The sequence below is a fragment of the Corythoichthys intestinalis genome, chromosome 8, assembly GCF_030265065.1.
Source record: "Corythoichthys intestinalis isolate RoL2023-P3 chromosome 8, ASM3026506v1, whole genome shotgun sequence".
NCBI classification, from domain to species: domain Eukaryota; kingdom Metazoa; phylum Chordata; class Actinopteri; order Syngnathiformes; family Syngnathidae; genus Corythoichthys; species Corythoichthys intestinalis.
In genome coordinates this window covers 49,914,480-50,058,658 of record NC_080402.1, presented here as the reverse complement: position 1 = coordinate 50,058,658, position 144,179 = coordinate 49,914,480, and the positions used below count along the sequence as shown (strand labels likewise).

The window sequence follows — 144,179 nt, the reverse complement described above, 5'->3', positions numbered from 1 at the left end:
GTGATTAATTTTTAAAGTTCATCACGTTAAAATATTTGACGCAATTAACGCACGTGCCCTGCTCAAACACATTAAAATGACAGCACAAGGTCATGTGCACTTGTTACCTGCTTTTGGGAGTTTTGTCACCCTCTGCTGGCGCTTGGGTGCTACTGATTTAATGACCATGAGAATTGTATAATTGTTGACATCAACAATGGTGACTTACTAGTTTATTTTTTGATTGAAAATTTTACAAATGTTATTAAAACGAAAACATTAAGAGGGGTTTTAATATAAAATTTCTATAACTTGTACTAACATTTATCTTTTAAGAACTACAAGTCTTTCTATCCATGGATCGCTTTAACAGAATGTTAATGTTGATGCCATGTTGTGGATTTATTGTTATAATAAATAAATACAGTACTTATGTACAGTATGTTGAATGTATATATCCGTCTTGTGTCTTATCTTTCATTCCAACAATAATTTACAGAAAAACATGGCATATTTTATAAATGGTTTGAATTGCGATTAATTACGATTAATTAATTTTTAAGCTGTGATTAACTCGATTAAAAATTTGAATCGTTTGACAGCCCTAGTAATGAAGTAAATAACAGAACAAAAAAAAAAACAAAGATGCGGAACCTTTGGAACGAGGCGATGTCCGAAAGCAAAAGTGGTATCAATTCAGTGGACCGTGTGTGGGGGTAAAAACACTATTCGTGAGACAAAAGCGCGAGGAGACTTGTGCTCTAATGTGCTATTAATGTAGCGGACCATGTGTGTGTGTAAAAACACTCTTTGTGAGACAAAAACACCAGGAGACCGCTAAACAAAACACCATCACCGTTGCGCCAGTACATGTCATCACACTGCGACACCCAAATTGAAACATCAGTAACAATCGGCCGATAGGAAAGCAGAATCGTGTTACTGAAACATGATGGGAAAGATTCTGATCAACAGGGCAGGAGGATCTTATGGAGCGTTTATGGCGTACGTATTATCTTTCATATGCAGCATATTTTTTGCCGGATAATTTTACATATTTTCAAGCAAAAATGGTTCGAAAAGCTTTGCGTAAAATGAATATTTCATGTGCCGAAACTTTTCGTATCTAGAGGTACAACTGTACAAGTCGGGTGGGCAAACCGGTCCTTGAGGGCCGCAGTGGGTCTTTGTTCAAATCGATCCAGCACACCTTTGCAAAATAGGAAAAAGACTAGTACAAAGTGAATAGTCTACTAAACCCAAGTAGACAATAGTTGAATAAACCTTTGGCTCTCAAAGGCCAAAATAGTGCTACATTTGTGAAATTAATAAAACATGTACTGTATAATACTAGGCCAACAGTAAGAAAGTAAAAATAAATTCATAATAAACTCTGAACTGAATAAACTTTTTTAAACCTCTCAAAGGCCAAACAGTGCAACTTTCATGAAATTATTGTCACATTCTGCTGCTGGTTAGATTGTGTTTTGTTGCTGGGCTGGTAGTGGGGCGTTCCTGACGTCACACCTGAATCCAATGCAGGCTCATCAACGCAGCATTTAAGCACGGGTGATCTCAGAGAAGACTGCCGAGATATTTGCCTTGCTGATCGGCATTTGACATCTCGCACTATAGTCTCGCTACATTTGCTTGTTACGCCCCTGCATTGGGTTTGTTTCTGTTAGTGTGCTGCTCTCGTTTGTAACCTCTACCCTGTGCAGGTATTTGAGTGTTTTTATTTTGGGTTTTTGGTTCGCTGCCAAAACTTAGTTAACCTTCGAGTTTGTAGTATTGAGCTCCGTCGACCTGCTGTCACGGACTCCTTTGTTATTTATACTATCCCGCGATCGCGTGTTATTTTTTGTTTGCAATCATTAAACCCTTGTACGTATCCCCCGCTTGTTGTCTGCATCGAGGTCCAACCTTGTTTCCGCATTTGCGGACGCTAACAATTATAAGTAATAATAATTGACCACAGCATCCCGTCCCTCTATTAGCCTCCTTTTTTTCTGGAGGAGGGAGTCCCTTATTTCTATTTCTGAAAGGTGGCAACCCTACTTTAGAAACAGTTCCCAAATTACTGCGGCGTTTCTTTCAGTAAAAGACAATAAAAGTAAAGTAGACGTAGTGAACTGACCAGAGATTGTTGCTCCGGTCCAGAGCCCTTCCTCTGGATAGCAGTCCTGCTCTTGCAGGCTTAAACTCGTTGTGTTCGTTCACGTTTCGTCTTTAATTGTTTTATCAGGTTCGAGGTATTGAAACTGGCCGATTTAACTCCACATCTCGAAACTTTCAGGCCGCAAATCTTGCATGCAGCCATTGATTTTAATTGACCTGGTTTCTATTTTGAAATATTTCCCGACCGCCGCCATTTCTCCTGTTTTGTTTTTCCTCCATATGAAAAAGCGGCCTTGTCATTGGTCAGGAGTGGCTATGGCCCGCTCTCATTGGTCTGGAGCAGGCCAATAGCGATAGCTGCTTGGTGTTCACGTGTCATCACACAACACCGAGACAGAGTGTAGTCAGCGCCAGGAGGAAAAAAAGGCTGCGGTCAAATGTTATAATAATGGACCGGTAAATGGTATCGGCGCCGTCTTTGTTGGTACTCGCCGATACCGATACCACCATTTCGGGCCGGATTGGCGCCCCCTGCCGATACTAGTATCGGTATCGGCAGGACACCTTTTCACTGAAAAGGTGTCCTCTTAATGGGTATGAACAAAAACCTGCATCCACTGCGGCCCTTTGTGGAATAGTTTGCCCACCCCTGCTACAGGGAAACCATTCAAAGCTTTAATGAAGGAACCAATGTTGGAACCCCTTTCGCCTTATCACCCACCCTCTCTGGCGTTTCACGTTTGATTGACATTTATGCCAGCAAGTTAAAGTATGTTTTTGCAAAACAAATGCGTTGTCTGCCACTGCAAAACACTATCGAATTGATTTGATTGATTGGTACGACTATCTTTGCACTGATCAGTACTGATAGGACACTAAAATAACATCATCGGTATCTGGAAGTACTAAGAAATAAGGTGCCAACCATGCCATTTCCAACCGCTGATTGCCCTGCCCATGATGGCTGCCAGGTATGCAAACCACCATCAAAACTGCTTGTCGCCCTTCCTCAGATGATAGACCCCAATCGTGTGAGATCCAGTCATCCTTTGCTGTGAATTTCAATGTGTTTATCGCTAGTAGATGTCCAATCCTTTTGAAGACCTACAACATCAAATGGATTGGACGTCTAGTGCTGTAAGTTTAAAAAGTAAAATTAGTTATTCCTCTGGGCAAGATGCACCCTCCCATCAATTAGTTTTTCATTAGTTGACATCCAATCCATTTGAAGGAGTTCGTTCGTTCATGCAAAATGTCATTGTTTCTGTCTCTCTACTTCAATATTTTTATAGGATATTATTTTTATCCAAGTATTTTTCCCCAATTGCTAAATAAATAGCATGGTCATGACAAATAACAGTCTTGTGCTAAATGGAATATGAAATAATAAAAATGCACTTATTCAGGACGACATGGCAAAATTACTCCATAATGTTCAAAACTGTCGACTTCACCTTTACTGTCGCACGTCCCGAACGATATTTTATGACACCTAAATCGGGCTTATGTCATTTTCCTTCCCCGGCTTCGGAGAATCTAAACAAACCAAGAGGCGTGACAGCTAGCCGACATGCTAACCCGAACCGAGTGATGTTTCAAAGTCTTTGAAGCGGAAAATCACACATAACTAGCCTGGACCATTTGACATGATGACTGGGTTGTCGATTGTCTTTGCTGATTGGCAAACCGCCCGGTGGAGAGCAGTTTACAATTTACTAATGTGCATGAGGAGAGCTTTTTACATGCCTATCAATGATCAAACGTAAGTAGTACTTTATTTAAAGAAAGTTTGTAGTGTTTACTTTGTAATCGCTGTATTCGCGGCTATTTTTAACACAAAGTTGCAATTTCTGATCGGGTGAAAAATTTGACAGAACATCGGGCACACCAAGAGTGCAAAAGCCGAGTATAATGCTCGCCCGGCAGGGGTATGTGCGACACGGAGCATGTCAGCCACAAAATGCAAGCCATCTCCGTATTAAAATGATCCCACTATTTGACATAATACAAAACAAGATGTTTACTCACGTCCTCGTAAGTCCCATGTCCCACAGTAGTAGGGCTCGTGTTGGCCAATATCCATGGTGAATGGGAACCTTTTGAAACTCCAAAAAGGCGCACACGCCTCTCCCTCATACAGCAAGATTTTTCTGCAGCCGTATTGCTCGCGTGATGCGAAAAATAAACGTATTAATCCACAAAATCAGCCGAATCCTTAGTTCTTTTCATACAACAGTTCGGCTGTATAGTGAAGAGGACTCCTTCTACCGTACACGTCACAGCGCCCTCTTTCTCAACTCGAGACTGTTGCCGGAGTCACTCATTTTCATGGCACGGCATTCAAAAAACTAAATAAATATAGCGATCGCTTCCACACACATCCAAGCGGTCCATATCATTCAGGAGCATAAAATACCACGTGTATTATGAAATAAACATGCTTTTTCGTGCCACATGCACTTTAAGACACTGATTAGTAGAGGTGGGAATCTTGGGGCACCTAACAATTCGATTCGATTACGATTCAGAGGCTACAATTCGATTGCAAATGATTTAATGATACCCCCCCACCCCTTCAAAGCTATTAGCTGCTCTTAATGTTTCTAACATTAGTTACAAAAATTGAACAAAAATCCTCTCAGGCTTAAATAAACTACTATTTGAGTATCAAGTTAACAGTTCAAAACGGTGAATAAAATACTCAAGTCCCCATTCTGTATCAGCAGCTCTAAACTACATTCAATTACCGGAAATACCCAAATATAACGCGCATTCGTGTATAACGCGCACCCGAAATTTACCTGTAAAATGTAGGGAAATTCTTGTACTCGTGTATAAAGCGCACGCTAATTTTGGCACCGATAAATATGAGTCTCGTGTCTCAACCAGTAATCGGAAGGAGCGGATAACAGTACAAACGAAACAAACTCATGGAAATCAATCGGCCAATCAGAGTGAAGTATTACCGAAACAAAATGGTGACGTCATATACCGTAATGGTCGGCACGGATTTGATAAGATTTTTTATTTATTTTGTCAAATTTTTATTTTTATTTTTAAATAGAATTTTAATTGTCTGTGGTAAAATTGCTCACAGTTTACGGTAATTTCACAAAGTAAGCGGTTGTAGCGAGTTTTAAAGCGGAAATGTGAACTAAGTTTGGCCAACCATATTTTTGAATAATATCAATGGCTGAACAATTATAAGCATATTTTCATTATTTTTTATAACGCAACCCTTCCAGATTCTTTGTTTAACCCATAGCAACGCCCTTGACAACGAAAATGCTTTTCTTCGGCAATCTTTGGAAATTACGTCACACCGGGAATTGCGAGGAAAGTCCGCCATAGAACAGTATTGTTTGTTGCATTGCTTCTCGGTAAGATGCCATGGCGGTGTGTGGCGATGTTTTGTTCTCACTCAAACGAAAAGTTGTATGAGTGGCCAAAGGATAGCAGGGCACCTAAATGGACATCTTTCGTTCGCACGAAGCGAATGAATTTCACGCCATCATCGAGTAGTGTTCGCTGCTGCAAACACTTCGAAGATGCCTGCTTCCTTAACCGGTCTGCTTATGATCAAGGATTTGCCAAAAAGTAAGTGTGATTTTTGGATAGATGACTGATGACTTTGTCAAAGCAGAGCTGCCAACTGTTGTGGAATGAACAGTATAAGCTAGCGACATTAGCCAAAAGTTAACTCGTGGCAATCCCCGATCATAGTTGTTGTTGCGTTCGCTAGGTTAAGCGTGTTTAAATTGTGCGTCATCTACGATCTTGTCCGAAAGGGTTAATCCACTGTCCATCGGGAAAGGGGTGTGGATGTGCATATAAGCGGGTCGGCGTCGCGGTAATTCACGGTCACGTTGCCGTAAGAGACACACACCGCCGGTGAGTTTCTGCACATTTATTTGTATTTGTATTTGTATTATGTATTTCCACCTTCATGCTTCAAGCATTGCATTGCATTTGTACGGTTCGGCGTTTCTTTCACGGTGATCGCTTGATAGCCTTCTAGTTTGTATTTTACGTACGAGAGCCGCTGACAGGTGACAACAACAAGCGTTTTGGTTTTAATTTCTGGCAGCGAATCAGCGAGCGCGCAGGTCACGCAGTGAATCATGGGAAATGTAGTCTCAGGACAACACTGAAGTGGTGCTTTGTAATCTGTTCGCTTGTGCGAAAAAACTACATTTCCTCACGCCATTAGACGCCACTTCCTGCCGAGAGCCCCAAGATGTGTTCGTACTGTTAGCGCCATGTGTTAATAAAGAAACAAAGTTGTCAGCACGTCGTGTGTTCGATACATTTGTAAACAAAAAGCTCATAACAAGACACTATGCACGATCCGTTTAAGAGACGCTGGAGTAGTAGGAGGCGAGGATGAGATCAGCGAGAAGCAAAACTTTGCGGTCGAATGTGGCGGCAGTCCGCTATTATTTTGTTTTCTTATTGTTGCCACAATAAAGTGGAGAAAGCCATCTCCTTCTTTCCCCCCAACGTTTTTATAGTATTATTTTATATGCACGAGAGCTGCCGGATATGCCAAAATGAACATGAAGTCTGATTTTTTTTTTTTTTTTAACAATGTCATCAGATAGACAAAAACATAAAATTATGTGCAAATGCCTGCATCTTCAAACATGAAAATAATAACAGCCTATATTTTACCAATCTTGTAATCTCGATGGGTCTTGTATCCATTTTATGTCAGGTAATCTAGGCACATTGTTTGCATCCTGATTAGCGTCTGGCTAATACATGTTAGGTCCAACATAAAATTCCAACCTCCTCTTCTTCCTCCAACTCTTCAAAAACTTGGATCTCCTCCCTTGCGCTCGATCTATCGCTTATATCGCTGTTTGAATCATTGTTTGAAGGGCTTTGTATGGCGGCCGTATGTATGGAGCTGCCATCGCTGTTCCCGGTGTGACGTATTACTTCCGGGTTCGTCCCCTTTCAGGCTCGAACTTCGGAAACGTGATTATTTTGTCAAATATACAACATATAAATTATTTTTTCATGCTTTATTTGTTGGACAATGTTTAATTACTTTAATTGTGACCCTATTTGGCATGTTATGAAATTACTTCGCATTTCTGCTTTAACAGAATTCACCCGCGGAACTAATGTTGGCAAGTTGTGTTGTTTCCGGGGGGAAAAGTTTATTTAACGGAACAGCGGGAAGTAAACACGTCTCCCGCGAGTTGCATGACGTACGTTGTTACTTTGTGAGTTTCAATGTCAATAAAACAACGCGGCTTGGGTCTGTGGTTCGACACTCCTCCTGCTGTCCTAGCTCGCCACACGGTCAACATTTATGCGAAACGGATCGCCGTGTACGTTCTCTTCAAGACAACATGGCCATGTCAACAAGCCGGCATGTTGCGACAACAAGGTATGAAAAATGTGCCGGTAAATAATAGGCGAATACTAAAACAAAAGCTTTTTAATTTTATTAGATGTGAAAAATATCATAATGAAAACAATTATTAACAACATGAAAGTTAATTATTATGTCTGTCGTTCGATCAGGTAATATTGTGCTGGTCCATACTGACACTGGAACATGAACAAGGGTGTAGATTAGGGTTGGGAATCTCTGGCATGAGGCCGATTCGATGTGTATCTAGATACACAGGTTACGATTCGATTCAAACACGATACATTTTTAAGGCCGACCGATTCGATACAGTTTAAGAACGATACGGTTCGATACAGAGTGAAAACAATACGATAGTAAACATTTGTTGTTTGTGTTCGTACAGTATTTTATACATATAAAAAAGACCAAATTTCTAATAGCAAAATTAAACAACAAAATTTCATACCAATGTTTTGTTTTATTTTTTTATGGAAAAAAAAAAAAGGCTTACTATTTGACCGTCATTTTGTTGGATGGGATTGATAATAAAACTCCAGTGACAGACAACAATAAAGTGCAGTAATCAATTTCTGTATTTCCTGGTGTTTCGAACACAAGAGGTAAGTAATTTAAGTGCAAACTTTCAACGTAAACATCTTACAAACAAAAAAATATTAATTATATGTAGCAGCTCTAGAAAAGAAGAATTAAAACCTGCAATGTTATCATAAATAAATAATAAATTATGCTTTACCACTGGTATAATTGGGGGAATAAAAACATGGCATTCTAGACAGATAGGTCAATAATCATTACTTTAGCCTTATACACAGCAGAGTCTTTCACTTATACCTGTGCCTCATCATTGTCCATATCTTTTTTGAAGGGCAGATTTTTTTCTTGAGTAAGATCAACTAATCCACATGTTAATGTTTAAGTAGACTGCGTTTCGTGGGAAAAAAAATCTCCAGAGGGTCGTGCTGCACTTTCCACCATTGTAGTAGGTTATTTTTCAGGGTTAGAAACTCACGATCTCTGTACCGCTCCACACTTCACACTAGCTCCGTCCCATGTGAACAGATCTGGCTGCCTTCCTCACTACAAAGTCCGACTTTTGTTTTTCCTGGGTGCGTTGAAAATCAATCGCTGCACGTCGCTGGCGTCGGTGCTCAAACTGTCGATTGTTTTAGCATGTTGCTTCGTTTCCACTACTAGTTTCGTTTTCATTTTCGGCTGTGAAGAAAACGCTACGCAGCGTGCGTATTACAGTGGTTTTGTTAGCTCTCGCGTTGTTATGACACGCCCGTGACGATCGGGTAATGACGGCGACTAGCAGCGGTTTTGCCGAAATGCAGGGGAAGTTGTGCGTGCGGTCTCAATCTAAGTGCGCTGTGTGGTGAAAAACACAAGCGCAGCATGTGAAGTAAAAGCTAAATTATCATCCCATTAAGCAATGCATTGAACTAGGCATTAGAAGCTGATTCTTGTGCTCGCGATAGCCGAATTCTATCTCTACTATCGGTTCATTGAATATTTAATGGCTAATTACTGTCGAATGGTAACTTTACTATCGATACAGCTGTATCTCTCACCTGTAAAACCGGATATCCGGTCGTGTCGGTTTATCGTTCTCAAGCTTAGTGTAGATTTGGTCTCAACATTGGTAGGGACGATATAACAGCATAACCTGCATGTACACTTTTTGCTGGGGACTGTACATTAATTAGACCAAACAAATTAGGTGAACGGGGGTCAGGGCTACATTTCTCTCGAATATGAATTAAATTAATTAAAAGGCTAAATGTTCAATTCAAAATAAATCTGTATTGACTTGTTCTAAATTTCATAGGTACTCGTTTAGGTGATACACCATTTGATTCAAACCTTTGTTTTTAAAAAACTATTAAAGATTTTGAAAGCTTCCAGAATAAATATCTGGATTTTATGAGCAAATTTAAGTTGCAATATTTGAACATAAATTATATAAACATACACAATAAATAAAACCTTGGTCATAATCTCTTAATTATCCAAGAATGCAAAAAAAATAAACATTTATCTTAAGACCACTCAACATTGTCTAAATAAAGATATTAAATGTAACCGCAAAACATATTAGTCAGAGAATAACAAAAATAAATTTTAAAAAAGCCTTCTTACATGTAAATCACTGCTGCTTTTGTCCACAAGCACAGCCAAACTCGACAAAAAATGAACGCTCCTTTGGGCTGCTTTAAGACCTCATAAATAAAATAAAAATAACAATCGGGGTGAAGGGGTAACTTCACTACATTTCTCACAGTTTAATCAATGTTATAGTAGAAAACACATCCAGGAGTACACTTCTCTCTAAGCAGCTTCATAATCGAGTTCTGCAGGTTGGCAAATTCACACAATTTATTGTTATTCTAACTCTGATGCAGGTTCAACTTTCAGTTTAAAAAAATTGTGTGTTCCCCACCTCAACAACATTGATGTCTTTTTACATAGAGTGGATGCTGCTGGCCGAAAAAAAACAACTTCTAATATCCCTCCTCTTCGAAGAGGGCGGAGGAGCTGGCATGTTGTCGATATGTTGTATATCTGTCGGGGCTTTTAGTGCGTGTGTGTGGTGGAGGAGCTGTCAAGTCATCAGCCAATCAAACGTGCGTTTGAGGGGGCGGGGGTGGACTGGCACATTCAGCAAGTGAAAAGGGGTAAATGTAAGTCTGAACATAATGAAAATATTCATTTAATAATGGTATAATAATGGTCAACGCTATCCTTACAACATACAGTGCTGCTCAAAAGTTTGTGAACCCCCTCAACATTTTGGAATTATCTATTATTTCAACCTGATTTCCTAATCAATCAATTCAGTAGTTTTTTTTTGTTTTTTTAACAGTTGTGTTGTCGAGACTAAATTAAAAAGAGTTTTCATCAACTGATGTAGGTGCAAAATTGAACTGTTTGGTCACAACCAAAACCGCCATGTCTGGCGAAAAGTCAACACTGCATACCACCAAAAGAACCTTCTCCCAACAGTGAAGCATGGAGGTGGGAATGTCAAGATCTGGGCTTGCTTTTCATCCTCAGGACCTGGACAACTCCACATAGTCCAGGGAATCATGAATTCTGAGGAATATTGTCAAATCCTAGAACATAACCTGACGCCATCTGTTTTGAAGTTAAAGCTTGGCAGAAGGTGGATCATGCAACATGATAATGATCCAAAGCATTCCAGCAATACAACCAAGGAATGGCTGAAAAAGAAGAAGATTCGTGTTCTGGACTGGCCCAGTCAAAGTCCTGACCTAAATCCCATTGAAATGCTGTGGCGGGACCTGAAGCGAGCAGTTCATGCCAGACGCCCATCAAACCTCTCTCAACTGACTGCGTTCTGCAAGGAAGAATGGGCAAAAATCCCCCAAAGTAGATGTGAGAGGCTGATTAGTCACTACAGAAACCGTTTGGTTGAGATAATCTCTGCAAAAGGAGGCGCAATATCCTATTAACTGAAGGGGTTCACATACTTTTGCACACGTGATATCTGAGTTTTTCTTAAATCAACCACTTTTGTTAAATAAAGAATGACAATATAACTATTTCTTTTGTTTCAGTCCATTATTTGGAATGTCAGTATTGTGGATTTGGGTATAACTTAACATTTAATAAGGTTATTTTAGTTTTTTTTACAAAAAATCTGACCATCGCTGTGGGGTTCACAAACTTTCGAGCAGCACTGTATATGGGTAATTTAGATTGCCTTCCCATAGCTGAAGTCCTTATGTATTGCAAATAAAGTTGCTTTAAAGTTGGTGGGGACAATTTGAGCATCCTGAAAAGTTGGTAGTGTTATGTCCCTACCATCCCTATGCAAAGCCAAGCCCTTGAACATGAATCATGATGAATCTTTCTCTCTCTATCCCTGTACCTGTGTATAACGTGCACCCATGATATTACAATTGCATTTTGGTAGGAAAAGTGCGCGTTATATTTGGGTATTTACGTTAATTTAATGTTGTGAATCAACCGTTAAAGTTCTTAAAATTGCTCCCATTATTCCATAATTTCCCTTCTGTCTACTTTCGACATGTGAAAGTTTTAAAACTGTTTCATCAATTAAAGATAGATTCAAGTCAAGATTTTGCCGATATAGGAGTATTATAAAATAAAAAGTTAATTAGGTTCGCTACAACAGCCTTCCACAGAAGTCTACTGCTTTAAGATTGCGACTCTTTACTAACGCCGCCAAGTCTATCATTTCGCATCTACTATTCTATACATGTGCTCATAGGCCTGTCGCGATAACAAATTTTAGTGGGCGATAAATTATCTCATAAATTATTGCGACATACGATATTATTGTGGCCAAGCCCCCCAATTTTTTAAACCAATTTACAGAGAAAAATAGAGCAGTTAAGTTGCAGTAGCAAAAATTTGCCTTCAATAAGTATCAAACAAAAATAAACAGAAGTAAAACGGTCTAATTTCTTCAGCAGTATAGCGGACTACATTTTCCTTGAGGGACCGCCATTTTGCGCGGTCTCGTTTGTATTTCTCACATCAAGCGAACACCTCTGTAATTGTCGATTGACGTGACGAGGAAGGCTCCGCTTTTTGCGATGCAGTTTTCTTACCAAGCAGTATAAACTAAAGAGGGTGATAGTGTGTCAAATGAGCATGTACATTTGTTGTGTTGGCCCTCTTTGTTGAAACAACCTCCAAACAGATTTTGCAGACTGGTTCATCCTTTTTGGTTGCCTAGCCATTTTCATTTGGTTTAAAATCAAAATGCTCCCACACCGGGGCTGTGGTGTTTGGCTTGGAAATCAGGATTGTCCGTTCATTTTAGGCTTCCTCACTCTATTCACTCATTGCTGTGCGCCGACAGTGCACGCAGCCCCGCCTCCATCCATTGAATGATGGTCACTCAAACTCAAATGTATAATACGAACATAGCCAGAAGTCCATAAAACAGAGTTTGTCCACGTCACATTATATTGCGTAGTTGGTAACAAGGAAGCCGAACTTTTAACAGCATGCTGCCCATCTGCCGCAAGCGCGCGCGCACACGCACGCACGTGCACGCGAGGCGATAAATAACAGCGATAAAATTACCGCCTTCATTTATTTACAGTGCGATAAATGGAATTATTGCATATCGCGACAGGCTTACAGTGTATCACAAAAGTGAGTACACCCCTCGCATTTCTGCAGATATTTAAGTATATCTTTTCTTGGGACAACACTGACAAAATGACACTTTGACACAATGAAAGTAGTCTGTGTGCAGCTTATATAATAGAGTTAATTTATTTTCCCCTCAAAATAACTCAAAATATAGCCATTAATATCTAAACCCCTGCCAACAAAAGTGAGTACACCGCAGGGGAACTACGTACATCCCTAAATGTACAAATTGAGTACTGCTTGTCATTTTCCCTCCAAAATGTCATATGACTTGTTACAGGAGGAGATTGAAGAGGTTGGGGGGGGTCATTCCCCTCCTGGGGTGACAGCCATGCACACCAATTTGATGTGGAGTACGGCGTATGGTCTGAGCACTAACAGGCTGACCCCCCACCTCTTCAATCTCTGCAGCAATCCTATTGCTGACAGCACTCCTGTAACAAGTCACATTACATTTTAGAGGGAAAATGACAAGCAGTACTCAATTTGGATGAATTTAGGGATGTACGTAGTTCCCATGCTGTGTACTCACTTTTGTTGCCAGGGGTTTAGCTATTAATGGCTATATTTTGAGTTATTTTGAGGGGAAAGTAAGTTAACTGTATTATGTAAGCTGCACACAGACTACTTTTCATTGTGTCAAAGTGTCATTTTGTCAGTGTTGTCCCATGAAAAGATATACTTAAATATCTGCAGAAATGCGAGGGATGTACTCACTTTTGTGATACAATGTATGTGCTAACGCAGCAGAGTCTGACATGTCGCATTTAGCTCTATATACATGTGTTATCTATCATAGCATTATGTGGGTGTAGTTTGTAACAGCTCTCGGCCACAGTCAGGTATTATTGTTTTTTTATCTAGCGGCATGAGTTGAGTATGATGTTTACTTTCGGTCCGTTCCTCATTGCGTCCCAAAGACCGCGCTGACTGTGTTTTAGTTCGGCTTTTCATGGCATATTTAAGTAATCGGAATTTGGATGTTTGTAAATCGTTCTCGAATGTTCCGCGGCCGAATCGCGAATAATCTTAAGAATCGGAAATTTCGCACACCTCTACTGATTAGCATAATCGCTAACTAGCTTAGCGTGCTAAGTAGTAATGTCTCATCAACAAAGAATACAAGCAATATAATTTACTTCATTTATTCACCTCTGACTGAGGCACACTGGACATAACAACACAAAAGACGATCTAACTCAACACTTAATACACATAATATTATTGATTCAGCAACCCAACCTGAGTGTAGTAGTGAACTCTCATTCACTACAGTAATCACTGGCGTGCGCACAGCCTCACGTTACACACAAACAAGAACCCAAATGGGACTGCTCATACCTGTCGGCAAAAATTCGTTGGCAACTCATTTATTGATCTATTTTAATAGATTATTTGTTGCAGCTTTAGTATCTAATCTGTCTAACAAACAAAATTTCTCTCACTGTTTAGAAAAAGGGTGAGGTTCGACAGAGCTGCAGAGTTCTTGGCAGCATGTGCCAGCTGCGACACAGAAGAGGCCCGATTGATGCTGCAAGAGGCTGAAGTGATGACGAGCAGCAACAAGGACGGCACAGAAATGATTAATTGTTCCAATGCTGATGGAATAACTGCGTTACATCAGGTGAAGCTGTTTTTCCTGGCGAAGTTGTACTTGGAATGTTTGACGAGAACACAATTTAATTTGAAATCTTAATTCCAAAAGGCTTGCATTGATGGTAGCATGGAGATGGTGTCTTTTCTTTTGGAGAACGGTGCCAATGTCAACCAGGTTGACAGCGAGGGCTGGACACCCCTGCACGTGGCTTCCTCCTGTGGATACCGTGAAATTGCAGAGTATGTAGCCCTAGTCTCCACAGTTCACACAACACCCCAGCTATAGCATGATAAAATGTTTTTTGCATTAAATTATTGCAAAAGTGTCTGTTATTGGCACTCAAACATGACCATTCAAAGGCCGTCCTTCCAGCTGAATTGAGATGGACGTCTGTTATTGTCAATGGCAGCCAATGAGTTAAGAAATTTGTTGACAAGAATGTTTCAATTATATATTATCATACATATGATTTGCGATACAAGGCTCACGATAACAATTATCTCACGTAATGGCGATACATCAACTATCAATACATGGGTGAGGAAATCATTTTTCATACTTTTGCTGTGAATTGAAATGAGTTCTCACTAATAGACGTTCAATCCATTTGAAGGGGGAAGGGATGTCAGCCAATGAGTTAATTTTGGGGCATTACCGAGTCACTTCCTATTGATTTGGGGCATTTATGGGTCACTTCCTGTTTATTTTGGGTTACTGAACAGGATGTGACCTGTGAATGTCGCCAATTGAATAGAAGGTCACTCAAAATCAACAGGAAGTGACCTGCAAATTCCCTAAAATGAACAGGAAGTGAGCTGTAAATGCCTCAAAACTGAAAAGACTGGCTGTGAATGCTCTAGGTTGAGTGACATTGACGGTTCTAGATGTCCAATCCATTTTGACTGGGAGGGGTGAATGAACAAACCTTTATTCGCCGCCTCCAAGTCGAAATGAATTGGACATCTACCACCGTAAGAGGCTGCCAACGAGTCAACATAGACACTATTCTAGGGTTGCAGCTATCACTTATTCTAGTAGTCGATTATTCTATCAACTAGTTAATTTGAATATTCGTGTCATCTGATTAGGAACATTTAATTTATTGCAGAATAATTTTTAAGAGATGTAAAACAAAGGCTTGCATAGATTGTACTTTCAAAAAATATTTAAATGTGAATACAAAATAAATTTCCCGAGTGTTTCTTCAAACTATGCAGGATTGCACTTTTATTTGAAAAAGGAATTAAAATACCTGAGCTTAGCCTCAAACGGTATAAAAAAATTAATAAATAAAAGAGGACCTAAGTACAACAAAAACTAACTTAGCTAACTTGCAGAGCAAAGTCCACTAGCTTAAATGCTATGAAATGCTTTTTTTTTTTTTTTTTTTTTTTTTTTTTTTTTTTAAACAACTCTCTTAACAAATCGTTCACATATTCCCACAAAAAACAGCTAAATATACCTCTAAACTAAGTTACGAATGCATAAAAAAGACATTGGATCAAGCAAAAACTCACCTTATGTTGGTCTTAACAGGAAGAAGCTGGATTCAGCCATGTTACATGAGTTATGTCATATTCACCGTTGCCGCTAGAGGGCAGTGTATCCACCCAAATCAATAAAACTAAATGCAAACACTTTCAAAACAAACACGACAATGCCGCTCTAATGAACAAATACTCGAAGCAACAAAATTTGATTTGAAGCTTTTTCTAATCGAATTACTCGTTGCAGCACTACACTATTCAACTGGAAGATTTTGGTAGCAACCCATTTGTTCCTTTTTTTTTGTGTGTGTGTGTTTTTGTTTTTGTTTTTTTTTTTAAAACCGTGACACCTTTTTAAAATGATAAAATCGATTCTTGACGGGAGCATATCGCTAAACTTTTGGGATACAGTGTCTCACGATATATCACCATTTCGATGTATTGTCCACACCTCTATCACTGTATTTCGTGACAGAAATGTTGCACGTAAATATTCTAATAAGTCAGTGAGGAAGACCATGAAATGCTGTGAATACATTGTGGAAGCACTGTTAACTGTGTGTATTGATGCCAGGGTGTTCTGTGGTTGCCAAGGCTATTCCTGCATTCAACAATGCTATCATTGTTGTTGTGTTTGGCAGGACAACAGCCTAGTTAAAGAATGAACATGCTCAGCTGGCTACAGTTTGTGTACAATTTGAAATCCTGCTAATGGTCAATGAAAACACATGGTTGTATTTTATAGCTGCACACTAACAGTTTGCGATGGCGTTGAGTTTCCTGTTAACAAGTGGTTTTCCAGGTATTGATTTTTAAATGGCTTTTCACTCTGTTGTTGATTTGTCAGTTTCCTTTTGCGGCGCGGTGCTTCTCTCACTTCTGTCAACTGTGATGGCGAAGTTCCTGTGGACATCGCTCTGGATGAAAACACTGAGGCACTTCTCCAGGAATACAGTCTGAGACAAGGTAAACACCCTTTGGCCACAAACAGCTTGTTTTTGCATTACAAGGTTAGTCAAGTGACACAGTATGGGGTTAAGTCATGGCAACGTTAACATTAGGGTTGTGCCATTTTAGGCACCCCACAATTCTATTCCATTACAATTCAGGGTGCTACGATTCGATTATTGAACGATGATAACGGTATTGACGATTATCACAATTATAACGATTAGCGATGCATTGTACATTACTAATTAATAAAGTAGCCAAACAAACGTATGTCCATTATTTATTTAAAATATCCTAATAATTCAACAGGAATGATGGAAACATGCTCATACAACAAAAAGCTGTCCTTAAACTGTTTTTTTTTTTTTTTTTTTTTTTTTTAATAAGAAAGTGCAAAAATATTAACCATTTTAAAGGCAGTTCTTATTTCTCTCAACAATATAATAAAACTTACGCTGGTGGAATGAATTCCACATTTCTGGAAACAGTGTCTTTAGAAATAAAACTTCTTTTAACCAATATTTGTTTTCACAGATTTCTGTACTATTTCGCATGTTTGTGGTGTTACCGCTGTACTTAATCATGGGTTTACACATTCTGCATATGGAGTAACTTTTGTACAACAACAAACAACGCACAAATCGACATGGAAATACAAGTTAGCGAATTAGTTAATTAGCTTAGCGATCTGCGCTAACTGTTAACATCTCAAAAACAACACCAATAAAGGCTAAACAGTTCAAGAGGGTTAGTGTACTCACCTCTTATAGACGCACACGGGTCTTAGTAACACACTCAGGACATTTTTCAATTGACATGACTTGAAACTACTGCAGGACAACTGAAAGACGAGGAGCAACAAACTATCTCTCTTCCCCTCTTGCTCTAAAAAATAACTTGCGCACAGAAACGCGACCACCAGGTCCCGGCCTGTCCCATACACAAATGTATTTTTCAGTCTTTTTAAACGGAGTAAATCTCTCGCTCAGTAACGGCAGCATCCATCATAACGTTGTCCGCTAAAGGTGTCCGGGCGGCAGACGTGTCTTGAATTTCGTTCCGCTACGAGCGGCTGTCATAAAGTTGTAGGGAAAATATTCGTTTTTGAACATTTATGAATCGTCACGTGTCGAATCGTGATGCATCTAATAATCGATTTTTTGGCATTTCCTTAGTTAACATGGATGGTAATCTCATATCAACCTATAAGAATTTGGGCTTTTTGATTTATGAATCTAAATTAAATCATGTATTGAGCAACACAAGTGACTACAGCACAAACATACAGATCGGACTCTAATTAAGCCTAATTTCATCAAAACGTAACTGGAACTAACATTAAAGCCTACATTTTAATTTTTTCTTAAACATATCTTGCAATATGAAAGACAGAGATCATAAAAAAATGACCAAAATTGCCAAAACCTGCCAGTGGAGTTTGATTGGAAGTATGATGCGATGACAAGTCAGGACACGTAGATGATAATGTTTGTATTATTATTATTATTATTATTATTATTATTAGATGTTGCAGATGGGATTTTCAAATGCCGATACTGATATCTAAAATAATTTTCCGACGATTGCCGATATCCAAAGCCAATTTTGTCAGCCGATATTTGAAGATGATTTTTTTCACGCATGTAGATTATATATATTTTATAAATTGCTTCAGCAGCTTCAAATTTACAATGCCTGAGATTTAAGGATTAATGACCTGAGATTTAAGGATTAATTCCGTCTAATGCTACCAAACCAACAAATGCCGCACCTGCTTTTATGATTACACACACTCAGCAAGAACAATACATTATTTTCAAATAATTTAACCCACCGGAACATCATGGCGAGATGTAAACAAGTGAGAGTTTAAGAGGACGCTCGGCATGCTAAAGGTAATGCTAACGCGAATGCTACGCTAACGCTACGAGTTACATTCAGAGTGAAAGGAACACTCAATAAACACCTTGAAAGACTAAAGCAGCATTGCATATTCTCTCATGCAAGATAAAAAAAAAATATTATACAATATTTACAAAACAGCAGCCTGCCTTCAAGCTGCTGCGGGGTCCTTCCAGGGTCCTACCGTGAGTCAGCGGCGGCCACAGGTACCCACACAGGTGCCTGATCAAAATCCTTTTTTATCGACTTTTTTTTTTCGTTAATTGGCCATTTTTTCTTTGTTAATCAGCCGATGACCGGCGTTAAAGAAAAGTCCACATATCAGCCGACCTTTATCTATTATTATTATTATCATAATTATTATTATAAGTCTTAGCGGCGTGGTGGTGAGGGGTTATTACGTCCGCCTAACAGTTCTAAGTTCAAGGGTCCAGTCCCAGGCTCTGGCCCAGACACAGTGTGGGAGTAGAGGGAGTGGGCCTCCCTGTGTGGAGTTTGCTTATTCTCCCTGTCCCTGCGTGGTTTTTCTCCGGTTTCCTCCCACGTCCCAAAAACATGTATGGTAAGCAGATTGATCAATCCAAATCATCCCTTAGTGTAAGTGTGTGTGTAATAGTGGCATGAATGCATGAATGGCTCCATTTGTGCTTACAACTGGTTGGCAAACAATTCAGGTTGGACCCTTCCTGCTGCCCATAGTTAGCTGGGATAGGCTCCAGCACCATCATGAGGATAAGCAGCTCAGAACATGAATTATATATGTTATAATTAGGCTATTTCTTTTTATTTCATGTTCTATCACAACCTGTTTGTGAAATAAAAAGTAAAACAAAAAACCACTTAAAATGTATTCAATTTACTTTAAACACAGGGATTGTATATATATAAAAATGCTTGCAGGACTTTAATGTTTTTTTTAAGAGACAACAAGCTGCATTTCAGCAAGGAACTAAGCCATTGTGGGGCTTACTGGTTTGAACCGTGGTTTTTAAAAGTCACGGTTAGTATAACTGCTCAGTTTTGACGGACTTGTCAAGGAGTGTGACAAAATGTCAAAATAGTGATACAGTATATCGTGATACCTTGTATTCCAAAAGGTTATCGATATGCTCCTGCCAAGAATCGAGATATCATTTTAAAAAGCTGTCAGTTTAAAAAAAAAAAAAAAAAAAAGAAAAAGGAACCAACAAGTTTCTACCAAAATCTTCCACCATAATAGTGTCTCAATTAACTCTATGGCTGCCATTGATGACGCTCGACCAATCCATTTAGACTGGGAGGGGCGAATGAACGTTCATTCATTCTAAACCAGAGCATTTACAATCTGGGCTGTGCTTCGTTGTGTGAACTCCTGGAAGCGCCTATATACTAGTGCATGCCTGGAAGTGGAATCTTTTGAACAGCGTCAAGCTTAAAAGCGCCAGTGTGGATCTACTTCGCCATACGCCTTAAATCGAGCAGACAATAAGTTACAGATTTGCTTTAAAGCTAAAGCATCCACCTAAACTTCGTTGAGCGTTCGTGGACTAAATTATAACAATCTGAGTAGCCTGCGTTAACATGGGGTGTAGACTGATACGCCAGCCACTTGAGTGTCCAAAATGGGGTGAAATTACAAACAATGTTACAGTTGCCGAATCCAGAAGGGCTGACACGGATTTTGTTGTTACAAGGAAATACTATAAGGTTATTTTCATCTAGTTAGGTTATAGTTATGGTACTGTATTATGAGCACTTCGCACATGTACATAGAAACTCAAATAGTCTGTCATTCTTTTTTATTGTAGACAATATTGATCGCAATATAACTTTTGGACAACATGATTCCATTTCTTTTTTTATTTAAAACAATTGGTGCCTGTGCAAAACGGGTCAATAAATCACAATTTTTAAATTTATTAGAAAAATTAATGTAGCTGAAGCATAAAACGAGGCTTCCATCCAAGAGTGTAGGTTTACATAGGGACGGTAGGGACATAACACGACCAACTTTTCAGGATGCTGAAATTGCCCACACCAACAAGAAACCTTATTTGCATTATATAATGACTTCAGTTATATGGATAATTTAGATTGTTTTCTCACATGTTGTAAGGATAGAATTTACCCTATCATTATTAAGTGAATTATTTCCATTATATTCAGACTTACATTTAACTCTTTTCACCTGCTGAATGTGCTAGTCCATTTTTTCCCCCTCAAACGCATGTTTGATTGGCTGATGACTGCACCCACCCCCCCAACACACACTCTCACAGACCCGATAGAAATGCAACATGTCGACAACATGCTGTCTCCTCCGCCCCCTTTGGAGGGGAGGTATATTAGAATTTTTTTTATTTCGGCCAGCAACAGCCATGTCAATGTTGTGGAGGTGGGGAACACACCACTAATTTTGCTTCTGAAAGTCTGACCTGCATCAGAGTTAGCATAACATTAAACTGTGTGAAATTGCTAACCAGCAGGAAGCTGCTTAGAGAGAAGTGTGTTTGTGTTTTCTACTGTTAACGTTAATTAAACTGTGAGAAATGTACTCGTTAATGTTAATTAAACTGTGAGAAATGTGGTAAACCGAGGTTTATCCCCTTCTCCCCTATTTTTATTGTAGTTATATGGTCATTAGCTTTTCAATTAGTTAGGTTCATATTTGTGAGAAATGTAGCCCTGACCCCGATTCACACAATCTGTTTGGTCTTATTAATGTCTCGTCCCCAGGAAAAACTGTAAATGCAGGTTATGGTCTTATATCGTCCCTGCCAATGTTGAGACCAAACCTACGCCCTTGTTTCCATCATCAAGGTAGAATGCACGTAGTCTCGATATAAGTGTTGTTGTGAGGCACATCAAGTTGTCTTCTTTGGCCTAACAGTGTTTTCCACCTGTAAACAAACGAACAAAAAATGTGTAACACTTGAATTTATGCATTTATGGTTAAAAGCCCGTGTATGACTTGTAGTAGATGAGTGTTTTCCATTTGTTTATCTATCTTTGAAGTTAATGCAAAGCTAATGATGTCTCAGCTGTGACGCAACACAGAATTGTAGTCAAATTGTACCTTATTTGTACCTGTTATTGCTTTGCGGTCGCACTGTCTTGGTTCCACATCTGCCTTCATGAACACAAAATTCATGTAGGACACATTCAACTTGATGTTTTGGAGCTTTTCAGGTCCTTGATTGCGTTTCCATCCACTGGCATTAAATCAATAAAATACAAAACTATTTTGGCTGTGGCGACTCTAAGCCATTTCTTCATGTTGTCCTCCTATCTCGTGATGATGGCAGATGGATGCGGTATTTCCAAATTGTCTTTTTTGAGGGATTTTGGTGAGTGACGCCACTCCAACTTCACTGTTATTTTGGATGGAGAAAGTGTAAAACGGAAGTCTCGAGCAGAAATGCGGAAGTAAAGCGGAAGTACCTCAGAAACTTGTCTATAAGTGGTTTCAAAATTCATATTTTACATGTAGGAGTTGGAACCTCTTGGTACCTCACGATACGATACGATTTGCGATACAATATTCTACAAACAACTACTAACAGAAAAACAAGCTTCTGCTGTGAATTGGAATGAGTTTATCACTAGTAGACGTCCAATCCATTTTAACTGGAAAGGTGGCAGCGAATGAACGAATGCTGCCATCCCTCCCACTTCAAACGGATTGAACGTCTATGGCCGTCAGTGGTAGCCAATGCCAGGCAATGAGGTAATTTTGAGCCATTTAAGGTCATTTACCTGTTGATGTTCAGTTACTTCCTGATGATTTTGGGGTATTTTATGGGTCACTTCCTGTTTATTTTGAGTTACAGAACAGGGAGTGACCTGCAAATCACCCAAATGAATAGGCAGTGACTCAAAGTCAACAGGAAATGACCTGTAAATGCCCTAAAATGAACCACAAGTGACCTGTAAATGCCCTGAAAATCGGACAGAATGACTGTGAATGCTCTGGTTTCGAATGAATGAACGTTCCCAGTCTAAATGGATCAGGCGTCATGCACCGTCAATGACACATCATTATGGTGGAAGATTTTGGGAGCAACTTGTTGGTTCCTTTTTAGTTATTTATTTATTTTTGACATTGACACCTTTTTAAAACGATATCTCAATTCTTGGCAGGAGCATATCGATAACCTTTTGGGATACAAAGTATCACGATATATCACCATTTCGATATTTTGTCACACCCCTATTTACATGTGTACAGGTGTAGACTTGGAGGCAGTAAAGCGGCTCGAGGAGGAGCAGATCACAGCAGATGCTCGGACCTGGCTGACTGAGGGACCGCCTGCTGACGTACGACATCCCAGGACTGGCGCCACTCCTCTACACGTGGCTGCTGCCAAAGGCTATGTGGAAGCGCTCAAGTAGGCCTTTTTTGAAATTTTCAGTTTTTATATGACAAGCCAAAAGTTCTTCCAATATATAAAAAGTGACTCCTCTGACAGTGTGTTGTTGACTTGATGATGACCAGGCTATTGTGTCAATGTGGGTTGGATGTGTCGGCAACGGACTTTGACGGGTGGACTCCTCTTCATGCTGCCGCACACTGGGGTCAGGGGGAGGCCTGCCACATTTTAGCCGAACATATGTGCAATATGGAAGCTCGCAGCTGCTCAGTAAGGCTTGATAATAAAGCTTAGCTTGCATTTCTGACTATTTCCTTTTGTTTTATCAATTATTTTAAAAATATCCTCTCAGGGTCAAACGCCTTTGGATGTAGCAGATGAAAGTGTGGAGGAGCTTCTGGGGGATTTGGTCGAGAAGCAAGCCAATGTGAGATATTTTTCTCAATCACTCTAGCCACTTGCCCGGTTCACTAACCTCTTTGTGTCTTCGCAGTGGCGTACCGAACAGTCTAGGAGAGAATGGTACAACCAACAAGTTGTAACTGCACAAAATAAAAAACGGAGGTGAGTATTCATCCTTTATAAGCCAGGTCAACTTTTAGCTCTGTATCGCAGTCATTCAAATATTACAGTATTTTTCAGACGATAATACTTACTTTTTTCCTCACCAGCTTTGAACCCTCCGTCTTAGCTTAGTGCGGCTGAATTATGGCCTTTTACAGACTAATTAGCAGCATTTAAAAAATTCATAATAAAACATGAAACCCTTTACACTCCGATGCGACTTATATGCAAGGTTCACACGGGGGCTAGATCAATGTTGTTTTTGGCAGCCCTTTTAATTTTTGTCATAGTCTTAGTCTTTTGGGGGATAATATTTATTCATCTAGGTCATATTTTAGTCATCTCAAAATGTGTCTAGTTTTTGTTGGCAAAAACCCGAGACTAATTTCGTTTAGTTTTAGTTGACGTTTACCAATAACGTTTTCCTCTGGAAAAAAAATAAAAAATAAATGGGCCACAGAGGCACTGGCCCCACCCCTAAGACCGCCACTGTTTGGGGGCATTTACGAATCATTTCCTGTTGATTTTGATTTACTGAACAAGAAATGATTCAGATTTGATTCAAAATGAATCTGATGTCAGTGGCAGCCAATGAGTTAACATAGACACTCTTCAAATGGAAAATTTTGGTAGCAATGTATTGTTCCTTTTTTAAAAACCATGACACCTATTAATACGAAATATTGATAACCTTTTGGGATTCTAAGTATTGTAGCCCTAGTTTATAATACTGTATGAAGAAATACAGTTTTTTTATGCCAAATTTGGTGACTGCAGCTTCCAGTTGGGGGCATTTTATAGTCCGGAAATTATAGTATGCTCATTTTTTTCATTCACTGCTGGCCAAAAGTATTAGCACCCCTGCAATTCTGTCAGATAATGCTCAATTTCTCTCAGATGAATGCAATTACAAATCCTTTAGTAGTAATAACTTCATTTATTTAGCTTGCAATGAAAAAACACAAAAAAGAATGAAAAAAACAAAAAAACAAATCATTGTCATTTTACACAAAACTCCAAAAATGGGCCAGACAAAAGAATTAGCAAACTCAGTCTAATGATTGGTAGCACAACCTTTAGACAAAATAAATGCGAACAACCACTTCCAGTATCCATCAATGAGTTTCTTAGAATGCTCTGTTGGAATTTTAGACCATTCTTCTTTGTCCAACTGCTCCAGGTCTCAGAGATTTGAAGGGTGCCTTCTCCAAACTGCCATTTTCAGATCTCTTCACAGGTGTTCGATGGGATTCAGGTCTGGATTCATTGCTGGCCACTTTAGAAGTCTCCAGTGCTTTCTCTCAAACCTTTTTCTACTGCTTTTTGAAGTGTGTTTTGGGTCATTGTCCTGCTGGAAGACCCATGACCTCTGAGGGAGACCCATCTTTCTCACACTGGGCCCTACATTGCGCTCTAAAATTTCTTAGTAGTCTTCAGACTTCATAATGCCCTGCACACGGTCAAGCAGTCCAGTGCCAGAGGTAGCAAAGCAACCCCAAAACATCAGGGAAGCTCTGCCATGTTTCATTGTGGGGACAGTGTTCTTTCTATGAAGGCCTCTTTTTTTTCCCCTGTAAACTCTATGTTGATGCTTTTTCCCAAAAAGCTGTACTTTTGTCTCATCTAACCAGAGAACATTATTTCACAACGTAACCAGCCTGGCTTTTTTATGTCTCTGGGTCAGAAGTGGGGTCTTCCTTGGTATGCTACCATAGATTCCCTTTCCATTCAGATGCCGACGGATAGTACGGGTTGACACTGTTGTACCCTCAGACTGCTGGACAGCTTGAACTTGTTTGGATGTTAGTCGAGGTTCTTTATCCACCATCCGCACAATCTTTCGTTGAAATCTGAAATCCGTCCACATCTAGGGAGGTTAGCCACAGTGCCATGTAGAGGCGTGCGAAATTTCCGATTCTTAGATTATTCACGATTCGGCCGTGGAAGATTCGAGAACGATTCACAAACACCCAAATTCCGATTATTGAATTATACCAGGTAAAGCAGAACTAAAACACAACGCGGTCTTCAGGACGCAATGAGGAATGGACCGAGAGCAAATGTCATGTTCAACTCATGCCGCTAGATAAAAAAACAAAAATCCCTGACTGCGGCCGACATCTGGTTCAAACAACGCCCAGTTGCTAGTTGCTATAAACATAAGGCCACATACGGCTATAGTAGATATCACATATTTGTAGAACTAGATGCTAAATGACAGACGATGGCTTGTTAGAACATATAAAAAGAACTAGATGCGAAACGACAGGCTTGCCGTTTAGTTGTTGCCGCGTTGTAAACAGCCGCCATCTTAAAGCAGTAGACTTCTCTAGAAGGCTCCGTTGTAGCGGACCTAATTAACTTTTTATCTGCAATAGTCCTAAATCAGCAAAATCTTGACTTGAATTTATCTTTAAATAATGAAACAGTTTTTTAAATTTGACATGTTGTAAGTAGAGAGTAGGGAAATTATGGAATAACGGGAGCAATTTTATCAACTTTAACGGTTGATTCACATCATTAAATTAATTGAATGTAGTTTAAAGCTGCTGATACAGAATGGGGACTTGAGTATTTTATTTAATGTTTTTAACTGTTAACTTGATACTTAAATATTAGTTTGGTTTAGCCTAATAGGATTTTTAAACTATTTTGGAACTAATGTACAAAACATTTAAAAAAAAGAGGGGGGTGGGTGACATCAATAATCGATTTATAATTGAATCGGAGCCTCTGAATCGTAATCGAGTCGTTAGGTAACCAAAGATTCCCACCTCTAGTGCCATGAGCTTCCCACTTATTGATGGCACTGCGCACTGTAGACACAGGAACATTCAGGTCTTTGGAGATGTAGCCTTGAGATTGCCCATGCTTCCTCACAATTTTGCTTCTCAAGTCCTCAGACAGTTCTGTGGTCTTTTCTTTTCTCCATGCTCAAAATGGTACACACAAAGACACAGGACAGAGTTTGAGTCAACTTCAATCAATTTTAACTTGCTGCAAGTGTGATTTCGTTATTGCCACCACTAGAGTCGTGCGAAATTTCCGATTCTTAGATTATTCGCGATTCGGCCATGGAAGATTCGAGAACGATTCACCAACATCCAAATTCTGTTATTGAATTATACCAGGTAAAGCGGAAGTAAAACACAGTAGGCGCGGTCTTTGTGACTCAATGAGGAACGGACCGAGAGTAAATATCATGTTCAACTGATGCCGCTAGACAAAAAACAATCATACCTGAATGCGTCCGACAGCCGCTACAAACAACGCCCAGTTGCTAGCTGCTACAAACATACGGCTACAGTAGATATCATATATATGTAGAACTAGATGCAAAATGACAGACGACGGTGGTGTTAGACCATGTCTTATTGAACAGAAATGCGAAATGACAGACTTCCCTGCGTTAGTAAACAGCGGCCATCTGAAAGCAGTAGACTTCTCTAGAAGGCTCTTTTGTAGCGAACCTAATTAACTTTTTATCTAAAATATTCCTAAATCGGCAAAATCTTGTCTTGAATCTATCTTTAAATGATGAAACAGTTTTAAAACTTTGACACGTCAAAAGTAGACAGAAGGGAAATTATGGAATAACGGGATCAATTTTAACAACTGTAATGGTTGATTCACAACATTAAATTAATTGAATGTAGTTTAAAGCTGCGGATACAGAATGGGGACTGGAGTATTTTATTTACTGTTATTTTTGTATATTTGTTTACTGTTATATGTTAACTTGATACTGAAATAGTAGTTTGGTTTAGCCTGAGAGGATTTTTGAACAATTTTGGAACTAATGTACAAAACTTAGGGGGGGGGGTGCATCAGTAATCGTTTTATAATCGAATTGGAGCCTCTGAATCGTAATCGAATCGTTAGGTGCCCAAAGATTTCCAGCTCTAGCCACCACCTATTATGTGCCGCAGCTAAGTAACAGGTGCTGTTAATTACACAAATTAGAGAAGCATCACATGATTTTTCAAACGGTGCCAATACATTTGTCCGGCTCATTTTTTTTTAGATTTGTGTAAAATGATAATGATTTATTTTTTTCATTCTCTGTTGTGTTTTTTAATTGCAAGCAAAATAAATGAAGATATTAATACCAAAGCATTTGTAATTTCAACCATTATATGGAGAAATTGATCATTATCTGACAGAAGTGCAGGGGTGCCAATACTTATGGCCATCAGTGTATGTATTCTGGTGTCTGTCAATCCTTCAATAAGAGAAATAGTTACAAAATATGTTGTCAATGTGATGAAAACATCCCAACATTCAACGAGACTCAGTGAAGCACTTTCATGCCCTCAGGAGCTCAGTGTGCAGGATGAGCAGTAAAGAGAAGTTGAACTTGCAGGACCAGTCTAAAGAGCGGGGCGTCTCAGCAGGCCTGGAGCTTAGCGAGGAGAAGGAGAGCAGTCCCGGTAAACCAGTTGCTGTGATGCTTGACAACTTGCTTGATTCATACATAAATACATATATTGGGGGTGTAACGGTACCCTGAAGTCACAGTTCGGTCCAGGATTGGTACAACGGAAAACAAAAAGCATTTGAAAGTAAAAGTTTGTCCTACTGGCTAAAACTAAAAAGCAGCCCTTATTCAAGTGCAAAATTAATGGAAGGAAACCTCCAACTTGTGAATTTGTTCTTTTTCTAATATTGTTTAATTCACAGTTTATGTGCAAAAATAGACAACACACCCTTTTTGATAGCGATTGACTGAGTTAACCAATAAAGTTAGGTAACACTCATCAGCTGGCAACCTTGCTAACTCTATTTTTTTTTTATTTTTTTTATTTTTTATTTTTTTGATAAAAATAAGAATCTACCATTTTTCAATGTTGGATTATACACAGTTAACTGTAAACGATTACAAGTGTACATATACTCCCACCGAAGATATATTTTATATTGGCCTAAATATAATAAAAAGTTCAAATTGTTCCATAACTGAAAAAGCATCTCTTGAAATACTGCAAAAATAAATACATACTCAGTTCGTGTTTCAATGACTTCAGCCAAGGGTTGGGGCAAAATAAACATTTCCTGATCTGAAAATATAAAATAAATACACTTTAAAAGTGTTAGTAACACTACATTTGATAGTTCCCACTTTGTACATTGGTCAACTTTCCTAGTAGTGATCAATGATGTCTTTTTACCGTATTGCCGGTTGTTGGTTTAAGCACATTACCACTACCGCCCCCTGGAGTAAAGAAGGACCAACTTCGACAGGGTTTAAAAATTTTTTTTTTTTTTTTTACTCAAACGTATTCACCGTCTGACTGCTTGCATCGAACCGTAATGCCCATACCATGATGAATACAAATACCGTTACATTCTCAATATATATATAATTGCTTGTGTTCCGGCTCAACTAACAGATAGTTTTCTTTCTCCAGAAAGCTCCACTGTATCCAGTCCAGACAATGAGAGTGGAACCACATCTGCAGCCAGTCCAGTTGACAAGGTCAGAGTTGCAAGCTTAATTTGTGGATTAATTCACCAAGCTATGTTTTGGCTGGTGCTGATGCACTCTGAGTGTCAAGGGGATAGAAAGTTGGGTCGTATTTTCCGGACTATAAGTCCATTTTCTTTCATAGGTTGGCTTGCCTGTGATATATATTTGTTTTTGGAGTTTATTTCCACCCTTCCAGCTTTGAGAAGGGTGCCCTAGACATGTTGTTCAGTAATGATACTGAACATTTAGACCAGACATGTCCAAAGTCCGGCCCGGGGGCCAAATACGGCCCGCGGTCAAATTTTATCCGGCCCCCAGCCTCTGTCATAAAATCAATAACGTCTGGCCCGCACACAGACCTAATAAATTGGTCAGCAGTACTGCTACCAGCATATGAAGTTGCCTCCACACTGAATGCTGCTCCTCATTTACCCACCAAAAGGCAGCAGTACTCTAAGCAACATTACCCCGTGTGACCCTTTACTCCCAATTTTCTAAATTGGTGAGAATCAACAAAAAAAAGAAAGTTGACTGCGACGGCAGACGTTTCAAGGATAGGTGGGAATTGGAATATTTCTTCACTAAAATACGCAACAACTGTGTCTGCCTCATTTGCAAAGAGACAGTTGCTGAGTTCAATGTGAGGCGATATTACCAAACAAGACACGCTGACATGTACGACAAGATTACAGGGGATATACCTATCGAGAAAATGAAGCAACATGAAGTTAGTTTAATTTTATAGCAGCAGTATTTTGCAAGAGCCCGAGAGATGAAAGAGAGCGCCACAAAGGCTAGTTGCGAGATTGTTGAAATTATTAATTAAAAAATAATAATAAAGCAAATGTGACAGACAGAATGGCTAAAATTTGCTTAAATATATAGTTCTACATAAAGGACGTCAGTCAAGGTCGGCCCCCCACATTTTTACCACTCCAAATCTGGCCCCCATTGCAAAAAGTTTGGACACTCCTGATTTAGACGTTAAAGTGATCCTCAGACTTAAAGACTTTTAAGCTCTAATATAAGCCACAATTGTTCACTTTTACTAAAATATGTCATTAGAAACACATATTATTACCATTGATTTAAAAATCTATAATATTTAGTACATGTTTTGACCTACGGAGGGCACCATGTTTTACACGCGCAATGCACGCTGTGGGTGATGACGCGGTTGGCCTGGACTGGGAGAATAGCTGTGCTAGCTAGATATCTAGCAAGACGACTGGCATGATTTTGTCACATTCTGCTGCTGGTCAGATTGTTTTGTTACAGAGATGTGGAATGAGTTCCCAACGTCGTACCTACATCCAATTCCAGCTCATCAGCAGTGTTTTTAAACCGCGGTTGCTTTATAAGGAAAATCATGACTGTAATGTAATGTGGAACTATAGTCCTGTGGACTACGCGCTTGTTTGTCGCACGGGAGACGTGAGTTCGAATCCCTCTGGAGACACATTTAATTGCTTATGCTGCTCGTTTTGTGAAATATCGACAGTGCTGTCCTGGTCATCACTTTTCCGCTCGGATTCAGATTGAAAGGGCAGAACCGACGACATGTTTAAGTAGCTAACGAGTGACACTGTGGAAGTATGGCAGCGCTGCCTAGTGACGTCAACGCCCAGACCGACCTACTAGTTAAACTAATTTTTCAAATTTAAAAAAAGGAAAACAATAAGAGGGGTTCGAATAAAAAACTATCATAACTCATACTCACACATCCAGAATTCACTGGGACTTCTAGTGTTAAGAACTACCAGTCTTTCTGTCCTGGTTCCCTTTATTGGATTTGATAGTGATTTGGTGTGAGATCGAGAATTTGGTAAATTAGTTGTGTTGTTTAGGTTGTATGAAAATAACTGTTAATGTTGCGTACCCTGGACCATCCGTGCTCCCATTAACCGGCCTTCAGGGAAGGGATAAGGGGACTGCAGCGGGGAGGTAACTGTCACATTACCGCTCCCACCCAACCCGTCCCAGCCAACCCTCATCCTCGGTGTATGATGCTTTAAAATTAAGGGGGAGCCGGCCCGGGGCTACACGGCCCCGTTCCGACTCTCCCCAAAGACCTTGAATGTGTGTGTAGGTGCCAAAGGTAAAAGATATTTCCAGTGCAAAGAGAAGAGTGCGTGAGTTAAGAGGCAGATGGGGCTTTGCCCACCAGAACCAACGATAGCACATATATACACACATTTTCAAAGACTATATATTGGCTATTGCAGTGGGGAGAACAAGTATTTGATACACTGCCAATGGGAAAACCCATTGGCAGTGTATCAAATACTTGTTCTCCACACTGTATATTAAGCTATTACCTTATTCTGCTTGGGATTTAGCTTCTCTTGAAACTGATAGTGTTCCATTTATTTTTGCAATGTAGATATCAGACGAGAGAGGTGGTGAGGAAGAAAAGGAACAGGACAAGGCGAGTCGCACTGCTCGAGTCCAGCCCACCCCTCATACAAGGGACAGTACGTCTGAGAGTCCCAACACACCTACTACTGAGCGCCGCAAGTAGGAAACACACAACTACGTATTGATTAAAGACTGAATTTTAAAAGGAAATTTCCAAAATGTTTCATTGTCTGTGGTTCTTAGTAGATTTGTTGTCCTTTCTTTCCATTTGTTCAGGTTTCAGGTTCCAGTCCGAGATGAGGAGTCAGAGTCTCAGAGGAAAGCTCGCTCTCGACTCATGCGACAGTCACGCCGCTCCACTCAGGTATGCAGTGGACGTTATAACTGTGAAGTGTATTTTCGTTGTCAGTCGCACGATTCAGTTTTAAAGTTGTCGTTTCATACTTTTTGGCATTGTGAAACGCTTGCGACTACACTCATTAAGTTGTTGGCAAATTTAGTAATGACGTGTAAGGCTATATCTATTAATTATTTATTCTATCAATTAGTTATATATATAGTTATAGTATATATATATATACATATATACACATATATAGTTATTAGATTATCAAATCAAATTAGGAACGGTTAATGCGGTGCAGGATAAATTTTGCACTTTACAAAGAGAGTTAAATGCGAATACAATATAAAATTTCTGAGTGTCTTTTCCAAACTACGCAGAATGGCACTTTCATTTCACAAGGGCAATAAACACATTTAAACGGTATAAAAAAATTAATGATTATGATCGAAGTACATCAAAAGACTGATTGACTAACTTGCATATCAAAAGTCCGCTAGCTTAAATGCTATAAAATGCTACTTTTTTTTTTTCTTTTTTTTTTTTTTTTTTTTTTTCAAAGCTCTTAACAAATCATTGAAACACATATTCCCACAAAAAACTGCTAAATATACCTCTAAACTAAATTTCGATTGCATAAACAATAGAGGTGGGAATCTTTGGGCACCTAACGATACGATTACGATTCAGAGGCTAGGATTTGATTATAAATCGACTATTGATGACGACGCTATTAGCTGTTTTTAATGTTTTGTACATTAGTTACAAAAATTGTACAAAAAGCCTCTCAGGCTTAAATAAACGACTATTTCAGTATCAAGTTAACAGTTCAAAACAGTAAATAAAATACTCAAGTCCCCATTCTGTATCAGCAGCTTTAAACTACATTCAATTAATCTAATGTAGTGAATCAACTGTTAAAGTTGTTAAAATTGCTTCCGTTATTGCATGATTTCCCTTCTGTCTACTTTCGACTTGTGAAAGTTTTAAAACTGTTTTAAAGATGGATTCAAGTCAAGATTTTGCCGATTTAGAAGTATTTTAGATAAAAAGTTAATTAGGTTCGCTCGGAAGGTTTGCTACCTTCCAGGAAAGTCGACTGCTTTAAGATGGCGGCTGTTTATTAACGCTGGCAAGTCTGTCGTTTCGCTTCTAGTTTTCTATACATGTGCTGCTAACGACGCCGAGTCTGTCATTTCGCATCTAGTTCTTTATACATGTGATATCTACCATAGCATTATGTGGATGTAGTTTGTAGCAGCTGTTGGCAGCAGTCAGGTATTATTGTTTTTTTTATCTAGCAGCATGAGTTGAGCCAGAGCCCTGAGTTGAGCATTGTCATTACCTGGGTAATGACAAGCATGATGTTTACTCTCAGTCCGTTCCTCATTGCGTCCCGAAGACCGCTTGACATATTTCAATAATTAGATGTTTGTAAATCATTCTCAAATCTTCCATGGCCGAATCGCAAATAATCTAAGAATCGGAAATTTTAAAAATTAATATTCTAATAAACTGATATTAATCAAACAAAAAATTATAACCTGATTATAGTCTTAACAAGGAGCATCTGGATCCAGCCATGTTAGTTGAGTTATGTCATATTTGCTGTTGCCACTAGAGGGAAGTGTATCCACCCAAATCACTAAAACTGAATGCAAACACTTTCAAAACAAACCATTGCAACGCCACTATAATTAAACAAATCTTTGAATCAGTAAAATTTGATTTGAAGCTTTTTTCTAATGGAATTACCCGTATTTTTCGGACTATAAGCCACAGTTTTTTTCATAGTTTGGCTGAGGGTGCAACTTATACTCAGGAGCAACTTATGTGTGAAATTATTAACACATTATCATATCATTTCACATGTTATTTTGGTGTTTTGGAGTGACACTGATGGTTTGCATTAACATACCGGCCACGTTCGCATTTCGTTGTTCATGCATCATGTAACATTATCATACTGTACACTTATTCAGCATGTTGTTCTCTATTGTGTTTTTATTTTAAATTGCTTTTCAAGATGACATATCTGTTCTATGTGTTGGATTTTATCAAGTAAATTTCCCCCCAAAATGCAACTTATGTTTTTTTCCCCCTCTTCATTGGCATTTTAGGGCTGGTGCGACTTATACTCAGATGCGATTTATAGTCCAAAAATACGGTATTCAAGTTAATGGATTAATCGTTGCAGCACTACACTATTCTCGTAGAAGACTTTGGTAGCAACCTGTTGGTCCCTTTTTTTTTTTCCAAATGATAAAGATTGATTCTTCACCGGAGCCTGTCACTAACCTTTTGGTATACAGTGTCTCATATTACTTGGGTTAATCGATTAGTCGTTGGAGCACTCATGACGTGTGTATCCATGCTGATGATCGGTGAAGGATTTTTTCTTAAAGATCCTAACAAATTGTGATCAGATCAAAAAATTAAAACTTTGCATGTCTTTTACCATTTCACAGTTAGTCCATCCAAAACAACGCATGGTGATCATGCCAAGCTTTCTAGGGGGTGCGCTAGCTAGTCCATGTTGACAGAATGTTCACATGCTAACAACAGAATAGAAAACTATGGCTAGCATGCAAGTAGATTGCAATATCTACAGCTAATTCTGGTTGAGATTTTTTAGTGGGCTGGGCAAAGGCAGCTAAGAAAGCCAGACTAATTAGGCTCTACTCTCATTATTAAGCCTTTTCTGTCACTTTTTTGACAGATTTGTGTAAAAAATGTGATCTGCTGTCATTTTAAAGTCACTTGCGGCAGTATTTCATTGCACCTTTAATGTACTACTTGTGTCCGCAGTATTTATCAGTACCAGTCTTCTCAACATTTGTGTCCAAAACCCAGAATATTGTTACTGACGTTTTACAAAAAAAAAACAAAAAAAAAACTCATTTCGTAATATAATTTCCCAAATGTGTGTGATAGCCATTTTTTCTATTTAACAGAATTGTGATTTGTTGATACAGGGTGTGACCTTAACTGACCTAAAGGAAGCAGAGAAGACTATGTCTAAAGCTGCTGATCCCCTGCTGCGTAACATTCAGCCTGTTAGCCCCATCATCACGCCCACCCCTGCTGAGAGGGGTGAGTTTGTTTCTCTCCACATTCCAAAGCTACTCAGTATTTTCTGTTCAGCTTAAAGTGCCTTTGACAGCAAAAAGCATGTTTATTTCATATTTCACGCGGTATTTTATGCTCCTGAATGAAATGGACCGCTTGGATGTATGGGAAAGCGATTGATATATTTATTAAATTTTTTTGAATCCCGCGCCATGAAAATGAGTGACTTCCTGGATTTACGAAGAATGCGAATGTGACGTCAGCAGGATAAACATCTTCAGTATACAGCCAATACTACAGTATGCAGAACGACTGCGGATTCAGCTGATTTTGCGGATTATTTCGTTTATTTTTCGCATCACGCCAGCCCAGTGTGCTGCGAACTTTTGTTGCTTGTACCAGGGAGAGGCGTGTGAGCCTTTTTGAGTTTCAAAAAGTTTCCTTCACCATGGATAATGGCCGAAACAAGTCCGACAACTGTGGGAGGATTGTGATGTTAGTAGGCTACGTGTTATGTCAAATACTGGGATCATGGCACACGTTTTAATAAGCAGGTGGCTTGCATTTTGTGGGTGAACTGAAAATACTCCCTGTCCACCGAGAAGGCCACACGGCCGACGACCGGTGGCTTGTCCCACACCAAGGTCGCCGGCCGATTCTGGCATACCTGCCGAGAATGCGCTTTTCTCGGCTTGGCTGACGTCAACCATTTTGGCTGGCCGATCCAGCCCACTCGGTCATATTCGCATGCCTGCCGACAATGCGCTTTCCTTGGCTTGGCTACGAGCAGCACCCTGCTCCGACGTCAGCCGCTTTGGCTGGCCAATCCAGCCCGCTCGGCCATATTCGCGTGCCTACTGAGAATGCGCTTTCCTCGGCTTGGCCACGAGCAGCACCCCGCTCTGACGTCGGTCGGTTTGTCCACCGTGAATGGGCTATTTTCAGCGTTCATTCCCTGCGACGAGCACTGCCGTGGCAGCAGCACAACGACGCTCTTTCCTCCGTCTTCAAAGCCGGGGCAAGGAAATGACAAGTCGGACTTATTCCGGTGGCATAAAATACCGTTCAGGAGAAGAAGTTGCCAATTTTGACCATTATGCAGTAATTTTGCTCTGTCCTACTGAATTAATGCAATTTTAGCATTCCGTTTAGCAAAAAACTGTTATTTGTCATGACCATACCATTTATTTAGCAATTGGGGAAAATACTTGGATGAAAAGAATATCCTGTAAAAATATTGGAGTAGAGAGACTGAAACATTCATGACATTTTGCTCCTCTATGTCGTATCTTCCCCTCTCAATGGGCTGAATTCTAAATCAGATGAAATCGGTACCCTGTCGACGTCATCATCCTGCTGGGGACGCTAGAGCGCTATACTGACAGGCATAATGGCAGATTAAAAGACTAATTTCTCGTCATCTGCGCTTTGCCAAATTGTTGTATATGGTCGAATCGTCTCAAAATATGATTCTAATTCACATAATAAAGCTATTAAGACTTTTTCTGCTGCCGCAGGCAATTTAACATTTATTACATTGAAGAATGAAGGCACAAGACCTATAAATAAGATTTCTGATTTAGCCTGCTGCTTGATACACAGCCACTCGTGTCAGGAGCGGTGACAACACTGAATTCATGACTTGCAAAGCTACCAATGTCTGCTAAATTTAGACAAATGTATTAATAGCTTCAACCTATTTTGGAAGAAATCCCAAAGTATGTCGGAACTAGGTGTTTACAGTGAGGAAAATAAGCATTTGAACACTCTGCGATTTTGTAAGTTATCCCACTTAGAAATGATTGGCGGGTTTGAAATTTTCATGGTAGGTGATTGTCCACTGTGAGAGACGATCTAAAAAGAAAAATCCAGAAATCACAGTGTATGATGTTTTTTAAACAATTTGTTGGTATTATAATGCTGCAAATAAGCATTTGAACACCTGAGAAAATCAATGTTAATATTTTGGATAGTACCCTTTGATTACAATTGCAGTGGTCAAACGTTTCCTGTAACTTTTGACTCGGTTTGCACAGACTGCAGCAGGGATTTTGCACCACTTCTGTAGATCAATTGGGTTTTCTGGGCTGTCACTGAGAAACACGGAGTTTAAACTTTCTACAAATATTTTCTATTGGGTTTAGGTCTGGAGACTGGTTAGGCCCCTCCAGAACCTTTATCTGCTTTTTACAAAGCCACTCCATGGTTATTCTGGCTGTCTGCTTCGGACAACTGTCAAGTTGGAAGTCCAAGTCACGACCCATTCAATTCAATGCTCTAACTGACGGAAGAGTTTGTTCCTCAAAATCTCTCAATACGTGGCCTTGGTCATCCTCCCCTTAATACAGTGCAGTCGTCTAGTCCCATATGCAGAAAAACACCCCCAAAGCATGATGCTAAAAGCCCTATGCTTCACAGAATGGATGGTGTTCTTGGGATGGTACTCATCATTCTTCGTCCTCCAAACACTGTGAGTGGACTTAAAACAAAAAAATTCCATTTTGATCTAATATGACCACATGACTTTCTCTCATGACTCCAAATGGTCATTGGCCAGTGTTGTCACAGATTACTTGAAAAAGTAATTTAATTAGGCCTCAAAAAAGTAATCCAGTTACTTTAATGATTACTTCATTATCAAAGTAACGTAGTTACTTTAAAAGTAATTCATCTAGAGCTGTCCCGACTAGTCGACATAGTCGACGTCATCGATGACGTAAATCCGTCGACGAGCACAACATCCCGTCGACGGTTAATGAAGGGTTAAAAAAAATATATGCGTGGAAAGTTCAGAATGTGGATGCTCTGTATGCAAGCGGGGAAAGCGGCACAAAGCCAAAAAAAAGCGCACCAGAGTGTCCAAAACATTGACTTATTTCAAAGAAACAATGGAGGGTACACTCTTCTGTCCTGTCTCTTCAATGCCAAGCTTGGCTGCACGTCGGCCGTGAATAAACACCTCAAATGCCGTCACCCAGTTTGTATTTTTTTTTTTTTTTTTTTTTTTTTGTAAACCAGAGGGTGCTGTCGCCTTACTGAATAATAATGTTTCATTGACAATGGGACTATAAGTGCTATTAATATTGTCCTTAATGCTAACTGAAAGGTTTATTTCATGTTATGGTTTATTTTATGGTATAGAAAATTATATAAGGTTAAAAGGTCATAAATATATACAGTATATACAGTGATTGCACTCAAGGGAGAGATTGTCAATGATAAGGTGATAAATTAAGGTAAAGGCAATTCATTGATATATAAATAAGGTTTAAAAGGAAGAAGGTGAAAAGTTTATGTTAATTTCTAATTGTGGTGTTTTATTTGTGTGCACCGCAGCTCTTACGGTGTGATTACATCAAGGATGGAATGAAAGTTGTAAACCATCAGTTTAAGAGACCACCTTTTCAATCGGGATGCTACACTAGTTAATTCTACCAGCATTTGAACTCATTGTTTATTTGTGATTTATTATTATTTACGTCTTTATTTGTACTTTAATAAATAATTTAAGTGTTCCAATATGTTTTTTGTGAATTGATAAGCGTCAACAAAAATTTCATTGCTAAATTAGTAAACAAACCCCCCCCCAAAAAAATTTTTTTTTTAAATTATTAGATTAGTCGACTAATCGTAAAAATAGTCGGCTGACTAATCGGGAGAAAATTAGTCGTTTGGGACAGCCCTAAATTCATCAGTTACTTTTTACCAATTATTCTCCCCTTTGCAGCTTCAACATAAGAATGACAACAATAAAATGTCATTGCATGTAATTGACTTACTGATAATTGAATTTAAAGGGGAAGATCAGAATTTTTCACATAAGGCTTAATCTTAAAGTTAGCGGAGGTTTAATTAGTCAATGGAGTTGATTTCAACGACCATCGACTCGCGCTAGTTTAGCCACTCCAGAGCCCTGAGCCCTGAAACTGACAAATAACTGACAAACTTTATGGAAATTGTTAATTACTAATTAAACCCCGCTAACTCGAAGATTGAGCCTAGTGTCAAAAATTCTGAATTTCGGTTTAGGGTTAAGAGTATATCAGTGCCAATGTAAAACAATGCAAATTTACAGCACAATAATCAAGAACACACAAATGAATTGCACAGTTCAATAAACACAAAGGTGGGGGTGGGCGCAGATGCGCGCGCACAACCCGGAAATACGCGGTACACACACACACACACACACGGTCAATTTGGCCACAAAACGTGGCGGCAACTAAGCACTTTACACTCAATTGGACTTACAACACATCCCAAAGATGCTAAAGGAACACGGCACCTCACGGCATAAATGTGCGCAAGTTTAGAAAGCTACGAAAACGGCCGCGCATGTAGGGGGTCCAAACTATCACTGATACCCTCCAGAATGAAGGAAAAACACTATCGCTCATTCATGGATGTACACAGATCAACATTCCCTCGCACATCTCAACACGCTGCTCTAATGTGCACCCAAACTGGCAACCTCGCTCAGACCTTTCTCAGTCCCAAAACACTTAGCGGCGTGTGACTCGAGACCAAAACAGGAAGTAGCTGTGAGCGGTTACCATGGAAACACGTACCGGGAACCTTTTTCTAGCATTTTCCATTCAAAATGCTCTTCGTACATGACTACAATATTCTTGATTCTACTTACATTATGAGGCAATAACAAAATAGTAACGCACAGACACTAAGAAAACTAATCAGATTGCTGGTTTGGGAAAATGAACGCGTTACATTACTCTTTACTGAAAGAGAGTAATCAGGTTGCAACTGACAACACTGTCACTGGCAAACTTAAAACGGGACTGGACATGTGCTGGTTTAAGCAGGCACTTCCATGCCATGTATTATTTTAAACCATGACGTCTTAGTGTATTACCAACAGTTACCTTGGAAATGGTGGTCCCAGCACCTTTCGGGTCATTGACCAGCTCCTCCTGCGTAGTTCTTGGCTGGTTCATCACCATTCTTGGGGTCATTGAGACCCTACGAGGTAGATCTTGCATGGAACCCCGGTTCGAGGGAGATTGACAGTCATGTCTGGCTTCTTCCATTTTGTAATAATTGCTCCAACTGTGGATCATATATTACCAAGCTGCTTGGCAATTGCCCCGTAACACTTTCCAGCTTTGTAGAGTTCTACAATTCTGTGTCTGGTGACTTTGGACAGCTCTTTGGGGTGTATGGGGTGGTCAGGTCTTTTATATGCAGCTAACCGCCTCAAAGAGGTCAAAAAGTCAAGACTCAAAAAGTCCACTCATTTGTTGGACTTTTTTAACGCGACTAACACGTCTTTGAGGCTCACAATTCTAGCTAATAGACAGGTGTTCAAATACTTATTTGCAGCAGTACGGTATAATACAAATAAATTGTTAAAAATTTTAAATTAAATAAACTTTTTTTTTTCTATTAAAAAAATCCTTTTTTTTTTTTTTTTTACTATTTGTAGAACTGGCTTTTCAACAGGTCGCATACAGTACATGTACATTATTTAATATATACAGTAGTGTGTGTATATAATCTTATGTTGTGCGTTGTTAAAATGTCAGTACCAAATAAATATTAAATAAAGAGCTTTGTAATTCAAGCAATAATTGCATTCCCATTACAGATACGGACCCAGTGAAGCAGGAGGAGCCCGAGGGAGACAAGCGTCTGGGAGTGAAGGATAGGAGGCGATCCAGGAGAGAAAGGCGCTCCACTGGTGTCATTCAGCCAGGCAGAGAAGTAAGAAAGACTTTCGTAGCCAGTCAATTATGGATTCTATTCAAATAGATTTCTGACACTTAGAAAACGGGTTGTCATCCAACTCGTAATCTGAAATGTGCAACTGGCCAGATCGCTTGACATGAACGAGTAGTGATGAGGTGACGGTTAATTACTACATTGGACACGTCAAACATACGTTGTGATAATATGCTTCAATTCGGTGCCTATTTGTGGTCCTCCCTTTGCGGGTTGCACAGAGATGGGCATTACAGAGTTCGCTTCATGCATTAAATTGACAGCAGCCCGCAGCGGGGCTGGCCCCTACCAGCCCAATGCTGAGCAGACTGGAATAATACTTGGTGATAAATTAAACCACGAAAGTGAACCGCATAGTACTCCAAAGCCTCTTTCACATATACCTGAACACCGTTAAAAACCTGGGATTTAAACGGGTAGCCCTTGTATGTGAAAGCAATTTCCCGGGTCGACTGACACGGAGATTACGCGGACATTTAACGGGTCGCATCTTAGTATTATATCTGGGACTTAACTAACTGGGACGAGGCGTGTGTGAATGCACGCGTTTGATTCCTGGGTCACAGCACGATGGCTGATGACGTAAATATCATGGCATGCCGATCGTCATTTCCTCTTTCTTCGCAGTAAGATGAAAAGCGGTAAACAGCAATTATGAACATGGCAAACTGGAAATGGCAAAATTAAACTGAAAGAATAACAAAATTAAATTGCTACTAGATCATAGAGCCGAAGAAGAGAGTGAGTCCATTGTACAGCTTTGGAGATGTGTAGTTTAATTTGTTGCCGATGTTAGGGTCCGCAAGTGCGGAAACAAGGTTGTACCTCAAAGCAGATAACAACAGAGGCATGTGTTCAAAGGTTTATTAAATACAAACAAAAATACAGGCGATCGCGGAAAAGGGGGAATTACACAAATGGTCCGTTACAGTAGGTCAACAGCACAGATGTCAAACCGATTCCAGAAAGGGCCTAGTGGGTGCAGGTTTGCTTTCCAACCAATGAAGAGGACACCTTTTCACCAATTAGATCTTTTACATGTGTAATCAGTTAAACTTTGTCAGGTGCTGCTTGTTTCAGCAGGAAGTTCATTGGTTAAACTCTCTGCGCGTTATCGGTTGGAACAAAATCTAGCACCCACTAGTCCCTTTCTGGAATCGGTTTGACACCTGTGGTCAACAGGGTGCCTAAGAAGTTGGCAGAGAGCCAATCAGACAACAAAACAAATACACTCAAATACCAGCACAACGTAGGGGATTTCAAAACGAGGGCAGCAGACGAACAAGCTAGTAAATGCACGAAATTGGAGAGTACAAGGTGTCGAATGGCGCCCAGCAAGTTCATATCTCGGCACCCTTCTCTTGGATCGCCTTGGCTTAAATACAGTCTTGATGAGCTTGAATTGGCTGCAGGTACGACATTGGGAACACTCATCCCGTGTCACCTTACACAGGAATTTACCGAGATATGTGTGTGAAAGGGGCTCAAGTCACACAGGTGCCTGATCGGTTTCACTTTCATGACTTTTTCGCCTGTCAAATTGTCGCCACATGCAGTGAGCGACACACACAAAAAGACTGCCCTGAGAGGCTCCTCCTGTCTCAGCTACTGTTATGCTGGTTGTCCCTGGTTGTGGTTTCCACCATGTTTCTATTTACTACTTTCCAACTGGTCAGTGCACAAGTAACAATGTTAGGGTTTCGTAGTTATTTTCTCAAGAAGAAAAAAAAGAAAGAAAAAAAACGTGCTCACCAAACACTTTGACAACCTGGCAACAGAATATACAGTTCGAATATACAGTGTATATATTTTATCTATATATATATACACACACATAAACATACACACTGTATGGCGCTTGTGGAATCACATTTTAAAATATGTAGGGTGTTTTGGCACTTGATCAAAGAGTGTTCCGACCCTGCCTTAAAAGTACCACTTGCTAGCCTGTTTTTATATGGAAAAACAGTGGTACCTCAAGATAACGAAATCAATTTGTTCCGGAGTGGCTTTCATATTATGATTTTTTTCATATAAGGAATCGCGTATTACATGTAAATCTCTTATTTCATTCCAGGCGCTACAAAAAAAACACATTAAATTTCCTGTCATGGTCCCGTCTTTATTTGTAATGCTTTGTTGCCCTTTCGTGGTGTTTAAGTGTAACTAGTTTGTTAGGCTCATTCTACAGACGTTAGCACAGAACTACGCGAGCTCATAGCAAACACAGAGTGCTAACAAACGAGCTGACTTTGGCAGCCCTTTCTTGCTGTTTCATCTCAGTTTGTGCCTTGATAAAGCAATGTTTGTAAGTCATTGTTTTGTTTTCGTGTACATGATCATCATGTAGCACATTGTGGTGTGTATATGTTGTTTGTTGTAGTGGAAAATACAATAACTGTGGTGTGAGGTGTTATAACTACATTACCCAGCACGCAATGTGATTACCCATGGGGCCACGGGACATTTGAGCATGATATTCAGGCCTCGTCTGCTTATTAGAATAATACAATAGACAACACAGTAGTTACATCACAGTGATCCCTCGCTACTTCGCGCCTTAAACTTTGCGCTCTCAGTCCATAGCAGACACTCCCCCCCCAATATTAAAAAATAAATAGATGAATACAGAAGACCTGTCTCACTCTCCCTCCTGATCCTTTTCTTGGTCAGGCAGTGCACTGGAGTTGCTTATTAAAGTTAACAATGATTGACAGACGTTAAGGTTTAATGTTGCCAGAGATGCCCGGAAGCCAAAACTTCAAAGCGCCTAATGCATCAATCATCATTTAACTTGTTAAACAGTTGCTGTAGCAGCTCATAAGTGAGCAACTTAAGCGGATCTGAGTGGACTCACTCAATGAAGCATTTAATAAAGACAAGCATTTTTCTGCTTTATTCTTGTTTGAAAATAATTCGGTGGGATAGTAACATGTTTAAAACTTATTATAATTATTAAGGCCCGAGCACCAACTGGCGCGAGAGCCTTATTGGAATCCAAAGGAACATTTGAGAGATGAGATCTGAATCAAAATGGTGATTTTTCAGACCTGACCTGGGCGGGGTGCCAAAGTCGGCCATTTTTATGGCAACACGCCATATTCAGTAAATGACTAACAACTCCCTGGTACAAGGTGCAGTCTTTTTCATATCTGCCATGTATGAAAGGTATCCCAGCCTGAACACGACTGCATTGAAATATTTACCCATTCGGCCTGGCGTCCCCTAGTGGGAACAGGAAACAGCCTTTTTTACGAGATACCTCAATCAATTGACCTCAAATCTGCATCAGAGGAGCCTTAAGACATGTGTTCAGGTGCCTAATGAAAAACATCAAGGTTTCGTTGAACCTTGAGGAGGACAGGAAACAGGAAAATGAAAATGACCGTCGCCATTTTGTCTCGCCACAAATTTTGAACCTTGATAACTTGGCAGATATACAACATATCTGCGCCAAACTTCCCATGCTTGGTGAGAGTCATACCCTGAAGGGTCCTGTAGGGGTCATTTGCATGAGCTCTGCAGCGCCAACTAGTGGAAACAGAAACTCACTCTTTTACTTATACATTTCCAGTTCTTTTCAGTTTGGTCATTGTAGTTACAAGACTTTTTGTAATTCTACATTTTAAGGCCCATGTCCACATGTCTCTGTCTGTTGCCATGACGACTCTCTGTTTGCCATTTTTAAAAAAAAAGCTGATTTTTTTTTTCATGGACAGTTTATAGAGCCACGGCATTTGGCACACTTAATCGAATTGGCTCAAAAACGCGAAAAACAAGGGAATAAATGTTTCGCTGTATTCCCCCGCTTTTCGCAGTGTTCGCGGTTTTTATGAAAAACGAGGGAATACAGCGGGAAAAAAATCCACTCTAATCCCTGCTTTTCGCTGTGTTCGTCAGGGTTGTGCCAAACCGCGAGGGCCCGTTTAGTCCTGCTTGCAGGCCTAGTTACATTTGAAATGCTTAATAACCGTTTCTTAAAATATACATTATATACACATATACACACACGTTTTTTTCTTTAAGACTTTATTTTTTTAATTAAACATGTCTTATACATATCTCTTTCCAATGCTAAATCTGAATCAATACATTGAACACACAAAGCTTTTGTCTGCTACAATCTGGCATATTTACATCTTTTAGATGTTGCTCAATGTGCAGTGTCCCTATTAAATATATGTATATACAGTGGGGAGAACAAGTATTTGTTCTCCCCACTGTATACATATATATTTTATTTTTTCTCTCTCGCTACTTTGCGATTTTTCACATATCACAGCAGGTCAACGACGAAAAACGAGGGATCACTATATTGCATTACTGCGAGAAGGAATTACTACTACTACTATACTATTTATAGCAGGGGTCTCAAACCGATTCCACAAAGGGCCGCAGTGGGTCCTGGTCTTTGTTCCAACAGATCCAAAACAGACAGTTCAACCAATGAGGTTTCTGCTAAAGTAAGCAGCACCTGACTGCAATTAACTGATTACACTTGTTAGACACCAGATTGGTGAAAAGGGATTGTTCTCGTTTGGTTGGAATGAAATCCAGTACCCACTGCGGCCCTTTGAGGACCGGTTTGAGACCACTGATTTATAGAGTACGTATTTTGTATGATGAGTAATTTTTCGTAATATGAAGTGTACCAAAGCCTTCATATCTCAAGTTTACCACTGTATTAATGATAAGTGTGACTTAAAATCATCTTAGTTGTGTCGCTGACATATTTCTGTGTTTCAGAATGATGACGATGATCCTCATTTGGACGATCCAAACAGCAACAACGACTCCTCGTGAGTTGTTTTAATGGTTTTTTTTTGTTTGTTTTTTATAAGTATTCTGATGTATATTGTCTTATTATGTATCGTTATCATTATCTGCTGTGGTAAGGTGTTTTGAGGTACAAATTCAATTTGATCTCTCATCATGCTTTCTGTATTGAAATGACCAAAAAATGCCCTTAAACTGTTTCCCTATCAAAGCACCCCTAAAATAATATTTACGCTTTTAAGAGTAGTATTTGTGTTTCATTTGTTCTCGTCAATGAAAATCATGCCATCTGAGTTGTCATTTCTGTTGTGTTTCTCCACAGCACGAGCGGATTAGAGGACGGCAACTACAGGATAGTACGTGTCTGAGCGCCTCCCCACGCAGAAGCTTGCACATTCCTCAAAGAAATAAAAAAAATAATAAAACACTGGAGTGTTATTAAAAGAGATTGGCTTTAGATAGAAGTAGAACTATCGAGTATACCTTGCCGTCTTCTGAGCCTTGACTGTGGTATGTTTGTGCGTTCCCCCCCCCTGCAGCTCTACTTCCAGGTACTGCAACAGAACCTGTCTCTGAAGGAGAAGGTGCAGGAGATGGAACTGCTGCTCAGCCAAAATAAAGTGGAGCTGGAGAGACTCAGACAGGTTGGGCCAATTTGACCTTGCATTTGGAAAGAGACAACTGGATTGCAGTGGCAGTAGAAACATTCTCGTGACAAATTAAGACCCTTAAATTCACAAGTGACTGGACCCTACACTCTTCTGAGAGTGGGTCAAAAATTACCCATACTAGCATTAATGTATTTTTATGCAATTTTTGTGAAGAATAATCACTTACTGGACTGTCTCAGAAAATTAGAATACACAATATTCTAATTTTCTGAGACAGTCCTGTATATTGTTCTATGTAAAGGACGTCAGCCAAGGTCGGCCCCCCACATTTTTACCACGCCAAATCTGGTCCCCTTTGCAAAAAGTTTGGACACCCCTGCTTTAAATGGTGGACTAATGTACAGGACTGTCTCAGAAAATTAGAATATTGTGTATTCTAATTTCCTGAGACAGTCCAGTATATAATATTTAACATTATATTTAGGGCCACATTACAATGATTTCATGTTTGAAATATCTTTATTTTTCTCAACATTTTGGGGGGGAAGAAATAACCACAACAGCAATAGACTTGATCCTTTTTGTATTATATCATCAATGATGAAGAACTCATATGCGTCGTTTTTGGTGAGACAGTGGTGCTAAGCCCTTGTGCAGGCCCTGACTGACTTCTGAGGATATTGTGGCTCTGTCCTGGGTTGGAGGTAACTCGCTCCAGTAAGAGCCCTACCGACTCATTCGGTTGGCTAAGATTTGGAAACTTACTTCTTTAGAGGACACATACAGTGCTGGCCAAAAGTATTGGCAACCCTGGAATTCTGTCAGATAATGCTCAATTTCTCCCAGAAAATGATTGCAATTACAAAATGCTTTGGTAGTAATATCTTCATTAATGTTGCTTGCATTGAAAAAACATAAAAGACAATGAAAACAAATATGTAGTCATTATCATTTTACACAAAACTCCAAAAATGGGCGGGACAAAAGTATTGGCACCCTCAGCCTAATATTTGGTAGCACAACCTTTAGACAAAATAACTGCGAACAACCGCTTCCGGTATCCATCAATGAGTTTGTCACAATGCTCTGCTGGAATTTTAGACCATTCTTCTTTGGCCAACTGCTCCAGGTCTCAGAGATTTGAAGGGTGCCTTCTCCAAACTGCCATTTTCAGATCCTTCTCCACAGGTGTTCGATGGGATTCAGGTCTGGCCACTTTAAAAGTCTTCAAGGCTTTATCGCAAACCATTTTCTAAGGCTTTTTGAAGTGTGTTTGGGTGATTGTCCTGCTGGAAGACCCATGACCTCTGAGGGAGTCCCAGCTTTCTCACACTGGGCCCTACATTATGCTGCAAAATTGGTTGGTAGTCTTCAGACTTCATAATACCATGCGCACGGTCAAGCAGTCCAGTGCCAGAGGCAGCAAAGCAACCCCAAAACATCAGGGAACGTCCGCCATGTTTGACTGTGGGGACCGTGTTCTTTTCTTTAAAGGCCTCCTTTTTCCCCCCTGTAAACTCTATGTTGATGCCTTTTCCTCAAAAGCTCTACTTTTGTCTCATCTGACCAGAGAACATTCTTCCAAAACGTTTTTGGCTTTCTCAGGTAAGTTTTGGCAAACTCCAGCCTGGCTTTTTTATGTCTCTGGGTCAGAAGTGGTGGTCTTCCTGGATATCCTACCACCGAGTCCCTTTTCATTCAGTCGCCGACGTATAGTACGGGTTGACACTGTTGTACCCTCGGACTACAAGACAGCTTGAGCTTATTTCAGGCATGAAAATTTCCTTATTACTTTTCTTTTATGGGGGAAAAAGTTCAGAGTTTCACCTCCTCCAGCCATCATGTAGCACAGCTGACTCAGTGACACTGAGCAACAGCCGGTGGGGGAGGGTTGAGCCTTGCAGCTGCATGTGAGGGATTTCTCCCAGCATTTTGGGACATTAAAAAAAAAAAAAAAGCTAATACCTTAGGGACGGTATGACGGGAAAAATAATTCGGTTTTGAATTGTGACATTTTCATACTGCAGTATACGTTACCTTGAAACCATTAATCGGCACATGTGTAGTAGCCATATAAATAAATGCATACACACACACATTGTACAGTGCCCTCCATAATTATTGGCACCCCTGGTTAAGATGTGTTTTTTAGCTTCTAATATTTTTTTTGTTGTACAAAGTGGTAACACCAGGGGTGCTAATAATTGTGACACACATTATTTGATGTCAAATAATTATTTATTTATGTGGGATTTTTTCCCCACTGAATAAGCGCACTTGTATTGAAGGTTGGATTTTTCTCTTTTTTTTCCATTAAGGTCCCATATTATTTGAATTAAAAAAATATATATTTGAAGCTAAAAACCACATCTTAACCAGGGGTGCCAATAATTATGGAGGGCACTGTATATACAGTAATGTTAGCTAACTTAGTTAGCCTACTTGATAACTAGTTAGCTAATTTTTTTATTAATAATAAGAGTCATGAAAGACACAAAATACTATATAAAGATAATACTTACAGTACATGTATCAGCTCTTGCTGTGTAAATAATCTTATTGACGATGGCACTTCTTACATACCTAGTCTGTGTAGTCCACAGTTAATTTATCCTGACAGCCAAAGTTGATGAGAATCAAAGGTTCCCATTGAATTCCTAGGAAAATGCATGTGGGTCATTTTTGACCCAATTATGGAAGCTTGCGGTAGTCATACAAAAATTACAATTTCTACAAATGTACAAAAAACTGTTAAAAATTTGTATTGCATTATTTCAAAAACATGTTTTTGACGAATACCAGGAATGTGATTCGATAACAATTTTTCAATACGAAGATATTTCAAGAAAACAACCTTTCCGGGTCATTTTTTGACCCACTTATGCATCTAAGGGTCAAATCGTCCAAGTTGAGAACTTTCTTTGTGAAAGAACTGAGCATTGATGTTACCTCATTGGGTTTCCATGTCGGTGCTAGACGTCCAATCCATTTTGACTGGGAAGGGCGAATTCGCAGATATGTAGCTTCGTCAATGATACCGAAAGATGAGCATTCACAGCCAGTCTTCCCAGTTTAAATGAATTTAATGTCTCTCACCATCAATTGCATGCAATGAGTTAAATACTATGGGGGAAAAAAGTGTTAGAGTGTTACTTGGGGCTGTAACTAGTGTCTATTTCTGTTTTTATTTTAATTTCATTGGTTTTTATTAATACAGTTTTAATGTATAAATGTACATATTTAAAATTAATGTAAAAATACAATCTTTATTATTCATTTCAGAAACCAATATTACCAATCGATCGGGTCCGATCACTTCATTTTCAAAGTATCGGAATCGGCAAAAAAATATCGGCCATGCCTTTTTTTAATTAATTAATTTATTTAATTAAATCGTTTTCTAATTGTATTTAACGTTATAGACATAATATGTTACACTCATCCAGAGTCTTTAGTTTAGGCTTAAGGTATGGTTATCAAATTTATCCCGATAACGGCAGTAATTAATTTTTTCAAAAATGTATCACATTAAAATATTTAATGCAATTAATGCATGCACTGCACGACCCACTCACGCATTGCCGCGCTCAATCTGTAATGGCGCCGTTTTACCTATATAGAGAGATAAAAGGCAGCGTAAAATGAGTAGAGTGAAATTTGGCAGCCTTTGGAGCCTTTTTTTAATTGGCTAAAGCCTTACAATCCCTCTCAATACGATTAGAAATATCATGGGAAGCAATGTGGGGAAGCAAGGTAGCAATTGATCTTTTTCTTAACACCATATGTTATTTCCCAACGCAGAGAAGATATATCAATTGGTAGCACTACGCACAGTCGTGGTTCCACTTCCCATCATGCATTTGGGCATGGCTACAGTATCATTTACTGAAAGCTCAACAAATACACTAGATGGCAGTATTTAGTCACAATATACAAAGTCACAAGTCTCTCACAGAAAGAATGTTAATAATGTAAATGCCATTTTGAGGATTTATTGTCATAATAAACAAATACAGTACTTATGTACTGTATGTTGAATGTATATAGTCGTCCGAGTTTTATTCATTTTTTTCTTAATGCATTGCCAAAATGTATATGATCGGGAAAATTTATCGGGAATGATTGGAATTGAATCGGGAGCAAAAAAAAGTAATCGGATCGGGAAATATCGGGATCGGCAGATACTCAAACTAAAATGATCGGGATCGGATCGGGAGCAAAAAAACATGATCGGAACAACCCTAATTATTATAATATTTGCTAATAATTTGGGGTTTTTTTATGACCAAAAATAGTCACTTGGTCTCTACAGGGTTAACTGTCTAAGTGTCAACTTTTGAATAACTGTCAACTTTAGTGACCACTATCCCTGAAAGGGTTAATCAGCCCTGATACAAACAAAAATCTACTCCAAGGATCGATGGATATTGGCCCCGTCCACATAGCTATCAAGTTTCACAACGACTGGTTTACGAATGACGCAGGCGTAGGACTTCAAAATTCATGTCCACAAGATGAAAAAAAACAACTACTTGGGTGGCGACTTGACAGACCTTCAGCCTGGAAAAAGCAACTTGTAGAACACTGGAAATTTTCTCACAATGAGAAAAACTATGAACAAAGGTTTTTAATCCCTTTTACTTGAATGGGTAAATATCTAAAACCTCAAAATCTTGCTAACAAAGCAACCAAACCACTGCTATTTAGCTCAAATGTTAAGATTAATGTGGATATTTCAGTCAGGTTTATACTCAAATACATATTGAAGAGCCTTATTTGGGATCCGTTAATTTTATAAAGTGCAGACACAAGTCACTTTATGTGGATGCAGTCATAGACACAATCTTGGGTTTGAACCATCAACCCCTTGGTCACTAGACATGAATCCTAGCCTAGTGAGGCACAGCAGCTCAACCCTGCTTTGAGAGTTTCAGAAATTTTCCAATCTAAGACTTGAATGTACCACGTAGAAAGTTTGACTCACTTGTTCCGAGCCATTTGTAACCATTGATCTCTGTGACAGACTCAAGATGGCAGCACGGACAGACCTGCTTTGTTGGAGCTGGAGAGATTTGTAAGTCTGCTTTATGTTTGTGGTGTTGTGTTGATACAAGCTAACGTTTCATCGTCTTTCCTTTGGTTTGTCTGCTGTTTTAGGAGAAGTTGGCACTCCAGAGGAAAGCGGTGGAATTGGAAGATGAGTTGAAGGTTCTCACTGACTTCTCAATGATTTCAACACAATAGAAACACATATGCGCACATATACAGTAGTAAAGAAAAATATAGCCCACGATTCCATCTAAAGTACATTAGAATGAAGTCCTTGAACTACACTTAGAAGAAATCTGAGTATTTCAACATTTTTTGGGCTCCCGATACCACACTTTTGGCAACAATATACCCCCCCCCCACACACACTTCCCCCTTGAGTACTAAATGACTGCATACTCACTTGACTGTAAAGTAATTCCTATCATGGCTTGGTATGAAAGACAGTGTTTAAGGGCGCTTTCACGCGAGGACGGTTCTTTTTCTTAGATAGTCCGCTTCGTTTTGTAAATGTGAACATGCATTTGAACTCAAGTTTGGACCAAACAAACGAACTCTGTTCCGCTCAAAAATTGTCTCGGTCCACTTTAAGCAAACCCTGCTAGGCTTGTGAATGCAACCGTCGGATGCAGCGTCACAGCGTGGAGGAGTGATACTTCAGGCTGTGACGCGACATGCACGGCATCCTTGGAAGTGTAAGTACAGCGCACGCTATTCAAAATCAACAATGGCAAGATGGGAGAGGATTAACCCCGGCCAATTGTTGTTGTGCTGCACTAAGCAGTTGCATTTGATACACAGAATCCGGTTCTAATGTGGCAGTTGTGTTTTGCATGCTGTTGCTGAATGTACCGTGTGAGAGCGACAGTGGCCGAGACAGCCGGAGCCTCTCGTGGCAGGAGTCTCGTTCTCCTGGGAGTGGTGACAATTTGACAGTCCAAAAACTCACGAAAGTGAGCGTGATTGCGCGTCCGTGTGACTTGGAGTACCTCGCGGTTCCCTTTCGTGGTTTATTTTTCTCCTATGCATTTTTTATATACTCCAGTTCGCTCGGCCGGCACTGAATCGTGAGGTAGCGACTCCGCCGCTGGCCGAGCGGTGACTTACTATGCTATGCTATGCTATGCTGTACTACATTACCTGCAGCGTCATAGCACCACACTGTGACACTCCACGCTCCCTCTCTTCCCAGGAGGGAGGTATTTCCTCCTCTATTTGTCCAATCAATGAGTGCGCCTTTCAAGTTCGGTTGGCGCACTGTGAATGCTGAACCTTTTCAAAAAGTCATTTGCAAGTGTTGTTGCGAGGTAGCTCTTCAAACGGACCCTGCTCCTATTGGTCTAATGTGAAATCGCCCTTAGAGTTCCTTTGTTCTATCACCTGGCCCAGAGGGAGGAAGATGGCCTCAGACGTTGCGGTGTCTAAAGGGCCGGTTGATGGGAGCGTGGGTGGCCCGGGGGACCACCCTGGATCCCGGGGGGGTGGCGATGGCTCCTTTGCTGGGCTGCGGGAGGAGGAATGGGCTGTGCTGTACCCAGCCGGCTCCCTCCCAGTTCTGGCTGGGTGGCGGCCGTGGCCCTGGGTTGGCGCCTGCGCGGTGTCTCCTTTCGTCTGCGTGGCTGTCGCGTCTTTGGTGGGGCTCGTATGCGGCTGGCTGTGATTGGGCGCGCTCAAGTGGGGGGTCCCGGTGCCGGGATTGGCGGTGGGGCTGCGTAGGGTCGGTCGCAAACAGGCTTACACTCACAAGGGATTCACACGATTACTGGGTTCTAGATCACAGAGCTGATTTGTGTACACTCTACCCCTCCCAATCAATTAGCTTATAGACTTCCCTACCCCGCTCTCCTTCTTTCCCTTGTCAACAGGCCCCCACTAGCTAACGATAGCACTAACATATTAATAGTTAGTTTAGGCCAGACGTGTCCAAAGTGCGGCCCGTGGTCATATTTCATCCGGCCCCCAGCCTCTGTCATAAGAGCAATAACGTCTGGCCCGCACAAAGACTTAATAAACTGGTCAGCAGTACTGCTACCAGCATATGAAGTAGCTTACACACTAAATGCTGCTCCTCATTTACCCACTAAAAGGCAGCAGCACTCTAAGCAACATTACCCCGTGTGACCCTTGACTTCCAATTTTCTAAAATGGCGACAATCAACAAAAAAAAAAGTTGACTGCGACGGCCAACGCTTCAAGGATAGGTGGAAATTTGACTCTTTCTTCACTAAAATACGCAGCAACTGTGTCTGCCTCATTTGCAAAGAGATAGTATCTGTTTTTAAAGAGTTTAATGTGAACGATAATACCAAACAAGACATGCTGACATGTACGACAAGATTACAGGGAACATACGCAGCGAGAAATTTGAAGCAACCTGAAGCTAGTTTAATTTGACAGCAGCAGTATTTCGTAAGAGCCCCAGAGTCAAAAGAGAACGCCACAAAGGCTAGTTGCGAGATTGTTGAAATGATCAATTAAAAAAAAATAATGAAGCAAATGTGACACACAGAATGGCTTGCTAAAATTTGCTTATATTGTTCTACGTAAAGGACGTCAGCCAAGGTCGGCCCCCCACATTTTTACCACACAAAATCTGGCCCCCTTTACAAAAAGTTTGGACAGCCCTGGTTTAGGCGTTCAATGTATTTCTTATTATTATTGTTGGTGTTTGTGTTTCTTTTCTTCTGTCCCCCCATAACCCCTCCCTGTTCGCTGCTTTGTCATAATAAATTAGATATGTTGAATGATCACAATGGGAGTAAGTCATACTCTCAATGTGAAACATTAAAACTGTTCAGACCAACAGGACACTTAGACTTCCATTCTCTGTGTCAAACAGCTGAACAGGACAGGTTTAAATTTTTTATTTTCACATGTGCAGCAGAGTTCTGCTTTGGGCTACCTTGTTACATCGCTACACAAGTAACTATATATTGATACATGACTAATAGCTTTGCACATATACAACAGTGGTATGTTATGCTTACATACACCCTTGTCAAAAGTTTTGAGACTCTTTCTCTTCTGACTGAATAGTGAAGTGTCTCAGAACTGACCATGGGTGGGGGGAAGGTGCAGCATGTCACATGAGCGAGACGACCAAACACTGCTAAAATGTGTGCTAACTACCAGTGTTGTTTTTGTCAACTATGACGATAACGAAATATTTCGTTGACGAACAATTTTTTGATGACGATACGATAACGAGCTAAAAAGGTTATTGGGAGACTAAAACATAACGACACAAATGCATCTTTTCGTCTGACGAGACGAGAATGAGACGAAAATCCCCCATAGTTTTTGTCATGTTCACATGACATGTTCACAATGTGTGTCTGGTTGTGTCACTCATGTGACGTGCTGCCCCCCCCCCCCCCCCCCAATTCACCCGCTAGTGTCCTCTCCAGTCTTCCCATTGCCTGTTTTGAGATACACGCTAAGATTAGTCTACTTTACTTGGCAAAAAGAGAGAATATGCCATGTTGATTTAGCCTTTAAAGGTCTGTGCTGAGTGATCATCACATGCTAAATGTAAGTCGTAGCGTTGGCATAGCATTCACGTTCGCATTAGCATTAGGCTATTGCTAACAGCGAGAGGCCTCTTAAACTCTGTGCTGAGTGATCATCACACACTAGATGTAACTCGTAGCGTTAGCATAGCATTAATGTTCGCGTTAGTATCAGGCTATTGCTAACGGCGAGCGTCCTCTTGAACTCTGGCAACTTTTTTTTTTTTACATACAGTTCGTGGCGTCCTGGTGGTTGTAATTAATTATTTTTCATTTTGCAGATGAAAACATTTTTATTAAATGTCGACTAAAACTAGACAAAATTAGTCTCGCGTTTTCGTCAACGAAAAAATAGATGAAGACAAACCTATTTTGAGATGATTAAAAAATGACTACGACTAATCAAGGGTGTAAAGGTACATGTATTTGTACTGAACCGTTTCGGTACTAGGTGCTCGGTTCGGAACGGAGGCGTACCGAACGAGTTTCTGACGTAATGTAACCCTTACTTTTCGAGGCTGTGAGTCGATCGGGTTACAGTTTCTTTGTGTAGATTATATTTACTCCGTCTTCTCTACTATAATGAGGACCAACACGGTAGGACAGTAAGAAACGTCAACGGCGTGACAACGTGGCCACCGCGAGAACGCAGTGAAACGCGGCCATTAAAGTCAATCAGCCAATGCACACCAGTCGCAGTGCGGCCGCGTGTTAGACGCGTCCCAGAAGCGGCTCAACGCGATGCACGCGAAAAGAACAGCAGAGTTTATTATTTGACGCGAGACGCGGCCCCACTGCGACAATACTACTTGCTAGCAGACTAGGCAGACCGGAAGTCACTCGTGTAGAAATACGGTGGATACGGTCGATTTTCAAACTAATATGCAATCGTAACCCACTTTTTGAGTCCATCAGATCTCTTGAGTGGTAGATCGGGGCACAGTTGACTTGCCTTTGTTGATTTACAGTTGTCTTCTCTGCTATAATAATAACCAACACGGCCCCGTGTTCAATACAAAACCCTCCTACCACAACAAAACAAATAGGAACTAATATTCACATAGGAATTAAAGTTATACAACATAAAATATACAATATAAATGAATACTACATCACATTTGTAAAATACAAACACATGATAAAATAAATAATAGCCCATTTAAATAAATTGAAATGAGCTAAAACACCTGTAATTAAATAATAAAAATAATACACAGATCCAGCTTACACAATTAAATTTATTAATTTCTGTGTGGCGCTTTAACTTGAGAAGTCCACCAATAAAGCTTTTGAAAACCGTTCATAAGAAAAAAAATTGATTCATTGAGGCATTTTATTTATAAAATACATGTTAAAATCTTTGTCATTGGGATTGCTTTTCTCTTTAGCACAGGACATTTTTTTTCTTTCAGAAAGAAAGCTGACCAATACGCGGGGTCTGAAAGGCAAATTGTTGTTGGATTATCTTTAAATACCTGCTACTTTTTGAGCAAAATTCTAGCTTTGTATAGGCTAATGTTCCTATTGTTGAAAGCACAAAAGTGTGTAATAAACAACTAGCACATTTATATTTTGCATTTTGTTTTCTAACTGTACCGAAAATGAACCGAACCGTGACCTCAAAACCAAGGCACGTACCGAGCCGAGATTTTTGTGTACCGTTACACCCCTACAACTAATAATATTGTCGTCCGAAAGACTAATACGAAAATGAAAAGGGCTGCCAAAAACAACACTGCTAATTACACATACGTCACATGAGTAACATGACCAAACACTGCTAAAATACGTGCCAACTACACGAACGATAAGAAAATATCACACATTGTGAACTTGACGGAAATAACGATAAATTTTCGTCTCGTCTCGTCAGACGACAACTGGCATCCATATCGTTATGTTTTAGTCTCCGAAGACAAGTTTTTAGCTCGCCATCGTAATGTCATCGTCGTGAAAAAAAAACTGTTCGTTGACGAAATATTTTCGTTTTCGTCATCGTTGACATGACGAAAACAACACTGATGTGTAGGTTGTTGGATCCGCAGCTCACCGGATCCAGCAGACGTGTGTGTAAACCCAGACGTATTTTGAAAGATTATGTGCATTTTGATTGGTCTGTTTCTTCTGCAATTCAAATTTTCCATGCTGGCAATTAATGAGCAAACGGCTATTTACGAAGTTCAGTCAGGTGCGCAACACTGTGTTGTGAGCATTAGCTGCATTATAGCGATGCTCATAGTTGGTTCTCAATGATTACCATATTTTCTGCACTATAAGGCGCATCGGATTATTAAGCGTACCTTCAATGAATAGCTTATTTTAAAACTTTTCATATATCGAGCGCACAACATTATAAGGCGCAGTAGTAGTTGTAGTAGTGGTTGGGGTTGTGTTATACATCCTATAGATGGTGCTACGCTAAAGGGAATGTCATGCCATTATTAACCAATATTGATCCATATATAAGGCGCATCGGATTGTAAGGCTGTGTCTGCTTTTGAGAAAATTGAAGGCTTTTAGGTGTGCCCAATAGTGCTGAAAATACGGTAGTCCTCGATCAAACTGTGATCCATTTGGACAGCATCCTGACAGCTTTTTGTTTCTCTGAAGGTTTTGGGAGACCTGAAAGTAGACAACCAGAGGCTCAAGGATGAAAACGCTGCCCTCATTCGAGTCATCACCAAACTGTCCAGATGAATTCTTCAAAAAGAAAAGACAACAGAATCCCATCCGTGTCAAACACATCCAAAAGTACCTGAACAGAATTTCAGGGCTACTGCAGAATTGCTGTATGACAAGCAAAAGTGCACCTTCTGTGGACTTGGGAGGGGGGGGGGGGGGTGCTCCTGTTCACACCCTTTTTTATATGGCATTTTATGCTTGTTTTTTAACTGGAATATTTTAAGTGCTTATCTCTGTTTTTTGTATAAACTGTGTAAACTGACTAAAAGCCATGTCATATTTTAAAAGTCATATTTTTGACCTCGGAAAGATTGCAAAGCAAACTGCGCTGTCGGTTATTAGGAAAAATGTGCCAAATTGAATGAGTGTTGAGTAGCTTGTTGTTCAAAAGGAAGCGTCTGGACTTATCCTTTTAGCTAACCAAGAGGACCAAGAGTGAAATATAGTCATCTCACTGTGTGTAAATATGTGTAAATGGCGAATTGGCAAGAATATTCGCGGTTGATATCGATGTCATTTCATTTTGCTATTAAACTGGAGGCTTGTGAGAGGATCAAATTGTGAGCAAAGTACAGTATTGAGTCTATGATAACTTTCTGGTGTTCAGTAGAGAAAGCCGCCAGGGCTGTTTATTGTACTGCCATTTAAAAACCACTGCATGTTTAATATTGTAATGCTGTGCCTTTCTGTATTTGTTCTATTTTATTATGACAGATTAATACAGTTGAGCGAAACATAAAACACAAAAGAACGATTCTGGTTTGGGCCTATTTTGTATTTTGTTGGTGTTTAAGCAATTTAACCTTTTATACAGCACTCATTTAACTAATTGGCTGCCATTGATCCAATCCGTTTTTACTGCAGTGGCGCCACCAGGGGGTGGCCAGGGGTGGCAACGGCCACCCCTATAAATTGGTTGGCCACCCCGCTGGCCACCCCGCTTGCCAGTATATCGTTAGATTGTTGTAGCATCAGTTATGCATTTCTTACCAAATGAATGCATTTCTTTTGTTTTGTTAAATATAGGGCTGTAAAATTTATCACATTAATGGGCGGTAATTATTATTTTTTAATTAATCACGTGAAAATATTTATCGCAATTAACGCATTCGCGGTACGACTCATTTGCCCATTGCCGCAAACAGCCTACAATGGCGCCGTTTTACTTATATACAGAGATAAGAGGCAGAGTGGAGTAGATACAAGCATTCATTGGGGCCGTGCTTTAATTGGCAAAAGCTTTGTAATCTCTCCCACAGCAACTATAAATATTGTGGGAAATGACGTGGGGAAGAATGACAGGAGTCGATCTTTTTCTTAACACCCTATAGTGTACCCAACGCAGAGAAGATATAGCATTTGCAGCCACCACACACAGTCATGGTCGCACCACTTCCCATCATGCATTTGGGCAGGACAGTTAAGTCGCTACAGTATCATTTACTGAAAGCTCAACAAATACACTAGATGTCAATATTGAGTCACAATATACAAACTCGCATTTATCCTTTAAGAATTACAAGTCTTTCTATCCGTGGATCCCTTTTACAGAAAAAATGTTAATAAAGTTAATGCCATCTTGTGGATTTACTGTTATAATAAACAAATACAGTACTTATGTACAGTAAGTTGAACGTATATATCCGTCTTGTCTTATCTTTCCATTCCAACAATAATTTACAGAAAAATATGGCATATTTTAGAGATGGTTTGAATTGCGATTAATTACGATTAATTAATTTTTAAGCTGTGATTAACTCGATTAAAAATTTTAATCGTTTGACAGCCCTAGTTAAATGTATACCTTATGCCTAATGTATACATAACACAATAAAACAGAATTGTTGTGGAACTCAAAATGTTGACTGGACAGTTATGGACTATGCACATTAAATCATTAGTAACATCAAATATTACACAATACACTAAAGTATATCAGTAGCCGTGTCCTTAAGTCTTTCTGATAATTTTCCCCTGACCTTTTTCCTGCTATAATATAATGAAAACCTGAAATTATGGCTTTTAGTTTTGACCACCCCAAAATTTTAAGTGGCCCCATCTGGCCACCCCTATGAAAAATTTCTGGAGGCGCCACTGTTTTACTGGGACAAATGATCAATTATTAATCGTAGATGAATCGATTATTGTAAACATCAGATTGATTAATGTAATCAATCGCGAAAAAATTAATCACTATAAATCGACACTTGATTACCGTAAACGACCACTGATTATTTATTGACGATGAATTAACATGGTCAATTATTGGATAATTGGGGCGGCAGCCAAAGGCGGGAGCCTTGGCGGTCCGACCCCCAGCTGCTGAAGCTAACTCTTGGGACTAGGGCTGTCCCAAACGACTAATTTTCTCCCGATTAGTCAGCCGACTATTTTTACGATTAGTCGACTAATCTAATAATTAAAAAAAAATTTTTTTTTTTTTTTACTAATTTAGCAATGAAATTTTTGTTGACGCTTATCAATTCATAAAAACATATTGGAACACTCAAATTATTTATTAAAGTAAAAATAAACACGTAAATGACAATAATAAATCACAAATAAACAATTAGTTCAAATGCTGATAGAATTAACTAGTGTAGCATCCCGATTGAAAAGATGGTCTCTTAAACTGTTGGTTTACAACTTTTATTCCATCCTTGATGTAAACACACTGTAAGAGCTACGGTGCACATAAATAAAGCAACACAATTAGAAATTAACAAAAACTTTTCACCTTTTTCCTTTTAAACCTTATTTATATATCAATGAATTGCCTATATGAATTGCCTTTACCTTAATTTATTACCTTATCATTGACAATCTCTCCCTTGAGTGCAATCACTGTATATACTGTATATATTTATGACCTTTTAACCTTATATAATTTTCTATACCATAAAATAAACCTTTCAATTAGCATTAAGAACAATACTAATAGCACTTATAGGCCCATTGTCAATGAAACATTATTATTTAGTAAGGCGACAGCACCCTCTGGTGTAAAAAAAATGAAAAAAAAAAATTACAAACTGCGTGAAGGCGCTTGGTGTTTATTCACGGCCGACGTGCAGCCAAGCTTGGCATTGAAGAGCCAGGATAGAAGAGTGTACTCTCCTTTGTTTCTTTGAAATAAGAGCTGTCAACTGATCACCACCTGGTGGTGTGTTGGCTCCGATGGTGGGGGAAGATGCTGGCCAGACCTGGCAGGCCCAAACGTATTGTGAGGGTCTGCTGGGAACGTCTGGCAGAATCCCCTGTCAGAAAGAGTTTCAACACCTGCCTCCGGCAGAACTTCTCCCTTGTCCCGGGGGAGGTGGGGGACATTGAGTCCGAGTGGGCCATGTTCCGCACCTCCATTGTTGAGGCTGCCGATCAGAGCTGTGGCCGTAAGGTGGTTGGTGCCTGTCGTGGCGGCAATCCCCGAACCCGCTGGTGGACACCAGCGGTAAGGGATGCCGTCAAGCTGAAGAAGGAGGCCTATCGGGCATTTTCGGCCTGTGGGACTCCGGAGGCAGCTGACCGGTACCGGCTGGCCAAGTGGACTGCGGCTTCGGCGGTCGCCGAGGCAAAAACCCGGACATGGGAGGAGTTCGGCGAGGCCATGGAAAACGACTTCCGGACAGCTTCGAGGAAATTCTGGTCCACCATCCGGCGCCTGAGGAGGGGAAAGCAGTGCACCATTAACACTGTGTATAGTGAAGATGGTGTACTGCTGACCTCGACTCGGGACATCGTGAGCCGGTGGGGAGAATACTTCGAGGCCCTCCTCAATTCCACCGACACGCCTTCCTTTGAGGAAGCAGAGTCTGGGGACTCCGTGGTGGGCTCTTCGATCTCTGGAGTTGAAGTCACTGAGGCGGTTGGAAAGCTCCTCGGTGGCAAGGCTCCGGGGGTAGATGAGATCCGCCCGGAGTTCCTAAAGGCTCTGGATGTTGTAGGGGTGTCGTGGCTGACACATCTCTACAACATCGCGTGGACATCGGGGACAGTGCCTCTGGATTGGCAGACCGGGGTGGTGGTCCCCCTTTTTAAGAAGGGGGACCGGAGGGTGTGTTCCAATTATAGAGGGATCACACTCCTCAGCCTCCCTGGTAAAGTCTATTCAGGGGTGCTGGAGAGGAGAGTCCGCCGAGAAGTCGAACCTCGGATTCAGGAGGAGCAGTGTGGTTTTCGTCCCGGCCGTGGAACAGTGGACCAGCTCTACACCCTCGGCAGGGTCCTCGAGGGTGCATGGGAGTCCGCCCGATCAGTCTACATGTGTTTTGTGGATCTGGAGAAGGCGTTCGACCGTGTGCCTCGGGGAGTCCTGTGGGGGGTGCTCCGGGAGTACGGGGTACCGAGCCCCTTGGTAAGGGCTGTTCGGTCCCTGTACGATCGGTGTCAGAGTTTGGTCCGCATTGCCGGCAGTAAGTCGAATTCGTTCCCAGTGAGGGTTGGACTCCGCCAAGGCTGCCCTTTGTCACCGATTTTGTTCATGATTTTTATGGACAGAATTTCTAGGCGCAGCCGAAGCTTTGAGGGGGTCTGGTTTGGTGACCTAAGCATTGAATCTCTGCTTTTTGCAGATGATTTAGTGCTGTTGGCTTCATCAAGCCATGACCTCCAACTCTCACTGGAGTGGTTCGCAGCTGAGTGTGAAGCGGTTGGGATGAAGATCAGCACCTCCAAATCCGAGACCATGGTCCTCAGTCGGAAAAGGGTGGAGTGCCCTCTCCGGGTCGGGGATGAGATCCTGCCCCAAGTGGAGGAGTTCAAGTATCTTGGGGTCTTGTTCACGAGTGACGGTAGGAGGGAGTGGGAGATCGACAGGCGAATCGGTGCGGCGTCTGCAGTAATGCAGACTCTGCACCGGTCCGTAGTGGTGAAGAAGGAGCTGAGTCGAAAGGCAAAGCTCTCGTTTTACCAGTCGATCTACGTTCCTACCCTCACCTATGGTCACGATCTTTGGGTCGTGACCGAAAGAACAAGATCCCGGATACAAGCGGCCGAAATGAGTTTCCTCCGCAGGGTGTCCGGGCTCTCCCTTAGAGATAGGGTGAGAAGCTCGGTCATCCGGGAGGGACTCAGCGTCGAGCCGCTACTCCTCCGCGTAGAGAGGAGCCAGCTGAGGTGGCTCGGGCATCTGGTTCGGATGCCTCCCGGACGCCTCCCTGGAGAGGTGTTCCGGGCATGTCCCACCGGCGGGAGGCCCCGGGGACGACCCAGGACACGCTGGAGAGACTATGTCTCTCGGCTGGCCTGGGAACGCCTTGGGATCCCGCCGGAGGAGCTGGTTGAAGTGGCTGGGGAGAGGGAAGTCTGGGCTTCCCTGTTAAAGCTGCTGCCCCCGCGACCCGACCCCGGAACAAGCGGAAGATAATGGATGGATGGATGGAATTATTGGATAAACAATTGACGATTAATCGATTATTGGTAAACCATTGATTGTTTCGTTAACCGATTCATCAATTAATGGTAAACCATGGGATGAAATGTAACATTACTGTACATAAGTACATTTTTGTGTATCTGTACTTTACTTGAGGGCAAATAAGTGAATGAAGTGGTACTTTTTACTTCACTACATTTTACAGCATGTATCTGTACTTTTTACTCTAGTACTTTTCAAATTGCCATCCACATTAAACATTACTTTTGTTTGTTTTTGGTTTTTTTCCTAATTGTGAATTGACAATTTTGTTTTCTTGGCTCTAGCGCAATCAGTAAGCATCGTGCGACTTTACCGTAACTAAGCACTAGCGACAGCAAGATAAGTAGGAACAAAATTAGGCAGGTGAACCAGATATTGACCAATAAAAAACCAACAGTGAGAGCAGCGCACCTACAAATGGGTGCTGCACACTCATGTACAGTAGGTGGGGTTATGCACCTGATAGTTGCTTGCAATCCGCCATTAAGTTAAAAAAAAGTCCAAAACTTACTTACTTTACATTGTAGTCAATTTGATTCCTTTGTTCCATTCTACACGGTTATATAAATACAGTGGGGCAAATATATATTTAGTCAACCACCAATTGTGCAAGTTCTCCTACTTGAAAAGATTACAGAGGCCTGTAATTGTCAACATGGTTAAACCTCAACCATGAGAGACAGAATGTGGGAAAAAAACAAAATCACATTGTTTAAATTTTTAAAGAATTTATTTCCAAATTAGAGTGGAAAATAAGTATTTGGTCACCTACAAACAAGCAAGATTTCTGGCTGTCAAAGAGGTCTAACTTCTAACGAGGCTGCACTCGTTACCTGTATTAATGGCACCTGTTTTAACTAATTATTGGTATAAAAGACACCTGCCCACAACCTCAGTCAGTCACACTCCAAAATCCACTATGGCCAAGACAAAAGAGACAAAATTGTAGACCTGCACCAGGGTGGGAAGACTGAATCTGCAATAGGTAAAACGCTTGGTCTAAAGAAATCAACTGTGGGAGCAATGATTAGAAAATGGAAGACATACAAGACCACTGATAATCTCCCTCGATCTGGGGCTCCATGCAAGATCTCACCCCGTGGTGTCAAAGTGATAACAAGAACGGTGAGCAGAAATCCCAGAACCACACGGGGGGACCTAGTGAATGACCTACAGAGAGCTGGGACCACAGTAACAAAGGCTAGTATCAGTAACACAATGTGCCGCCAGGGACTTAAATCCTGCACTGCCAGATATGTCCCCCTGCTGAAGAAAGTACACGTCCAGGCCCGTCTGCGGTTCGCTAGAGAGCATTTGGATGATCCAGAAGAGGACTGGGAGAATGTGTTATGGTCAGATGAAACCAAAATAGAACTTTTTGGTAGAAACCCAGGTTCTCGTGTTTGGAGGAGAAAGAATACTGAATTGCATCCGAAGAAAACCATACCCACTATGAAGCATGGGGGTGAAAACATCATGCATTGGGGCTGTTTTTCTGCAAAGGGACCTGGACGACTGATCTGTGTAAAGGAAAGAATGAACAGGGCCATGTATCGAGAGATTTTGGGGGAAAATCTCCTTCCGTCAGCAAGGGCATTGAAGATGAGACGTGGCTGGGTCTTTCAGCATTGCAATGATCCCAAACACACGGCCAGGACAACAAAGGAGTGGCTTCGTAAGAAGCATTTCAAGGTCCTGGAGTGGCCTAGCTAGTCTCCAGATCTCAACCCCATAGAAAATATGTGGAGGGAGTTGAAAGTCCGTGTTGCCCAACGATAGCCCTAAAACATCACTGCTCTAGAGGAGATCTGCATGGAGGAATGGGCCAAAATACCAGCAACAGTGTGTGAAAAGCTTGTGAAGAGTTACAGAAAACGTTTGGCCTCCGTTTATGCCAACAAAGGGTACATAACAAAGTATTGAGATGAACTTTTGGTATTGACCAAATACTTATTTTCCACCATGATTTGCAAACAAATTCTTTAAAAATCAAACAATGTGATTTTCAGTTTTTTTTTTCCACATTCTGTCTCTCATGGTTGAGGTTTACCCATGTTGACAATTACAGGCCTCTAATATTTTCAAGTGGGAGAACTTGCACAATTAGTGGTTGACTAAATACTTATTTGCCCCACTGTACACTCTTCAAAAAAATAAACGGAACCGCACTGCTTGCACATACTCAGCGCACAAGAAAATCTGTGCAGCGCACTAAATAAAATTCAACAGAAACATATTGTAGCGTCCACAGGACTACTGTTTGTCAGCGCAGCAGTGATGTGTCAGCACGACACTCCAATTGGTGCGTTCGATTCGGCATCGCGACGCTCCCATTGGTGGAGAAAAGTGAGCCTGACTCCTGTGCTTATTTACTGAAGCAACATTCCGCTGCCAATCTTCGCAAGCGCTACAGTATTAATTAGTATCTCATTTTAGAACTGATATAATCGTTAATTACACCCACAAAATTGTTTTCTGTACCATTTTGCAACGTAACTCAATGAGCGACAGGTGTCTAGCCAATAATATAATACAGTTCACTTCACTTGCGCTACGCAGCCAATCTTAGCATTGACAGTGTTGTGCATATGTGCCTTGCCCATATGCACCATGCAAGTTAGCTAGCTAACAACAGTGCAGCGAAGTTAAGAGACACAAATGGTAACCCCTTGTGATGGCGCAAGAAAACACTGCAAATTTACCATGTCTTAATCAGCTATTTTTTCTTAAATCTAGTCAAATAATTTTCTCAATCTTGTTTTGTGTGTTACAGACTAGTTAACAGATTAATGTGTCAGACTATTCCACTGACTTTGAATTTGAATTTATTGAATTTATTGACCCGTCCCCCTTCCACCAAGGTCGCACAAGCAACAGCTCATACATGACAAAGGGAACGGAAAAAAGCCAAAGCTTATCGGAACTTTAAGTCAATATAAGTATTTGTTCTTATTGAGCCCATGCATCCAAAAGTTGGTCATTTTTCACCCTAAATCAAGAAAAATTTGCTTACAAATAATGTTTTGCACGATAGGTATTCTTGAATTAAGAACATTTCTAACCTTTCAAAGCTTTTTAAAGATTAAATACAATGGTACTTCTACATACGAAGTTAATTCTTTCCAAGACCTTGTTTGTAAGTCGAAATGTTCGTATGTCGAGCAGGATTTTCCCATAAGAATATATTATAATTCCATTAATTCGTTCCACAGCGCAAAAACCTACATTAAATCTGTTAAAAATGCCAGGTTGTTTGCATGTTACGTGTTTTGGATCCTACTGGTGGCGATTTGCAATTTGTTGTTTTTATGATCAGGCATATTTTGGCCACCTAAAGAAAGCTAAGACCTACGTTCTCACAGAAATAAAAATAAAAAGGCAACGCGTTGATGAAGAGAAAGTTTTGGTCTAATTATCGTATTGGCCCGAATATAAGACGGCCCTGATTATAAGACGAGCCCCTCATTTTCAAGTCTAAAGTTTGAAAAAAGACTTTTTGAACACCAAATTAATTTTCATACAGAACATAATTACAGTACATCTGAAACAAATGATTATAACAATATATTTGAGAGAAAAAGCATGTTATTTTGCCTCATTCAAATCCTAATATCTGAACATTTAAATATGTCAACTAAAGTCCAATCACATTCGTAAATGAATGGCTTCTGGTTTTTGAAATGTAAACCAATCTATTGTGATAAAACAACAAAATTGCAATAACTGCATTAACCATCAAAGTGAAGTCTAACTGTAACTGTAGTCTTGAAACAAATGTGAATAAGGAAAAACATTGCAATAAAATAATGCAAACTGGTTAAACTTGAGAGTAGCTGAGATCTCTCATGACAGAACATCGCTTCAATAATATCTGGCGCCATCTAGTGTCGTGAATGGGTATAACGTCTAGACCGCGAATATAAGACGACCCCCTCTTTTTCAGCCCAATTTCAATGCAAAAAACACCATCTTATATCCGGGCCAATACGGTAATTATCATCATTATTGTTCTATAAGGATTATCTGCAGTGGTATCCATTCTTCTAGTCACACCAGCTCAGTGCTTTTTTTTACAAAATCCTTAATAAATACTGCTGTTACTATTGCAAAAAGCCATTACAAGAGTAACACAAACACATTATGTATTTTGCGTAGTGTACCTAAATGCACCGCAGGGCTGACGGCAGAGTGAGAGAGTGCAGTTGGCTTTCTCTTTTCACGTCTTGTTGTTGTATCAGTTGGTGACACGTGTTTTTTTGCACAAGTTCAGAATGAAATGATTAAAAACCTGAAAAAGCTGGTGATCTCTTCGGCGATGGTAACAGAATAATAATTGTCACCTTAACGTAAGACTGGTGAACAGACGTCGTTGGAGTATTGCCAAGCAGTTCACGGACATGCACCCCATGCTCATATTTTTCCATCATTCCATCTTCATTTCAGTGGTAAGCCTCACCTCACCCTTTCTGGATTCTTCACAGAACAAAAGTAAATAAAATAATTATAATATAATAAAATAATAACACTATTAATTAAATAGATAATAACCCTTTCTGGGTTCTTCACAGAAAAATCCAGGAAATAAATAACACAAAAAAACAAAAAAAAATGTTCAGGGGGCCAGACCAAATGTGGAGGCAGGCCGTATCGGGCCCGCGGGCCCTAGTTTGGGGACCGCTGCTGTAGCAGGACCTGGCCAGCTCACCATCATAGAATCCACCATGAATTCTATCGCGTATCAGAGGGTGCTTGAGGAACATTTGTGAAAAAAAATTAAAGCTGATGCGAAACTGGACCCTTCAACATGACAGTGACCCAAAACATACCAGTAAATCCACCAAGGACTGGCCATAGACTTCATAATGGTATTGAGTGATCAGATCGGTCATGCACTGTGCCTCGTCTTCAAGAAGGGGGCCACTTACATCAAGAGGAGCTATTCACAAGCACTCGCACGCAGCGATCCAACGCCAGATTTCTGTTGAAAAAGTACGAAAACTCTACCGCATACAAACAGGAAGGATTGTCTCAAGAGTGATTTATTTGTTCAACAATTCAAGGCAATTTTTATATTTTTTGTACCGTGCATGCATTTTGAAACGTGAAAAAAAATCAATGGGAGAAATTAGCCGCTACTGCATTGGCATTATAGTTCACAATATTTACGTAAAATAAATGCTAACTGCACGTTTTTTTTCTTTTTCTGCTTTTAACCAAGTATCGAGACTGTCCATATCGATAAAGAATTCAGGGATTTAAGCATTTATTCACAAGAATTTTCACCAGAACAGCTGTGTTTACATAAAGCGGCCTCTAGCTACATTCACTAACAGACTAGCATTGTACTTCGACATATTTACGTAAAATAAATGCTAACAGCACGGTTGTTTTTGCTTTTAACCAAGAATCGACTGTTTTACGTCCATATCTATAAAGAATTCAGCATTTATTCAAAAGAATTTTCAACAAAAAAAGCTCTTTGTGATTGCACTCGGTCAGCTTTGACGGCTTCGCCAAAGATGCATGCCCCCTATTTATCGGCCCCAACCCCACCTATACTTTATGAAGTCTATGGAGTGGGTGAAAAGGAAGAAATGGAGAGTCCTGGAATGGCTGAGTCAAAGCCCAGATCTTAATCCCATTGAGATGCTGTGGGGCGACTTGAAAGGGGCTGTACATGTAAGAAACCCCCTCAAACATCTCACAGCTCAAAGTATTCTGCGTTGAGGAGTGGGGCAAACTTTCTTCAGACCGATGTCAAAGGCTCGTAGCTGGCTACAAAAAGCGTCTCACAGAAGTTATTTCAGCCAAAGGGGGGAATACTAGCTATTACGTGGTAGGGTGTCCTAACTTTTTCCTCAGAATATGTATTTTTGTTGATATATTTGGTTTAATGAATAAAATAACATTAATTTTTGTTGTTTACCTGCAATTGAATCACTTTATTTTCCAAAGAAAACAATTACATTGATATGTATACATTTCTTAATAAAGAACTGAATATTTCATGGTGTCCTAATTTTTTCACATGACTGTGTTACGTTACATGAACTCTGTGTTGTGAGTAGCACCCCAGACTACTTTTGCCGTTTGTAAACTGAAATTTCCTTAACAGGCAATATTTTCCCATTGAGGCAAGTCTGAAAATTCTGCATGTAGAGACGCTTTTGAGTAGCGGTACCACTGTACGCAATTCAAGTCAAATCAAGTGAGAGCCCAAATTGAGCAAAATCTTTATTGAGCAAGACCAATCACAAATGATATCATGTACAACCCCACCAGCATGCCAGTGATTTCATAGAAACTATACAATGTTTAGGAATGTATGGCGCAGGAATACATAGCTTTCAAAAAAACCACCAAAAATAAAACATAAAAGCTCTACATCCATGTGCTCCGGTACAGTACGAGTTCATTTAGGGTTTGCATTGCCAGTCATGTTTTTTCAGAAGTCTTCATATGAAATACTGTTATCAAACTGTTGTAACTGTGGGGGGAAAAATGGTTAATCCCGACGCCATCAAAATCTCCCAGCCGAAGCCAGCTCGGGAGTTGTTGCAAGGGACAAGTGTACATTAAGGCAAAAGAGAAAGACCACCGACAAGAACACAAAACATTACTTAGCGATAAGGCCTCGGGCTTTGTTTTTCTCCAATTCTTCTAAACATTCACGACTCTTCAATTTGAAGGCTGTATTTTTGGGGAGCTACGACCGTTTGTGCAATTGACAAGTAACCTTTCAAAACAACCTCCACTTCAACAGGGCTACAGGTGAGTTGATAGCGAAGTGAGCCCTTGACTTTCGAGGCTACCTGGCAGCAACTCCACACAAGGTTAATGTTCGCTTGTACGACTGACTGTTAGGGCCAAAAGGAAGGGGGGAAAAAATAGGACTCTGAGAATAAAGTTATAGTATAACAAGATTAGTTGTAACTTTACAAGAAAATATTATGTAATGCAGTGTGGCTAACAAAGCCAAATTAGCTGCTAAGTACTTTACGTAGCTCCAAACCGCTGCTGTTAAATGAACAAATTGGGAGCTATGACAAATTATCAAAGACCTCTATATTGATTATAATTTGATAAATGTGCTAAAAGATTACGTTAAAACCGATTTTCTGAAGATTAACGGAGGTGTTTTAGCACTATGTAAAGTACGTAACAGCTAATTTTGCTAAATTAGTTGCACTGCATCCATACACAATACGTAAAGATACATTATATAACTACTTTAATCTCATAATATTACAATTTATGTTACGTTACTACGTAGTATTTCGAGCAGGACTTTTTTTTCATGTAGTTAAGCAATACGATTTCGACCTGGTATTGCCATTTTTCCTTGTAATTTTAGAATGTCTGACTTTTTCCTTGTAATACTTAAGCTTTAATCTCAAAGTCCCATTAATTTTCTTTGGCCCCAACGCCAAACCAATCCCAAGGCAGTTTTTAAGGGTCAAAACACTGACGACATGTAGAGCAGCTGAGAACAAAGGCCAATATTGGTCACTATATCAAAAGACAGTAAGCAGGTAGAACAAGAAAAGGAATCTGGTGGGGAGACAGCTGATTATCAGTGATGTGGATACAGTCACACGGGTGCACAACCAGTGATACAACTAGATAGAAAGGCAAACTCAAGTTGATTGTACACTTGCTTTAACCATGTACTTCATTCTGAAAGGAAGACACCATTCCGGTGAAGCGGCTCTTGATCTCGACCGGCAAAACGAACGGGCGCGAAGCAGGGGGTGGGGGAGGATCCATCAATCGAAGCTTAATGAGGTGATATGATTGGATGGTTACTCGGATGGATGAGGGAAAAGTGCTGCTACAAAGGCCGAAAGGAGTGAAAGGAATGTTGAGACAAGCGGAGCCAGGCATAAGCAGGCAGAAGGCATGACCACATGATGAAATGCATGACGGTAAAAATAAAATAACACAAGAAGGCCCAAATGGCGGAAGGAGACTGCAGGATTGGTTTGCGGGGCGGCGGACACAACATCTTTCACTCGCCACCCACTCGAAGGCCACGTTTAGTCTTTCCAGTCTTTCTTGATGTTGAGGTTCCACTCCCAGTTCAGGTGATCGTGCTTGTCGTCGTCGGTGAACTTGGATTTGATGACGTAGTTGCCGCGGGCCAGCACCCCTTTAGGAGCCTCCTCCACCGTGGTCAGAAAGTCATATGCAGCCGGGCGGGGCCCGTAGCTGCCCACCATGTAGTCCGATTTGTCAACTGGGGACGCACAACGCAACAGGTTACTTGGGAAATTATCTTTGTAAAGTGCAGAAATACCGTATTTTTCGGACTATAAGTCGCAGTTTTTTCCCATAGTTTGGCTAGGGGTGCGACTTATACTCAGGAGCGACTTATGTGTGAAATTATTAACATATTATGATATCATTTCAAAGTTATTTTGGTGTTTTGGAGTGACACTGATGGTTTGGTAAACTTGTTAGCATGGTCTTTATGCTATAGTTATCTAAATAACTTAATAGTTATGGCCACTTTCGCGTTCTGCCTTTGACAATGTGTTTTCAATTGTATCATTGACTTTTTTGTATTGAAATGCATGCTTCTAGTTTGTGGCGCTCTCACACCCAAGTGGGGGCGCACTCGCACTTGCAAAGAAGAGCGGTCACATGCTAGAAGAAGACAGAGCTACGCAGTGTCTCTGAGCGAGTGGGCGAGACAGAGAGAGACACGGCTGCAAACCTACGTTCATTGTGTTTATGCTTGTAAGATATCTACAGAGGCAACGCCTGTGTGTATCATGTTTTCTGTTGTTGTTGTTGTGTTTTTTCCACCCGTGATGGGACACTTAGGCTACGTTCATACTACAATGCACGAATCCGATTTTTTCGTGTTTTTCCGACTCGAGTGAGGCATTAACTTGACAGTCTGAATGTGACAAGTCGCATAGAACTGGACCGTTTCAAATCCGATCTGGGTCACTTTCGTATGTGGTTCAAATCCGATCTGGGACACATTTTTCTAGACTGTCGCGGCGGTCTGTACTGTCCAGTCTCTCAAATCGGAGTTCATGCAGCACTTACGTCATCAAAAAGCGAGAGAGACGCCACGGTAGCGGTGCAGCTGTGCGTTATTAGCGCCTAGCTTGCATTGAACATGGCTTTTAAGGAAGGATCGGACTTGACAACAGTCATAAAACAAATAAAAATGGGTTGAGGATAAGCCTGAGAATGATCGGTTTTCTGTCTGCTCCATATAAGCAATATTTCAACATTGCTTACACGGCCGAGAGTCGGGGCAAACTGCGCGTATGTGTGTGTGACATGCACGGACAGTGCGTGCATGCTATCGATCCATATACTTTGAATATAAGCCTAAACTGGGATTATTTATGTCTGTTATTTGTGTCCTCTTTTTAAAAAGCAAAATATGATATCCCTGGAATGACGGATGACAGCCAGGATGTGTGGTCATTTGTTTTGATGCTTCTGCGCATTGCGGGTCGTTTTGCTCAGCGGTTGTCGGACTGCGAATTAGTGTGCATGCATAATACTTGAATGGTCTCAATGGACAAAGGCAGTCTGAATGGGCACACCAAAAAAACATGACAAAAAAATTGGATTCGTGCATTAAGACCTGTAGTATGAACGTAGCCTTAGAGCCAGTTGTGTGGTTGTTTGAACGATGTGCCAATGCTAGCGAACGCATGCTAACCGTTTGTGTCATTGCCGTAATAACAGCTAATTATCATTTATTTACGTTGAGGCGAACCTGTTTGGTATCGAGGATGAAAATGATTCGTATTATTTCTATTTTTAGTTTCATTCTTCAAATGATGGTGTCATAACGTCGGCCAAAATAAAGTCAGCAATTTATACGGACGTCTAGCATCTTCATTTGGGAGTTTAGCTCGCTATATAGCCAGGACCGAGCCGTAGCGTCCTGGTGAAGATAGTATATTCGCATTTCATCATGTAACATCATACTGTACACTTATTCAGCATGTTGTTATCTATTGTATTTTTATATTAAATTGCCTTTCAAGATGACATATCTGTTCTATGAGTTGGATTTTATCAAGTAAATTTTCCCCAAAAATGCGACTTGCCTTACATATGTTTTTATCCTATTCGTTGGGCATTTTATGGCTGGTGCGACTTATAGTCCAAAAAATCTGGTACATTTGATGCAATAATAGTGAGGGGCCTGAAGAGTACTGCCACACATTCTCCCATCGAAAATCAGGAACAAGAGTAATAATGTAAGTGTATACTCACTTTTCATTCCTTTCCTGTAAGTCTGCTGCACGTATTTCAGACCTGAAACAATCTCCCTGTTCACCTGAGAAGGTAGAAAAAAAATTTGGAAAACAATGTTTATCATTGATGGCAATAAACGTCCAATCCATTGGAACTGAGAGGGCTGCAGCAAATGATTAGACGTCATTTTTGGACAAACAATGAATGATAAATATATCATTAAATTGGCACAGCAATTAAACTTGAGTAATTCGATTAGAAAAAAGTATTGAATCAAATGTTGCTGCTTCGACGATTCGTTTAATTAGAGTGGCGTTGTATTGGTTTGTTTTGAAAGGGTTTGCATTTAGTTTTATCGATTTGGGTGGATACACTGCCCTCAAATGGCAACAGTGAATATAACATACAGTGGGGCAAATAAGAATTTAGTCAACCACTAATTGTGCAAGTTCTCCCACTTGAAAATATTAGAGAGGCCTGTAATTGTAAACATGGGTAAACCTCAACCATGAGAGACAGAATGTGGGGAAAAAAACAGAAAATCATATTGTTTGATTTTTAAAGAATTTATTTGCAAATCATGGTGGAAAATAAGTATTTGGTCAATATCAAAAGTTCATCTCAATACTTTGTTACTTACTTACTTTGTACCCTTTGTCGACAATAACAGAGGCCAAACGTTTTCTGTAACTCTTCACAAGCTTTTCAGACACTGTTGCTGGTATTTTGGCCAGTTCCTCCATGCAGATCTCCTCTAGAGCAGTGATGTTTTGGGGCTGCCGTTGGGCAACACTGACTTTCAACTCCCTCCAAAGAAAACAGCCCCAAAGCATGATGTTTCCACCCCCATGCTTAACAGTGGGTATGGTGTTCTACGGATGCAATTCAGTATTCTTTCTCCTCCAAACACGAGAAGCCGTGTTTCTACCAAAAAGTTCTATTTTGGTTTCATCTGACCATAACACATTCTCCCAGTCCTCTTCTGGATCATCCAGATGCTCTCTAGCGAACCGCAGACGGGCCTGGACGTGTACTTTCTTCAGCAGGCAGACACGTCTAGCAGTGCATGATTTGAGTCCCTGGCGGCGCATTGTGTTACTTATAGTAGCCTTTGTTACTGTGGTCCCAGCTCTCTGTAGGTCATTCACTAGGTCCCCCCGTGTGGTTCTAGGATTTTTGCTCACCGTTCTTGTTATCATTTTGACACCACGGGGTGAGATCTTGCATGGAGCCCCAGATCGAGGGAGATTATCAGTGGTCTTGTATGTCCTCCATTTTCAAATAATTACTCCCACAGTTGATTTCTTTACACCAAGCGTTTTACTTATTGCAGATTCAGTCTTCCCAGCCTGGTGCAGATCTACAATTCTGTCTCTGGTCTCCTTCACTAGCTCTTTGGTCTTGGCCATAGTGGAGTGTGACTGAGTTTGTGGACAGGTGTCTTTTACACCGATAATGAGTTAAAACAGGTGTCATTAATACAGGTAACGAGTGGAGCCTCGTTAGACCTCGTTAGAAGAAGGTATACCTCTTTGACAGCCAGAAATCTTGCTTGTTTGTAGGTGACCAAATACTTATTTTCCACTCTAATTTGGAAATAAATTCTTTAAAAATCAAACAATGTAATTGTCTGTTTTCTTTTCCACATTCTGTCTCTCATGGTTGTGGTTTTCCCATGCTGACAATTACAGGCCTCTGTAATCTTTTCAAGTACGAGAACTTGCACAGTTGGTGGTTGACTATATACTTATTTGCCCCAATGTAAGTCATTTAACATGGCTAAATCCAGCTGCTCCCTGTTAAGACCAACATAAAGTTTTTGTTTGAGCTAATGTTTTTTCATGCATTCGTTAATTTAGTTTATAGGTATATTTAGCAGTTTTTTGTTGTTTTTTTTTTTTTTTGAGAATATGTGTTTTAACGATTTGCTAAGGGCATTGTATTAAAAAAAAAAAAAAAAAAAAAAAAGCATTTATAGCGTTTAAGCTCCCGGACTTCTGTTTTCCATGTTAGCCAATTGTTATTTTGCTGTATTTAGATCTTTTTTTTTTTTCCATACCGTCTGAGGCTAAGATCAAGTATTTTCTTTTTAAATGCATTTATTGCTCTTGTGGAATGAAGAATCACTGACTTTATTTTGTATTTACATTTAATACTCTTTTAAAACTGCACTCTTCGTAAGCCTTTGTTTTACATCTCTTAAAATTTATTCTGCAACACATTAAATCCATCAGTTCCTAATCCTATTCCTCGATTGTTCAAACCAATGGATAAATAATTCAATTACTTAAATAATCCACAGCTGCAGCACTACATTATCCTATTTTTTAATGCCAAGGAAAGTGATTGAAATACTGTACAGTATAAAAAAAAAATTCATCTGAAAATTCTAAATCAGAAGCATTTGCTGAATAATTCAAAAGTGTGTTTGAGTAATTTCTTAAACAGCACAAGTTGGCACTGTATACTATGCAAACAAATGAATATAAACTGAAAGCAATGATGTGTAAGTGCCAAATTTCAGTATTTTATAGGGATGTCCCGAACGCATCTTTTTGCACCCGAGTCAGAGTCACCTGACTGAGAATCCGCCAATACAGAGTCCAAATCAGATACCAAAGTTTTTTGTTTTATTTGAAAAAAATTTCCATGTCATAGTTCTATACATTTTACAGTACTTCCACTTTTTCCGGGAGTGTTGCGAAATATAAAACATATATATAGTCTTGTATCTTTTGGCAATGCCATTGTATTTCTTGATTATTTTGTTACTTTTTAGCCCTTAAAAATTAAAATACATATATATATATATACCAGGCCTGAACCATATTGGAAAAAATTAACATTGCAATATATATTGCCAAGGCTCCATACTTTTTGCATTGGTTGCACTGGTACGCCAAACTTCTTTCTTAAGGTGCACCAGCACAAAATGTAGGCGCACCCACATTTTTCATTGTATTACCTTTAACGCCTTATTTTTAATCACTCTTCATAAAATTCATATACTTCATTCATCTTCTGAACCACTTAGCCTCACGAGGGTCGCGGGGGTGCTGGAGTTTATCAGAGCTAACTCTGGGCAGAAGGCGGGGAACACCCTGAACAGGTTGCCAGCCAGTCGCAGGGGAAATATAGACACACAACCATTCATGCACACACTCACACCTACGGACAATTTGGAGTGTTCAATCTGCATACTGTGCACGTTTTTTTGGGATGTGGCAGGAACCCAGAGAAAACCCACGCAGACACGGGAAAAACATGCAAACTCCAAACAGGAAGGCCGAACCCGGGATTGAACACACAATCCCAGAGGTGGACGTGCTAAACACTGTGCCACCGTGCTGCCTTCATAATGTGAATATTTTTAAACAAGAATCATGTAGAAAAATACTTATGTTTATTAACCCTTTAAGGTCTGGGCCTATTTTGTCTGCTTTTGCATGCCTTTGAAGTTGCCTTTATATTTCAAAGAAAGAATTGTTTACGATGGCCTGGTTTGGTCCCTTTTTTTGTTACACCTTGAACTTCATGTCCAAACTGTTGTTTCCTTCACTGACCAATTATAAATCATCATTTTGGGCCCAAAAAGACCAAAAATTCCAAAATCGTTTTGTCAAAATTTTTAATATTGATGTGCAATTGACAACCAAACATGCGTAACGAACCGTTTTGAAACTTTGTAATATTTATTCAACATGTTAGGATGAACATTCAACCAAAAAAAATTAGAATAAATAGTCTTATATTTGACAATTCAACATAAACAACAGGTCTAGCCATAGGCGTTTTTTGCCTTTATATATGCTCTAGTCAAAACAGGTTATATACAGCAGACCAAACAGTGAAGAACAGTGAAAAAATATGTACCATCTAACACAAAAATTGTTTAGAGGCCATCTCTTAATGAGTTTAGGTATTGCGGCCCATCACCTGATGAAAACTACGTACACACAATCAAGCTTCTTGAACACACATTTATATACACAAATTGAGAAGACTGATTGTGGGAGAAAATATATATATATAACATTGGGAAAAAAAGTATTTTCAAAAATATTTACAATAAACAAGTTAAATTTTTTTCAGGCATGCCACTCCGAAAAGCAGTTTCGTCCTGGAATTAGACACAGGGCTGCATCACACAGCCCACACTTCCATGGGGTGTCGGTCCTCTTTCCACCCTTCCACCCTTCCATTTTCATTTCACTTTACTTTCATTGTCACTATAAATGTACATGAAAAAAGTCAGTATTTATGAAAATAATAAAGTATAAAATAAAAATAGATACAGCAATAAATAATAATGGAAATCTATATGTTTGACAATAGAAAGAATACCATAGCTGAATATGTGCTACATCCCTAATCTTCATATAGAAAGAATAACACCACAAATTATAAATTCCTGCCTGGGATACACACAGTGCACGTACGACTTTGATCTGATATGCACATTTTATTATTATATACACAAACACACACTTATATTGCATCAAAATTAATTTTGTCTTGCAATATCAAAAGAAACTTTCAAAAAACTTTTTCAGCATTAAAAAAAAAAAAGTGAGTTGGCTTACCTCTGCTCGTCGATGGCGTCACCCACGTGTTCAAATCCGTCACTATCTTCACTCGAGGACTCTTCTGAAGAAGACGATGACGACGAATTTGGACCATCCTCTTCCTCAAGTTGATCAAAAAGCACAATTGCTTGCGCAAAACTTAGTTTTCCGTTCATTCTCAAAGTCACACAAAGTCGCTGCTCGATCCAAATGGGCGTCGCTCGCCGCCTCGCTGCTTCGGAACACTCCTCCCTCTCGTTCGGTGGAACCTCGCACGGCAGTTATATTTATTTTTTTAAAAAACGCATTTTGTGCTTCCACTGTGACTTCGAAAGGGTTCGTTTGATTTGTGTTTTTTTCATGGAGCTTCCGTTTTGAAAAAGGACAAGAAATGATGGAAATATAGACATAAACAAATGATCCATGCAGTGTTTTAATGTTTTTTTGAGAGGACAATAAAACTATAAAACTTAAATGACAATATCTCACGTTTTAGTTGGTCGATTGACTTCAAATAATAATGAGAGTAAACCGCAACTTCCGCACTTTAAAACGAGACCAACCAACGGCATGTGGGTGACGTAATTAAAACGTGAGGGCGCATCAAAGACGACGTGCGCTGAGGACGCGCCGGCGCGTCCTTCGACTCTCAAGGGTTAAATGCTTCATTGAGTGAGTCCACTCAAAAAGTGCTGCTTTGGGGTATCACATAGCTCAATCTCGACTAATCGAGCAAAATGACTCTAAGTACTCCGTCCGCCATTGGTGAGGTGTGCCGCCCGCAGCACACAGCCAACTGCAGCTGACAGTACTGTTTACATTGACTGATGCTGGGCTGCTATACATAGGTGTGCAAACACCCCAGTAATGGCGGCCAACCCCAAGAGGGTGACGTACATAAATCACAACTCTGATTAGTCAACAGCAGACTGCAAGGCAATGCTGCTGCGCACTGCCAACTACTGGACAGGAATAGAAGTGAAGCCACTGAATTGTTTATTTTCACCAAAAAACACGTGTAAGGATAGATACAGATTTTGAATCGATACAAGAATTGCGGGACATATTACTGTGATACATCTCAGAATAGACATCCCTAGTGGACACAATAAAACTTAAGATAAACATGTCTTTCCTTTTAAAATGATACATTTTCTCAGTTTATACTTTTGAGCAGTCATTTTATTTAGAAAAAAAAATTAAAATTTTGGTACCTCCACATCACCGCATTGTTTTTTTGTCAGTTTATAGTTTCCCAACCTTTTGGCCATGTATGTATTGTGGGGGGTAAAAATGATATATATATATTAGGGCTGTCAAAATTATCGCGTTAACGAGCGTTAATTTTTTAAATTAATCATGTTAAAATATTTGACGCAATTAACGCATGCACTGCTCTCGCATTGCCTCAAACAGATTTCAATGATGCCGTTTATGGACATTAAGAGTGAAGAGAATGCCACCGGCCGCTTGGGGGCAGTGCAGCGCCGTTCCATACTAATGTTATTCCTTCTAATAGTGGGAGAATTAGTAGTTGTGAGACGTTTATGCTGTTGCTTTGTGCTCCACACATATTTCGGTAAGTTTGCTTTTTTTTTTGTGGCAATTATGTGTCTCTTGTTGTATTTTGGGTATGATATGCACAGAGATATATCTGTTATAAAGGCAAGTGGACACAGGCGTTCTTTGGGCTGTGCCGTTTATTGGCATAAGCTTCTGCAACTCCTTCTCAACAAACAGAAGTATCATTTAGTGAAAGTACAACAAAAATAATATTGCTATCTCTCAAAAAAAATAATGTTCACAAAAAGAATGCACTTCAGTCTGTAGTAATGAGGCCCTATTCTCACACAGCTAAACAACAATGCAAAGTGAACTGGCATTACTCAGAGTTTGGTCACTCAAGTCTTATTATTGTTATTTTTATTCTTATTATTATATTAACTACTTTTGATTGAAAATTGTACAAATTTTATTAAAACGAAAATATGAAGAGGGGTTTTAATATAAAATTACTATAACTATAACATTTATCTTTTATGAACTACAAGTCTTACTATACGTGGATCACTTAAGCAGAAAGAATGTTAATAATGCCATTTGTGGATTTATTGTTATAATAAACAAATACAGCACTTATGTACAGTATGTTTATGTATATATCCGTCTTGTGTCTTATCTTTCCATTCCAACAATAATTTACAGAAAAATATGGCATATTTTACAGATGGTTTGAAATGCGATTAATTACGATTAATTAATTTTCAAGCTGTGATTAACTCGATAAAAAATTTTAATCGTTTGACAGCCCTAATATATATATATATATATATATATATATATATATATATATATATATATATATATATATAAAACAATATAGGTTTCCTTTTCTGTAGCCTCTTTAGAATGTTTGCAGTTTTCTCATTACATTATTAAACCCATTGCGATGCGTCCCCTCCTGCCATCCCTGAAGGCCGGTTGATGGGCGCGCGTGTGGCCCGGGGGACCACCCTGGGTCCCGGGGGGGGGGGGGGGGGGGGGGGGGGGGACGGTGGCTCCTTTGCTGGGCGGCGGAAGGAGGGATGGGCTGCGCATGGAACCCCCCAGGGCCCGCCCTCCCCGGGCCGGCTGGGTGGGGGCCGTGGCCCTGGGTTGGCGCCCGCGCGGTTTCTCCGCCCGTCTGTCGCGCGCCCGGTGGGGCTTGCGTGGTGCTGGATGTGGTAGGGCATGCTCGGGTTGGGGGTTCCGGTGCCGGGATTGGCGATGCGGCGGCGCAAGGTTGGTCGCCAACGTGCTTACACTCATAAGAGATTCACACGATTACTGGGTTCTAGATCACAGAACTGATTTGTGTACACTCTACCCCTTTCAATCACTTAGCTTATAGTCTTATAGACACCCCCACCCCCATTCTCCTCTTTCACTGGCCAATTGGCCCCCACATGGTGTAAACCGGAAATACATCTCGCTGACGATAGCACCAGCATATTAGTAACTAGTTTAGATGTTCAATGTATTTCTTGTTGTTGTTTATGTGTTTCTTTTCTTTCTTCTCTTGTATTTCTTTTCTTCTGTCCCCCCATAATCCCTTCCTGTTCACTGCTTTGTCATAATAAGGTATTTTGAAGGATCACAATGGGAGTATGTCAGACTCTCCATGTGAAACATTAAAACTGTTCAGAATCCGGGCACTTAGACTTCCATTCTCTGTGTCAAACAGCTGAACAGGACAGGTTTAAAAAAAAAAAAAAAAAACATTATTAAACCCATTGGCTACCATTGATGCCAAAATATTAAAGTCATTTGAACTGGTAGTACTGGCAGTGAATAATCACCAATATCGCTTAATCTCTCACACTTCACCGAGAAACAAATTTTGGCCAACATAGGCACATTTTGGCCCATAACTCTACTGTAGATACACAGTTGTAAACAGGCTGCTCTCACCTTAAAGCTGATCTTTATTTTGTATTCAACTCCTTCCTTAAGAACAAAGGCTTCATTCTTGAAGGATTCCAAGTCTCCTGGTGGAAATCAAAATTAAACAGGTATCAACATACATTTTATCAGGTACAGATAGTCAGATGATTAGTGAACCACATAGGATCACAACATTGCTAAAAGAAACTTCTCGACTTAGTCATCAGAAGCATTTTTTCCAGATGTTTTATTAACGAATACAAAACATACATCACAAGGTGTGGCGGAAAAGTTCAAGGCCGGATGTTACCAATGCAAACTACAAATTTTCGTCTTCAACATACTCCCCCCGAAGTCCAACGCACTTCCCAAGCCTTCTCTCCCAGGCATTCATGCACTCATGAAAGGCTTTCTCCGGGAGCCTCCGCAGTGCCATCGTGACGGCCACCTTCATGTCATCGGCGTCTTCAAAACAGTTCCCCCTGATGGCCCCCTTGAGTTTGGGAAAGAGGAAGAAATCCCAAGGAGCCAGGTCCGGAGAGCACTGAGGTTGCTCCAGCACGGCCACGCTTTTCTCAGCCAGGAATTGTCGAACGCTTAGGGCGGTATGAGCGGGTGCGCTATCGTGGTGTAGCAGCCACGATTTGTCCCGCCACAGCTCAGGCCTCTTTTCACGCACCGAACTGATCAAACGCAGCAGGATCTCCTTATAAACGTGCTGGTTGAGGGTCTGGCCCTGTGGCAAGAACTTCCAGTAGACGATGCCCCTCATATCGAAGAACACGATCAATAACACTTTGACGTTATACTTGGATTCTCTGGCTTTCTTCGGGCTCGGCGGCATCGGATTCTTCGCCTGAGGGCTCTGGCGTTTGGTCTGTGGGTCATACTCGGAGATCCACGACTCATCACCTGTGATAACTCTACTTAGCAAGTCTGGTTCTGTTTCAAGGCGCTCCAGGAGGTCCTGACAGAAATGTATGCGATAATCCTTCTGGTCTTCGCTGAGTCGTTTTGGCACTAGCTTTGAACATACTTTCTGCAAGGTCAAGTCTTCGGTGATAATCTTCCAAACGTTGTCCCGGTTCATTCCCAGCTCACTCGCGATCCATCGAACCGTGGCCCGACGATCGCCGCGGACAGTCTGCCTGACGCGCTCGACGTTGGCCTCGGTCCGGCTCGTCGAAGGCCTTCCGCTTCTGGGGTCATCTTCCACGTCCTCGCGTCCCTCTCGGAACCTCTTGCACCACTCAAAAACGCGTGAGCGTGACATTGTCTCATTCCTATACACTTGCTGTAGCAACACCAGCGCTTCTGATGGCGTTTTCCCCAGCTGGACCAGAAACTTCAGGTTTGTTCGTTGCTCTGTGCTCACGGCTTGACGACCTGACACAGAGGATGTTTCTGTAAAAGAATGTGGGGAAAAAATATCCAGTATACCTGCAAACAGCAGTAACCAGAAGGAATTTTCAAGCATCCAAGCCTTGTAAAATTTATTAAACTGATTTAATTTAATAAGTTATTGTGACACTAAACTAATTTGGTGTAGGATTTTGGATGGTGATCACAGTGACAACACCTCAGATCATCATCAAATACTTTATGAATGGGAAAAATTATCTTGGAATATGCTGAACTACCATATTCTATCCAAGTGAGTATTAAATAATTGAGTATTGCACGGTAATTTGCCACAGTGGAGATCCACTTAAACTTTATCAGATGTTAATTATCCTGACAATTCCCAGCTTGTGAGGTTTTCCCTCACTGATCTACTTCGATATACAGTAGGTCAGAGCCGACAATCATAAATACTGAATATTCAATATTAGGCATTTACAGGTATGAGATCCTGATAACCTTAAGCAGAAATCACCGTTTCACACTATAGCAATTACAGCTCTAAAATGTATTATTTTGAGATGCCTGGGTTAAAAAGTAAATAAATCCATTGAACAGGATTTTTACTCTTCAAAACAACATTTAGTAAATTGGAAAATAAGTATAATGATACTAGAGCTGAAACGAATAATCGAGCAACTTGAGTAACTCGAGTTTAAAAACTGATCCGAGTAATTTTATTCACCTCGAGGAATCGTTTAATTTTGCCAGCTCTAAGCATCACTACTTTTGATGCGGGACAACGCGCTGACGTCACGTGCGCAGAGGAAGAAGCAAGGGGGGGGGGGGGACTTACCGCAGCCGACAGCAGCTACAAACTACACCGACGTTGCTAAAAACTACGCCCGCATGATGCTAGTTTGGTAGCAGGTAGTGTTCGATGCATCTCATAGATATCGCATGCATTTAAGACTAGATGCGAAATGACAGACTCGGCCGCGTCTGGGCAGCGTTAGTAAGCAGCCGCCATCTTTAAGCAGTAGACTTCTCATCGCTAATAAATATTACATTACTGTCTCGCTCACGTAACGTTAGCCCTTCAGAGGGCTAGGTTTCTATTGATTATGAGTTTATGACCACTGTCAATGCGTGGCTAACATGTCTTCCATACAGGCTTTATTTAATCTGTAAAAACACAGCGCAGTAGAGTGATGAGGGTGTAAAATTAAAACATGATAAAGCTAATTGTCAGTTTTAGCTCAGTAGTCATTACTGAATAAATGTGCTCCAATACAGCAGGTATCATACATTTATTTTGAACACTGCAAAAACTCAAAATCCTACCAGTACTTACAGTTTAGACTAACTTAAAACTTAACTAAAACTTAAAAATAGATTGACAATGGAAATTAAATTGAAACACGTGGGGAAAACACGTAGCTTTCAAGTGATGTGTGTTATCAAGCGTAATTACATTTTTAGGTAAGAATTTTTTTTTTTTTTCTTTTTTAAATAAGATCTAGAAGTTTTTGGAGTGAAAGCAGTGAATTTTTTTTCTAGTCACATCTTAGATGCAATTGTTGGCTGTTTTCAACAATGTACATCGAAAATAAAGACATTGATTGACTGAAAATGGTTCAAAATTGGATTAAATGTCTATTTTTCTCATGTATATTTATAATTGCTCTTTACCTAAAAAAAATAAATAAAAGTTTTATCCGATTACCCGATTATAGATAGAATTTTCAGTCGATTACTCGATTACTAAAATATTCGATAGCTGCAGCCCTAAATGATACATTAGGGCTGCAGCTATCAATTATTTTAGTAGTCCATTAATCGATGAAGTATTAGGTTTGAGCAATCAGATAAGGAACATAAAAAAATGAAAATACCTGAGCTGAGCCTCAAACGGTATAAAAAATAAATAAGGATCTAAGTACATCAAAAAGAACAGTTGGCTAACTTACATAGCAAAGTCCGTTAGCTTAAATGCAATAAAATGCTAACTTTTTTTGTTGTTTCAAATTAGCTCAAACAAAAACTTAGCTTATGTTGGTCTTAACAAGGCGCAGCTGGATTCAGTCATGTTAAATGAGTTATGTCTATTCACTGTTGCCACTACAAGGCGGTGTATTCCCAAATCAATAAAACTAAATTCAAACACTTTCAAAAATAAACCATTACAACGCCACATTAAACAAGTACTCGAAGCAGCAAAATTGAATTTAATCTTTTTTTAAACGAATTATTAAATCGATATATCATTGAAGCACTAAAAAATAAATGCAGTCCTTTAGGTGAGGCTAAACCCATAGCCAGAGCTCAACATTATCATCATCACAAAAAATATATATATATTTTTTCCCTCGTATCATGTTTACGTGATACACACACTTTTCTCTCTCAGGCACAGTGGTCAGAGAGAAAAAAAACACTGCAGAGTGTGTTCTGAAAATGTTATTTTGAGCAGATGTTTACAATGGCGGTAGACTTAAAAATAGGCTAATGTTAGAGAGGAAACTAGTTAGCAGTCTTTCATTCATTCATTCATTTTCCATGCCGCTTATTCCTCATGATGGTCGCGGAGGTGCTGGAGCCTATCCCAGCTAACTTCGGGCAGTAGGCAGGGGACACCCTGAATTGGTTACCAGCCAATCGCAGGGCACAAGGAGACACACAACCATTCACGCACACACTCACACCTATGGACAATTTAGAGTGTTCAATCTTGGCATGCTAATTAGCCACGCTATCTGCCTCGTTACTATGCTTACGGGAAGTATGTTTTACCACCGCTAGAAACACTATACACGATGGACTTAACTCTCGTAGCTGGTGGGAAACGTTCATGACAATGTTTACTATGGGTGTGCCAAAAAAAATCGATTATTAGATTCACTGAGATTCAACACGTGACTATTTGATTACGATTCATAAATGCTAAAAAATGATGATTTTCCCTAACAATTTAATGACAGGCCGCTGCTAGCGGAACGAAATTCAAGACCAGTGCTTAATTTGTAAATCATTCGGTGCCGGAATGCAAAGTACATATGACAGCGCAGGGATGACGACACGGGGACAGGTGCCAGAGCTTATGAAGAAAATGGTGCTGAAAACAAAACACAAATGCCCGCCCACTTGCAATGCTGCTGGACTTTTCTTTCTTTTCTCTGTGCTTTTCTGACTCGTTTTGAACCATCTTCCTTCATTTTGAAAAAAGACAGTAAAGGCAACTGTCTTTTTGGTATGTTGACATACTGTTTGATGCTGGCTGCTTGTGCCCCAAATGCCGCAAATTTCAAAATTTAGTGATTTGTTGGTCCAGCTTTTCGGTGCATCAACAAATCCCCGACTCTTGCAAATGACGTTAAATTTTTATACACAACATGCAATTCTTGGGATATGTTGTGTAAATGAATATATGTATATTATTTTATTTTATACTGTAATATCCCTAACTGTGTGTAATATTCTGATATGTTTTCCGAGGCACCCTGAAGTGCACACAACGTTACTGTTGTTTTGGTCACGTGATGCGGGAGTATAATAGAGAGCCACAGTCTGCTGAGAGCCCCAAGCTGTGTTGGTACTGTTAGCTCCATGTGTTAATAAAGAAACAAAGTTGTCAGCACGTTGTGTGTTCGATACCTTTGTCAACAAAAAGCTCAAAGCAAAACATTATGCACAATCCGTTTAAGAGTCGCTGGGACTGGAGAGCTGTGAGTAGTAGGAAGCGAGGAGGAGACGAGCGAGAAGCAAAAGTTTGCGGTCAAATGTGGCGGGTGTCTGCTATTATTTTTTTAATTGTTTTCTCATTGTTGCCACAATAAAGTGGAGAAAGCCATCAACGACTCCTCTCCTTCTTTCCCCCCCTCAAAGTTTTTATATTATTATTTTATATGCACGAGAGGTGCCGGATCTGCCCAAATAAGTCTCGGAACACAGGGAAGCCAAAATCAAGAGGTGCCGGATCTTGTTCCGGCAAGAGCTGGCTCAAATTAACCCTCAAATTAGCCCTTTTCAAGACACATCTGCCGCCCGGACACCTAAATGGATGCACAAGGTTAAGATGGGTGCAGGGGAAGTTACTGAGCGAGAAATTTACTCCTGTTCAAAAGACTCGAAAATACATTTGTGTATGAGACAGGCAAGGACCGGGTCACGCTTTGGGTCCTCTTCTGTGTGTTATTTTTTAGTTATTTTTAAGTAATTTTCTAGAGCGAGAGGGGAAGAGAGATAGTTTGTTGCTCTTTGCCCTTCAGTTGTCCAGCAGTCGGTTTAAGTCGCGTTGATTGGAAAAATGTCCCTAGTGTGTTGTCTAACAGGTGAGTACACGAACCTTCTTGTACTGTTTAGCCTTCATTGCTGTTGTTTTTGAGATGTTACTAGTTGGCGCCGAGCACTATGCTAATTAGCGAATTCGTTTAAGTGTCGATTTGGTCATTGTTTAGTGGTGTACAAAAGTTACTCCAGATGCAGAACGTGTAAAACCAGGACTAAATACAGCGGTAACACTACAAACATGCTACATAGTACAGAAATCTGTGAAAACAAAGTATATTGGTCAAATATAGTCTTATTTCTAAAGGCACTTTTTTCCAGAAAATGTGGAATTCATTCCACCAGTGTAAATTTGATTGTACTGTTGAGAGAAATTAGCTGCTTCTAAGGCAGTGCTTCTCTTTTTGCACTTTCTTGTGAAAAAGAGCATCTTAAGGTCAGCTGTGTTGTATCGGCATGTTGAGAAATAAGTAGTGCCTTAGAAATGGTTAATGTCTTTGCACTTTGTTTATAAAAAAAATTTAAACTAAAAGCAGCTTAAGGGCAGCTTTTTGTTGAGTGGGCATGTTTCCATCATTCCTGTTGAATCATTAAGACATTTTAAATACATAATTGAGATGAATTTGTTTGGCTCTTTATTAATTTAACAATGTATTATTCGATAATTGTGATAATCGTGATCATCGTCAATCCCGTGATCATCGTTCAATCATCGCATCGTTTCACCCTGAATCTTAATCCAATAGAATCGTGGGATGCCTAAGATGGCACACCCCTTGTTTACTAACCTTAAATTTTTTATACTAGTAAATGTGAAATCATATTGAAGGTATTGCCTACTTGGCAGCCACCCTCTGCAAACATTTTTTACATGTCGGTTGGCCCTCCTTTTTAAACCGCTGCTGTCTAACTTTTCTGTAGCCGAAGTAATCCCGTACCAGCTACTTCGTTTTCTTCGATGGGGGAAAAAGTTCAGGTGTTTCACCTCCTCCAGCCATTGTGTAGCACAGCTGCCTCACTGACAATGAGCAACATCTGGAGGGGGAAGGGTGAGCCCTGCAACTGCAAGCGAGGGATTTCTCCCTGCATTTTTGGGACATAAAAAATAGCTAATACGGTAGGGACGGTATGACAGAAAAATGTTGAGGTTTTCAAACCGTGACATTTTCATACCACGGAATTCCTTGGAACCTGTAACCGACATCTCTATTCAATATTTGCAATCACAAATCCTTTTGTTTGTGGTCAACATCGGGACGACCAAGCCGTAGACGGTTTGCGATTTACACGGTAACCAGTTAGTCATATGTAGGTCCCCTCTCATCTTAAAAATCAAAAGATCTTCAAAATCTTTTTTCTTCTGGACAGATTTTGGAAAAGGCATTTTCAGATGTCTCAATGAATGTAAAGCCTTGTAGAAAATCCCTTAACTCTTCAAAGCATCTCGAGAAGCAACAAACACTTATTACGGGCTGGACCAAAATCTGGCCCATGCATAAAACTAGTGTTTAAAGGCGCTTCTACATTGCACTTGGTTTGAAAGAAACACACTCGCAGGAAGGCCCCAGGAAGCAGCAGGGACAATGGCAATGTGGTGGAAGTTTCCTCATAGTAGGTACTGGTTGCCAAGGCATTGACCAGGAAGTAGCCTGGTGCCTTTTCTGCTGGTTTGGATAGGACGATATGCAGTATGTCACTGTTGCAAAAGAAAGTCCTAGCATTAATAAAGAAGGAGGGACCCAAGTGAAGTGATGTGGCTATGCTACACACTAAGATAACAATATTATTGTTCAAAATGCTGAAATCACAAATTTCCACCACTTTTCAACCAACCTGGCTCAAAGTAGTTGAGAGCTCCCTCCATCACTGAGCCATTTTTTCAACCACATCCAACTACGTCATCAGTCTTGTGACTTGGAGCTCAGGACATCAGAGTTGAATTCTCCATTTACTTTTTTTTTCTTTTATGTTTTCACTGTAGACTCCAGCAGAATATCTTACTGTTGCTCTGAAATCAGTCTGCCATCCAAATTGAACATTTCTCCACACAGGACAGGTAGCCTTGCTCATGTGGCTCATGTGGCTTCGGTTCCCATAATATGGCACCCCGGTAATGAATGTGTTGGCCAAAAGCACACTATGCTGTGCTAAGTGCAGTGTGAAAGGGCCTTCAATACTATTTCCATAAGTGGATGTAAACCATTAAAGCTGCTCTTTATTAGTATGAACAAGGCAACATGTTCTTCCTGTATAATTGAGTAGGAAATATTTAATTCTTGTCTTGCAAGAGACAAATATTTACAAAAACAGGCTATTTCCAATGAACTATCCCATTGGGACTCACCTTGCAAGTCCAGCACGAGAGGATTTGGGGCACTGTCACACAACAGTGCCATTTGGGTCACCTGGACATTGGGAACGTTGGGATCTGACAAGAAGAGAACAGGCATGAGCTTCTGCAAATTTATTACATGGAAATGTGCATTATAGGTTATGTTCATTACTAGAGCTGGGAATCTCTGGGCACCTAACGATTCGATTACGATTACGATTCAGAGGCTCCGATTCGATTATAAAACGATTATTGATGCACCCCCCTCCTTTTTTTTTCTCTCTTTTTTTTTTCAATGTCTTGTACATTAGTTCCGAAATTGTTCAAATATACTTTCAGGCTAAACCACACTACTATTTCAGTATCAAGTTAACATATAGCAGTAAACAAATATACAAAAATAACATTAAATAAAAAACTCCAGTCCCCATTCTGTATCAGCAGCTTTAAACTACATTCAATTAATTTAATGTTGTGAATCAACCGTTAAATTTGTTAAAATTGCTCCCGTTATTCCATAATTTCCCTTTTGTCTACTTTCGACATGTGAAAGTTTTAAAACTATTTTAAAGATAGATTCAAGTCAATATTTTACCGATTTAGGAGTATTTTAGATTAGAGCTGTCCCGACTAGTCGACATAGTCGACGTCATCGATGACGTAAATCCGTCGACGAGCACAACATCCCGTCGACGGTTAATGAAGGGTTAAAAAAATATATGCGTGGAAAATTCAGAATGTCGGATGCTCTGTATGCAAGCGGGGAAAGCGGCACAAAGCCAAAAAAGCACACCAGAGTGTCCAAAACATTGACTTATTTCAAAGAAACAAAGGAGCGTACACTCTTCCGTCCTGTCTCTTCAATGCCAAGCTTGGCTGCACGTCGGCCGTGAATAAACACCTCAAGCGCCGTAACCCAGTTTGTAATTTTTTTTTTTTTCATTTTTTGTACACCAGAGGGTGCTGTCGCCTTACTAAATAATAATGTTTCTTTGACAATGGGCCTATAAGTGCTATTAGTATTGTTCTTAATGCTAACTGAAAGGTTTATTTCATGTTATGGTTTATTTTATGGTATAGAAAATTATATAAGGTTAAAAGGTCATAAATATATACAGTATATACAGTGATTGCACTTAAGGGAGAGATTGTCAATGATAAGGTAATAAATTAAGGTAAAGGCAATTCATATAGGCAATTCATTGATATATAAATAAGGTTTCAAAGGAAAAAGGTGAAAAGTTTTCGTTAATTTCGTTCTAATTGTGTTGTTTTATTTGTGTGCACCGTAGCTTTTACAGTGTGATTACATCAAGGATGGAATAAAAGTTGTAAACCATCAGTTTAAGAGACCATCTTTTCAATCGGGATGCTACACTAGTTAATTCTATCGGCATTTGAACTCATTGTTTATTTGTGATTTATTATTGTTATTTACGTGTTTATTTGTACTTTAATAATTTAAGTGTTCCAATATGTTTTTTGTGAATTGATAAGCGTCAACAAAAATTGCATTGCTAAATTAGAAAACAAAAAAAAACAAAAAAAAAATTTTTTTTTTTTTTAATTATTAGATTAGTCGACTAATCGTAAAAATAGTCGGCTGACTAATCGGGAGAAAATTAGTCGTTTGGGACAGCCCTATTTTAGATAAAAAGTTAATTAGGTTTGCTTGGAAGGTTCGCTACAACAGCCTTGCAGGGAAGTGTACTGCTTTAAGATGGCGGCCATTTATAACGCCAGCATCTAGCTTTTTGTAGATGTGCTGCTAACACTACCAAATCTATATTGCATCTAGTCCTACATAAATGATATCCACCGTAACATTATATGGATGTACTTGTAGCAGCTTTTCGGAAGCAGTCAGGTATGTTGTTGTGTTTTTTTATCTCGTTGCATGAGTTGAGCAAGAGCCATGAGTTGAGCATTGGCATTACCCGAGGGGCCGGGTAATGGGAAGCATGATGTTTAGCTACTCTCGCTCCGTTCCATCCCGAAGACCGCGCGGCGCGCTGAGTGTTGTGTACTTCCGCTTTACTTGGCATATTTCAATAATCGGAATTTGGATGTTTGTGAATCGTTCTCGAATCTTCCACGACCGAATCGCGAATAATCTAAGAATCGGAAATTTTGCACACCTCTATTCATTACGCATATTTAATATTATACAGTGGTATGAAAAAGTATCTGAACCTTATTTCTCATATTTCTGCATAAAATCATCAAATGTGATCTGATCTTTGTCACACAGATGAAAAAACCGTGTTTGCTTAAACTAAAACCATCCAAACATTTATAGGTTTTCATATTTTAATGAGGAATGTATGCAAACAATGACAGAAGGTGGAAAAATAAGTAAGTGAACCATCACATTTAATATTTTGTGGCATATGCAGTATTTACACAGTGACATTAGGGCTTTTTTTTTGTGTTACATCAATATCAATGTACAACTGTCATTTGCACTACCATATCAAGTCAGCCATCTGCCTCCTAATCAGAGTACTGCAAATTGTCATATACGCACTGTTATATTCCAACTACATCACCACTTGCTGCTAGTCACTAATTCACTTTACTCCAAATCTGTGTACATTGTAACAAATGTTTTTTTTATATTAGCGTTATTGTATTTTTGTTTTATGTGGTGCACGTTATACTCTGTACAACAACAAAGACTTTCTATTCTATTCTAAAATGTATTACCGAATTTTTCGGACTACAAGTCACAGTTTTTTTTCATAGTTTGGCTGGGGGTGCGACTTATACGCAGGAGCGACTTACGTGTGAAATTATTAACACATTATGATTTCATTTCACATGTTATTTTGGTGCTTTGGAGTGACACTGATGGTTTGGTAAACTTGTTAGCTTGTTCTTTATGCTATAGCTATCTGAATAAGTCTTGACAGCGACGGCCATGTTCACGTTCTGCTTTTGGCAATGTGTGTTCAATTGTATTATTGACTTTTTTTTTATATTGAAATGCATGCTTTTAGTTTGTGGCACTTTCATGCCCAAGTGGGGGCACACTCGCACTTGATTACGCGAAGAAGAGCGCTCACACGCCAGAAGAAGACTGACAGCTACGCAGCGTCTGAGCGAGAGAGAGAGAGAGAGAGCGAGAGACTGCTGCGAACCTACGTTCATTGTTTATGCTTGTAAAATATCTCTACAGAGGCAAGTGGTAACAACGCCTGTGTGTATCATCTTTCGGTTGTTGTTGTGTGTTTTCCACCCGCGATCGGACACTTAAGAGCCAGTTGTGTAGTTGTTTGACTGATGTGCTAATGCTAGCGAATGCATGCTAACCGTTTGTGTCATTGCTGTAATAGCAGCTGATTATCATTTATTTACATTGATGCGAACCTGTTTGGTATCGAGGTCTAAATGGATTTGTGTTATTTTTATTTTTTAGTTTCACTCTTCAAATGATGGTGTCATAACAACGGCCAAAATAAAAGTCAGCTAATTATACGGACGTCCAGCACCGTCATTTGGGAGTTTAGCTCGCTGTAGAGCCAGGACTGAGCCGTAGAGTCCTGGTGCATCATGTAACGTTATCATACTGTACACTTATTCAGCATGTTGTTCTCTATTACATTTTTATATTAAATTGTCTTTCAAGATGACATATCTGTTCTATGTGTTGGATTTTATCAAGTAAATTTCCACCAAATATGTGACTTAAACTCCGGTGCAACTTATATCAGGGGTCGCGTTAACCGAATATTTTCCGTCATTGACCAGTTTTTAAAAACGGTGACGGAAAAAACTGAAGTCCATCCGTCATTTTGACAGGTTGCAATTCACACCCCAGACCACAGGGTGGCGAGTGAGCATATTAATTAGCTATTGTCTCTCTTGATGCATGACGTCGTTGGCCTTACTCGGAAAAATGTCAAGGCAACTGAGTGTTTGGCTGGCACGGCCAGACTGTTCTCCCTGTATTTTTCAAACACTGAGAGAAAAGTCTGGGACACAGCCTCTCGAGTAGGTACAAAATCAATCGACAAATGAGATTTGTTTATTTGCGTGACGTGTTCTTCACGAGCAACGTCACGCTTGCGCGCTGAAAGTCGTCTCTACATCAACACGGATGGCGACAGGAGAGCCGAGAATATGTTCCAATCCGCGGTAAATTCAGTTTTAAATGAGCTAAAACACATCGACACGAGTCATTGACAACAGTCTGTCTCGCGCTAGCCATGATGAATAAACTCCGTTCTCCTCGTAGGTTTACTTCCGCGCGCAATTCCCTCGTCCTGCCCTTGTCGCTTTGCTAACGGCACGTCTGCCCGTCGCTGATTGGTGCACTCCACTGTCTGTTTGCCTCTTGTTAAGCTTGTTCGGACGGAATATTAATTAAAAATGAATGAAAACTAAATACTATTGAATATGTCATTATTATCATTTTAAAAATGTAAGTGACGGGTAAAAATAGATTATGACTGGATTTTCATGACACTGTCAGTCAAAATGACAGACAACGAAAAAGTCTAGCGCAACCTCTGACTTATATATATGTTTTTTTTACTCTTTGTTGGGCATTTTATGGCTGGTGAGACTTATACTCAGGTGCGACTTATAGTCCGAAAAATATGGTATCACATATTTACCATTCCCCCCAATATCTGGTGGATACTGTGATTCTCTTGTATAACAAAATTCTTGGATAGCCCCTCAACCCAAAATCATCCATCCACACTACAATATGATAGCATATATAACAAATTCACACACAAACACAGCACCAGCAATAGTCTGATTCACCATAAGTAGCTAAACTGTCACTATACATAAATTTGTACCAAACACTATATATAAAATCAGAGTGAAAGTGATCGCTCACACATACATAAACACGCACACAAAACAGCACAATAAAAAGTCCAAATGTATTACCGGCAGCAGCGACTGCAGAGCCGAGGAGAGCTTCTTTATATTTACGTAAGCTCTCATCATCCTTATCCATCTCATGGATCTCCTGCACAGTCTTCCGGGCAGGTGCCTTGTAGTTCACGTGCTCTGGCTCCTCATTTTCAGCAGCGATGGCTGCTAGCTGCTCTGGAGTCATGTCATCCTCAGCCATGTCTGGTGATAACAAAATAAAATGTATACAGTTAGGTCAGGTGATGAAGAAAAAAAGATTCATAACAGAAAACATGTGGAGCCATTCACCGACTTGGAACAAGGTTGCAACTACCTGGAGAAACGGATGAAGTGCTGACAAACAGCGCACGTCCAAAGCCTGATTCTCTAGCAGCTTTAAGCACAAAAACTAGCAGCGACTCCCGTTTTTAAGATGCTGCTGCTGACCTAACCCTGACGTCACATTAACTCACTTCTCTGAAATTACGTCACTGCTGTGTGAGAGTCATGGAAAAGTGTTCCCAATCACAGGACTACTTACTGCACACTTCATGTTTAATTGTTGGACTATGGGACAATGAGAGTCTATTACTTCTTTAATTAAAATGCCATGTTGAGAAGGGCTTTACTACATGTACCAAATTTTCTATTTATTTTGTATGTACATAAATATAGCATACAATTAAAAATATATAGAGGGAAATGAAAACAGTACAGTACAAGCTGCATGCAGTTGTGTATGTGTCAATAAGGACAGAGCAGGTATATGAAAATCCCCTAAAAAATACAGGCTAGTCCACTATCAGCATACCCTTGGGCAAGGTAACAGACCAAGGTAACAAACCACAAAAACCCCTAAAACAGGGCCTTTCTTGGTGGGGATAAAATAATTTTACAGCAATTTCACAAATAAACAAGCCCAAAAGACCTTACATTCCCATCAGTGCGATCTTAACTGTGACATGGCACATCATCCACATATTCTAATGACTTAACTCAAGATATTTACTTTCACGTAATCTTCATTTAGGCAGAAGTGGGAAGAGTAGCCAACAATTTTATTCAAGTAAGAGTAGTGTTACTTCAAAATAATATTACTCAAGTAAAAGTAGTAATTAAAAAAAAATGTACTAAAGTACAAGTAAAAAAGTATTTGGTGAAAAGATACTCAAGTAATTAGTAACTGTTTTTTTTTTTTCAACAATGGTATTTTTTTTTTCCCAGGACAAAGTTATCTATATGATCTGTTGTTATAATGATACTGTACAATAACCGATTACATAACCACACTAAGCAACAAAAATACACAAAAGGAAATCATTGACTTCAGGCAATAGAGAAAAAAAAAGACAGAAATGAAGCATTATTCGTCCAAAGAGCATGAGTGCCGTCCAGCGGAAAAAATAGCTCCTAGTTTGAATAGTGAATAGTTCCTTCATAGTTACTATTATGAAATTAAAAGAATCATATCTCTGGTTTTCCTTGATCAATTGGTGCTAAATAAAACCTGGGAAAAAGGTATAAGTCTGCGTATTCAAGTCGTGTTAAGAGCACCGCTCTATGTAAAATACTTCATTTTTTCAAGACGCCACGTGATTGAACAGGCTGCCGTGGTCATAGAACGGCAAGCTTGCGTCTAATTGGTGTAATGCAGTCATGTGATTATTGTTGCGACGTTTCATTGGTGAAATTAGTAGAGCTACCCTTGGCATCACTGGCATAAAAATAATAAAATATGTGTGTGTGTGAATGAAGAGCAAAAGTGTAACAACTCATGTGAAGCCCAAAGTAGCGGAATAAGTGTTTTTTCTTCACAAATCTACTCAAGTAAAATTAAAAAGTATGGCTTAGTAAAACTACTCTTAGACATACATTTTTCTAAAAAAGTTACTCGTAAATGTAACGGAGTACATGGAACGTGTTACTACACAACTCTGCATTAAGGCAGCAATTTTACAGTTCCGCTTCACTTATAACAATGATAACAGAACCATGATGAAAATACAATCCAGGTACAACACAAACTTGCAGTCTGTACATGAGGCAAGGAACAACTTTATGTAGAGTAGGTGTGGGTATCTTCTACCTATGGGTACCTCACAATACGACACGATACGATTTGCGATACAAGGCTCACGATAATGAGCTCACAATATGGCGATATAACAATTATCGATACACGGGTATGGAAATCATTTTAGGATATTCTACAAAACAACTAATAGAAAAACAAGCTATTTTCATTGTTCTACTGTGAATTGGAATGGGTTTATCAATAGTAGAAATCCTATCCATTTGAATTGGGAGGGATGGCTGCGTTCTGGATGTCTATGGCCATCATTGCCTGGCATTGGCTGCCACTGACTTCATTTTGGGGCATTTCAAGTCATTTCCTGTCGATTTTCAGTCACTTCCTTTTCCTTTTGGGGCATTTACGGGTTACTTCCTGTTGATTTTAGGGCATTTAAAGGTCACTTCCTGTTGAATTTGGGTTACTGAAAAGGAAGTGACTCAGGAATATCCCCAAAGGAATAGGAAGTGACTCAAAATGAACAGGAAGTAACCTGTAAATGACCTAAAATCAACAGGAAGTCACCTGTAGTTGCCCACAAGACTGGCTGTAAATGCTCTGGTTTCAGTGCCTTTGACAGCACTAAAAGTCCAATTCATTTAAAATAATTTGGATTTCTAGCGCCGTCAATGGCAGTCGATGAGCCAACGTAGACACTATTAAAATGGAACATTTAGTTGGCAACAGTGACACATTCTTAAAACGATATATCGATTCTTGGCGGGAGCATAACGATAACCTTTCGGGGTACAAAGCATAGTGAGACTATGTAATAGCAAATATCGTATCATATTCCAATGAATTGATCATATAGTGCTGAAACGATTAAACGTTTAACTTGAGTAATTCAATTTTTAAAAAAAAAAAGCTATGAATCAAATTTTGTTGCTTCGAGAATTTGTTTAATTAGTGTGACGTTGGAATGGTTTGTTTTGAAAGTGTTGTATTTTGTTTTACTGATTTAGGTGAATACACTTCCCTCTAGTGGCAATAGTGAATATCCCATAACTCGTCTAAGATGTCTGAATCCAGCTGCTCCCTGTTCAGACCAACACAATGTATTTTTTTAGCTAATATGTTTGTTAACGCATTCATTTTTTTAGTTTATTTAGCAGTTTTTTGTGAGAATATGCGTTTGAACGATTTGTTAAGAGCGTTGTAAAAAAAAAAAATCCATAGCATTTTATAGCATTTAAGCTAGCCTACTTTTGCTGGCCAATTGTTATTTTGTTGTACTTAGATCCTCATATATATCTCGTTTGAGGGTAAGCTGAGGTATTTTATATTTTTAAATGCATTTAAATTCTGCAATTTGAAGAAACTCAGGAATTTCATATAATATTTGTATTTAATGCTCTTTTTAAAGTGTAATCTTACCAAGCCAAAATAAATATCGCAAGTAGATACACTTATTTGAATTAAATATCCTAAAATTTATTCTGCAACACATTAATGTTCATAATCTGATTACTATATTCAGGCATGAAAATGGGTCAGGGGTTAAAAAGGTGAGAAGGGTGTGGAGGAAATATGTTCCAGTACACTGTACACCCCAACAAAATATTGAGCTCTGTCGACCCACACTGTGTTTCAGCAGGGCCGTGCAGAGACCGGTGGAGGGGCGGGTGCTCGTAGATCAAAAGGGGCACATGAACAAGTATTTAATACACCTTAAAACAACATAACTTCAATTTTAACCAGCTTTAGATAATAATTGGCTGCGAGTGTGACATACTTTAATTGGGAGGGGGCAACAGTGAATAGAAATCAAAACTGTCATCAACACTTTCTGGCTGTGACTCAGTCAGTCTGCCTCTTTTCTTCCTTCAACCTCTGCATCAAAACTTCCTTCCTCAACTTGTTCATCTGAGAACAAACTACATCAGATGGTCACTGAGCCACCAACAGCACAGTTTTCTCAAAACTATTATTTCATTATTATCCATACTTAACAACTCTAGCACCTAATGATTAATAAAGCAATGACATAAAATCTTATAGAAAAAGAACATTGTAATTGTGTTTATAATTGTATTTAATACCCGACTATCCTTGCAAACTTGTTCTTACCAGGTCTGCTATTCACCCAGCTGATGAGGTATCCACTGCCTTTAGCAGCCTCATCCAACTCCTTTTTTTATCCCTCAATCTCCTTTCCCTACGAGGCATGTCTATGTAATGAAATATAAATATTAAAACAATAAAATAAAATAAAAAACAGACTCCCCGGTGGCTTTTAGTTTTAAAGCTTTCTTTCTCTCTCAATAACTATGGAGGTAGATTTGTGTTTTTATTATTCAATCAAAAAACAAAGTTACTTCTATCAAAAACAATGTTGCTTCAATCAAAATACAGTATATACTTTTAATCCCAAAAAAGTCACGTCAATAAAAAAAAAACAGTTTTTGATTGCAAAAATAAATTTGAGACAAAAAAAGCATTTGAAAACTATTTTTCTTGATTGAAACAAATTTTTCCATTGAAGTAATGTTGTTTTGCGTTTGGGCAACATTTTGGCGAGGACATTTGTGTCTTTATTATTCAATCAAATAAGTTGCTTCAAACAAAAAAATATATATAAAAAGAAAAACTTTGCACATGTGTCAATCACCGTTTAACAAAGCCTGAGAGGGTTTAGTAGACTCACTATGAAGCATTTAATAAAGCCAAGCATTTTCTTACTACTTTATCGGTGGGGCAGTAACATGTTTAAAACTTATCATAATTCTTACATTTTGAAGTGCTTGAAAACCATTTATAAATGATACTTTGGTGAAAAAACATGTCATATATATGTATCTTTTTTCCAATGTAAAATCTGATTAAATACATTGAACACACACAAAAAAATGGGGGGGGGGGGGGGGGGGGGGGGGACGCTACTTCGCGGTTTTCACTTATTGCGGCGGGTTCTGGTCCCCATTAACCGCGAAAAACGAGGGATCCCTGTATTTCTGAAAAGCTTTAAGAAGCAAGAGTCATTCCCACCACTCGTCGGGCCGGTGTTGTGCCGACACCGGCCGTCACCTCAAGTCCCAGCTGAAAATAACGCGTCTCAGGTGGACGGCGGGAGCGATACGAGGCGCCCCCCTCCATCCGAGAGCATGCCGCTTAATTTGACTCAACAGTGTGTTTCTTCGTTTATATTACCGCTAAATACACAAGCTTGACGCCAATTTAACGGGAGCTATTTTTTTTCATGGGAGATTTGGCTAGCTCTGGCAGTGTTCAACGCAAGCTGCAACGAATGGCAGTAACTTTTTAATATCGCAAAATGTGAAAACGATTGAAACCATTACTCACCAAATTCAATCTGCTGGCAAATACAGGCAAGTGTGTATGCTGCGCTCTGGTCTGCCCCGGTGTGGATAAGGCCTGCTTTTTGTTCTCGCAGCTTTGCAATGCAACCAAAGGCTCTCCGAGCACTCCATGTACACGTAAAGAGTGCGCGCGTCTGGAATAATGGAACGCAGCTTGGGCCGATGATTGGTTCTCGTCAGCGAAGCATCTAGAAGGATTTGCTGACTGTCCAAATGTCACTTTTTTAAAGAACCGATTTCTTAAGTGCTCAGTTTACGTACTAAGTTAATCACATGATGATAATAAGAATAATAATTAAATAAAACCTCCCGACCCCCCATCCTCCCAAAAAGAATTTCTCCTCGGATCTACGCAATTCACGTAGGTCGCCCTTTTTGACTTCAAAGCGGCGAATTTCGCCGAAAGGTGAGAGATTTTTATGCCTGTATATTATAAGAATTTATAGATTAATCGATTAACTAAATAATCAATAGCTGCAGCCCTAGATCATTGTTGAATTGGCGATTTTCACTCCAACTTCTACTAGTATAAAATGAACAAGAATTGACCTAAATCTGCTTCCTCCCTTTAAAAGGTAAGGTAGAACTCCTTCCCCATACCTCTTCTGGCCTGCCCAAACTAGCAGACATCAGAGGAATGTCTGAAAGTTGAAAAAAAAAAATGACAACGGAAGGCATTTGCACACCAAAGCACGTCAGAGTACAATGAAATGCAGCCATCAACACCACTGTTGTTGCACCTTAAATTTTAAGATCGGGGTGGGGACAGTGATAGCTAACATGGTGGCTGCAGCTTACGTCTGTGTATGAATACCTTATTTAACTTCAGGCAATTTGCTATTGCACTTTGTTTGAAGGAAGACATTCTGGGGGGCATACTCTGGGTCCAAAAATCAAGCGTTATTGTTTTTAACATACATGAAAACCCCAAGGAGCCAACAATAAGCCTCCATGATTGTCCTCTATTTGTGATGATAAAGTTTCATAAATAGAGAAGACCTCAACATTAAGGTTCGCACCATCGAGATGGTGCCTAGAAACCGCAAACGTCAACTAGCTGACTCACACGCCTTGGGTGGGAATAGCACTTCTTCTGTCAACTTGTTCCAACAAAATGCTATTTGATCATCCAAAACTTCGCATTTAACCCATAGAGCACACCCATTTAACTCATTGGCTGTCATTGACGGCACTAGACGTCCAATCCATTTTGATTGCAAGAGTTCGTTCATTCGCCCCTCCCAGTCAAAATGGACTGGACGTCTAGCGCCATTAATGGCACTAAAAGATAAGCATTCATGACCAGTCCTCCCAGTTTAAATTAATTAAACGTCTAGCGGTGTCAACGGTGTGCAATGAGTTAAAAACTATGAAAAAACAATTTTAGAGAGAGATGCAGGGCTGTAACTAGAGTAGGGCTGCAGCTATCGAATATTTTAGTAATCGAGTAATCGACTGAAAATTCTATCGATTAATCGAGTAATCGGATAAAACAAATATATTTTTAGGTGAAGAGCAATTATACATATACATGAGAAAACAAGACATTTCATCTAATCTTGAACCATTTTCAGTCAATCAATGTCTTTATTTTCGTTGTATATTGTTGAAAACAGCCAACAATTGCATCTCAGGTGTAACTAGAATTAAAAAAAAAAAAAAAAGACTAATTCACTGCTTTCACTCAAAAAACTTTTAGATCTTATTATTATATATATATATATATCTTACCTAAAAATGCCGTTACGCTTGATAACACAAATCACTTAAAAGTTAGGATTTTTCCCCACGTGTTTCAATTGAATTTCTCTTTGTGTCAAGCCATTTTTAAGTTCTAGTTAAGTTTTAAGTTAGTCTAAACTGTAAGTCCTGATAGGATTTTGAGTTTTTGCAGTGTTCAAAATAAATGTATGATACAGGCTGTATTGGAGCACATTAGGGACCAGTGCTACTTGGTGTTTTATCCAGCAATGACTACTGAGCTAAAATTGATAGTTAGCATGATTAAGTTTTTATTTTACACCCTCATCACTCCACAATGCTATGTTATGTTAAAGCCTGTATGTAAGACACGTTAGCCACGCATCGACAGTGGTCATAATTAATTGAAACCTAGCCCTCCGCAGGGCTAACGTTCCGTGAGCTAGTAGCGACAGTAACGTTAATCTTATTTATTAGCGCTTAGCGCTCTTTATTAGCGCTCTTTATTAGCGCTTAGCGCTGTACTGCTTTAAGATGGCGGCTGTTTACAAACGCTGCCCAGACGCGGCCGAGTCTGTCATTTCGCATCTAGTTCAACATACATGTGATCTCTATGAGACGCGCCAGACGCTGCCTGTTACCAATGTAGCATTGTGCGGGCTAGTATTTAGCAACGTCGGCGTCGTTTGTGGCGGCTGTCGGCTGCGGTAAGTTTTTTTTTTTTTTCCCCTTCTTCCTCTCCACACGTGACAGCGCGTTGTCCCGCATTAAAAGTAGTCCTAACAAAACGTGATGCTTAGAGCTGTCAAAATAAACGATTACTCGAGGTGAATAAAATTACTCGGATCAGTTTTTAAACTCGAGTTACTCGAGTTGCTCGAGTACTCGTTTCAGCTCTAAACTAGAGTGTGTTTCTGTTTTTATTCATTTTAATTTAATTAATTTAGCTTTCATTAAAATTGTATTACCGGATTGGCCCGAATATAAGACAGTGTTTTTTGCATTGAAATAAGATTGAAAAAGAGAGGGTCGTCTTATATTCGCAGTCTAGACATTATACCCATTCACGACACTAGATGACACCAGATATCATTGAAGCGATGTTCTGTTATGACAGATCTCAGCTACTCTCCCCATTCACGACGCTAGATGGCGCCAGATATAATTGAAGCGATGTTCTGTCATGACAGATCTCAGCTACTGGTTTAACCAGTTTGCATTATTTTATTGCAATGTTTTTCCTTATTCAGATTTGTTTCAAGACTACAGTAAGACTTTACTTTGATGGTTAATTGCAATTTAGTTGTTTTATCACAATAGATTGGTTTATTTACATTTCAAAAACCAGAAACCATTCATTTATGAATGTGATTGCACTTTAGTTTATTTAAATGTTCAGATATTAAGATTTGAATGAGGCAAAATAACATGCTTTTTCTCTCAAATATATTGTTATAATCGTTTGTTTCAGATGTACTGTAATTGTTTTCTGTATAAAAATTTGGTGTTCAAAAAGTCTTTTTTCAAACTTGAGTCTTGAAAAAGAGGGGGTTGTCTTATAATCTGAGGTGTCCTGTAATGATTTCGCAGCATTCTTTACACACAAAGTACTAAAGATCAGACAGACTGTGTGCAACTCCAGATTAACAATTGCTACACTAAATGCCTCCCAAAATGTCCCCCACGTCAATCTTGGACAGTTTAGCCTCTTGGACTATGCCACTTTAACAGAAATTGTGTCAAAATTAAAGCCCACAACATGCTGCCTTGACATCCTTCCTTCAAACTTTTTCAAAACTGTTTTTCATTGCATAGCCCCAGACATACTTCAGATTATAAATACTTCTCTCCAAACAGGAGAGTTTCCACAGACTTTAAAAACTGCAGTAATAAAACCTCTCCTAAAAAAAACTAATCTGGATGCCTCAATCATTAGTAATTACAGGCCAATATCAAATCTGACATTCCTGGGGAAAATTATCGAAAGGGTTGTGTTCGAACAGATCCAGACATTCATGATGCAAAACAATCTTTTTAACTCATTTCAGTCTGGATTTCGGCCACAACACAGCACCGAGACCGTGCTTATCAAAGTCCTAAATGATATTCGTCGGAATACCGATGCAGGCAAATCATCTGTTCTGTTACTATTGGATCTCAGCGCCGCATTCGACACGGTTGATCACAACATACTACTCAGCAGATTGGAACAGTGGGTAGGGCTTACTGACACTATACTTGAGTGGTTCACATCCTATTTATATGATAGGGATTTCTTTGTGTCAATCGGAAACCATCAGTCCGAACGAACCAAATTCACGTGTGGAGTCCCGCAAGTGTCAATTCTTGGACCACTCTTATATAACATCTATATGCTTCCCTTAGCTGAGATAATGGAACAGTATGACATCTCCTATCACACCTATGCAGATGACACACAACTGTACATTTCTGTGTCCCCACATGATTATAGTCCCTAAGTCTCCCTGAGTAAATGCATTCATCAAATCAATGAATGGATGTGCCAGAATTTTCTCCAGCTAAATGTGGAGAAGACAGAGGTGATCATTTTTGGGCCAAAAAAGGAAAGGTCAAAGATAAGCAGGCAATTTAGCTCAATGTCACTTACAGCTACAAATCAAGTCAGAAACCTTGGCGTAATTATTGACTCAGACCTAAAATTTGATAGCCATCTAAAGACCGTCTCGAAATCCGCTTATTACCACCTAAAAAAATGTAACCAGAATTAAGGGGCTTCTGACTCAACATGACATGGAAAAACTTATGCATGCATTCATTTTCAGCAGATTGGACTATTGCAACGGTATATTTACAGGTCTTGATAAAAAATCAGTCAGGAAGCTTTAGCTAGTACAGAATGCTGCAGCCAGAGTCCTCACAAATACAAGGAAGCTGGACCACATTACACCGGTTTTGAAATCGCTACACTGGCTTCCAGTGAGTCAAAGGATAACTATAAAATACTACTGCTCGTCTACAAAACACTTAATGGCCTTGGACCAAAATACATGCTTGATTTGTTAGATTCCTATGAGACATCTAGACCCCTAAGGTCGTCTGGAACCGGTCTTCTGCATGTTCCAAGAACAAGAATCAAGCAAGGTGAGGCAGCATTTAGTTATTATGCTCCTCACCTCTGGAACAAGTTACCTGAATGTCTGAAGTATGCTCATGATGTTAGCTCTTTTAAATCAGGGCTAAAAACGCTTTTGTTTAGCACTGCATATCCATAACTGTCTATATATTTCAATCTACTTGCTTTCTATTCCTCTTGTGCTTATCTCCATTGCTGATTTCAATTATTATTATTAGTAGTTGTTGTTTTATTTTTATTTATTTATTTTTATTGTATTTGTTATTAAATGTGATTTTTATGTATAATTTTATTTCAGATTTTGATTGTCTTGGTTTTTACGTTGTATTGATTTAAATGTGATTTTTATGATCTTCATATAATGTAAAGCACTTTGAATTGCCTTGTGTTGAATTGTGCTATATAAATAAATTTGCCTTGCCTTGCCTAATCAGGGCCGTCTTATATTCGGGCCAATACGGTAACTTATAAATTTATATGTGCCGTAATTTTCTGACTTTAATTTTGCAACACTTTTATCCTCCCACTTTAAACTAATATGAAACAATACTGTTTTATATTGAACCGTTTGATACGTCCTCTTCGATTCAATACGCAAAAACATTCGGTCCAAATGAAAAACTCCCAAAATGTATTTTCCGAATTTATTTTTGTCGTCTCTCCTTCGCTAAAGATGTCCGGCGCAGCTTTGCCTTGATAATACCAACTCTGTCACTAGCAGCCCCCCTCTTCCACTCCTCCCCCAAACTGCATGAAAGGTGGGAGCTGTGATGCACGAGGATCATTGCTCGTGAGGAAAGACATAAACTTAAGAAGGCAGCTTGTCGGCTTCAATATCATACAAATCCTATGATTGGCAGCATTTTGGGTGAGGTGATATGCTATCCCCACTCGTACATATTTATCAAAGACTGCCTTTACGGATACATACAACTAAATCCGTCTATATATTGTTGCCGACTTGAATGCTACGAATAACCTCGCTTTAACAACAGACAGGTTAAGATCGTGGGTCACAGAGAGCTAACTCACGGTTACATGTTGAACAATGAGTCGCAAATTAAGAGTGCTGTACTTCAAACTCGTCCTGTTTATGAAAGTTCATTGTCAAATGCTGGTGTTGTGCAGTAATGAGCAGACGTGACTTCTGTGGCGTTGTTAACTTTTTTTAATGCCCGACAACACTCGCGTGCACACACTAGATTTAATTAAATAGCAACCTAGATGTGCTACGTTAGATCCCCACCCCACCCCAAAGTCCCATGCCATTGGCTGCGTGAGCCCAGAGTCATCATGGGACGCGTAGTCCATATACTACATCGTTGAATTAAAAACCGCCATGACTGAAAAGTTAAGCCGGCCAAATCAATCCATATCGGTGACTATAGATAATGTTGCAAATACTGTTAATTCAGTACATAACACAGATGGACTCGGACCACAAATAGGATGTTTTTCTCATGTTGTAAACATACCTGCTAAGAGAGTAATAGCAATCAACAGTGTGCCCCGCCTCACTTTACAAAAAATAGTGTTCTCAGCACTTTTATACAACATTTCTTCAGATCAGTAAGAAGTAAGCACATAAATATTATGCACTATAATGCATGTTTATATAATGGCATTTTTATTTTTGCTTGTTAGCAAAATTTAAAAAAAAAAAAAAAAAAATTGTATTTTTTGTTTCAGAGCATTAAATGTATTGAATCGAATTGAAAATCGCGTCCCTCGTATCGAAAATTGTGTTAAAAAAGTGTTAAACAATTAATATTTTTAATTGTTGAAAATACATACACACCTTAAACGCAACAAACAGCTTGATGCAACTTAGAACTGTTCCAGTGAGAACATAAGGCTCAGGAAGGCCATGCATGCATGGAGGAGAGCTAAGTGAGGAACAGTAGCAGACAATTACAGTCAACTAGCACTTCAGCCCTAAAATTAGCAGCCACAGTAGCTACTGGTACATAGGAGCGATTCCTGGGTTTATGATAACGTATCTCTTACAGGAAGCAAAACTGAGAGAAGCATAAACACATATGCTCGTTCTCCAACCACTTGTGTTGAAATGTACATTTTAGGGCTACTGCTATCGATTGTTTTAGTAGTCAATTAATCGATGAACTAGTTAGTTCGAATAATCGAGTAATCTGATAAGAAACATAAAAATTGAAATACCTGAGCTGAGCCTCAGACAGCATAAGAAATAAATGAGGATCTAAGTACAACAATAGAACAATTAGCTTACTTACAAAGCAAGTCCGCTTGCTTAAATGCTACAAAATGCTAACTTTTTTTTACAATGCTCTTAACAAATGGTTTGAACACATGTTCCCACAAAAAATGGCTAAATATACCTATAAACAATTACGAATTTAGCTCAAACAAAAACTTTGCTTATGTTGGTCTTAATAGGGAGCAGCTGGATTCAGCTTTGTGAAATGAGTCATATTCACCGTCGCCAGAAGAGAGCAGTGTATCCACCCAAATCAATAAACTAAATGCAAACACTTTCAAAACAAACCAATACAACACCACTTTAATTAAAAAAATTAATCGAAGCAGCAAAATTTAATTGGAATCTTTTTTTCTAATCGAATTACTCTAGTTAATCGAGTAATTGTTGCAGCACTAGCACATTTCCCCCATCTTCGTGCGCCGGCCATAAGACACAGTCAATGGCGAAACACACTTCATTTTCTTAAGGCATCTTTAGTATTTTCTGTCTGTATGCATCTAGAAAAAACAAGCTGAAAGCGCACGGTAGTACTTTGGGTGTCAAATTTGCCTCTTGTAGGGCGTTTTGCCGGTGTAGCACATTTTGGCAGAACAACAGTATTGTCATACTCTCGTCTATCTCGTTTTATGAATCGACAGTGCCGTCATGCTCATTAATGTTCCTCTTGGGTTCAAATTGAAAGGGTTGAACAGGTGACATATATATGTCGCTAGAGTCATAGTCTAGAAGTCCGGCAGCGTAACCATGTGACGTCACCGCCATGCGACGTCGACATCAATGGCGTCCTACAAACTTAAACTAATTTTACAAATTGTATAAAAACGAAAACATCAAGAAGGGTTTTCATATCAAATTATTTTAATTCATTATAATGCTTATCTTTTAAGAACTATGTGCAAGTCTTTCTATTCGTGGATCCCTTTAAGGCCTGAATTTTGACAAAATCATTTTAATGACTTTTAATGCTTTTTAATGACCGGCATAAACCCTGTGTGGTTATCTTGTAAAATATGATCGTGACGCTTACAGTCGTCTGCGGGTTTAAGTTCAGAAATTAAAATAATTGTATAAAACTATTTAAAAAAAAAAAAAAACAATGATCATGCTGATATTTATGAGCAATAATACCTGACTGCAGCCGACAGCTGCTATAAACTATTCCAACATTGCTAAAAACTACGCCCGCATGATGCTACGTAGGTAGCAGGTAGTGTCTGATGCCTCTCATAGATATTACAAGTATATCGAACTAGATGCAAAATGACAGACTCGGCGGCGTTAGTAAACAGCCGCCATCTTAAAGCAGGAGACTTCTCAGCATTAATAAATACTCTCCAAACGTAGAGTCCTGCGGAGGACTAGGTTTCTATTAATTATGACTAGGGATGCAGCTATCGAATATTTTAGTATTCGATTAATCGATAAACCATTAGTTCGAATAATCGAGGAACATGGAAAATTAAATTAACTGAGCTGAGCCTCAAACTGTTTAAAAAAATAAATAAATTAGGATCTATGTACAACAAAAAAACAATTGGCTAACTTACATCGCAAAAGTCCGCAAGTTCAAATGCTATAAAATGCTAAAACTTTTTTTTAATGCTCTTAACAAATGGTTCAGACACATATTCCCACAAAATAGGCTAAATATACCTATAAAATAAATTACGAATGCATTAAAAAAAAAATCCTCAAACAAAATTTTGCTTATGTTGGTCTTCACAGGGAGCACCTGGATTCAGCCATGTGAATTGAGGCCGAATAGAAAGCAGTGTATCCACCCTAATCAATAAAACTAAATGCAAGCACATTCAAAATAAACCATTACAACGTCACTTTAATTAAACGAATACTCGAATCAGCAAAATTTAATTCGAATATTTTTTTTCTAATCGAATACTCGAGTTAATCGATTAATCGTTGCAGCTGTAATTATGACTACTGTTGATGCGTGGCTAACGTGTCTTATATACAGGCTTTATTTAATCTGTAAAAACAGCACTGTAGAGTGATGAGGGTGTAAATTAAAAAAATAATAAAGCTAATGTCAATTTTAGCTCAGTAGTCATTGCTGGACACCAGCTAGCACTGATCCCCAATGTGCTCTAATACAGCAGGTATCATACATTTACTTTGAAACTGCAAAAACTCAAAATCCTATTAGGACTTATGGTTTAGACTAACTTAAACTTAATTAAAACTTAAAAAATAAATGGACACAAATGGAAATTCAATTGAAACAAGTGGGGAAAAACCCCTAACTTTTAAGTGATGTGTGCAATGAAGTGTATTTTTTTTTTTTTTTTTAAGTGTAATTTTAGGTAAGAAATAAGATTTTTTTTTTTTTTTTTATAAGATCTAGAACTTTTTTTGAGTGACAGCAGTGAATTAGTCTGAGATGCAATTGTTGGCACTTTGCAACAATGTACATCGAAAATGAAGACATTGATTGACTGAAAATGGTTTAATATTAGATGAAATGTCTTGTTTTCTCATGTATAATTGCTCTTTACCTTTAAAAAAATGTTTTATCCAATTACTCGAATAAACGATAGATATTAGTAGAATACTCGATTACTAAAATATTCGATAGTTCCAGCCCTACCACGGTATACCTTGAAACCGGGAATCGGCACATGTCTAGTGTCAACTTTTGAGTAGCTGTCCACTGTAGTGACCACTTTCCCTGAAATGGTTAAATAAACTGGGCGTCTATTATTGTCGATGGTAGGGAATTAAATACAGTACTATGGAATAAAAATACATTTAAAATAAATTAAGTTTAGAGTGTTTTATTAACATTAAATCAATTTAAAATGTAATTTAAATAACTATGTAAAAAAAAAAAAATCATAATAAATATATTTATAATTGAGGCCTGCCGTCCACTTACAGTATGTGGACATCACATTTTGGGTCTTGTAGGCTACAATTGTACACCGAATGTTAATTTTGTGGTTTTCCTACATGACCCAAAATGTGATGTCCACATATGTGGAAGCCAGATCTTTATGGGGTTAAGATTTTTTTCAAATGATCAAAATTAGTCACTCGCCCAATAAAGGGTAAAGTAGATGAAGGATGCGGATATAATTGGAAGTTCAAATTAAACTCTAATCACTGGAGCTGCTTATCGTTCACATATTCTGGGAAATTTTGAGTTACACTAATGGTTCAACTGAGCATTCCTCGATATTATCACTGCGACAATATAATAGTCTTGCATCTTTTTAAGGATGTGGACAGCTGGAAGCATGCATTAAGATAACATATTACATCAACGCAATGTCTTCCAGCAGAGTGGAACAACCTTCTCGCGCAAACGTAGAATTACGATAACAGAACTAGAAAGAGGTAAAGACTAATGTTATTACTCGCATTAGTATTTGCGTAGAAATAATTCGGAGAATTAAACCGAACTTTTTACAAGGAGCCGTCAATTTCCGACAGGGTGGGGCTGATGAGGGCGGCAAGGGGTGCTTGAGCTAGTGTGCTCAAGCTAATAGCCATCGGCTATCGGTACGCTGACAAGTTCTAGCCGCCCATCAGTAGATGACGGGACAGCCACAAATATGACTCCACGAGACCATTTTAAGCCTTGGAAAGAAAGAGAGCAGACAAACCTTTTAGTCAAAAGCAGTGGCTTTCAGGTGCCCGAGAGTAAGTGCGTTCGTTGTGTGCTGATGTGCAAGTATGGCGAATAATGGGACGGCGCCGCCCGGTGCACCACCCGCCCAAGAAGCATTTCCGGGAACCAAACTACGGCAAGTGGGAAGGTTTAACAACAACAACGGGAAAAAAAATCATAATAAAATCAGCGCAACTTTTACTATCAAGTAACTCATCAAAATAACTGAAACTTAAGTACACTTTTAATGTGTCACGTGGAAGTTGTAGTATCTTCCCTTTGTTTCACTAAGACAATGTAGCTGGACAAGTGTGGTCCTGCATTATGCTGGACAGTCCTTCATTTAAAAATCAACATGGGTCTCAAGAAGGTTAGCGCAGGTCGTGAAAAAAGGAAAAGAATTGATGCTTACCATTGAAAATAAGAAAAAAAATGATAGAGAAATATTAGTGTGGTGATCACGTGACTATGTCTACAATCAAGAGGACGGCACTCGTTATTATTATTGTAACATTGGCAAGGAAGTTGCCAATTTCGTCAGGTTTTTAGTCATTTAATTCAGAACTTGTGCAACACAACACGGTTAGTGTTCGCCGTAGCTGACACCAACAAAAACAGAACATGGAAAGAGAGTAAAACCTCTGCCGCACTTCTGTCACTCTTTCTTCAGTTATACTGTGTAATCAGGAGCAGCATGCAAAACACAACTGCCACATTAGAACCAGATTTATTACATTATTATTACAGCTCCGATTTGTATCGATGATTTATTTGTTTTGCTATGTATAATCGCTATTTGTAATTAGAGCTGTCCCGACTCGTCGACGTTGTCGACGTCATCGATGACGTAAATGTGTCATCGATGATGCAAAACATACCGTCGACGGGTAATGACAGGTTAAAAAAAAAAAAATTACATGCGGATAAAGTTTAGAATGGCGGGCGCTCGTGATGCAAGCGGTTGTTACTGGCACCCCCAAGGGGGCCGCTGTTATTTCAATGTGACCGGCATTGTCAGATTGAGCTAAGAGGAAGAAAGTGGGCGAACGAGAGAGAGGGAGCGAGATCGGTGAGTTGGGAAAGTGCTCGGGTAGCGCGGAGTTCAGTTGCTGCATCCTTCACGTTTTTGTTTTGGTCAGTAAGAGTATCCTTAAAGCAGAGGTTGCGCTAGACTTTTTCGTTGTCTGTCATTTTGACTGACAGGGTCATAAAAACCCAGTCATAATCTATTTTTACCCGTCACTTAAATTTTTAAAATGATAATAATGACATATTCAATAGTATTTAGTTTTCATTCATTTTTAATTAATATTCTGTCCGAACAAGCTTAACAGAGAATCCACACCGTGCCGGTGTTGTGCCGAAAAACAGCCGCCCCGCGTGAAATGTCCCCCCTGACGGGAACGCTTGTTTATAACGCATTATTTGAGCGTTTATTTTATCTATTTATTTATTTTATTATTAAGCGCCCACACGTCACTTGTACAAACAGCTTTTTTTTTTCTTCTTCCAATCGATGGACATGGAAACGATTTTCTTGTGCCGTGAATATGTATTATTTTACTCTGCTTGAGCTAATAAATGTCATACCAGTGTGATTGTCATTGGGATATGGTCGTGAAAACCTGTAGACAAATATAAACTGATTTTAGTCGTAAATCCATTACTGTAATGCGTCCATGAAAACATTTGATTTTTTCACCTCAATAAAGCGTTATAAATAAGCGTTCCCGTCAGGGGGGACATTTCATGCAGGGCGGCTATTTTTCGGCACAACACCGTCACACATCAAGCAGATGAATATTTAACTTTTTCTGCGCATTGACAAAAACAGCTGACTGTGGCCCCACTGTGGAACAATGAAATTAACAGTTCACCTGCTGTGGCCAGAACGCAGTCTCATACCTTCCTCCTGGTGCGCATGGACTTGAATTGCGTGCCCGCTTGTGCATAATCAAATGTCTCAAGTGGGAATGCTGCAGAGGTTTTGGACTTTTGCCTCGGACAAACGACTTCTCATGGCCGTTTTGATGTTGTTCTGGAGGCTGAATCCGCGCTCTGCGGCCACACTCTTTTTTCACCTCTTTTATCAACACCATTGTCGTTTTGGGGCTTTTTGAAGAAACTTCAGACACTCAATTGCCTTGACATTTTTCCGAGTAAGGCCAACGACGTCATGCATCAAGAGAGACAATAGCTAATTAATATGCTCACTCGCCACCCTGTGGTCTGGGGTGTGAATTGCAACCTGTCAAAATGACAGATGGACTTCAGTTTTTTCCGTCGCCGTTTTAAAAAAACGGTCAACGACGGAAAATATTCGGTTAAGGCGACCCCTGCCTTAAAGAGCCATCCGACGCCTCTCGGTGTTTTTATGCACGCCGCAGCCTTCCTGAGGAGGAAATCGGACGAACCAACGAGAACGAGCCAAGTGAATCGCCGGTTCACTCCTCAGTTTGGCGAGGAGTTGAAAACACCGCCAATTACCAAAAAGGGCAGAATTGTTGACACGTGAAAGTGGCATAAAGCCAAAAAAGCGGACCAGAATAGCCAGAGCCTGGAATTATTTCAAGGAAAATATGGAGGGTGCCACTGTGTGTACTCTTTGCTAAGCTGAGCTCGCATACCACGGTAGCACGTCGGCTATGAACGAACACTTGAAGCGCCGTCACCCGAGTATAATTTTCGAAGACAACAAGAAACAACAAGCTAGCGGATTGTAAATCCATACAACTTTCTAACGATGTTTTTTAAAATGGAAGTTACCTTTATGTGCGTCGTATCAACGTGCATTTTTATTTAATACAATAATATATATATATATATATATATATATATATATATATATATATTATAATTATATATATTTAAATTATTATTAAATTTATTAGGATCATGGAAGCTCCCACTTGGGGAAAATATATACATATATCCTGTGTATACATGATATAATAAAAATATATATGGAAACAGCACTGGCCTGCTTACTGTAATCCATAACTGCACTAATGTTAGTTACTTTATATTATAAAGTATCATTGTGTATATACACATAGTAGTATGCTATAAAATTAATACTATATATTTAATTGTTGTTACTGTGAGTATGTGTGCCTCTCATTCAAAATAATTGTGGTAATAGTTCAGTGTGCCCTCTACTTTATCTATTTTCAGGTTAAAACAAACAAAAGTTGAACAGTTTTTTCCCCTCCCCCAAAAATGCGGAATGCACACCAGAAAAAGCATCTGAACACACATAAAATATTCTGAAAATGGTTGTCCGGGACATTGCAATTCATTTTAACATTTAGAACAATATAGACAATGACATACCACAAAAAGAGTAAGAATTGTTTTGACTCCTGTTAAAGAGGTGAAGTCTCAGTGTTTCCGTTTACATTTTTTTTGCACTAGTTAATGCCAGCAGCATTTGACATCATTGTTTGTGATTTATTATTGATATTTATGTTATTTATTTATAAGTTAATCAAGAATTTAGGTGTTCCAAAATGTTTTTTGTTAATTAATAAGCTTCAACAAAAATTTCATTAATAAAGTAGTTAAAAAAATATATATATATATTAAATTAGTCGACTAATCGTAAAAATAGTCGGATGACTAATCGGGAGGAAATTAGTAGTTTGGGACAGCCCTATTTGTAATTATAGACCCCAATCACATGACGTCACAACTCCGCCCCCCTGAGTTGATCCATCATATTGTCCGTCAGCTCGTCGTGTTTACACATTACCGCTACGTACATTCCTCTTATTACGGTGTGTTTTTCTGCTCGTTAACATTAATAATCAAAATGGTGAAGGCGTGTGTGGCGGTTGGTTGCAGTTAACAGGGAAGATAGACGGAGAGACTTGAAGTTCTACCGTATTCCGAGAGACCCGAAAAGGAGAGCGAGATGGACTGCTGCAATTCGACGAGAATACTGGGCACCAAACAATCACCACAGACTATGTAGTAGTCATTTTATATCTGGTAAGATGCATTTAATATAAATTTAGAGGGTTTTGGGCCGACAACCACAATTAAGATCATTGTGAGGCTAATCACCAACAACATAGTTTCAAATTCAAGATGTTTATTTCTTCCACCATCATAATTTTTTGAATAATATTTAGCTGGTACCAAGTAGAAGAAGCTGGCCTCGTCTACGGATCATCAGTTAAACAGGGGTGTCCAAACCTTTTGCAAAGGGGGGCAGATTTGGTGTGGTAAAAATGTGGGGGGCTACCTTGGCTAATTTACGTAGAACAATATATTTAAACAAATTTTAACAAGCCCTTCTGTGTGTCACATTTGCTTTATTTATTTATTTTTTTGTCATAATTTCAACAATCTCGCCTTTGTGGCGTTCTCTTTCGACCCTCGGGCTCTTGCGAAATACTGCTGGTGTGAAATTAAACTAGCTTCAAGTTGCTTTAATTTCTCGCTGCGTATTTTCCGTGTAATCTTGTCGTACATGTCAGCGTGTCTTGTTTGGTAATATCGCCTCACATAGAACTCTTTGAAAACAGCGACTCTCTTTGCAAATGAGGCAGACACAGTTGTTGCGTATTATATTGAAGAAATAGTCCAATATCCATCTATCCTTGAAGCATCGGCCATCGCAGTCAACTTTTTTTTTTTAATTGATTGTCGCCATTTTAGAAAATTGGAAGTAAAGGGTCACACTGGGTAATGTTGCTTAGAGTGCTGCTCTTAAAGTTTTTCAAACTTTCGTGAGAATAGGCTGAGTTTCTGTGGACAAGATAGTTGTAGATATCAGGGTAGCAGATGTCAGGCAGAGACGGCGAAGACAGCGGGTCGAAAAATATCGATCTAGGCATCAAATATGGATCTGGCAAATGGATCAACCGAAGCTTTTCCACATAACGCCTTTTATGCAACACATCCAATGAGTTTACAGCGTCTGAAGGCACCAGGGCTTTCATGAATTGCACTATTAATTGCACGATAAATTGAGACCATTGAGAATATGGACACACAATGACGGACAATATGGCGGCACAATACAGCAACACGTCATTGTGTGACGTTGGTGATTGGGGTCTATACCTGTAGAATTTCGTCAGGATTTGGCGAGGTTTTTGGGCTGTGGAACGAATTAATCACATTATAATGTATTCTTATGGGAAAATCCCGCTCGACATATGAGATTTTCGACATACAAATGAGGTCCTGGAACAAATTAAATTTGGATGTAGCGGTGCCACTGAAGTATCATACCAAAGCACAATGAGTAACACATTAACCTTGAGTTAATTTGTAAAAACTTTATATTTCATACACGACTTTATAGAAAATTGCTATCTCAAACAGCTGTCTCTTCAAGAAAGTCTGACTCCAGTTTCCATCTATTTTTTCCGTTTTTTTTTTTTTTTTTTTCTCAAACGAGACTGCTTTAAGTTTTCTGTCTAGACACTTTGATTTCTTTACTGCTAGTCCATCATGCTTGCCTTTGACATCCTTCCTAAGTAGTTCGTACTTTGTCCAGATTTAGACACAGCAATTTGTACTAACAATCAACGTGGTATTTTTAAACGGTACGTAAGATTTACCTTCTTTTTGATTTCTGATAATCCTTTCCTTTGTTTCAATTGACATCTCTCGTGTAGGAGCCACGATTCAGGACATTTAACAGCTCACAAAAGTATAATAATAACTCCTTTTCTCGTACACACAAATGAGCTGATCAAACCTGTTGTAGGTGTTAATTTGGGGGAATGGAATTTTTTTTAGGTTGGGTTTATCAAATTTTCAGGATATGTTGATAATATGAAGATGTGATTCCATTTATGTAATGAGGTCAAAGGTCACAGAGGTCAGAAAAGGCATCATAACGGATAAGCCTGTTAAACAAGTTTGCAGGGGAGATATAATAAGAGAAAGTGTCAAAGGTCACAGAGGCCAGTAATATGGCGATTCTTTTAATTTGGCTACTTAGGCGGAAGTACTACATAAAAGCACAAAAAAAAAAAGGTTTGAATCTCAACCTGAGGAACCAGAAAATCCTGCTCAATTCTAAATAATATTCTCTGAGTTTATTAAGGAGGTAGTACTAGTAAGTTAATAACACATCACATTTAATCTGTTACGTTTACATGAGTAACTTTTTAAGAAAAATGTACTTCTAAGAGTGGTTTACAGCGCCATACATTCTACTTTTACTTGATTAGATTTGTGATGAAATGCTACTCGCACCTACTTTGGCATACACTAGTCATTACATTTTTCCTCTTCATTGTACATATCAAATTTTACTGTATTTTTGCTACTGACGGCCACAGTGGCTTTACCGAGACATCGCAATAATCATCACGACTCAGTTATGCCAATTAGACATAACATGACCACATACAAACTTGCAGTCGGAAGTCCTATGATTACGCTGTAATTGCGTAGCGTCTTTATAGCGCCGTAAAAAATAAACTAGTTCACATTACGTCAACAACATTACTCGAAAGTGCGGATTTCAACCTCATTCCCAGTTTTTATTAAGCACTGATGGGCCACGGAAAACCGGAGTTATGATTGTTTTCTTTTAATGGTAGGAAATGTTTTCTCCACAAGAGGGGATGTTTCATTTCTGTAGATTTTTCTTGTTGAAATTCAATGATTTTTGTGAATTTTCTGGCCTAATATGATCATGTAATTGGTTGTAGTACAGTATAATAATAATAATAATAAAGGTTCATACAGATGACATTCTGTGAAAAAAATTGTACTATTGGTTATAAATAGACATTGTAAGCAGTTACTCATTACATTAGTTTTCTTTTCTCAGAATACTTTAAAATTGTCATTTGCTGTCATAGTTAGCCATCTGCCGCCTATAGTTTGATTACTGTAAATTGTCATATAGGCAATGTTATATTACCAGTACTACCTCACCACTTGCTGCTAGTCACCTATTCACTTTATTCCCAGTCTGTGTACCTTGTAACTTGTGTTTTTATATTAGCCTTATTGCGCTTTATGTAGTGCACGTTATGGCGAAGCTTTACGGTGTATCACAAAAGTGAGTACACCCCTCGCATTTCTGCAGATATTTAAGTATATCTTTTCATGGGACAAAATGACACTTTGACACAATGAAAAGTAGTCTGTGTGCAGCTTATATATTAGAGTTAATTTATTTACCCCTCAAAATATAGCCATTAATATCTAAACCCCCGGCAACAAAAGTGAGTACACCCCTTAGAAACAACGTACATACCTAAATGTCCAAATTGAGTACTGCTTGTCATTTTCCCTCCAAAATGTCATGTGACTCGTCACAGGAGTGCTGTCAACATTGCTGCAGAGATTGAAGAGGTGGAGGGTCAGCCTGTTAGTAATCAGATCATACGCCGCACTCTACATCAAATTGGTGTGCATGGCTGTCACCCCAGGAGAAAGCCTCTTCTGAAGACAGTACATAAGAAAGCCTACAAAGTTTGCTGAAGACATGTCAACAAAGCACATGGATTACTGGAACCATGTTCTATGGTCCGATGAGACAGGCGGGCTTTCTTGTGTACCGTCTTCAGGAGAGGCTTCTTCCTGGGGTGACAGCCATGCACACCAATTTGATGTAGAGTGCGGCGTATGGTCTGAGCACTAACAGGCTGACACCCCGCCTCTTTAATCCCTGCAGCAATGCTGACAGCACTCCTGTAACGAGTCACATGACATTTAGGAGGGAAAATGACAAGCAGTACTCAATTTGGACATTTAGGGATGTGTGTAGTTTCTAAGGGGTGTAGATATTAATGGCTGTATTTTGAGTTATTTTGAGGGGAAAATAACTCTATTATATAAGCTGCACACAGACTACTTTTCATTGTGTCAAAGTGTCATTTTGTCCCATGAAAAGATATACTTAAATACTTTACGGTGTATCACAAAAGTGAGTACACCCCTCGCATTTCTGCAGATATTTAAGTATATCTTTTCATGGGACAAAATGACACTTTGACACAATGAAAAGTAGTCTGTGTGCAGCTTATATAATAGAGTTATTTTCCCCTCAAAATAACTCAAAATACAGCCATTAATATCTACACCCCTTAGAAACTACACACATCCCTAAATGTCCAAATTGAGTACTGCTTGTCATTTTCCCTCCTAAATGTCATGTGACTCGTTACAGGAGTGCTGTCAGCATTGCTGCAGGGATTAAAGAGGCGGGGTGTCAGCCTGTTAGTGCTCAGACCATACGCCGCACTCTACATCAAATTGGTGTGCATGGCTGTCACCCCAGGAAGAAGCCTCTCCTGAAGACGGTACACAAGAAAGCCCGCCTGTCTCATCGGACCATAGAACATGGTTCCAGTAATCCATGTGCTTTGTTGACATGTCTTCAGCAAACTTTGTAGGCTTTCTTATGTACTGTCTTCAGAAGAGGCTTTCTCCTGGGGTGACAGCCATGCACACCAATTTGATGTAGAGTGCGGCGTATGATCTGATTACTAACAGGCTGACCCTCCACCTCTTCAATCTCTGCAGCAATGTTGACAGCACTCCTGTGACGAGTCACATGACATTTTGGAGGGAAAATGACAAGCAGTACTCAATTTGGACATTTAGGTATGTACGTTGTTTCTAAGGGGTGTACTCACTTTTGTTGCCGGGGGTTTAGATATTAATGGCTATATTTTGAGGGGTAAATAAATTAACTCTAATATATAAGCTGCACACAGACTAATTTTCATTGTGTCAATGTGTCATTTTGTCAATGTTGTCCCATGAAAAGATGTCTGCAGAAATGCGGGGGGTGTACTCACTTTTGTGATACACTGTATATCTCATTGTACTCTTTATCATAATACAGGCTTTCTAGTCCGTTTTACTTGTATTTGAGTAATTGTTAGGATGACTACTTTTAATATTACTTGGGTAATATTATTTTGAAGTAACGCTACTTTACCCACATCCAATTACCAATTTGTAGCTGCTTCAGGTTCCCTGCAAGGTGCTTTACATACCATTCATGTATCCATGAAGTGAACAAAATCCTCATAGTGTGAAAAATTGCGTGTCTAAATGTGACAGATGGGAATCATTGAGTGGTGTGCCTTTTGCCCTTTTTGCATGAAATGCATGGTTGGGTAATGTATCATGCCGGATTAATCAATATCTTTCATCCACCTATTTTCAACATCAAGCCTATTCAAGGTGGATGTGCTTTTCCTAATAGATTCATTAGCCATCATGTATTTGCTGTAATTGACCACAACTATCATATAATGTGGCACCACGGAATTCTGAATCACAATTTGATCAAGAAATCCACAATGTTTGCATTGAAAGTGTCATACAAACAATACAATGCTGAGGCCTAATGATATGAGTTGAGATTATCCATTTCTCCTGGTAGAGACATTTTTAAATGAACAAACAAGAAAGAACTGTTTGTGTATTTATGTACAAAACCCTGGGATGTTCACATATCAAGTATACAGTACATCAAGTGACAGAAATCATGAAAAGTATATTAGAAAACTAAACCAACTTGCAATTAATAAACACAAAATATATAAGGAAGCAAAAACCAGTATTGGTCTCTTGCCAAAAAACAATCCGACTAGAAATGGAATTGACAACACTTTTAACTCTGTGGTTGCCATTGACGGTGATAGACGTCCAATCCATTTGTACCGGGAAGTCTGGCAGTAATGATAGGCATATGCCGGTATGATATTCTAATAGTATGATAACCTTAAGCCAAAATATCACGGTTTCACGGTAAAAAGTGTTTGATTATTAAAGGTTTAAAAAAAAAAAAAAAGTTTTTCCATTGAACAGAATTTTTTTTCCAAAACATATTAGCAAATTGGAACATAAGTATAATGTTAGGTTAAAAAAATAAATAACTGAAATTTTCTAAATTAAAATTAATGCAGCCCTTTAGGTGAGCCTAAACCCTTAGAACATTATTGCCATCAGAACAAAAATAATTATTTTCCATAAAAAGCACGTGTGTATGACTCGTACCATTTTTACATTATACACACCCACTCTTTCTCAACACAGTTCCCAGAGGGAAAAAAAACATGTTTTACCACCGCTAGACACACTTAAAAATGCTAGAGTTAAGTCTTGTAGCTGGTGGGAAACGTTCATGACAGTGTTTACTAATCTTTAATTTTGTATAAATGCGAAATCATATTGGAGGTATTGCCTCCTCGGCAGCCACCCTCCGCAAACATGTTTTAACATGTCGGTTGGCCCTCCTCCTCTGAGCCGCGGCCATCTGTAACTTTTCTGTAGCTGAAGTATTCCCATACCAGGGATTTTGTTTTCTTCGATGGGGGAAAAAGTTCAAGAGTTTCACCTCCTCTAGCCATCATGTAGCACAGCTGAAACTGAGCAACAACCAGTGGCGGAGGGTTGAGCCTTACAGCTGCACAGCTGCATGCTTTTTGGGACATAAAAAAATAGTTAATATTTTAGGGACTGTGTGGCTGAATATTTTTGCGGTTTTGAAACCTTGACGGTTTCATACCACGGTATACCTTGAAACTGGTAATGGGCACATGTCTAGCAGCGAATGAAGGCAATTCGCTGCCGGCCTTCAGTGACAAACTCATTTAAATTCTCAACAGAAGGATGAAAAGAGCCACATGATTGGATGCCTATCATCGTCAAATGAACAGAGTTAAAACACTTCAAACAAGGGGTTTCTTAAAAAAATTAAAAAAAGAAATATCAATCATGTTCCTAAAAAACTGGACTTCACGTCTCTCTCCAAATTCTTCTAATTGTTGTTTGCCTGTTAAAAAAAAAGCAACCATTAGTTTTAAGACATACTAGATATGAGACGTGGACGTGAAAAAGCAAGAATAAAACCCTACCATAGCATTGTAAGCATCTAACTGGGCATCCAACTCTGCAGCTGACAGCTGGGGTCTGTTTCCTCTTCCTCTACCTCGTCCGCTTCCCCAACCTCTCGAGCCGCCGCTGCTGCCACCTCGCCTCCAATCGCCCCATTCACTTCTTTTACTCCTGTCGCCCCTTTCGAACGTGGGCTGACCCAGCCTGCTTCTGTCAAAGCCTCTGTTAGAACTGTGGGCAGACCATAAATCAACTTACAACAGGAACAAAATACTAAAAGATTTCATGACAGCGGACGCTAGGCCTGCACAATATATTGTTTGAACATCGCCATCGCAATGTGCGTGTGCACAATAGTCCAATTGCACGACATGCAATCGTTTTTTTGCTTGTCTGTTTTCAACACGTAAACTTTTGTTTTGCTTCATAAAAGCAGCAAATGTGCAGAGACATGGCCTCCTAGATCCCTATATATATTAGATCCCTTAATCCCTTAGATTAAACGGTATTACATGAATACAGGTAGCTGAATTTGACATTTTATTGGCCCTTCAAGCCAGATTGTAATATACCCGAAGTTCCCAGAGGCCTTATTGTACCTCACAGTACCTTATTATTTACTTTATTAATATGACGTGTTCTATCCTCAATAAACGTCAAGTTCTACATCTTTACAGGACAATTTTGCTTTTTGAAGCTTTTGACTTCTTTCACCTTTGACAATTTACAAAATACAATACTTTTCGACTTTTTGGACAGTTATTTTGTATGGGTAATTAAATTAATTCCAATTTAAGCGGAAATTTGGGTTACGTTGCCAGTGTAGGAACGGAACTCATTCGTAACCCTGGATAACCTGTACAACGTGGTCATGGTGAGTCATCTGCTGAAAATTCTTCAAGTGTTAGTATCGCAATATACTGTATATCTCAAAACCCCAAAAAGTCGCAATGTCATTTTGTCCCCAATATCGTGCAGTCCTAGTGGACACCACTCGCTCACCTCTGTGACGACTGTCTACTTTGCGAGTCGGCGTCTGACGTCACTTGTACGATTTTCATAGGACGACCTGAAAAGGGGCAATGACATGAGCTTTACAATCACGATGACAAGACTGCTAAATGATAGCCGATCCTCACCATCAAGAGGGACTCCATTATAGTGTTTCATGGCTTTTACTGCATCTGCTGTTTTTTCAAAGAAGATATCAGCACTTCCTTTACTGCGACCAGACCTGTCGTAGTGAATCGAGGCTTTCCTCAGAGGCCCAAAGTCTTCAAACAGTTCCTGAGGATGAAGAAATCAAGTGTCAGTCTGTCATTTGAACACACCACCAGGCCGTTTTAATTCCCAAGTGACTTACTTTGATGTCAGAGTCAGATACTCCAAAATCCAGATTGGAAATTAGCAGCTTCGCACTATTTTCCGCAATTCGGTCTGATCCAGAGCTCTGTCCTCTGTGTTCGCCGGAATGCTGTTCAAACATGTCATGCTGCCATTTGTCTGGCAACTCTCTGGGCTGAGAAGGAAAACATAATTATATTAAAACACCACGAAACACACACGACTCTCACTCTTGAAGCGGATTTGATTCTTGTGGGGATGTCTCTGAAAGTTTATTTTAAAAAAAAATTTTTTTTTAAAAAGCAGGATTTTATAGCGATGTCCCATCCCATCACGTACTGCCTCTCGTTCTCCCTCCTGAAGCTTTTCTTTCTCACCAGGCAGCTGTAGCTTGTTAAAGTTAACGATGAGTGACAAAGGGGAGCTGCTTTGAAGTTGCCAGAGAAGCTTTTTCAAAGGCGCCGACTCGTTTAACTTGTTAAACATAGGCTGTCGTGTGCTATGGCAACTCATTGTGTTGTGTGCTGTTCTAATCAGCATGGGTTGATTTGAGAGGACTCACAAAATGAAGCATTCAATAAATAATAGGAAGTTGGGGAAAAGGGAAAAATTATGTCTTACAACCAGTGTTGGGCACGTTACTTTAAAAAAGTAATTAGCGTTGTATAAATACGAAATCATATTGGAGGTATTGCCTCCTCGGCAGCCACCCTTCGCAGACATGTTTTACATGGCGGTTGGCCCTTCTCCTCTAAGCCGCGGCCATCTGTAACCTTTCCAAAGTAGCCAAAGTATTCCCATACCAGCAATTTTGTTTTCTTTGATGGGGGGAAAAGGGGTCAGGAGTTTCCCCTCCTCAGGCCATCGTGTAGCACAGCTGACTCACTGACACTGAGCAACAACAGGTGGGGGAGGGTTGAGCCTTGCAGCAGTAAGTGAGGGATTTCTCCATGCATTTTTGGGACATCAGAAATAGCTAATACCTTAGGAACGGTATGAAAGAAAAATTATGCGGTTTTGAAACCATGAAGTTTTCATACCACAGTATACCTTGAAACCGGTAATCCGGACATGTCCAAGTTCAACCAATGAAATTTCTGCTTTCATAAGCAGCACCTGACTGCAATGAACAGATTTTGCTTGTGAGACACCGGATTTGTGAAAAGGTGTCGTCTTGTTTTGTTGGAATGAAATCCAGCACCCACTGCGGCCCTAAGTGGAATACTTAGATTGACCCTGATTTACACCCTTTACCTCACACTAATGTAATGACAAAATTGGTCAAAATGTCAGATCCGGAGACCTATTGCATTATTTTCACACTCACTGACCAAAATTAGCCCTACTTTCCCGATCTATAAACGACCATATCTTGATAACTTGTCACACAGTAATAATCTTGGTGTCATTATTAATAGGTAATAATCAGACTTTTATGCAGATTTTAATTACATTCTATATTTTTGTACAGTGGGGAGAACAAGTATTTGATACACTGCCGATTTTGCTGGTTTTGCATGGTTACAAAGCATGTAGAGGTCTGTAATTTGTATCATAAAGTTCTCTTCAACTGTGAGGGACAGAATCTAATACAAAAAAACAGAAAATCACGTTGTGTGATTTTTAAATAATAAATTTGCATTTAATTGCATGAAATAAGTATTTGATACATCACAAAAATCGAACTTAATATTTGGTACAGAAACCTTTGTTTGCTATACAGATACCAAACATTTCCTGTAGTCCTTGACAAGGTTTGCACACACTGCAGCAGGGATTCTGGCCCACTCCTCCATGCAGATCTTCTCCAGAGCCTTCAGGTTTCGGGGCTGCTGCCTGGCAACACGGACTTTCAGCTCCCTCCATAGATTTTCTATCGGGTTCAGATCTGGTGACTGGCTAGGCCACTCCAGGACCTTAAGATGCTTCTTACGGAGCCACTCTTTAGTTGCCTTGGCTGTGTGCTTTGGGTCGTTGTCATGCTGGAAGACCCAGCCCCGACCCATCTTCAGGGCTCTCACTGAAGGAAAGAGGTTGTCAGCGGAGATCTGGCGATACATAGCCCCATCCATCTGCCCCTCAATACGGTGCAGTCGTCCAGTTGCCTGGTACACCAGACTCACCGCTGTTCCAGCTATTGAGTCTGGCCACCATTCACGTGGATACAATTTCCAGGGCGGAGCAAGCCACAGCAAACAGACAGCGGAGTGGACCAATCAGCGACGGGCAGACGTGACGTTAGTAAAGCGACGAGGGCAGGACGAGGGACTTGCGCGCGGAAGGAAACATACGAGGAGAGCGGAGTTTATTCAACATGGCTAGCACGAGACAGACTGTTGTCAATGACTCGTGTCGATGTGTTTTTGGTAATTTAAAACTGATTTTACCGTGGATTGGAACATATTCTCGGCTCTCCTGTTCACAATCTGTGTTGTTGTGGAGACCACTTTCAAGGCGCAAGAGTGACGTTGCTCGTTAAGAACACGTCACGCAAATAAACAAATCTGATTTGTTGATTGATTTTGTACCTGCTCGAGAGGCCGTTAATGGGCTGGGTCCCAGACTTTTATCTCAGTGTTTGAAAAATACAGGGAGAACAGTCTGGCCGTGCCAGGCAAGTCGTCCTGTACCCTTGGCAGAGAAGCAGCCCCAAAAAAATGATGTTTCCTCCTCCATGTTTCACGGTTGGGATGGTGTTCTTGGGGTTGTACTCATCCTTCTTTTTCCTCCAAACACGACGAGCCGAGTTTAGACCAAAAAGTTAAATTTTGGTCTCATCCGACCACATGACCTTTTCCCATTGCTCCTCTGGATCATCCAGATGGTCAGTGGCAAACTTCAGACGTGTCTGGACATGCACTGGCTTCAGCAGCAGGACCTTGCGTGCGCTGTAGGATTTTAATCCATGAAGGCGTAATGTGTTTCCGATGGTTTTCTTCGAGACTGTGGTTCCAGCTCTCTTCAGGTCATTGACCAGGTCCTGCCGTGTAGTTCTGGGCTGATCCCTCACCTTCCTCATGATCAGTGATGCCCCACGAGGTGAGATCTTGCATGGAGCCCCAGAACGAGGCAGATCGACCGTCAACTTGAACTTCTTCCATTTTCTAATAATCGCTCCAACAGTTGTTACCTTCTCACCAAGCTGCTTGCTTATTTTCCTGTAGCCCATCCCAGCCTTGTGCAGGTCTATTATTTTATCCCTGATGTCCTTACACAGCTCTTTGGTCTTGGCCATTGAGGAGAGGTTGGAGTTTGTTTGTTTGAGCATGTGAACAGGTGTATTTTATACAGGTAACAAGTTCAAACAGGTGCAGTTACTTCTGGTAATGAGTGGAGAACAGGAGGGGTTCTTAAAAAAGAACTAAGAGCCGAAATATTTACTAGTTGGTATTGTATCAAATACTTGTTTCATGCAGTTAAATACAAATTTATTATTTAAAAATTATACAATGTGATTTTCCGGATTTTTGTATTAGTGTATTACTGCCAATTTTGCTGGTTTTCCCACTTGCAAGCCATGTAGAGGTCTGTAATTTTTATCATAAGTTAAAATTAAGTTTGAGTTTTCTGGTAAAATATTGTTTACAAAAGTTGTAAAGCAATAAAATAAACAACAAAAATGAATGAACTGGAAAAAAGATATTTTTATTATGGGTCGAAATTATTTTTCGAACAGATTATGTGTGCTTTGCTTAGCCAAAAGCATTCAAGGACCGAAGAGGCAAGATGGATATACGTAATTTTTTCAAACCAAAGCTTTCAAAAGCGACAACAACTACTGCGCATGAACCAAGGATTGAAAATGTGGATCATGAAACGCCAGAGAACACTGCAAAATGGTGAGCGGAGTTTCAATTTGCCCTACTAAAGACGCTAATTTTACAAATGAGCCACCACCGGTGTCTTGCCAGTGTAGTTACCCTTATCAAAAATTGCCTCCCCTGGTTGCGGGAACGCGCGCGCACACACACACACACACATTAGTTATGAGCATGGCTGTCAAAATTATCGCGTTAACAGGCGGTAATTAATTTTTTAAAATTAATCACGTTAAAATATTTGACGCAATTACCGCACATGCCCCGCTCAAACAGAAAATGCACAGCACAGTGTCATGTCCACTTGTTACTTGTGTTTTTTGGTGTTTTGTCGCCCTCTGCTGGTGCTTGGGTGCGACTGATTTTATGGGTTTTTGCACAATGAGCATTGTGTAATTATTGACATCAACAATGGCGAGCTACTAGTTGATTTTTTGATTGAAAATTTTACAAATTTTATTAAAATGAAAACATTAAGTTCTATAACTTGTACTAACATTTCTTTTAAGAACTACGTCTTTCTATCCATGGATCACTTTAACAGAATGTTAATGCCATCTTGTTGATTTATTGTTATAATAAATATAGTACTTATGTACAGTGTGTTGAATGTATATATCCGTCTTGTGTCTTATCTTTTTTATTCCAACAATCATTTACAGAAAAATATGGCATATTTTATAGGTGGTTGGAATTGCAATTAATTACGATTAATTAATTTTTAAGGTGTGATTAACTCGATTAAAATTTTAATCGTTTGACAGCCCGAGTTATGAGTTATTTTGACAAACATTGAATTGAAGCCAGAAAAGAACCACAGCTATACATTTTGGACATCGACGTTTATTAAACTGGAGAAACTCTATACAGGACTTGAATTACAGAAATAACAGTTATAGGTCATCCTACAAGTAATACAGTAAAACATTTGTCTTTTTTTACATTCAGTACTAGGAGTGGGAACCTCTTGGTACCTCACGATACGATACGATTTTCGATACAAAGCTCACGATAACGATCTGACGATATGGCAATACAACGATTATCGATACATACAAACAACAAATTAACAGACAAACAAGCTTCTAGTACAGGGGTCCCCAAACTTTTTCCTGTGAGGGCCACATAACGTTTCCCTTCTCTGCTGAGGGGCCGGGGTCAGTTTGTAACAGAAAATGTGTGACGATTGCAGGAGTACCTAAATGTAAAAATCTATTGTTTTTCAGAAAGCCACAATCAAATAACCCTTTCTGGATTCTTCACGGAACAAAAGTAAATAAAATAATAATATAATACAATAATAACACTATTAATTAAATAGATAATAACCAAATAACACTCTCTGGGTTCTTCACATAAAATAAACCAGGAAATAAATAACCCTATTGAAAAAAAAAAAAAAAAAATTGTTCAGGGGGCCAGAACAAATGTGGAGGCGGGCCGTATCCGGCCCGCGGGCCATAGTTTGGGGACCCCTGTTCTAGTGTGAATTGGAATTAGGTTATCACTAGTAGACGTCCAATTCATTTGAACTGGAAGGGTGGCAGCAAATGAACATTTGTTCATTCGCTGCCATCCCTCCCACTTCAAACGGATTGAACGTCTATGGCTGTCAGTGGCAGTCAATGCCAGGCAATTAGGTCATTTTGGGCCATTTAAAGTCTCACTGGAAAAGCACCAAACAAAAGTTCCAGCATCATCCCCTTGTCCAATGCAGATTCTTGACTCTTGACACCTTGTCCAATGCAGATTCTTGACTCTTGACAAGGTGATGATGCTGGAACTTTTATTTGGTGCCGTTCCAGTGAGATTTACAAAGATGACTGCCTGAAGAAGACATCAAAATTCTCTCAGTCCTTGATGATATGGAGCTGCATGTCAGGCAAAGGCACTTGGGAGATGGCTGTGGTTAAATCTTCAATAAATGCACAAGTTTTCATTGAAATTTTAGACAGCTTACTTATCCCTTCAATTGAAAATATGTTTGTCATTTTCCAAGATGACAATGCATCATGCCACAGAGCTATAACTGTTAAAGCATTCCTTGGAGAAAGACTCATCCAGTCAATGTCATGGCCTGCAAATAGCCCTGATCCCAACCCTATTGATGACCTGTGGTGGAAATTGAAAAAAATGGTCCACAGCAAGGCTCCGACCTGCATGGATGATCTGGCAACTGCAATCAAAGAGAGTTGGCACCAAATTGATGACGAATACTCATCAAGTCCTTGCCTCAGAGACTGCAAGCTGTCATAAAAGCCAGAGGTGGTGCTACTAAATACTAGAAATGTGTTTTGATTGTTGTTTCTTTGTTTTTTTCCTCATGATTCCATATTTTTTTCCCTCAGAATGGAGTGATTCCACAAATATTTCCCTGCACTTGCTCTGTAAAATTAAAATTTACTGACCACCACAATGTTTTTTATTCATTTCTTTTAGAGTTTCTGAATGCTAAAGAGTTGCACTTTTGAACTAATTCATTATTATTTTCAAGCTTTTTGACTTTTTTCTACATGATAAAATGTCTGAGTGAGCACTCGTCCGAGACTGGTGTTTCCATACTTTTTGCTAGGGGTTGTATTATGGTGGAAGATTTTGATAACAACTTGTTTGTTCCTTTTTTTTTTTTTTTTTTTTTTTAAAAAAAAAAAAACATCGACACTTTAAAACAGGGGTGTCCAAACTTTTTGCAAAGGGGGCCAGATTTGGTGTGGTAAAAATGTGGGGAGCTGACCTTGGCTGACGTCCTTCACGTAGAACAATATATTTAAGCAAATTTCAGCAAGCCATTCTGTGTGTTACATTTGCTTTATTATTTTTTTAAATGATAATTTCAACAATCTCGCAAGTAGCCTTTTTGGTGTTCTCATTCGACTCTCAGGCTCTTGCAAAATACCGCTGCTGTGAAATTAAACTACCTTCAAGTTGCTTCAATTTCTCGCCGCGTTTCTTCCCTGTAATCTTGTCGTACATGCCAGCATGTCTTTTTTGGTAATATCGCATTACATTGAACTATTTAAAAACAGCGACTGTCTCTTTGCAAATGAGGCAGACACAGTTGTTGCGTATTTTAGTGAAGAAATAGTCCAATTTCCGCCTAACCTTGAGGCCGTCGCAGTCAACTTTTTTTGTTGTTGTCACTATTTTAGAAAATTGGAAGTTAAGGTCACAAGGGGTAATGTTGCTTAGAGTGCTGCTGCCTTTTAGTAGGTAAATGAGGTGCAGCATTTAGTGTGTAAGCTACTTCATATGCTGGTAGCAGTACTGCTGACACATTTATTAAGTCTGTGTGCGGGCCAGAGGTTATTGATTTAACGACAGAGGCTGGGGGCCGGATGAAATTTGACCACGGGCCGCATTTGGCCCCCGGGCCGGACTTTGGACATATCTGCTTTAAAATGATATCTCGATTCTTGGCAGGAGCATATCGATAACCTTTTGGGATACAAAGTATCACGATATATCACCATTTCGATATTTTGTCACACTCCTATTCAGCACATATGTGACATTATACGACAGAAAAAAAGTTGTTTTTTTATGGATGGGCCATGTTTTAAAACCTCATAGATAACTACATCACCAAAACGCAGAAATCAAGCAAATCATTGCAGCGCAGTGGCTGCGCCCAGGGGATACACTTTTTGACGGGGGTAACTACATTGGCACGACACCGGCAGGCGTAACATATTCAATGGATAACGATCTTGCCGAAAAGTAAGGCCGTCCTAAACATCCCAATTTTCAATTTCTCTCAAGAATGATGGGAAACAAAAAAAACCCCGCTCATTTTCAACGTATTATTATAAATATTATTGTAAGTTCATTTTATTGCTGCCACTGTATTTCGGGGTCATCAACATGTTGTGCCCCCCTGCCCCAAAAGTCAAACTCCTATGTGCTAAACCCCCTCAACTACGCCACTGTAATGCAGTTGATGAAAGGGTGACGTGAATAGGCGAAAGATTTGTCACGTGTAAGCAAAAACAATGTTATTCTTATTCAGTAAAAAATAACGAGTTCTGTAGTTATGTCTATAACTTTTGAATCCCGTACACCGCGGAAGCTACGTTTGTTTACCAGGAAGTTAAGCGGAAGCAGATGAATACAGACCCCCCCCCCCCCCCCCCCCCCACACACACACACACACACGCCCCCGCTCAATCTTTGCTTAAATTACTTCCGTGTCACGTTAGCTGCTCCGTCCACATGTGTGTAAAATGCTTCACAAAGAGATTTCAAGTCGTTCTTACTCTGGTGTAAGGCGTGGGCCTGTTGACTCTCTCACGGTTGAAATGATTCGGTCGACTCCGCGCCGATTTGGAGGATCCACCGGCGAAACCTGAGCGTTCACTCGAACCTCCGCTTCGGCTTCCTTTGTTGTTAAGCTTGATAATGTCGTCCAGGGACATACTCATTTTGTCAACCATTTTTTAGCTTTAGTTTGCCTCAAAACGCACCGGAGAATAAAGAAGTTACAGAACAGTAAATCGTTGCCACAAGTTCCTCTGGTGGCGCCGTGTTGCGATTAGCGGAAATGCGTAAAGTTTACGGAAGTGACGTATCAATCTCGTCACATAACTGTGGCTCCCATTGGTTGTCTCTATAAATGTATGCATAAATTGCTAGATGCGTAATGCACACTGTGATCTAAACGGACCAGCCATCGTCATTTGTCGGCCATTTTGTGACAGAGCCATTTTGTAAACATTGCGGTCAATGGGGCGTGTACTTTGAAAAGCTACGCCAACTTTCAAACGACTCGATTTTTTCATGCACGTTAGAATGTAAATAACTCGCATACTTACAAAAAAAAAAAGTTTCTTAAAATCAAGCCTGAATCACAGCCACCCAAAATAGCCGACCGACGTAAAATAAACGTTGATTTTCCATCAAAATCATCAGTATAATTGACATTGAAATTTTCAACCATAAACAATGTTGAATCAACATTGCAAATACCGATGACACCTAACAGTGACGTTGAAACAGCATTGTTCTATAGTGTGTCAGGCGTTGGTTGGGTTAACATTGTTTTATAGTTGATGAAATAATGTTGATTTTTGATTGACCGGAAATTATTATTGAAAAGTCATCGAATTATAGATGAGCGGGAGTTATGGTCAAAAAATAGTTGTGTTCGTGGTTGCGCGGGAAGACGGCGTATCACCTCAAGCAAACTCAACTGGAAACGCCTCACTTAAGGATAGCCATATTTACAGGTAAGCCTATTGCTTTTCTTCAGAGCCTTTATCAGCAATGATGTCTTACGGTAGAATAAACCGCGTTTGTCATCAAAGTTGTACATAAAACAGTTTGCCTGACGCAACGTGACAAAGTTGCCGAAATTGTAAGAAACCTTCCATTTGCTGTTATTGGCATATAAGCGAAGACCTACTTAGCCTGGATGTTACTTAATAGTAGAATTGAGTTCAGGCAAACGTAATTCTTTTTCCAATTAAAGCGCTTAAATCACTAAATATGACACAATTGAGCCTTGTCTAAATTAATTGATTAAACACAAAGGCAGTGTGGTCATTTTTCCATCGTTTCCAATATTACTAATAATCGAAATGTCGTTTAGGTTTCTAAGGTTTTTAACGTTGGAACAACATTAATCGAGAGTGGAAAAGTGATGACAAATCAATATTGGGTGTCAACGTTGATTGACAGCGGAATGTTGTTTCAACATCATTTCAACGTCTGTCTGCTATCTGGGACGTTAATACAGTTTATTATAAATTAATTATAATATACAGTTTGTTACAAATCAAACCGTTTGAAAATACGTCAAGACTTTACGGAATTAAAAGAGTATTTTAGCAGAGAAAATCGCTCACCTTGCGGTAGAAGCCCGCCAGAAAGTTCACTGATTTAAGATGGCCGCCAGTTCCTAACGCCGCCTCATCTCCTGAGCGAAACATGGACGGGCCTGATCTCTGTGGAGGTAGATTTGTGTCTATTATTCAATCCCCCCCAAAAAAAGTCGCTTATCGAAATATACAGTATATATATATATATATATATATATATATATATATATATATATATATATATATATATATATATATATATATATATTAGGGGTGTCAAACGATTAAAAATTTTAATCGAGTTAATTACAGCTTCAAAATTAATTAATCGTAATTAATCGCAATCAATTGCAATTCAAACCATCTATAAAATATGCCATATTTTTCTGTAAATTATTGTTGGAATGGAAAGATAAGACACAAGATGGATATATACATTCAACATACGGTACATAAGTACTGTATTTCTTTATTATAACAATAAATCAACAAGATGGCATTACCATTATTAACATTCTGTTAAAGCGATCCATGGATAGAAAGACTTGTAGTTCTTAAAAGATAAATTTTAGTACAAGTTATAGAAATTTTATATTAAAACCCCTCTTCATGTTTTCGTTTTAATAAAATTTGTAAAATTTTCAATCAAAAAATAAACTAGTAGCCCGCCATTGTTGATGTCAATAATTACTTACACAATGCTCATGGGTGCTGAAGCCTATAAAATCAGTCGTACCCAAGCGCCAGCAGAGGGCGGCAAAACACAACAAGTACACCTTTCACTGTACTGTCATTTTAATCTGTGAGCGGGGCATTTGTGCGTTAATTGCGTCAAATATTTTAACGGGATTAATAAAAAAAATTAATTACCGCTCGTTAACACGATAATTTTGACAGCCCTAATATATATATATATTTATATATACATATTCATTTTGACAGCCCTGATATATATATATATATATATATATATATATATATATATATATATATATATATATATATATATATATATATATATATATATATACACATATCAGGGCTGTCAAAATTATTGTGCGTTAATTGTGCGTTAATAAAATTACTATAACTTGTAACTATAACATTTATCTTTTATGAACTACAAGTCTTACTATCCGTGGATCACTTAAACAGAAAGAATGCTAATAATGCCATTTGTGGATTTATTGTTATAATAAACAAATACAGCACTTATGTACAGTATGTTGTATGTATATATCCGTCTTGTGTCTTATCTTTCCATTCCAACAATAATTTACAGAAAAATATGGCATATTTTAGAGATGGTTTGAATTGCGATTAATTGTGATTAATTACGATTAATTAATTTTTAAGCTGTAATTAACTCGATTAAAAATTTTAATCGTTTGGCACCCCTAATTTTAATATTTTGTTGTGTCCACAGATAGATTCACCCTGTGTTTAAAATGTTTCATTTTGTTGTGTTTGTGGAAAATATACACACAAGTTTCAACCTGAAAAGATAGTGGTAATTACGGTTTTAAACCAGCCGGGGGCAGCGTTCGCTTCTTGGCGTGCATGGGTAATAGACCCTACTCACCTACGTCACAAAATGACGTGCCGCTGTATCCGGCCGCCATATTGTCCGTGTTTTTTAGACCTATTCTCATTGTTTTCAATTAGTCGTGCAAGTTATAGTGCAATTCATGGAAGCCCCGGTGCTTTCAGACGCTGTAAACTCATTGGATGCGTTGCATAAAAGGCGTTATGTGGAAAAGCTTCAGTCTATCCATTCGCCAGACCCATATTTGATGCCTAAATCAATATTTTTCGACCCACTGTCTTCGCCCTCTCTGCCTGACATCTGCTACCCTGATATCTACAACTATCTTTTCCACAGAAACTCGGCCTATTCTCACGAAACTTTGAAAAACATTAAGAGCAGCACTCTAAGCAACATTACCCTGTGTGATTTCTACAATGGCGACAATCAAAAAAAGAAAAAAGTTGACTGCGATGGTCGACGCTTCAAGGATAGGTGGATATTGGACTATTTCTTCAATAAAACACGCAACAACTGTGTCTGGCTCATTTGCAAAGAGACAGTCGCTGTTTTCAAAGAGTTCGATGAGACGCGATAATAACAAGACACGCTGACATGTACGACAACATTACAGGAAAGATACGCAGCGAGAAATTATAGCAACTTGAAGCTAGCACAGCAGCAGGATTTCGCAAGAGCCCGAGTGTCGAAAGAGAACGCCACAAAGACGAGACTGTTGAAATCATGTATTAAAAAAATAAGGCAAATGTGACACACAGAAAGGCTTGCTAAAATTTCTTTAAATGTATTGTTCTACGTAAATCAGCCCAGGTAGCCCCCCACATTTTTACCACACCAAATCAGGCCCCCTTTGCAAAAAAGTTTGGACACCCCCGTTTAACCGATGATCCGTAGACGAGGCCAGCTTCTTTCACTTGTTACCAGCTAAATATTATTCAAAGAATAAAGATGGTGGAAGAAATAAGCATCTTGAATTTGAAACGGTATCTTGTCGGCGATTAGCCTCGCAATGATCTTAATTGTGGTTGTCAGCCCAAAACCCTCTAAATATAGATTAAATGCATCTTACCAGATATAAAATGACTACTACATAATCTGTGGTAGTCGTTTGGAGCCCAGTTTTCTCGTCGAATTGCAGCAGTCCATCTCGCTCTCCTCTCCGGGTCTCTTGGAATACGGTAAAACTTCAAGTCTCTCCGTCTATCTTCTCTGTTTTTGCAACCGACCGCCACACACGCCTTCACCATTTTGATTATTAATGTTAACGAGCAGAAAAACACGCCATAATAGGAGGAATTTACGAAGCGGTAATGCGTTAACGTGGCGAGTAGACGGACAACATGGCGCGGGGGCGTGGCTGTGACGTCACGTGAGTAGGGTCTATAGGTATTCGCATTTTAGAGTGAATAAGAAATGAGCCGTCTGAACAGCAGTGCGAGATGGACGTTGTTAAAAGTATTTTTTTCTTGTTTCAGGTGAGAAAAAGTCTAATTTGTGAATATTAGCGGACTGCTTTATTTTAGGATGATTGTGAGATCTACTGTGTGTTAATGTAGTTCAGAAATATGTTAATCGTTAAATATGTTTATGTATGACTGCAGATGTGTTCGTAATGGCGAGCAGACGAATGAATGCTAATATTGTCTAAAATGCAGTAGTTAAATGTTTTGTCACAAAAACGTAAAAACAGTAGTTATTAATTATAAGAATTCACATTTTAGAGCGAATAAGACATGAGCTGTCTGTACAGCAATGCGAGACTGATGTTTTTTCTTGTTTCAGCTGTACAAAAAAATGAAAATTAAATTAAATGTGTAGCAATAGACTGAAGCATTTAATCTCTGCACCACGCTTCAGATGTGTAGTTAATATTTCAACAGACTGCCACACGCATCATCAGACTTGCGTTCTCCACTGGCGCACCTGTCCTGAATGTTGCCTGATCACTGGCTTGCCAAAGGAAAAAATGTGAGTTTCCCTTACTGGTTGCTCTTTTTAACGCTTCCCCTGTGGCCCTTACGCACGCCAGGTTTTCCCTAAGGTCCTTGCGCCCTTCCCATTACATACCAAAACTTTTTTTTTTTTTTAAATAATTGAAGATTTGCCTGCGAGCCAGATGCAGCTGTCAAAAGAGCCATATCTGGCTCGCGAGCCATAGGTTCCCGACCCCGGCTCTACCAGGTTCGGTGGTGTGGCCATTTGTGTTAATAGATTTGCAGGGGAAATTGTTACACAAAGAGCAGATGAAGAAGGTCATTGGTCAACTGTAGTGTTAAAAGTGGAAAGTTTTGTTTTTTTGTCTTGACAAATATTTATGGATGCCTTCATGAACACAAAATTTCCATATTCGTGTATTATGACACATTCAACTGGATGCTTCGTAACTTTTCTGGTACCTGATTGCATTTCTATCAACTGCAATTAAATCAATAAAATACAAAACTAATTTGGTTGTGGATGTGTAGATATGATTATGGCAGATGGATGCGGCATTTCCAAATTGTCTTTTTTTTGGAGGGATTTTGATGAGTAATTCCACTCCAACTCCACTGTTGTTTTTGTTAGAGCAGTAGTTCTTAACCTTGCTGAAGCTACCGAACCCCAATCAGTTTCACACGTGCATTCAGCGAACTCTTTTGGAATTGGAAAAATCTTTTTTTTTTCTCAAATTCATAATTGATATATCAAAGCTAGCAAGCTAAAACCATGGATTTCCATTCAAATTTCTAGTCATTTAGACAGCATGCTTTTAAACAGGCCAAACTGTATGTTTTTATCTTAATGCCTGCAGCATCATCAGACCACTAAAGCAAGACTGGCCCAATGTACACATCTTAGAACTTTTCATTCAAATTTAGAGGAATGTGTCTTAAATTGTTCAACATTAAACCTGCTTGGTTGCATTAACCTTGAAATACAGTTTCTGTCATGATTACATCTCAAATGATAATGATCGCCAAACTTGTACACAAAGTCATTATGTTTAAAAATAAATAAATAAATAAATCTTCTTAAAAATCCAATAAACTGTTAATTTACAACAAATAATTTTGCCTTTTGATTTGCTTTTCACATTGGAAAATGAAATTAAACTCAATTCATTTCACACTGTTTCTATTTTTGTTTTCATGTTGACATTCTCATACTATCGTATTCTTGCCTCAAACACTATTTTCATGGCATAAAACATGACGCAAATTTTTTTTTTTTTTTTTATGTCAACGCATACCAAGTGAGAGTCAACCTTCCACTGAGCAAACCAGTTTCTCCTCCCATCAGATAGAGGACTAGCAGTTGAAAGATCTGGAATAAAGCCTGTAAATTGGGAACTATTCAGTCCAAAACCTGGTTTAAAACTCCACTTTGCCTTGATTTTGTCAGCTTCCAGAAAATAGGGCCCCTGCGTGTCTTGATATTCACCGAACCCCTGTGGTTCGATCGAACCCAGGTTGAGAACCACTGGGTTAGAGAAAGTGTAAAACGGAAGTCGCGAGCAGAAATGTGGAAGTACCTCGGAAACACTGAGTACGTGTTTCCTCTCAAATATTGCAATAGTATGCAATATTTCTATTTTGTATCATCTCTATACTAAAATTGTTATTATTATTTGTGGTCTTTCAATCAAATGTCTTCTTTCAACTTCATATAATTAAAACCTGGCAAAATCAGAAATTCACTTTCTTAGAGGATGCTCATTTAGATATCTAATTTTACATGGAAAGGGCAAATTAGATATGTTCGACAAAAATATTTTTATTCAGATTTTATACTCTTGTATTTAGGATGCCTCCTTGGTGCAGTGTTCCATGCAGTCCCATTGTGAGGATGCACCGGGAATTACCTCTTTAAATGGGACCTTATCCATCAATCATACACAAACTTATATTATTCCCATTATCTAAAGCAGACATGTCCAAAGTCCTGCCCGGGGGCCAAATGCGGCCCGTGGTCAAATTTCATCCGGCCCCCAGCCTCTTATCATAAATTCAATAACGTCTGGCCCGCACACAGACTTAATAAATTGGTCAACAGCATATGAAGTAGCTTACACACTAAATGTTGCTCCTCATTTACCCACTAAAAGGCAGCAGCACTAAGCAACATTACCCTGTGTGACCCTTTACTTCCACTTTTCTAAAATGGCGATAATCAACAAAAAAAGAAAGTTGACTGCGTTGGCCGACGCTTCAAGCATAGGTGGAAATTGGACTATTTCTTCACTAAAATACCCTACAACTGTGTCTGCCTCGTTTGCAAAGAGACAGTCGCTGTTTTTAAAGAGTTCAATGTGAGGCAATATTACCAAACAAGACATGCTGACATGTACGACAAAATTACAGGGAAACGCAGCGACATATTGAAGCAACTTGAAGTTAGTTTAATTTCACAGAAGCCGTATTTCGCAAGAGCCCGAGAGTGGAAAGAGAACGCCACAAAGGCTAGTTGTGAGATTGTTGAAATTTTTATTTATTTATTTTTTAAATAAAAAAGCAAATGTGACAAACAGAATGGCTTGCTAAAATTTGCTTAAAGTGGAAACACTCAGGTGACTTGAAGTTCCGCTCTGAGACCCCCAATTTAGCCAACTTTCAAAATTGTCCGATATGCATGTATGATACATTGGGAAGCTTAAAATCTTAATTTTCAGGGGGAAGAAAAATTTTTGAACAGCAAAACCCTATCTGGAGGGGAGAGCACCCGAGAGCAGAATTACAGACGCCATAACTTTAACGAGATATTATCGCTTACTTACCTTGTTTAAATCCAAAAACTCCATGTAGCATGTATCACTAAGTGTCAAGACACAGCTGTGAATGGCCACAGCTGGATTTTTGGGGGATTTTATAGGTGAAACATGGTAATATTTGTTATATTGCAGATGCAGAAATCACAGACCTCAAGGAGTGGTCGAGATTTTATTTTTCATATATTTACCCTTTTAAACATTTTTTTCCTATTTTTTTTTTGTTTTTTTGGATCGATTATTTATCATCTAACATATCGGAGAAAATGCGACAGAAACCAAAAAATTACAATTAAGCAATAGTTATGAGGTAGATATCCGTGGCTTTTTTACAGACGCACTTTTTTTTTCATTGTGACATTATTTGTTTAAAAGTTTAAAATATGTGAGTGAATAATTTTTACAGTCGTTTTTTTTTTTTAACGAAATATGAGACATCAATTAATGTTTCAAAGCTAAAAACGAGACGGAATATAATTACCTTCGTTTTATGGCTGGGTTGCAACAAAAGCGGTTGCGCGACGTTGTAAAGGGGGGTTTTCAGGGTAAAACGGACAAATTAAAAATAGTTCAGGGGCTTAATGCGCCGTGAATCTGCTATGGCAGCATATAGACATATTGTTCTTTCAAACAAAACAGTTGTTTTGGCTTAAAATACAGCAGTTTCTTTTAAAGAAGAGTGCTAGAGCAGAAACTGCTTTTTCAGTCTTGTCTGTGTTTTCCGCCTTAAATATATTGTTCAATGTAAAAGACTTCAGCCAAAGACGGCCCCCCACATTTTTACCACACCAAATCTGGCCCCCTTTGCAAAAAATTTGGACACCCTGATCTAAAGTCTATATTAACTAAATATACCAGTTACTTTGATCTTGGTTATGCCTGCTTGAAGAGCCATGCAGTTTTATTGTTGCTGTTTTTCAAAAACGCAAAATTCCCAGAGGTTGATACTATAACATTGAAAGGGGTATCAAATGAAAGCTAACACCATTTTGTTAGATATTGTGGTAAATACAATAAAACACATGAACACCTGTGTGCATTTTAAATAATTTTGAAATGCACAAACATACATGTTTTAGTACATACAGTGGGGAGAACAAGTATTTGATACACTGTCAATGGTCCCATTGACAGTGTATCAAATACTTGTTCTCCCCACTGTATATAACAGGATATACAACTACCTCTCCTTTGAGAGACCCATCCTAACTGTAAGGTTATGGAACAAGACCTAGAGTCACCATACTTCAATTGGACGTAAATGAAAATAACACGTATAACCAATTTTGTACGAACCTCGTTCCCAATCATGCAATCGGCAGCGTCCCAAAGAAGTTCGAAAACCAACCTTCTGGTCGAAATATCTTTATCATTTATACTTGATCCTGCTGAAGCAGCAGGTTGGTGTGAGTTAGTCAGTTAGTCACTTGCATATTGGGCAATCAATATGAGAGCATAATGCTTTTATTTATTGATATCTAAGTCAATTTAATAATATTAATATTAACATTAATTTTCACATTTTGAATATTTTAAAATTTTTAATCTTATTTTTTTGTTTTTAATGTTTATTTTTGCTTTTATTTAATGATGTATTTATTTACATATATATGCTTGTATTTAAAAATTTTGAATCTTCATATTTGTATTTATAGCTGTTTTAATATTTACTTTTATTTATTGATTGATTTTAATGGTTTAATTCTGTTGTAATGACGCATAGCTGGCAAAAGATGGCGTCAATCGACCATTTTAGTTTTGAATAGTATTAGAGGACGTATGTATTGTGGTACTTCCGAAGAGTTTTGGATTAGGGGTGTAAATCACCCTATTTACAGTGCCTTGCAAAAGTATTCGGCCCCCTTGAATCTTGCAACCTTTCGCCACATTTCAGGCTTCAAACATAAAGATATGAAATTTAATTTTTTTGTCAAGAATCAACAACAAGTGGGACACAATCGTGAAGTGGAACAACATTTATTGGATAATTTCAACTTTTTTAACAAATAAAAAACTGAAAAGTGGGGCGTGCAATATTATTCGGCCCCTTTACTTTCAGTGCAGCAAACTCACTCCAGAAGTTCAATGAGGATCTCTGAATGATCCAATGTTGTCCTAAATGACCGATGATGATAAATAGAATCCACCCGTGTGTAATCAAGTCTCCGTATAAATGCACCTGCTCTGTGATAGTCTCAGGGTTCTGTTTAAAGTGCAGAGAGCATTATGAAAACCAAGGAACACACCAGGCAGGTCCGAGATACTGTTGTGGAGAAGTTTAAAGCCGGATTTGGATACAAAAAGATTTCCCAAGCTTTAAACATCTCAAGGAGCACTGTGCAAGCCATCATATTGAAATGGAAGGAGCATCAGACCACTGCAGATCTACCAAGACCCGGCCGTCCTTCCAAACTTTCTTCTCAAACAAGGAGAAAACTGATCAGAGATGCAGCCAAGAGGCCCATGATCACTCTGGATGAACTGCAGAGATCTACAGCTGAGGTGGGAGAGTCTGTCCATAGGACAACAATCAGTCGTACACTGCACAGATCTGGCCTTTATGGAAGAGTGGCAAGAAGAAAGCCATTTCTCAAAGATATCCATAAAAAGTCTCGTTTAAAGTTTGCCACAAGCCACCTGGGAGACACACCAAACATGTGGAAGAAGGTGCTCTGGTCAGATGAAACCAAAATTGAACTTTTTGGCCACAATGTAAAACGATATGTTTGGCGTAAAAGCAACACAGCTCATCACCCTGAACACACCATCCCCACTGTCAAACATGGTGGTGGCAGCATCATGGTTTGTGCCTGCTTTTCTTCAGCAGGGACAGGGAAGATGGTTAAAATTGACGGGAAGATAGATGCAGCCAAATACAGGAACATTCTGGAAGAAAACCTGTTGGTATCTGCAGAAGACCTGAGACTGGGACGGAGATATATCTTCCAACAGGCCAATGATCCAAAATATAAAGCCAAATCTACAATGGAATGGTTCAAAAATAAACCTATCCAGGTGTTAGAATGGCCAAGTCAAAGTCCAGACCTGAATCCAATCAAGAATCTGTGGAAAGAGCTGAAGACTGCTGTTCACAAACGCTCTCCATCCAACCTCACTGAGCTCGAGCTGTTTTGCAAGGAAGAATGGGCAAGAATGTCAGTCTCTCGATGTGCAAAACTGATAGAAACATACCCCAAGCGACTTGCAGCTGTAATTGGAGCAAAAGGTGGCGCTACAAAGTATTAACGCAAGGGGGCCGAATAATATTGCACGCCCCACTTTTCAGTTTTTTATTTGTTAAAAAAGTTTAAATGATCCAATAAATTTTGTTCCACTTCACGATTGTGTCCCACTTGTTGTTGATTCTTGACAAAAAATTAAAATTTTATATCTTTATGTTTGAAGCCTGAAATGTGGCGAAAGGTTGCAAGGTTCAAGGGGGCCGAATACTTTTGCAAGGCACTGTATGTATGATATGGATTCTTTGGACATTGGTACGATATTTGCTGATATCACAAAATCATTTTAATACGATAATGTTTAGAAATCTAGCACAGTCTTACATTTGGGTAGCCAGGGAATCCTGAAGGAACCCAGAAGCTAGGCCTGTTCCACAGTTTCATCATCTAGATTGATGGATACAAAGCTAAGATTCTCACTAAGTTGTTCCTCAGTTCTGAACCTACCAAGCAGCTCCTAATTGCTGCTGTCTTCTATCAACTTTTGTAGTCACATTTTTTTTTTTTTCAGTAGAAAAACTAATGATAAAGCATTCAAGCGTTCAAGATAAGATACTATGCTAAAATGCTCTTATACAATTCAATCCACTCAGTATTTAGATATTATAACCAAAATGATCAGCATCTTCATAATCAACAATAGGAGACACATTGCAGTGGATTAATTGCTGTTTCGCCAATAAACATTATGGGAGCTGTAGTTTATCTCAGAAAAGCTTAAAACAACAGTGCAACACAAAAGTGAGTACACCCCTTGCATTTCAGCAGATATTTAAGTACATCTTTTCATGGGACAACACTGACAAAATGACACTTGGACACAATGAAAAGACGTCTGTGCAGTTTATATAGTAGAGTTAATTTATTTTCCTCTCAAAATAATTCAAAATATAGCCATTAATATCTAAACCTCTGGCAACAAAAGTGAGTACACTCCTTTCAAAAAACGTACATCCCTAAATGTTTTTTTGCTCCCGATCCGATCCCGATCGTTTTAGTTTGAGTATCTGCCGATCCCGATATTTCCCGATCCGATTGCTTTTTTTTGCGGGATCCACGGATAAAGACTTGTGACTTTGTATATTGTGACTAAATATTGCCATCTAGTGTATTTGTTGAGCTTTCACTAAATGATACTGTGGCCATCCCAAATGCATGATGGGAAGTGGAACCATGACTGTGTGTCGTGCTACCAATTGATATATCTTCTCCGCGTTGGGAAATAACATAAGGTGTTAAGACAAAGATCAATTGCCACCTTTCTTCCCCACATTGCTTCCCATGATATTTCTAATCATAGGGAGAGGGATTGCAAGGCTTTAGCAAATTAAAAAAAGGCTCCAAAGGCTGCCAAATTTCACTCATTTTACGCTGCCTTTTATCTCTCTATATAGGTAAAATGGCGTCATTACAGATTGAGCGCGACAATGAGTGAGAGGGTCGTGCAGCGCATACATTAATTGAGATAAATATTTTAACGTGACACATTTTTTATTAAATTAATTGCCGCCGTTATCTGGATATTTTTGATAACCCTACCTTAAGCCTAAACTAAAGACACTGGATGAGTGTAACATATTATGTCTGTAACGTTAAATACAATTAGAAAACGATTTAATTAAAAAAAAAATATATATATATATATATACACACACACACACTCACCGGCCACTTTATTAGGTACACCTGTCCAACTGCTCGTTAACACTTAATTTCTAATCAGTCAATTACATGGCGGCAACTCAGTGCATTTAGGCATGTAGAGATGGTTTAAGACAATCTTCTGCAGTTCAAAACGAGCATCAGTATGGGGAAGAAAGGTGATTTGAGTGACTTTGAACGTGGCATGGTTGTTGGTGCCAGAAGGGCTGGTCTGAGTATTTCAGAAACTGCTGATCTACTGGGATTTTTACGCACAACCATCTCTAGGGTTTACAGAGAATGGTCCGAAAAAGAAAAAATGTCCACTGAGCGGCAGTTCTGTGGGCGGAAATGCCTTGTTGATGCCAGAGGTCAGAGAAGAATGGCCAGACGGGTTCGAGCTGATAGAAAGGCAACAGTGACTCAAATAACCACCTGTTACAACCAAGGTAGGCAGAATAGCATCTCTGAATGCACAGTACATCGAACTTTGAGGCAGATGGGCTACAGCAGCAGAAGACCAAGCCGGGTCCCACTCCTTTCAGCTAAGAACAGGAAACTGAGGCTACAATTTGCACAAGCTCCTCGAAATTGGACAATAGAAGATTGGAAAAACGTTGCCTGATCTGATGATTCTCGATTCCTGCTGCGACATTAGGATGGTAGGGTCAGAATTTGGCGTCAACAACATGAAACCATGGATCCATCCTGCCTTGTATCAACGGTTCAGGCTGGTGGTGGTGGTGTAATGGTGTGGGGAATATTTTCTTGGCACTCTTTGGGCCCCTTGGTACCAATTGAGCATCGTTGGAACGCCACAGCCTACCTGAGTATTGTTGCTGACCATATCCATCCCTTTATGACCACAATGTACCCAACTTCTGATGGCTACTTTCAGGAGGATAATGCGCCATGTCAAACAGCTGGAATCATCTCAGACTGGTTTCTTGAACATGACAATGAGTTCACTGTACTCAAATGGCCTCCACGGTCACCAGATCTCAATCCAATAGAGCATCTTTGGGATGTGGTGGAACGGGAGATTCGCATCATGGATGTGCAGCCGACAAATCTGCACCAACTGTGTGATGCCATCATGTCAATATTGACCAAACTCTCTCAGGAATGCTTCCAGCACCTTGTTGAATCTATGCCACGAAGAATTCTGAAAGCAAAAGGGGGGTCCAACCCGTTACTAGCATGGTGTACCTAATAAAGTAGCCGGTGAGTGTATATTAGAAAAAGGCATGGCCGATATTTTTTTGCCGATTCCGATACTTTGAAAATGACGTGATCGGACCCGATCGATCGCTGATCGATCAGGATGCCGATCGATTGGGACATCTCTAGTCAGCATTGCTGCAGAGATTGAAGAGGTGGGGGTCAGCCTGTTAGTGCTCAGACCATACGCCGCTCTCTACATCAAATTGGTGTGCATGGCTGTCACCCCATGAGAAAGCCTCCTCTGAAGACGGTACACAAGAAAGCCCGCAAACAGTTTGCTGAAGCCATGTCAACAAAGCACATGGATTACTGGAACCATGTCCTAGGGTCTGATGAGACAGGCAGGCTTTCTTGTG

General features: G+C 39.5%; 4 protein-coding genes across 5 annotated transcripts in view; 1 reads left to right on the top strand and 3 right to left on the bottom strand.

The window, feature by feature from the left end:
- ppp1r12c (protein phosphatase 1, regulatory subunit 12C) overlaps nucleotides 1-58,764 on the top strand; it is a 67,449-nt gene extending 8,685 nt beyond the window's left edge. Inside the window, exons 1-20 of one of the 2 annotated variants that reach the window (XM_057844104.1) lie at nucleotides 7,261-7,495; nucleotides 14,087-14,258; nucleotides 14,340-14,470; nucleotides 16,566-16,684; nucleotides 22,779-22,938; nucleotides 23,046-23,190; nucleotides 23,273-23,347; nucleotides 23,414-23,484; nucleotides 27,802-27,914; nucleotides 28,893-28,960; nucleotides 31,335-31,468; nucleotides 31,586-31,673; nucleotides 34,628-34,745; nucleotides 40,324-40,439; nucleotides 45,204-45,256; nucleotides 45,556-45,589; nucleotides 45,773-45,877; nucleotides 50,868-50,918; nucleotides 51,002-51,052; nucleotides 57,013-58,764. In XM_057844104.1, the coding sequence (XP_057700087.1) occupies nucleotides 7,458-7,495; nucleotides 14,087-14,258; nucleotides 14,340-14,470; nucleotides 16,566-16,684; nucleotides 22,779-22,938; nucleotides 23,046-23,190; nucleotides 23,273-23,347; nucleotides 23,414-23,484; nucleotides 27,802-27,914; nucleotides 28,893-28,960; nucleotides 31,335-31,468; nucleotides 31,586-31,673; nucleotides 34,628-34,745; nucleotides 40,324-40,439; nucleotides 45,204-45,256; nucleotides 45,556-45,589; nucleotides 45,773-45,877; nucleotides 50,868-50,918; nucleotides 51,002-51,052; nucleotides 57,013-57,099 (1,929 nt within the window). In that variant the 5' untranslated portion in view covers nucleotides 7,261-7,457 and the 3' untranslated portion in view covers nucleotides 57,100-58,764. Of the gene's footprint in view, nucleotides 1-7,260; nucleotides 7,496-14,086; nucleotides 14,259-14,339; nucleotides 14,471-16,565; nucleotides 16,685-22,778; nucleotides 22,939-23,045; nucleotides 23,191-23,272; nucleotides 23,348-23,413; nucleotides 23,485-27,801; nucleotides 27,915-28,892; nucleotides 28,961-31,334; nucleotides 31,469-31,585; nucleotides 31,674-34,627; nucleotides 34,746-40,323; nucleotides 40,440-45,203; nucleotides 45,257-45,555; nucleotides 45,590-45,772; nucleotides 45,878-50,867; nucleotides 50,919-51,001; nucleotides 51,053-57,012 lie in introns of those variants that run through there. The other variant, XM_057844103.1, reaches the window with a different exon arrangement.
- Nucleotides 58,765-68,718: 9,954 nt separating this feature from the next.
- LOC130920380 (rho GDP-dissociation inhibitor 1-like) lies at nucleotides 68,719-109,756 on the bottom strand. The gene is made up of 6 exons (XM_057843562.1): nucleotides 109,620-109,756; nucleotides 93,584-93,772; nucleotides 88,691-88,774; nucleotides 80,746-80,822; nucleotides 72,749-72,812; nucleotides 68,719-70,733 (listed from the first exon to the last, which is right to left on the bottom strand). The coding sequence occupies exons 2-6, from the start codon at nucleotides 93,768-93,770 to the stop codon at nucleotides 70,534-70,536; spliced, it is 612 nt and encodes a 203-aa protein (XP_057699545.1). The 5' UTR covers nucleotides 93,771-93,772; nucleotides 109,620-109,756; the 3' UTR covers nucleotides 68,719-70,533.
- On the bottom strand, nucleotides 80,829-82,866 carry LOC130920379 (protein GVQW3-like). The gene has a single exon (XM_057843561.1). It carries the CDS (start codon nucleotides 82,193-82,195, stop codon nucleotides 81,038-81,040), a length of 1,158 nt encoding a protein of 385 aa, XP_057699544.1. The 5' UTR covers nucleotides 82,196-82,866; the 3' UTR covers nucleotides 80,829-81,037.
- Nucleotides 109,757-120,364: 10,608 nt separating the features above from the next.
- LOC130920444 (THO complex subunit 4-like) lies at nucleotides 120,365-130,173 on the bottom strand. The gene is made up of 6 exons (XM_057843668.1): nucleotides 129,870-130,173; nucleotides 121,818-121,973; nucleotides 121,594-121,741; nucleotides 121,457-121,523; nucleotides 120,475-120,685; nucleotides 120,365-120,392 (listed from the first exon to the last, which is right to left on the bottom strand). Exons 1-6 carry the CDS (start codon nucleotides 130,044-130,046, stop codon nucleotides 120,378-120,380), a joined length of 774 nt encoding a protein of 257 aa, XP_057699651.1. The 5' UTR covers nucleotides 130,047-130,173; the 3' UTR covers nucleotides 120,365-120,377.
- Between the last annotated feature and the right edge of the window lie 14,006 nt (nucleotides 130,174-144,179).

What these genes read in the sequence shown, in the direction of transcription:
- LOC130920379 (XM_057843561.1), bottom strand. Translation starts at nt 82,195, where the DNA reads ATGCTTGAAAATTCCTTCTGGTTACTGCTGTTTGCAGGTATACTGGAT.
- LOC130920380 (XM_057843562.1), bottom strand. Translation starts at nt 93,770, where the DNA reads ATGGCTGAGGATGACATGACTCCAGAGCAGCTAGCAGCCATCGCTGCT. An exon ending in TCTCGTGCTGGACTTGCAAG is followed by an intron (nt 80,823 to 88,690) that starts GTGAGTCCCAAT and finishes GATTTCCACCAG; the next exon opens with GAGACTTGGAATCCTTCAAG. An exon ending in AAATAAAGATCAGCTTTAAG is followed by an intron (nt 72,813 to 80,745) that starts GTGAGAGCAGCC and finishes CTACCTTCTCAG; the next exon opens with GTGAACAGGGAGATTGTTTC.
- LOC130920444 (XM_057843668.1), bottom strand. Translation starts at nt 130,046, where the DNA reads ATGGTTGACAAAATGAGTATGTCCCTGGACGACATTATCAAGCTTAAC. An exon ending in GGCCCACGCCTTACACCAGA is followed by an intron (nt 121,974 to 129,869) that starts GTAAGAACGACT and finishes TTTCCTTCTCAG; the next exon opens with CCCAGAGAGTTGCCAGACAA. An exon ending in TATCTGACTCTGACATCAAA is followed by an intron (nt 121,742 to 121,817) that starts GTAAGTCACTTG and finishes CTTCATCCTCAG; the next exon opens with GAACTGTTTGAAGACTTTGG.